Source organism: Rhinolophus sinicus, linkage group LG17 (assembly GCF_036562045.2).
Source record: "Rhinolophus sinicus isolate RSC01 linkage group LG17, ASM3656204v1, whole genome shotgun sequence".
Taxonomy (NCBI): domain Eukaryota; kingdom Metazoa; phylum Chordata; class Mammalia; order Chiroptera; family Rhinolophidae; genus Rhinolophus; species Rhinolophus sinicus.
The window spans coordinates 12,187,282-12,323,076 of record NC_133766.1 but is presented as its reverse complement, the minus strand read 5'-3'; the positions used below and the strand labels follow the sequence as shown (position 1 = coordinate 12,323,076).

At 44.9% G+C, this 135,795-nt stretch overlaps 1 protein-coding gene and 1 long non-coding RNA gene across 2 annotated transcripts; one reads left to right on the top strand and one right to left on the bottom strand.

The window, feature by feature from the left end:
• Positions 1–12,603: 12,603 nt before the first annotated feature.
• LOC141569329 (uncharacterized) lies at positions 12,604–15,093 on the bottom strand. The gene is made up of 3 exons (XR_012492854.1): positions 14,969–15,093; positions 14,542–14,595; positions 12,604–12,735 (listed from the first exon to the last, which is right to left on the bottom strand). It is a non-coding gene; the product is annotated as an uncharacterized LOC141569329 (long non-coding RNA).
• Positions 15,094–26,037: 10,944 nt separating this feature from the next.
• NMNAT2 (nicotinamide nucleotide adenylyltransferase 2) lies at positions 26,038–134,790 on the top strand. Its single transcript, XM_019737988.2, has 11 exons — positions 26,038–26,266; positions 101,158–101,246; positions 102,040–102,107; positions 104,644–104,722; positions 107,911–108,037; positions 109,534–109,614; positions 110,751–110,795; positions 114,780–114,856; positions 129,150–129,251; positions 129,389–129,456; positions 130,096–134,790. The coding sequence occupies exons 1-11, from the start codon at positions 26,182–26,184 to the stop codon at positions 130,196–130,198; spliced, it is 924 nt and encodes a 307-aa protein (XP_019593547.1). The 5' UTR covers positions 26,038–26,181; the 3' UTR covers positions 130,199–134,790.
• Positions 134,791–135,795: the final 1,005 nt, after the last annotated feature.

Sequence of the window (135,795 nt, the reverse complement as noted above, 5' to 3'; positions counted from 1 at the left end):
GAGATTGTTCTCATCTCTGGTTGTTCAACCCTGAGAGCCCAGAGAAGGAGATTACTACTGCACATGACCTAAAACACCCTACATTTCTTTCCTGAAATGTATTTGCTAGATTTCTAAAGAGATTTTAGCCAGAATAAAAATCTTATGTAAAATACTTACCCCCTCAGTACTCACCATAATAACGCCTTTTACGTCTGTGGCTCATATCTCCAGGAAACAGTATGTGAGCGCATATCATGACAAGCAATCTAATGAAAAAAATGTGTCTTCTCATTTTGGAAATAAGGAAACTAGGATCAAAAAGTTGAATCCATTTGCTGTGTTGTTTATTCAATAAACATTTACTGAGCGCTTACTACATTTCAGACATTGCCCGGGTTACTATGGATACTAAGGTGAAAGAGACTTGGTCCCTGTCTTGGAGGAACCCACCTTCTGGTAGAGATACCAGAGAGTAGAGAAGTGATTAGGATGAAATATAAGTGTAGTAATTAAGGTAAGAACAAAGTACGTTAGGCTTACAGATGAGGGTCAGAAATATAATCTTTGTATTTTATAGCAGCTTTCCTAAGAATTTTATAAGATTCTTCAATGGTTTTACAATGTCAAGCACCAACTAGATAAAATAGTAACATCTACGTTTTACAGCTTATAAGACATTGATGTCCATCTTGAAAATAACTTCCAAAAATCAGTAGGACTCAGAAAAATTGACCCAGAACTTACATAGTACTTAATCTACATTTTTCCAATCTTCTCTTTCTATTGCCACGCCATCAACAGACTTATAGAATACAAGCATCTTTCTGCAATGTATTTATTTATTTTTCCTCCTGAAGATAGAGATTACATCTAAACCAAAAGAAATTAAAGAGAAGCTGTCTCATTTTGTTTGATCCTGCCTGATTTTAAGTTTTTCAGTTTGCGCGTAAGTGATTTTTATGGAAAGATCATAAGCTAGCCCATCTGAGTGTGCATTCCAGCTCAGCCCTGTCTCAGTCTCTGAACTTCAGTTGCTTCCTTGACCAAAGTGGAAACATTACCTATTATAGGGCTTCCTGTGAACTTTAATGGTGACATATGTGACTGAGTATATGAGTGCCTGACATACCACACTGGCACTTGAGAAACGTTAATTTTCTTTTTACCCTCTTGCTCTCTTATATATCAAGCTAAAATGAAGCATTTAGAACTACTATAGCATGAAATTCTCTTTTGAAATAATGGTTTATCTAGTCTTTGTCTAGGATACTCATAGGTCTGGCTACACACGCGAATCTATTCTCATTCAGTGCTAGAAGATAGATTTATCCTTGACTCTGATTACAGAAAAGAGTACAGTATTAGGACATTGCAAGTCAGATTCTAGAGAGTTGAAACTTTTAAAAAAACAACTACTTTTTCTCACTAAAAACAGCCTAATATAACCATATTTGTGCACAAGTAAACAGAGATACTTTCTGAGAAGCTACTTAACATTCCTACCAAATTTACCCCGAGCTTTGATGACCTGACAATGAATACATAGGAAGCCTCCTCCCTCTTTATAATAATAGACATCTCACCTGTTCCATGAAACCTTAACAAGTACTAATTTATTTTAATATTTAGCCTACATATTCTAAATGTTTTGAAATCATGTATATAATTAGGTACTTCATAAATGTGTTTCTATTTTGATGAGAAGAATCAATTATCAATTGCAGTACTCAAATACACGATGTGTATGCAGCTGCCCTGTGCTCTCTTCAGTACCACACCTCAGATCGTGAAGCTCGGTGATTCAATCAAATGAGTGATTCATTCTCTTCAAATAGTGAGTCAGATACAAACTGACATCTAAACTCAGGTTTTCTGTAGCTCATGATTTCTTAGACCAAAGGTCAGCAGGCTTTCTCAAACAGTTTGCCAAATGTACATTTATTCATTCGCTCCTGAGAGGGAGTCACCAGGCCTGCAGAACAGCCAGGAAGCATTGCAGTCTAAGATCCAAGAACAGAAACTTCTGGCTTGAGTGGCTGTGAGATTGGAGAATGCTAGTCAGAGCTCTCTGTCCTTCTGTGATTCTCCTAATATTTACCAAGGGAAACCACATTATCTTCAAGAATTTCTCCCAACTCCCTGTAAGAAAATACCTCTGGGAAAGAAACACCTTAAAATCTTATCTGTTAGTTTAATGGACACAGACCATCTAGAGAAGACAAGAAGAGTATTTAACGGGGAAGATGGAGGAGTATTAAAAAAGAAAATTAAAACCTGAATCTCTTATACTCCTATTGTCCAAGGGCCTTAGTGTTCATGGATCTCTCTACTTTGCCAAACAGAGTACTACCAAAGCCACCTTGGGCGTCCCTAAAATTAATATATTTCATTTCGAAATTTGTTGTATTACCCAGAAGCTACCTTTTTTTTTTTCTTAAAACAGTCAACTAAAAGAGAAAAACTCTTTTAATATTTTGTAGTCTTCAGTTTCCTGATTTCTGGAGGGTAAACTATTATTTTTGAGCACAGAGGATGTGATACTGACATTCATTGTCGTCAATCTACTCTTCCTCAAAACCATGGGAAACCACATGTGTACACACACACATACATACAGCACACCTTCCTCCTTTCCCTGCCTTTATTGTTTTACCACCTCCACTTGCAATTCAAGGTCAAATATGACATAGATGAAAAGCAAAAAAATTTAGGCCATACGTTCGTCACTTCCAGGCACAGTAAGGATATGTACCCAAGTACTATTCTGCTTTGCTTAAATATCCGAGGGCCTTTTCCATTCTTAGAAAAATTCTACATTTTAGAAATCTAGATAGTTTGTCCCATATTTATAAAATTTGTTAAGGTCATTGGACTACGGCATGTCAGAGAACATTCCAGAACAAATTAAATGTAAATTAATGTATTCTTATTTTTAACCATAGTAAGCTTTTTAAAATTTTTTAACTTCCTAGCTTAACGTTTCCATTGGCTTTCCGTTGCCCTTAGAATACAGTTCCCCATCCTTAGGACGACATGTGATCTGGTCCCTGCCTGCCACTTCTCTAACATTTCCTAGCATCACCACTCTAGCCACGGTGACCTTCTCTTACTTTGAATAGGCGGTGTTCTTTTCTATTCAGTCTTCACACAAGCTGTTCTCTTATCTATACAACTTCTGCCTAGACCACTCTTTTCTTATGATTCAAGGCAAAATTTGAACTTCTTTAGGATTGCTCCCCAATCCTAATCAAGCTAGGTTAGCTACACCTATTACCCATTCCCGTAGCACCCTGACCTCCTTCTTCATGGAATTTATCGTATTTCCAATTCTTTGTTCAATGTCTTTTGCCTCTAATGGTATGCAAGCTCTGTAAGGGCAAACACTGTGCCTATTTTACTCAGTAGTGTGTTACCACTCCCCTAGTAGGGTGCCTGATACAAGGCGTGCTCAATAAATGTTGAGTCAATTAATCTTACGGGGGAAAAAATGAATAGAAATTTGGACCATGAATCTCATATAAATGCTTTAAATTCCTGACCACCTTACTGTAGAATATAGATGTAATCCCTAAGCAGTAAGAAATGATTTTTACTGGACCTGCAACCCATCTGGGGTATTGAAATCTGCTATTATATATAACAAGATGAAAGTTTTAATTAAATGAAATTTACTTAGACAATGAGTAAAGAGCATACTTAGAAGATTATGGAAAACTCATCAATTAGCTCACAGCAAAGTCTCATACTTCAGTGTAGAAAAAAAAGTCTTCAGTATCCAAATCAGTTTTATTTAACTTTCATATTTTCTAATTTGGGAATAGGGGAAGCAGTTAATATTTTTATTATATGGTAAAAGAAAAACACACTGCTGGGGAAATGGCAAGAGAGAAGAGAGGCTATCACCTACCTGAAATATAGGATAGAAAAATTAGACTCAAAAATTCAGAAAGAAAATTGGATCAGAATATAGAATGGAAAGCTCAGTGATCTTTATATTTCTCACCAGAAAAGTGTTTACAAATTCTGGCATTCTTACTATTACTGTTTTACTCCTGTAGTGGGGTAGGACTGACTAAGTTGAATGTAAGTTTCTTAAGGACAGAGCCATATACACTTTCAAAGTCAATGAGATGTTTAAATTATGTTTCTGGAGGCAGGTTATCCAAGTCCAATTCGATAAAGTGTGTAACATACCCAGCAGTGCGTGGCACTTAGTAGACACAGCTGTCTGCTGCTCTTATTATGCATATAGAGTGAATCAGAGCTTCACACACTCAACTTCACACTCTAAGTAACGCAGATTAGACTTGTTTTTAAAAAAGACAAACACAACATGTTGCAGAAGTGCATTTGTAGAGAAAGCAGTACCCAGCACACTGCCTCAAAACCACATGACCAGTTGTGTCCTGACTGAGTGTAAATTGCCAAGAGAGAAAACCGCTTTCATCTACTTACAGAGGATGTCTCAGTTCATTAGCAGTTTTCAGTTTGAGTGAGATGAGATCCGAGATCTGTCGAAGCTGAAGGGGATAAAAAGGCTTACAAGGAACAAAACCAGCTGCTTGTGCTTCCCCCCCTACCCCCCCACCCCCCGTCAAACTGAGATCTCTGGACTAGCTCTCTGGTTCACTCTATCTCAGTCACTCTGTCTCAATCATTGACTGTAAGCTTTCCATTATCCTCCACCAAGTGATCCAATCCTTTGTCCAAGAGGACGTGCATGGTGTTAGTTCTTCTTTACAATGTCCACGTAGTGGGACCAAGCCTATAGTCCATGCCAAATATTAGAATGCCATTTCCAAAAACGTAGGCAGCCGTGGCCTAGATGGTTATTAGCTGTAGAAATTGAAATTAATGTTTCATACATATTTGTGGGTCAGCTAAATTTAAGCACTAAAGCATAGTAGAAATCTTAAGTAGAGTCAAGAGTTTAGGGTCTATAAGGGGTATTCAACCGATGAGCAATTCCTATCTTTCTCTGCTCATTCGAGACAAGTCTAGATCTAAACCAATACTTTACTTCTGGCGACCTTAATCTGGATGTATCGTGATACTAAGCAGAAAGCTGAATGAGTTATGGATCCTCTAGAATTTTAGTATTTAGTTGTTTATTTATCCTTTCATCCATTCATTCTTCAGAAATATATTGAGAATTTTTTATGTATTGGGTCATATGCTACTAGTCACCGGAGTGCAAATGGTACGTATACTCTTGCCCTCAATTTAAAGTTAAGAGGAGAATCAAGTAAATAGGGCACTTATATTATAGAATGATAAATCCGGGGTGGAGGTCTCTCGAACCATTCCACCTTGAGGTCAAGTGCAGGCATTCAATCAGATAATCTGCTTAGTATGTGTCTCAGTCATCTACAAAGCCTTCACAATGAAACTTTGTGGAGTTTGCTTTTTCAAATTCTATTTCCTAGCAGAAAAAAGAATATATAGGGTTCAGCTGGGCAGAAAAGTGATGGAAAACCACGACTAAAAGTATTCTAGACTAAAACATGCCTGAAAGATATAAAACTGTATACATCAAGTGTAACTATGAAATAGAAAAGCATAGGAAATGGTCAGCAGCACAATAAAATATTAACAGCAGTTATTTCTGTGAGGTGAACTCTTTATGAATGCTTTTATTATCTTTTCAAATACGTCCCATCAACCAAAAAATAAAGTAAATTTTCTTGTTGTTGCTATTGTGATTAGGAGTTTCATTGTTTGTCATGGTTTTTAAAGAGGGCCTGAACTGTTTGCATTTTATAGGAGCCTGAAAGTAACATTGGAAATTGAAAAGGAGATACACTGAAGATAAATGTAATAGCTTTTCACATCCTGGTGACTGAAAAAAAAGATCTTACAGTCAATTCCTATGGCTCAGTCTAACGCAGTAGCAGGTACTGGTACTTGTGTACAAACAAACAGTGATGAGACTGACCATCTTTGAATACATTACTGACCCTCTCGGGTAATTTTGGATCTACTGGGAACCATCAGAGCCTGAGAAATGGAATGCCCTAGTGGGATTAAGGAAAGAATCATTTTAAGTACTAAAAGTCTAAAATGCAACCTTTATTTAACCTTTTTGCCTTCTCTTACCTTTATAATCCTCTTGTCTTTTTCCTTCAACTTGAGGTCACACCCCTGACCCCTCCCAGTTATATAACAACCTGCATTTCCTCATTTCTCTGGAATGTAACTAGTCAGGAACCTCAACATTTTTTTTTTTCCACTTATGGGTGAGAAAGAAAAAGAGGCAGGACAACTAAATTAAGAAGGAAGAAAGAGGAGGGAAAGAGAATAAGAAAAAGGAACACCGTGAAGTCTAAAGGAAGAAAACAGTGATGGACAAGCAAAGCGCACTGTAGTGCAATAATCTATTCGAGTCTACTTTCCGTGAGAGAGATTGAGAAGAGACTAGATCCCATTCTGCCTTAAAAACAAGAAAGGGACTTGGTGACTTCTGAAATGTGCTTCCATACTCAGCAATCTCTGTCTTCTGAAGAGATATCCTGGTTCTTGCTGCCTACAATTGGTGACAACTGGAGATGATTCCATTTAATGATCCAATTCAAGGAGGCTTGTATACACCATGAGAAACTTTGTATTGCCATTTTAAAGACGAATATTCTCCAAAATAAAAACATCATTTGAATTTGAGCTGTGGTACAAAGTGTAATGTCACCCGACTCTGAACCCATTTTGGTAAAAGTGAAAACACCATTTAAAACAAAACAATACAAAATAGTGTGATTCAGACAGTTGTTAAATTATAATATACTCTAAAGAAAGTCCTCTTTTACCCCTCAGGTGACCTTGAGATCACCAGGAACCTTCTAACTAAGTCTAACAATCTCTTGTAAGTTCTTATTCTTTCAAACTTGATGTTCCATTGGGCAATATCAATCATATTTTCTTTACCAAAACTATTTTTACGTTGAATCCAGTGATTTTAATTTTCTTATTCTACTACCTTAACCTCATCTTGAATTCATTATACTGTGATGGCTCCAGTCATACTTAATAAATGCTTGGCTATAAAAATTCCTTAGATGGGAATGTAATGACAGGACTTGGTCACTTATTGGCTATGAGGGAGGGAGAGGAAGAAATCAAGGAGACCCCCAGCTTTCTGCTTCGGAAACTGCATGAAAATGGAAAATAAGGAGACTTATGAGTGTAGAGATAATGAATTTGTTTGGACGCTGAACTGCAGTGTCTGAGGCTGAGAGATCTTATGGATCTGGAGCACTTGAGAGAAACCTGAGCTTGAGTTTATAGATTCAGGAGTCATCGGTGGGTCGATAGTAATGAAAGATACTTGAGTGGTTTCAGAAAGCTTGCTTATAAAATGAGAGAGCGAGGAGCGGGTTTGTCTTATGAAGGAGGTGAGAGACTTAAGCAGGAAAGGATCCAAGATACAAAAATAACATTCCCTTTTTCTGAAACCAGTAGATGCATCCTTCTGATGTTCTGTCTATGTGTCGTTATGTAACAAACCACGCCAAAACTTAGTGATGTAAACCAATAACCATTTTATTATACTCATAGATTCTGTGCCATAGGAATTTGGATGGGTACTTCAGGCAGAGGTTGACTGTGCTACATGATATCCAGAGTTTTTTTGTTTTGTTTTGTTTGTTTTTTTCTCACCTGTCTAGGCTACAGCGACAAAGGCTGGGTACCACTGGAACTGTAGATGGGAGTACTTACAGTGACTGCTCCATGTGGTTTGAATATCATCACATCACAGTGGCTTCAAGGAAATCCTACCTACTCAACATGGCATCTCAGGGCGTCGATAGTGACGGTTCCACAAACAAGGCTGAAGCTACGTGGACTTTGATTATGTAGCCTCAGAAATCACATAGTGTTGCTTCTACCTTACTTAGTCACAAACCTGCCCAGTTTAGGGAATGCAGACCTACCTCTTCATGAGAGGAATATCAAAGAATTTGGAGCCGTAATTCAAAACTGCCACAATATGTCCCCTCTTTTATATCATGTATAAATTCCTGAGTATAATCTCCCAATTCAATAATTCTTTTTTAATTAACTAGATGGGGGAATCCCTTCACAATGTGTCTATGTATCAAATCATCACACTGTACACTTTAAGTATCTTACATTTTTGTCCATTATACCTCTAATAAAGCTGACAAAAATAGATCAGTAGTCAGATGTCTTCCAATACTGCCCCCCCTTCCTATCCTTACCCCACTCCTTGCCAAAGAAACCAGGACAGATGGTATTACAGGTAAGTTTTACCAAATTAATGGAACAGACAATCCCATCTTACATAAATTGTTCCAGACAACAGAAAATGAGTAAAGGCATCTTATTTTATGAGATTGCTGTAATCTCGATACCAAAATAAGACAAGAACACCACAAAGAAAATTATAGGTGAATCTCATTTTTTGCCCTCTGATATGAAAATCCTAAATAAATTATGAAATCAAATTCAGCACAGTATACAGTATCATACATCGAGCACCAATAAAGTTTACCTCAAATATAAAAATGGTACTACAGTTTAAAATCTATCTATAACCTACTGTATTATCAGACTAAGGAGCAAACCTGTGTGCTCATCTCTATGAATACAAATAAAAAATCAAGAACCATAATTAAAAACAAAATCTTTTAGCTAACAAAGAATATTAATGTGATGAGGGGTATACAAAGAGTCGTTAACAAATATTACATTTAATTATGAGATTATAGAAGCATTCTCATTAAAGTCAAGAGCAAGATGAGCCTGCTGTAACCTCTACAATTAAATATGTTGCACGTTCTAATCCTTGTACTTAGAGAAAAAAGGTATTCAGGAATTAGCAAAGAAGAGTACAAAGTATTTGCAGACAACATCGTTTTTATAATCTCCAAGAGGCTCTTCAAGAAAAAAAAATGAGACTAAGTGTTGAGCAATGTTGCTAAATCATGATCATTGTGAAAAGTCAGTAGCAATGCTAATATACCTAAGTAATCGGAAATCTATACACATATGTAATGGGGGCGGGGAGCACCCCATTTACAATCACAACAGAAATAACAATACGAGTATGCCTAGGAATAAATCCACCGAAAATGTGCAAGACCTTTATGGCTAAAATACCAAAGGGCAAAAAATAAAGAAAAGAAAAAAAGATTGTAATAAAAAGTACATACTTCTAAATTCACAGAACAGAAAATCATTGCCATAAGGATTACGATTCTCCACAATTAAATGCCATTTCAATCAAAATCCCAACAGGATTTTTTGTGTGGAATTTGGCACACCAATTCTAAAGTTAATTATAAAGAGAAAAGGTCTAAGAAGAGCCAAGACGCTTCTAAAGAACCAAGGAAATGTGATTTATCCTCCCAGACAGAAAGCTTCCTTACAGACTGTAGTAATTAGAGAGTACAGTGTTGGAGTATGAAAAAGCACTAAAGTAGACACAAGTGAGTATGAGACCTTGATAGATGATAGAGGAAACATTACAAACCTAGGGAATTTGGGGGCTGCTGACTTTCTGTATTGAAAAAATGAAATTAGATCGCTATCTCACAGTCTATGACAGCAGTTCTTCACATTTTTGGTCTCAGACTCCTTTACACTCTTAAAAATTGGAGATCCCACAGAGTTTTGTTTATGTAGGTTATAGCTATTAATATGTACCATATTGTATAGTGTGAATGTTTGAGTCCCCCCTAAATGCACGTGTTGAAATCTTAACCCTCAAAGGTGATGACATGAGAAGGTGGGGCCTTTGGGAGGTGAGTAGGCCCTGAGGGAGGAGCCTTCATGAATGAGATTAGTGTTCTCATAAAAGAGACCTTACGGCCTCCGGAACTATGAGCAATGCATTTCTGCTGTTTACGTGTAAGTTAGTCAGAGTGATGACATCATCACAGGTTATGTAGCCTCTGGAAAATTCCACTGCTCCTGAAAGAATGAGAGTGAAAAAAAGCAAATAATGTCTTAGAATTATGACAAAAATAGTTTTGACCTTGCAAACTTCCTGCGAGAGTGTTGGGACTCTTCTTATAGTTATTCCCAAACTACAGTCTGAGAACCACTGCTGTAAATTAAACTCCAGATGAATTAAAGATCTAAGCCTGGAACAAAATAAAAACTTTATTACTATTAAAGAAATGATAGGTTCACACATTTATGATCACAGGGGAAGAAAGGATTATTTAAAGGTGACATCAAAAGCACAAATTATAAAGGAAAAACATAATACATTTGCACCCTGCAAATTTAGTAATTCTGTTTCATAAAATATCCCATAAACAATATTTAAAGGAAAGAAAGCTACTGTCTGGGAGAAGGTAATTGTAACCTATATCAAACGAAGGATTAATATTAAGGTAATATAAATTTTATAAATAAGAGAAAGATGACCTAATAGAAAAATAGGTTTACAAACATACACGCAACCTCCCTAGCAACCAGAAATGTAAATTTAAAGCATCCATCAGATTGGGGAAAAAATTCTAAATCTGGTAATACCAAGTGTTGGCCCGTTAGCTATATGAAAGTGAGAAATCTTACCTATGCTGGTAGAAGTGCAAACTGGTACAAACAACCATTAGGAGAGCAATTTGGAAATACTTTGTCCAGTTGAAAACGCACACATTCTATGATCCAGAAACTCCATCTCTAGATACATAATTCAGAAGAAATGTTGAAAAATGCATAAAGAAACATTTATTTATTGAATAAATATTTATCAAGTTCCTACCTGAACCATAGTAGGACTATGTGAATAAAAGGTTAACAAGACTGTTCTCATGAAACTGAGACAGATTTATGGATATATATGTATATGTACGTAATATATATATATGTGTACATATATATACACTTTCTACTACATATTAATATCTATACTATATATATCTATATACTATATATCTATACTATAACATATACTATAACATATACTTATATCTATATACTTGGACAAATATATTTGGGTAAATATATTAGTTCTCAGTTCAGGGAGTGACAGATATCTTGGAGCAAAGTTTAGCAAAGTAAAGAGATGGCAGCTGGAGGTGCTATTTTTTTTTCGGTGGGAAAGACAGGAAAAACCTCCCTGAAAAGGTGAGTTTGAGGAGAGACTTAGAGAAATGAGGGAGCAAGCAAGAGTCATGTTTTATGTTCTGAGAAAAAAAAGTGCATTACTGACAAGATGATATGGAAAATACAAATGTTTTCAGGCAAAAATGAGCTAGAAACATTGGAAGAAAGACAGGCTGTGAGGTAAAGTGGAATTACTGAATAGCGTAGAGTGGGTAAGAAGCCACTGAAATAGTAGGAAAGAGATGCTGGTGGCTTGGACTTGTTTGAAAGTGTTGAGAAGTGGTTGGATTCAGGATATAGAACAACTCGGTGTGAGGTCTGAGAGAAAAGGTTCAAGGATGACTTTGAAGTCGGGCCAAGCACCTAGGCCTGGTACCTGGTGACGCCGTTTACTGACATAGGTAACTTAAGGAGTAGCAGAGGTGAACAGGGGTAGGAAAGGATGGTCATTACAATATTGTTCGTATTAATAAAATGCTGGAAATGCCCCCAAGAATGAATGAATGAAGAGGGAACAGACAAACTGTGGTATATTCATTCAATGAAATACTGTACAAAAGTTAAAATAACTACTCTATGTCAATACACAGATAAGTCAAAAGCATTCTGCAACATCAAACTGCAGCAATTTCAGCATGACACTGTTTGTAAACACTTTGAAAACAAATACCAGATTTTTTGGGCTAGAAATATATCACTTTTGTCTGTTATATACATATATAATATATAGCGTTATCTATATGTGTTATATATGTTATGTTTCATATATTATGTATCTTACGCTATAGATATATGTTATATTTATGTTATGTACATATGTTATATATATAATATATGTATGTTATGAGCCTCGTTATAATAGACCTTTCCTGTTATAGTCTGTCCTATAAAATCGCTAGATTAATGTACCAATCAGGGATTTTCTTCTGATACTCCAATAATTAGTTCTCTTAAAATTTCATGCCCTTTATCTAAGAAGTTACTCCAAAGATTGTGTAATGTTGTGTGAGAGAAAAAAAAGTTGTGTGAGATTAAAACAAATGGACAAAATATCAAGGTACTAGTCCTTTGTATGAATAAAGCTGCTCACCTATCTTTCTCTGGTCAGAGGGTCGGAACTCATACAGAAAGACTCTTTTCTGTCTTACTTGAGCTAAGCAAGGTAAGAAAACCATTGACTCGGAGCTGAGTCAGCTGCCTTCCAATGCTTATCAGTCATCAAAGCAAATTTCTTCGGCTTAGAAATGTCATGCCTTTTAAATGTATTCTCTTCTCTTTTTCTTATTCCCTTTTCTTCTATACAAACCAGAAGGACATTTGCTAATCATCTCACTTTCAAGCAAGTGTATATATCACAGTGTGTGTGTGTGTGTGTGTGTGTGTGTGTGTAGCTTTGTGTGATATTTCTCAACTTATTATTATTTTTTGACTTGCATATCTGATCATTTACCAGACAAATGCTTCTTACGTAAATTATGCAAAAACATATATCCAGGCTGAGCCAAGATTTTAGAATCAAAAGTAAGAACTTTGGAGAGAAACTAAACATGAAAGAGAAGAGCCATCTTGGTCAGGGTGAAATCAAGATTCAGTGGTGAAGACCACATCCTGTTACCATGGAAATGATTGTACTGTCACGAATTTAGTGCTGTGACTTCATGGTGAGGAGGAACAGATGGCCTGGAAGAGAGTAAAGACCTAGGGTTAGCACAGTTGTTTGGGGAATGAGCCATCTTAGATCTTTTTTAGGAGTAGGTAGGAACATAAATCATAGGCAAAAACTACTTCACTGCAGCTTTACAAAAGCCACCGAGGAAGAAGGAGCTTAGCCAGGGTAAAACCACAAAGCTCTTTTCCAACGAGAGAAAAACAAACATTATACTGTAGGATGAAGCACAGGTAAGAATACGACACAGTTTCCAGTAAGCCCATAGTCCAAAGCTGCCTCTTCACCTTCACCAGCCTCTCACTTGACCCCTATGGAAGTTAGTAATATGCAGAACCCTTAGGACCAGCGGTTAGGACCCACGTGCCACACTTTTTACGCTGTCCCATCTTAGGTATTTCTGGCGTCAGTGTTGGCTTAATTTCAGCACCCTGTGTCATTTCCAGCCTCAAGAACACAGGCTTGGATAGTTGGGCTGATGGGATTAGGGCCGGCTGTAGGGCTGTATGTAGTTAATTCATTTTGCCTCTTGAGTGGCCACAGTCCAGACCCAATTCTCCAGCCACGTTGGCATCTGGAAACGAGTCTCCATTGATAGGACAATAAAACCAAAGCTTCCCCAGCAATTCAAAAATTGACCAAAAGCACTAAATTGTAGAAATGTCAGCCTGGTATCTTTCCATCATGATATTGTTCCTTTCAAGGGCAATGAAATTTCCCAAGCTTATAAAATGCCACTAAAGCCACTCATCCTTAGAAAGACACTTTTTTATTTGGAGTAGAAGCAACAAGAGATTTCCCAGCACATCACCCCCTGGGGATAATTATCAAGTAAATTAACCAAGAGAAGCTAACTTCTGCTAGCAACTATCATGTGCCAGCCTAAAAATTGTTTTTGTTTTGAAGTAACTTTACAGAAGAATTTCAAATATGGTACAGAGAGCTCATGGATAGTTTTCCTCCAGCTTCCCCTTACATGAACATGTTATACAACCGTGATACAATGATTGACACTGTGAAATTAACATTGGTACAATACCAGTAACTAAGCTACAGACTTCGTTATGGAAGTGGTTTTAGGTTGGCTTTTGTGTTGTTTTTATGTGCCCTGTATAGGAAGGAGTTAACATTGCAGGCTGATATCTTTAGAAGGGCCTGCTTGCAAGGTTGCCCCCTTAGCTGGTACCTGGGAACTTGGCTTGTGAAGCGTTCCCCACACCGATATGGAAAGTTCCCTACACTGGCAAGGTTGTTTTGCCCACGTGGAGCACTGAACCCCTGCTTCCTTCTGAGACTCTGGGGTTTGGGGAATGCCTACATGACTCGCTCCTAATAAAAATCCTGAACTCTGAGTCTCAAATGGGCTTCCCTGAGAGAAACATTACATATGTGCCACTATGTTTTCACTGTTAAAAAAGGTAGCACACCTGGTGTTCCCGTCCTAGGCTGGCAGGGAAAGTATACAAAGCCTATAGGGAGATTTCTCCAGACTCTGCCCAGTGTGTCTTTTCCCCTTATCGATGTGCTGTGTGATCTTATTTTGTCATTGTAATAAATTTTCGGTGTTATTGCAACTATATGCTGAGAGTCCTGTGAGTCCTAGCATAGCCCAGAATGTGTGAGTGGTCTTGGATATGCCCCCAACATGCCCTATCCTGTATGTTTCAGCATTTCTTACTCTATGGCCCTACAAGAAATTCCAGACTTATGTTTTCCTTGTGCCAATCATCGACTCAGGCCATTTCTTAGGAAAAGGTGTGAGCAAGCTTCATTCTCCGCCCTCTGAATCCCATTGCCAAGATTGATGAATTAAATCTGACCTGGGCCATTCTCATGTGAAAAGTACTCCCTTTTCTTTCCGTGTCCTGGATTTGCTGAAGAGCACGATGACAAGAGAAGAGAGAACACCGTGTCAGAACCAGCCACCAGACGGTTTCTTCATCGTATTGTGAAATTGCTTCCTTTTAGGTAGCGTATTTAATTTTAATCCATATATTATGGCTCCTGCATTTTCCCAGAGAGGCTGAGGGGACAAAAGACCCATCATTTCTAATAATGCAAAGTTTGATTACTTCAAAGTAGCCTTTCAGTGCCATTTATCTGAGGACCTGAACCCCCATTACACATAAATGATACTTCCTCTACTGCAATGAATTTGCTCAAATCTTCTTAGAAACCACCTCAACTATCCTTTAGGGCCTAAAGGAAGATTTTAACACATTTTCACCAAAACTGGGTTGTGCTTACCTTCTGTCAGGAAGTCTTCCTTGGAAGAGACATGCCGTGGGGTGAAGGCATCATAAAACTAGACGGAAGTTCAAAGACCAGCTGAGCCAGAGACCTTTCAGAGTCTCACCACTGAAGGCTAGGGAGGCCTCAGCAGAGGTGGGCGGGTGAGGGAGGAAACAGAGCAAAGGTGCTGGTGATCACAGGCAGTGCTTGCTGCTTTACCTACCCCATAGGGCACTGGAATCCCAACTGGTGGGACTCTGTCTGGCAGTCACTTCTGGAGAGGTTGGTGGGCTCAGCTGTTAGCTGGAAACGTCACTGGGCTGCAAAGTGGGCTGGCACAGCAGGCTTTCTGTCCTCGTGAGGGCTAGTCATCGTGTTTGAGAGGCCGAAGACCCTCCCTCACTTACTTCATAGCCTGTAATTGACAGAGGAAGGTGTGTACCGCCCTCCACAAGTCTTCCTTCCAAAAGACCGCACGGGGCCTTGCGATAGGAGTAGGCCCCCGACTCCAACAGCCAGGGTTCGGTTCCTGCTCTGCCATGTGTCGTAGCTGAATGATCTTGGGAAAGTCATTTGACTCCCTGAGCCTTTTCTCATTTGGAAAATTGTGATAACAATCCCTGCCAAGCTTCAACCCCCCTCCACACACCCAGATTAAGAATAAAAAGTCAAAAAGAAAATAGAAAAAAAACCTGACATTGAAGCTCACCTGACAGTTCCCCTTTCCTTCCTTCTTCTCTTAAAAATATATTTCCTGCACTGATATGGAGAGTGAGAAGAGCTTCTATCCAGAGGGATGACAGGAGAAAAACGTGTGCCCTTTGCAGGCAGGTGGGTGTGTGCACAAGTCTAGTACAACATGAATCAAAAGCAGCCATAAAGTTGAGTCATATAATGCACGCTCCCCACCTTTACAAGAGATAACCTCAGAACTTCTAGAACTTGGGACCTCTACGTGCATCTTTTCCCCTTCAGCTCAAATAGCTACTCGGCTACCTGTCAGCTTTAAAACAGAGGGCGTGTTCCCCAACTTGATTGTGGTCATCATTTTACGATGTATTTGTATATCAAATCATGTTGTACACCTTAGATATAGATAATTTTACTTACTGTGTTTCAATAAGGCTGGGGGAAAAGCCTGAGAGTGAATATTGATGGACTTGCAACGTTCTGTAGTGTCCCCTATACTTCTCTTTCTAGAATCCATCTACCAGTAATTTTTAAAATTCTACACAGACCACATTTTCCTGGAAATGTCACTTTGCTGGAAACGACAGAGCCACAGACAGCAGCTCTCAGTTCTCAGACCTGCCTCTCCTTTGAGTCTCCTTTCGGTCCTCCTTCCGGACAAAGAGTTGCAGGCAGGTGAGCTACTCTCTTCTTTCTTCTTGCACAGTCTTTTCTACCCTGGACAGCTTGAAGCCCAGATAACCCTAGAGGGACTGTCACCTATATTTGCTGGACAGGGGCTAATCTGGGGCAAATACCACCCGACCTGGCAAAAGTAGGGGAAGCTCTATAGTTTCCCTAAGTGTTTCCTCCTCCCCACAATTCAGGGCCAGATGCATCTGTGTTTATCACGGAGCCAGTCACCCAAGGGACAGAGGTGGGTCTTCCTTTCACCTGATACTGAAGTGTCCTCCAGGCAGAGGAAATACATAGTAGAGACAACTCCTTTGCTTCCTCAGGGGGCCTGCTTATTCATCTTTCCCTCTCCCAGGCCACTTCTGAGCAGCTGTTTGTGTATCACATGGCCTGGGTGGAGACAGCAGGAGCCCTTGCCTCTCTGCTCCTTAAAGTCGGGTTTCCTGAGATGATAGGAACTGAGAGCTGAGAGGGGGCTGTGTGGAAGGTGGACATGAGCACTGGGGGCCTCTGCACAGAAGGCATCCCTTTCACCAGAAGTCACAACCGGAACACGCACAGGGTATCCTGTCTTTAACGTGACCTTAGAGCCAAAACCAAGTCTCTCACTTGGCCCCAGTGCCTTTCTCTATGATGAATAATAAGAACTGAGCCAGACTTTTAAGGGCAAGCATGACTTTACTACAGTATGAAAGCATCAAGCCAAGATTATTTCCAAAATGCCAAGTGGTACCCACCCCGTGTGGAGACGGGACCCACTGTGCTCCTCAGCTGGACTGTCAAGCCACACAGGTCCTGCCTCTCAGGGTTCGTGGCTGAGGAAAAACAAAGAAAAGCACATCCTCCTCCTGAGAAAGGCACGACTCTTTATGCCTGGGCCCTACAGCCTTTGTGTTCAGATTTAAAATAGCATGCCTATCATCCTTGCCGGTCTGAATTCTTCAGTTATCCCTTCTGTAAGTCAAAGTAATTTCTATAGCCAGCAGCCTGGAACAAGACACTGGCATTTGGAATCAAGGTTCTGATCCAACCGCTTACTAGCTGCAAGCTTGAGGAAGTCACTTAAATGTCCTGGGCCTTGTTTTCTCCCCTCATGAAAAATCCTCAACGGCCTGGAAATGCTTAGCTCCAGAGTCATTTATTAAGGATCAAATCGAATAACATATGTGACAGCACTGTGGGCTTTCAGTGGCTGTGCTCATGCAAATAATTATTGGATCAAGTTAATAATAATAATAGTAACTTACTATTAATTCCAACTCTGCTCTGCTGTTCCTTTGTAGGACCGTAGGGTTCTCTGCTCACCTTTCTCTCTCTCTTTTCCTGGTAATCATCTATCATTTTGCTGGATTCATCCTTCCCATCATCTCCCTTCCCCAGCTCATGAAACACACACAACCTATAATTCTTTCTATAATTATGCTAATTCCTGTCAATCAGTTTCTTATTCACTGCATATTTACATGACCAAAATAACTGCATTTACATATAATTTGCTCTTGCCCGAATAAAAAGTGGGTGCAGCCAGATACAGCATTTAGGGAGGTGTGTCAGTTAGGTTTCAATTCAGGAAACAGAAACAATTCTAGGTATTTCAAGCAGAAAGGGAATAAAAACGAGGAATGAAATGCTTAGAAAATTCACTGGAAGAGTTAAAGCAACTAACTGAAGTGAGGGGCCACCAGTGGCCTCCAGAGCAGAGTCGAAGGACACACCAGGACAGCTGTAGTCCGGAGGTCAACTGCCAAACTGCCTCTCAACACCCATGACTTTGGTACCTAGAGTTTGGGGACTACTGAAATGTGGGGTCTGGCTTCAGACACACATCAATAGTGTTGCTTAGCAACACGAACAATAGCAAAATAGCTTTCACCTCATTTCTGCCTTCCAAATCTCACACCAGAGCATCGCCCTGGTAGAATTTAATTAGTATCCAGAAATCTAGCTGCAAGGGAATCTGATCAATGTAATTTCTAACTTTCCAGGCCCTAATGTACAGGAACATACACAGCGGGCTTCTGGAATGGATGCCCGCTTCCCCTGACAATAACATGCTCAAGGGAATGACTTCACTCTTTACAGAATGAACAACACCGCCATGATCTGAAAGAGAGCTGGAGAGGAGAGGGAAAGAAAAGGTGCACAGATCTTAGAGTTGTAGGCTTTACAAATAGCCGTTAGGATTTATCTGGGGCAGTCCTTTTCTTAGTTTTTAAGACATCTAACTCAGGATAGGAATAAAAGATTATATAGAGAGAGTGGAGCCAGTCATAAACAAAAATGAGCCTGCCTCTATTAAACCAATAGATTTTAATCGTTGCTACGTGCCAGACTGAGATAAACACTGGGGATATAGCAGTGAATAAGATACAAGCTGTTCCCGCTCTCCTGGAGGTTTTGGGAGGGGAGGGTATTAGAGGTGTCTGGTTCACTTCCCGGGTTCAAAGCCTGCCTCCACCACTTATTCGCTATGTGGCTTGAAAAAGTTTTTTAACTTTTCTAAGTCTCAGTTTCCTCAACTGTAAGCTGGATATAATGAAAGAACCTACTTCATTATGATGTAATAAAAATTAAATGCGATGGTATATGTAGAGTGCTAAGCACATGGCCTGGTAGATGGCAGGGTCCGAGTAAGAGTTGGTGAAGGGTATAAGCAAATCAAAAGGCACTTATAACACAGGACACTGTGATAATGCTATGATACAAGAAACGCAGCACATATGAGGAGAGGTGTGAACTCAGACACTGGGGGCTCACAGAAGGCTCAGGAAGTAAATTAAGTAAATTCTGGGTTGGCTTTTGCTGGGTAGGAAAGAGCATGTCCCATCTGATGACTAAAAGAAGTTAGTATGGCTGGAGTAAAGGGAGTAGGGTGAGGGTGGGAAGCAATCAGGAACCAGATCATGAGGGGACTTGTAAGACTTTTTTTTTTTTTTTTAAATATTTTATTGTGGAAGAGGAACAGGACTTTATTGGGGAACAGTGTGTACTTCCAGGACTTTTTTCCAAGTCAAGTTGTTGTCTTTTCAATCTTAGTTGTGGAGGGTGCTGTTCAGCTTCAAGTTGTTGTCCTTTCAGTCTTAGTTGTGGAGGGTGCAGCTCAGCCCCAGGTCCAGTTGCCATTGCTAGTTGCAGGGGGCGCAGCCCACCATCCCTTGCGGGACTCAAGGAATTGAACTGGCAACCTTGTGGTTGAGAGCCCACTGGCCCGTGTGGGAATTGAACTGGTGGCCTTCGGAGTTAGGAGCATGGAGCTCTAACCACCTGAGCCACCAGGCCAGCCCAAAAGATTTTTTTTAAGAATTTGAATTTTATTCTGAGAGCACTGGGAAGCCATTGAAGGATTCAAAGCTGGAATGATACTATCTGATTTATATTTTAGGGGGAAAAAATCCCTTTGGCTGGAATATGGAAAATTCTCAATAATTAAAGATGGAGAAAAAGGTGACCTGGACTTGGGGAGTAGCAGAAGAATAAAGAAAAATGGAACAATTCCAGAGATATTTGGGAAATAATTGGCTGAAAAATAAGGTATCCCTTTTTTTAAAAAAAAAAAATATATATATATATCATCTTTCTTCCTTTGTCTGTCTTCATTCATTTCTTTTTTCACTATAATTAGAAAACAAATATCCTTTAACAAATGTATCTTCGTAGGTTAACAAATCAGTGCTATAATGGTGGCCTCTAGAAGCATATGCCTAATGTTAATTATTTAACATAGTGGAGATATTAATATTGCAATTTAGGGCCATGTGGAAAAAAAGATAGAGCAGTGGCTATATTTGGCTTTTGCTTTGGTTGGCCTAAAATCCTGCATTGTAGTTTAGGGGACACCATTGGTTCCCTTGTTAGAATAATCTTTTGATCTGAGCTCCTTCTCTAAGAGCCATCTTAGTGGTAATGAAAAGCACCATGCCACCACATGATTACCATTCCACTTCTGATTCCTGGGCCTGTTTCTCATAATGTTCACTTTTCGGGTGTGTTTGGGCTATTAGAAGAGGGACAGTTCTCCCTTACAACCCAACTGAAGAGGTGGGCAGAGGCAGACCTATTTTTTTTGGCCCCTGGTGAGTGAACCAAGATAGTCACATGGCTCAGCTGAGTTAATAGACTCCTCTGTCTACAGTTTGTACCCAGACAGAGAAACTGAGATCAGTGGATGTTAGGTACTGGAGGACAGGTACAGAGGGTGCCCAAAATATGTATACACCTTTTTAAGAAAGGAAAAAAACTGTACTAAAATTGTCATACTCCGTATATACCGATAACAAAAGGTGAATACAAGTCACGTGCATACATTTTTTTGGCACCCCCGGTATAGTCTGTGCCATGATTTGGGCCATGAAAGTCCAAATCATTCTTATGGAGCAGGAACCAAGAACCTTTCAGAGAAGCTGGTATACAGAGAGAAGGGTGCTGCCGTTGCATGGCCCAGACAGTAGATCACGTGGAGGGAGGAGAAATATCGGGAGGGAGAGGGGTGTGGAGAGAGGGAGAGAGGACAGAGGATGTGGATGGGTACATGACCAGTGCAGGACGAAGCAGTCTTCCTTGAGACTTCTACTGTCATTCCTGGGCAAGATGTGCCCTCTTTCAGTGGGATTATGATCTGTAAGGAGAGTGTCATTTCAGGGACTGCCAGCAGCCACCTTGCTTTGATGTAGAGAACACCCATCTAAAAATAAGGCAATCACAAAGGAAACTAAACAGAGACCAGGAGAGAAAGAAATGGGGTCTTGATATTATTTGAACTCTTGGAATACAGTTGTGCCTAAAGCTAGATCTACCCTTAGGACTTCTGAAAAACAACAATAACAAATACACACACACACACACACACACACACACACATTTTCCCCCTATATATATAATGATGTTTTGATGCCTTAAAAAAAATTTCTGGCTGGGGAGAGACTGCCCTCCTGGGGCCAGCCATTTCTTAGAGCTAGCAAAAAGCCTAGCAAGTGGCATACCCTTGATATGCAAATAAATCCAGGGGCAGACCTCCTCTATCTGGCCCATAAACTCTGGTAGGCATTATTCCTCTGCCCTAATCATCCAAGGGCCAGGTCCCAGACAATTAAGGACCAACCTTATAGCCCAAGGCCTCCAACATTATTCAGATTAGCCAATCTTAACCTGTTTACCCGATCCTGCGTTGCCTTTGCAGTGGAAGCCAGGTAAATGCCGTGTCCTAAGCTCTCCCTTCACTCCAGTCTTCTGCCTCCTGACCACCCTGGTGCTCTTTCACATTGCCCTGCATGAAGTGGCATGCCTCCCATCTCTAGGACCTGTGAGGACGATAAACTGTGTCTTCCTGAGCCTCTGCTGGGTCTCCTCTTGAGGCCCCACCTGCCGACCATCTCATAAAAGAACACAAAACAACTTGCCAATCACATAGACCAGTCAGTTCTCTCTCTGGCTTACGCTAGTTTAAGCGTCTGCTATGGATTTCTGAAATAGTTCTGAATAATACAAGCGACTTATAAAATCTAAAAATGTACAGCTACCAACCTTGAGCCAACCTTGACTCCAGCTGAGCTAATAGACTCCTCTCTCTACAGTTTGTAGCCAGACAGCAACAGAATGAATATGGGTTGTAAAGAGAACCTAGCAGGACCAACCAGTGCAAATTATTCTTATATTAATACCTCCATTTCCTCTGAAATTAGTTATGACTGGCAAGTTTTTAGAGTAGCTCAGCTGTACCCCTGTTATTTTCTACGTTTCATAAATTTGGGGAGTCAGGGCATTAAAATTCTAGGTTAGATTTGACTTAATCAAATTGGGAGGTATTGACGTAATGAAAAAAAATTGTATTTTAAGTTCCCTATCCTTTATTTAATACTCCCTTGAGCCAAATATGTTTTCCATTTGGGTGACAGAGATAGTCTCTGTCAGAGGAAGGAGGCAGAGATATGCTCAGGTGTCATTTCAGGGAATACTTTTGCTTGTTATCAGTTATAATTCTAAGTCTGTTAGAACTGATTTTTCTCCTCTTTCTGCTCTTTGGAAAATGTGATAAGTAATGAACCCTTCGGTCTCAAGATGAAGGTAATGATTGGTACACACCCACCCCACCAACATCCGAAAGAAGCCAGGAGGAATAAAGCAGCACATATCTGCGTTAGCTGAAGAAAGTTGTTATTTTTAATGGTATACAGTGCTTCTTGGTTATAAAGATCTGTGTCCTGTTTTCCTTTCACTGTGGTGCCAGCCATATTGCCATGTTTATAACTGATAAGCAGGTTTTAAATTTGGAAAACATCTTTCATTTGTGAAATGAGACTTGAATAATTCGAGAAATTATAAATCTCAGAGAGATTTGGGGCATTTAGAGCTGAAGGAAGGAAGACCAGGACCTAGGGACACTTTTCACTCTGTAGATGTAAAAATATTTATTTGTGGGAAGAGGAGGAGAATAATGCCAATCATTTTAGCTGTATCCCTAAAGATGTGTGTCTTGAAAAGAAGTAGAGAAAGCAGAAGAGAAAGAACTAGGCAAACATAGAGAACTGCAGTGAATCCCAAAGAGTCATGGTTTTCTCAAAATAATATTTTTACCAAGAGAACATAACATACTCAATATCTGACTTAATCCCAGGAACTAAGGGAACTACATCTATGTTTGTACCTTTTTGCTCTTCCTATAAACGATGATCCTTAATATTTTTTTGGAACCCTGCTTTATAAACATGGAATAGTTTCACCCTGATTCTTGATGCAAATAGATGATTAATCTGGACTAGGTAAATAGGGAGATAGGTGAGCATACATACCCACTACTGCTAGACTTTACATGTGCACATTTCAAATCAGACCCAGTGGACACTTAAGCCCGCCCATCAGAACAGTTCTGGGGTAAATGGTCTGCTTGGAGCCATGTAGAAACTGAACTGGCTGGAGCAGATTGCAAGATTTAGGCTGTGGAAGAACAACTCTGGTTCCGTTTCAGCCTAAACCAATTACCCAGCTGTTGGAAAGTTGAAATATTGGACCAAATTATATTACCTAAGTTAAAATAAGCACTCCTGAGAATAGCTCACTATATATTTTAGGGTAAATGTATTACGCAAGACTTGACTTTCCTCTTTCTATGTCTTATGAATCAGGCTTAGAATCCCAACCAAAAATAAATTTCTTGTTAGTATGTTTTTGGCTATTGTTTTCATTTGTTAACATATACGCTATGGGCAGATCCCAAAGCCATTATTTGCTAAGATTGGAACTTCCAGAAACATTCTTGACAAAGTCATCAATAGAACCATCTAAACACTTAAAAAACAAACAAACATGTTTTGTATGCAACAACCGTGGAGTTTGACCTAAAGCTGACAACATGTGTTAAAAAAAAGTCGTATACTCACAGATGATCTGATTCGATCCATATAGCACACCTATAAGTATATAGGGCACATAATATAATATCTCCAGTTGGCAACATAAAGGCTTAGCAATAAGTGACTTGCCCAAAGCCATACAATTAACAAGCAACACATTCCTTCACTTCCTTCTGCTCTGTTCAGATATCTTCTTATCAGAGGGGCCGTCCTTGAGCACTTTAAATAAAGGAGGATTTCCCTTTCCTTTTTTTCTTACCCTGCTTTCTGTCTCATTATGGTTTATCTATTACCATTAGGTTTATTCATTTTCTTTCACGGCCTGTTTTGTTTTCCCGTTTATCATATGAGCTGTATTAAAGCAGGGACTTCGTTTTATGCACAGCCCCTAAATTAAGTGCCTAGCACATGACAGGCCTCAATAAATACTTATTGCTTAACTATAATTATGTTAATTGCATAGCTAGGTCAGGTTTTTATACCCAAGTCAGCTTCTCTTCAATCTCTGGCTCTTTCTACCCCATTCATCTGCATCCCATGTCAAAGAAGATGCAAACCCATTATCAATATACATCAATTCTTGGAACTCTTGTATTTAAACTAGAAATTTTAGAGTTGATTTGTTAGTCATCCTCATTTAACAAATATTTACTGCACACCTACTATATGCTCTTGGATAAGAAGCAATGACGAACCCACTAATATAGGGTAGCAATTTACCCAAGAATCTTGAAGTCCAGGAAATTTGTGCTTGTGGATCTCTATGTTCAGAATTATTATGTCCACCTAAAACTAATGCAACATTATATGTCAATTAAAATGCAATTTTTTAAAAGGCCATTGAAAACAAAAAGAATTATTAGGTCTATCTAGTGTGTCAGAATAGAACACTTGGTCGTCCCTGAAATGGTCATTCCCCATCTTTCTTAATCTCAGTCCACTCATTTGCTTAAGCTAAATTTCTAGACATTTCCCTAGGTTTCTATTTTCCCCATCCACCAAATCCAGTCCATCTGCAAAGACCGCAAACTCTATTTACAAAGCTTATTCTGAGACTATGGGCTTCTCATCAACTTCACCACTGGAAATTCTAGTCCAAGGAGCGCTCCACTTACCTTGGCTACCTGCACAATTTCCTCCATGCTTTCTTTGCCTTCCCATTTTCCACCTAGCAGCCAGATAAGTGTAAATCACTTAGCATTCCCCTGCTTAAAAACTTCAGTGAATCCCTTTTTTATTCCTCTCTAAATTATTCCACTTAGAAAACATCCAAACCCTACCCCAGCCTATGAGCACTACTTGATTCAATGCTGATCACAGGTCCAATCTTCTCTCTTCGGATTTCCCCCTTTATTCATATACTCTATTCACACTGGCCTTCTTTCGTTTCTATGAGTACAATAAACCCTTCCCTGTCCCAAAATATTTGTACTAGCAACTCCTTGCTGTTTCCGTCTCAGTTTAAATTTTACCTCCCCAGAGAGGCCTTCTCTAACTATGTGATTTAAAGTGGTTCCCTTCCCTCTGCTCATCCTTTATGTCAGAGAGTAAACTGCATTTAAGTATTATGCTTTGCACAACTGCCATCTAATATTTGGGTTCTGTTTGTTTGTTGTCTGTCTCCTTCTGGTAGAATGTAAACTCACTGAAGACAGGACTTTGCTTTCTCAGCGGGTTTATAACAGAGTCTAACATGGTAAGCACTCAAGAAACACTCGAATGGGCAAATCTTTGTCTCGCCTTTGATAGCTTATGGAAGATCACAATTGTTTTCTAATGCAGTTTTAGTAAGGGTCCCGTCCATGTTCTCCCAATCTGATAGCATTGCTTTGGTCCTCAAAAAGGACCAATATTAATACACCAGGGGAAGGATGGAGGTTTCCTTTGTTTCTTGGCAACCACTAGGTCAAGAGCTGGACTCAGTTCAGTAGTTCAATGTCATCAGATAAGGGGGAAAAAGAAAGGGAGAAATGAATACTCCTGTAATGAACAATTGTCATTTCTCACTTAATCTGAGGAAGAGAGGAAAAAAACAGGTCCTAAGACCAAACACTCCTGGAGTTGGAAATGTTAGAGAAAGTAGATGTGGACGGAAAAAAAAAAATGTTAGAATGAGGGTGGAAAACTAACTCAGAAAGAGGTAAGCGACAGAGCTCACATCATTCTGTAAGTGCTCATGGTTCTCGACTTGGGTACCACGTTTTGTCTTGTAGATAAAAACTAAGAACGAGAGCGTGATGGGTGAGATGAAGGAAGGGTGGGGGACGAGGATGAGAGAGGAAAAAGAAGCTAGAAAGAAAAGAGAAGGACCGAGCCGAGCACTACAAAAGCAGCCTGGGATCTTGCCGGAGCTCCAAGCGTTAAGGGGAGGCGGGGAGTGACGCGCTTTGCGTCTGGAGCGGCTTCTTGGAGTCCACAGCGCTCAGCCCAGGAGGCTCGCCTTCCTTTCTCTCTCAGACATACCAGAAACAAAAAGAGGGGCGATCCCTGCGCCCGCGCGAGGGACCCACCCGCACAATGACCGAGACCACCAAGACCCACGTTATCTTGCTTGCCTGCGGCAGCTTCAATCCTATCACCAAAGGGCACATTCAGATGTTCGGTGAGTCCTCCCGCCCACCCTCGGAGCTGCTTCCGCCTCTGTCCTTTCCCCGGCACCTGTGTTTTCCAGGGCGATTGAACTGGAAGGCGTGTGGCCCATAGGAAGGGGGTTCTGCCTGATCCCGCTGGTGGGAGGTCAGCCCCTCTATTCCGGGCTCCCGGGAGAGGACGCAGATTGCGCTTTCGAGGCGTCAGTTGCTCGGGCCAGACCCGGCTCGCTGGGGGCCAAGACGTGGGGGAGGGGCAGGGCGGGAGGTGAATGTTGGTTTAGGCTGGGTGGGAGGTCGAGGTTCGAGAACTGGGGTGCGGCTGTGCGGTGCTGTGGCTACTTGGCTGATGAGGATCGGGATGGGGCAGAGGTTGGGGCGCAGAGACGGGAGAGGAGGGGGTGGAGATAACGTGCTGTTTGTTTAGGATGGGCGGAAAGCTCGAAGGAGTTAAATGATGTATATGCATCGGAGACACAAACACACACACACACAAACACACCAGTTACTGGGCTGGAGCTTCAAGGAGATTAATTTAGGGTTTGGCGGATGGTTGGGGCCGCCAAGGGGCGAAATGTTTGAAGGTGGTGGCCCGTGTTTTGCCCACGGGAGGTGGATGGCTAAATGAATGGGGTGGGGGTGGGGGGTGGTTAGCCGGCTGGGGCTTGGCTGCCGGAACCTGCTGCCCCGGAAAGGGAGGGGGAGGGGCGACCGCTGCGGGTGGCCCTCCGCGAGCCGCTGTTGTTGGACGGGCACCCAAGTTGGCTAGGCTCTGCCCTGGGCGATGGTACCCGGGAGGCTTGCGGCGGTCCAGTGTCTGTATGAGTGTGCGTGTGCGCGCTCGCGCGTGCGCGCGATTTGGGGCGGTGGGAAAGCGCATCATCCAGCGGTTTGTTTCTTGGAGGCTTTAGGGTTTGGAGAGAGGGAGCGAGAGGGGACACCTGGCTGCTGGTTTGGGGTGAGCAGAGGCAAGGGAAAGGTGATCCGTAGCAGTCGGATATCTTGAGCCACTGCCGGGTAAACGACGCGGCTTTGCTGTTGCTCCGGTAGGACCCAGAGTCGCGGGGGCGTGCGCGTTTAGATCCTGAGGGAGGGACGCGGAGGTCACTTTGGAAGCAGGATTGAGGAGAGGTTAGAAGTTGGGGGTGCTTTTTTCAGGCACCGAGGGAAACGAGAAGAGGCAAGCGAACGGGCTGGGGATGGATGAGGTACGGTGGGAGGCCCTGACCCCGCAGGCCCGCAAGTCGCTATCCAGAGGCGGCGGTGCTGAAACGCAGTGTGTGCCGAAGCTGGCCGCAGGCACACGTGTTTATCCAGAGCCTGAGGATTGCTGAGCCCTCCCATGGCTCTTGAACGAAAGCCACATCATATGGGCAAAGACTTGGAAAGGTATTTTACACTAAAAATAATCCTCTTTTAAACCTACAAGGTGCGTTGAACTGGGCCCGTTTGTTTAAAAAACCTCATGAAAAGAATATAGGATTACTTTGGGCAGAGGGCCGATCAGGTAGGCACAATCATAGTATCCAAGGAGGGAGACTGAGAGGTAGCCATCCCTCCCTTGCCATCCCTTCAGCTTTTAAAGGTGTTTTATTAGGAGCTAATGCCAATTTACCTATTAAATAAAGACCTTTTATGAAGCATCATGGTAGAGCATCTCATCAGTCTTCTAAGGGAATATCCGTGCCTTGGAAACACTGCTTTCACTTTCTTTTGATTCTGGTGTCTTCAGCCATGTCCTTTTCCTCTCTGTCCATCTTTCCTCCAGATATTTTATGTTGATGCACTGTATTCCTTTCAGTTGCCCAGGCGGGGATGGACTTTCCTCTGGAACTCCTTGGCTCCAGGAATCTTGAGTGAGCCAGCAGGCACTCCTCCTTTCTTCCTGGGGCTAAAGATATAGTTAATTCTGCTTGCTTTGGATTGAATTGCAAGAGAGACAGCTTTAGACCGAGAACCAAGTATTCTGCCTTGCAGCTGAACAGAGTTTGGTAACAGTGCAAAAGGCTTTTGTTAAGTCCATGCCCACCTGCCAATTCTCCATGAGTTTAGAGGCTAGACTGTGAAAATAGGCATGGATTACAGCAGGGGGTTTTAGACATAGAATAGGTGAAAAGAGACTTTTGACTATAGTGACTTTTGACTAATCGTCCCTACAGTAATAACTGTTCTCTTGTTGTTGGAACTGAGGAAGAACAGAGAATATCTGTCAATAAAGGCTTTGGCGTGTCCGTTTGTCACCTGTAATCCACAGGACATGAGAAGATATGATATACTCACTGTGGCTTTCAGGTGCTTATACCCTAATGAAGGATTTAGCACACATACATGTGAAAAGGAAATAAGAACACAAAATACATATTAAACTATTTTTTTTTGTAGAATATCTAATAGGAATCTTTGAGCTCATGATAAATATTATAATTTATTTTTGTAGTTTCTGGTTTATAAAGCCTTCTCATATATATCATGTCACATTCCTAATAACAAGCTTACAAGAAAGGCATCATTATCTCCATTTTAAAAATGGGAAACTGATATTCAGAGCCTAAGGGACTTTCTTAAGTGGCTTAAATGACATGGAGAGTGGGTGGCAGACTTGGGACGTGAACTCCATATTCCTGATTCCACTTGTAGAGACCTTTGCCCTGTACCAAAGGCAGGAACCAGCGCTCACTGATCTTCTAACTGCATAATTCCACGAACTTTATTTCCTTCAAACATATACCAACACAGATTAGAAGTAAATTGGCCATCAACTAAATGAGATTCCTAAATATGCATTTCCTTAAGAGCTCTTTCCCATCTGTAAGAAACCAGTTATCTATGAGTTATTTTCTTCTTTTAAATGGCTTTTAACATTTTCTTCCTTGCAATACAGAAATAATTAATGCAATAAAGTTGTAGACCTTTCTTTAAGGCATCTGAAATTTGTAATAGAAAAAAAAAAAGTAAAGACCTAAACAGAACTTTGAAGTTTCAGACACTTTTAGTATTGAAACCCAGTTGCTTACCAAAGAAAAAAGAGAAAGACTATAAACAAAAAGAGAGGTGGCATGCAGAACTAAAAACTCACTATCTCTGTAAAATAGTACTGATATAGTTCTCAATATTTGTAAAATATTTTAAAATGAGCTTTTCCCTTTACTCTGAAAGGGAAGTTGATATTATTCCTATTTGTAGCTATAGAAACATATAGGAAAACACAATGTTTGTGTAGAGATATTCAACACCTATATACTTAACTGTAAAATGTTTTCAGGGATTAATCTAAGGTCTTGGCAAAGTAAACCCATAAACTAGCAATGTTTTATTTCATGGGCCTTCACATAAGAAGATTATGTGATGGTAGAAGTTGTTTTTTCTAACATGTGTTTTTATTAAGTATGTAGAGATTATATTTCAGTATAACTATTTGTATTTATATTGCTATATTTGTCAATAAATCTGCCACTGGGAAATCAGATAGCAAGTTAAATAGAAAAGCAAGAAAGGACTGATCAGGTTAGTTTTGCCATGAAAAAAAAATGAATTGAAGGATTGATCAGAGCAGAAATGTATCCTGTTTTTCAATGATTGCAAAATAACTAGATTTTCCAGTTTTTCTATTTCAAAATATTTTTGCTTTGAACAGTTGAATCTTTTGAAAAGAGATATAATCTGATTCTGTTCCTCTTTAAGGGTAATGAAGAGTGTTCTCTCTTCTTGCTGTGGATTTGGAAATGTAGCCCCGATTGCTACAACTAGAAATCAGCAGAAAAATGAATTTGAGTTGCTACAAATAGAGAGAGAACTGTCAGAAATCGAGGAACTTTAATATGTTGAAATGCCTATTTAAAAAGCATGTCTTTGCTCCCTAATAGTTGTTAAATAGATGAATAAATAAATAGATGAATGTAGAGAATCTTGTCCAGGTAGAGGAATCAACCATGTACAGGCCTGGGGTGGTGAGACAGAGCCAGGACATACTAGAACTAAGGAAATTTCAGGATTGTTCAAGGAAGAAGGGAATGAGCGAGAAAACTAGAGAGGTGGGTGGAAATCTGACCAACTATGAAGGCTTGTGAGTCATGCTAAAGAATTTAGCTTTTATCAAAATTAGATAGATAATCTCTCCATCTCCTGTTAGGCAATAGTTGTGAAAGTAGTCGATACATGAAAGAGAATGAAAACCCAATTTTGAAAGTGTTTCTTTAAAAATATTCAAGTCTAGATTTTATGATATCACTAAAATATTCAAGTCTAAATTTTATGGTGCTCTTGGCTGCCAATACAGTGTTCTGTATATAGTGGTTGCTTAATCAATACTTAATGGTACTGTGAAATATATACTTTCTAGTAGACTTCTCATTCATTTTTAAAGAGTTTTCAAATCATCCTGAATTGCTCAAAAAGATCCTAAGGGCACAAAGGAATGTATTAAATATTTTTTTCAACACTATTTTTTAAAATAAAACAAACAAACAATACTCAACACACAAAATTTTGGTAAAACAAAGACATTTAAAATAATTCTTTAGGATTTGATGTAACAGACTAAGAGGTGGGACATAGGAATTTATTTTATAGAGAATTGCATAACTTCATATATTCATATATTCTGTATCGCAATATATGTAAATGCAGCGTCAATTTACAAGGATGGAAGTTTTCCATTGCCAGCAGTTTTCCAGTTATAATCATTCAATTGCATGGAATGCCTTTGCTGTTTTAGGATACAGTTTGGCAGATAGCCTCAGAAACATTTTAGCCCAAAAAGGTCTTAAGAGGCTTACATGGTGTGACTAAGGCCATCGTCCTGGTATTGGGCTCCCTCCTCCTTTTGTGTTGTACAATATCTCCTTGATCTGTGAACTGTGCAGCAAAGGCAAATGCTATAAACCAGGGGTGTCCAAACTTTTTTCAACGTTTTTCACCAAGGGCCACATGCGGTAAAATACACAAACAGCCGGGCCACTCGCTCGAGGTGAAGTACGTATTGCCTCACCTGGTTTATTTAAGTAAACTAAATATATTTTTGGAATTTGCTGCGGGCCAATTAACAATGGATCATGGGCCGCAGTTGGCCCGCGGGCCACAGTTTGGACATCCCTGCTACAAACACTACCAGCACCATCCTCTTCCCCATTATCCTTTTAATAATGAAGCTAACTTTATTTGAGCTTCTTTAAACTACTACCACTAAACTGTTTTCCATGAAATCGATTGCAAAATTGTCTTTAGATCTGGACAAGTGAGCAAACCAGGAAAATTCTTGTAATTCTGGGGATACGGGGGTAAGGGGAGGAGATAGAAAAGGAGCAAGACTCAGAGGCTAACCCTTTTCTCCTGCATCATCTTGCCCCCACATGGTAGCCATGCTGCCACACCTGGACCTCATTTAATATTTGCCAGACAGAAGGAGGATTGTTTTGCAACTTTGCCCTCGATAAGGGTAAATACTTACAGTGTTTCTCTTGTTCCAGTCTCTTAGGTCAAAAACCTTGGGCTAATGCGTGATCTTTTTTTTTTCTGTGCACATCCCATCTATGTCAGCAGATATTTTTGGATCTCTCTATCTTCAAAATATAACTGGGACCAACCACTTTTCTTCATCGACAACCCTGGTGTGAGCCATTGGTGTCTTTCACCCGAATTATTGCAATAGCCTCTTAACGGATCTCCTCGCTTCTACCATTGGCCCCAGTACTCAATCCTCAACAAAACAGCCAAAGAAATCCTTTTAAAATGGAAGGCAGACCTACGTCAGATCGTTTTACAACTTTGCTCAAAATCCTCCACTTGCTCTCTAACTTATTCAGAGTCGTTATAATGACCTACAAGGCCTCCACGATCTGCCATCTTTCCCCCTCAGCTCCCTCCTTATCCAAACACACCTCATTCTTAGCCAACCTCAATGACCTCCTTGCTTTGGTCTTAGAATCTTTGTACTAAATGCTCCCTCTGCCGGGAATGCCCTTCCCCTGTATGACCCCATGTCCACTTCACCCTCTTTCTCAAAGTCTTTGCCTAAATCTAACTTTCTCATTGTCCACTTAGTAGGTTCTATTCCCCAATCACATAATTTTAAATCATAACTCAAACACCCATTTCCCCTTGTCCTGCTCTACTTACATCTTTCTCCCTACCTCTTATCAACTTTTAACAAAGCTTATTATTTCCTTATTTGTCATGTTTATTGTTTAATTGTGTGTCTCCCCAGCTGGAATGTGAGCTCTTCAGGGGCAGGGATCTTCGGTTACTCTGCTCACTAATGTATCTCTCAGGCTCCCAGAACAGTGCCTGGCACGTAGTTGGTGCTCAGTAAATGTCAGTTGAATGAGTGAATGAATGAAATGTTAGAATTAACCTACCACCTTTACCTCAAGTCTGTATTCTTTCTGCAGCGAGAAAGGTAGTCATGAGTGGACTCATGGCCATTGGTTCATTAAACAAATGTTTATGGAGTTGTGCACATGCTTCAGGTACCATGCTAGGCCTCAGGGATATGAAAATTAAAGACACCGCTTCCCGCCCCTCAGGGAGAACATCTTCCAGAGAGGAGATAAACTAGCTAGCAGTGCACCTTGTAAATGCTGTTAAAGAGGTGAGAATGAGGTAAAGGCAGCCTGGAGGAGGACGCTGTCACTCTAGGCAGGGTGGGAGGCCCATCAGGGCAGGTTTCAGTGAGCGTGAACTTGAAAGTAGAAGCTGCACCGTGGATCCGATGGTCAATGATACCCTAGGCTGAGAGCAGGATGTGTGGAAGGGCCCCAAAGAGTGCAGCACACTAAGGGTTCTCCAAGGAGCTTGCTAGATGACTGGAGTGTGTGTGGGGACAGGGAAGGGCAGGAGCTGAGAGAGCCGGAGCACAGGTAGGGGCAGCGTGGGATTGCCAAATTGTTCAGACTTTCCCAGCACTGTTAGTGAGCCACTGAAGGGCCCTGAGCAGAGAAGCACATTTCAGATATAAGCTTGCCTTCCGAATGGCCATGTTCCCTTTATTGGGGATCTGTGATTTTATTGAAACATTTTAAAGCTATTATTTCTGTGTCACTCTTTGAAATAAGGAGGGCTTTTCCTCCCCTATCCCCCCCCCAATTAATTAACTAATTAATTTATATTTTCTGAAATAGGAACATTGTACACTGTTCAAGCCATAGCTACTGAAGGAATAAATAGGTGAAAAATTATACGCATCCAAACAATCAAACAACCACTTTTCCACTGGGACGTTGCTCTCACTGAGGTACTAAATATACCCCTTCTTTCCTTCAATGGGATGGCCCTTATTGTTCAGGTATTCTCAGATTTGGTAAACTCCATTCACCCTAACTGGATCGTCCATGATTTTGTAGATTTGGAGTCATGTGCCTACTTTCTTATTCCGCCAGCTTCATTGTCTGAGGACTAAAGACCATCGAGATCCTTTCCTTGGACATTTGTTTTCAGCTGTAATCCTTTCAGGAACAAGTATCTTTCTTCTCTTGCTATAAGGCTATGGGTTTCTCTGACTTTGAAATTTATTAATATTATATCATTTTAAAGCCTCAGATAAATGACATTCCAGTGGGGGGTTGGGTTTTCCAATGCTTTATTCTTCAGCATTTTTCTAACCCTTCATCTAGGTACCTACAGAGAGGTAAAATCCTCTTTCCATGGAGCCCTGAGATGAAACTACATCAATGATGGTTCACAGTTCCTTTGAAATATTTATGTGCTGATAAGTATCTCATAGTGTGTGGATCTTCACATGAACTATAAGATCTTTAAAATAAGGCAACATTTTTAAAACTTAGAGACTCTTACCCGTTATAAATTAAAATTAAGAAAGACAATCACATATTGTACATATAAACTTAAGCCATAATTGCTTCATTTGCCATGAACCAATCTTACTAGGCACAATTTAAAAAGTATTTACTTGTTATGCCCCCGAGAATCAAAGTTGATAGATGATGTATGATTTTCTCATGTTGTGAATCGTGTTGATAAAAAGTGGGTAAATATCCCCATTTTTCCTATTGCTTTATTATTTCTCTACATATGGAAATTAATAAACTAAATGGCTGTTGATTTGGGAATAGACTTAGTCCCTTTTAGCCTTTTTTTTCTCATTTGTAAATAGGGTGATTGATTTAACCCAGGGGTCAGCAAACGACAGCCTCATGGCAAAACGTGGCTTGCAAGCTAAGAATGACTTTTACGTCTTTTAATGGTTGAAAAACATGTAAAAGAAGAAGAAATATTTTATGACACATGAAAATTTTATAAAATTCAAATTTCAGTATTCATAAATACAGTTTTATTGGCCCACAGCCACACTCATTCATATGTGTATCATCTGTGGCTATTTTCACATTACGACAGCGGAATTGAGCACTTGTGACAGCAACCATACGGAATGCAGAGCCTAAAATATTTACTATCTGCCCTTTTAGAGAAAAGGTTTGCCTACCCCTGATCTCACCGACATCTCGGGGTTGGAATGGGGAGTGAATCTAAAAGGTTCTAAAAATATAAAGTGCAGTTGAAGTCCATTACCCAGAGGAACTCTTTAATGAACAATTTTTCAGTCTAAACTAAATCTCTAAAAAGACTAATTTAAGCAGCACATGTAGTTCCAATTTCATAATTGTAATTTGTCCGGCTGAGTAAATGGCCATGTTCACAATGCGGATGATTTTCTGGTGTTTGGTTTACACTGGACGTAGATTCGCCCCTCTGGCTAATGTGGGATGTTTTCTTCTCAGACCATCTTTTCCTGAATCACAGCTACCTCCTCCTTTAAATCTAATATTTTACATGCCTTATATTTGAGGATTTTAAAAAAACAATGAACATATCAGTTGTATCAGGCTTTTTACAGTCTGCCCTTGCAATCACATCTCATTTTCCTGCAGCATCTCACCTCCCTCTGAACTCTAATAGCACTTGGTTTGTCCCTCTCTTCTCACACTTAGCACATTGAGCTGTGGGTTGTAGCTATTATTGTCCACGTTTCACATTCTCTATCAGATGTAGGCCCTTGTCACGGTCACATGGCTTTCCGTACCTTCTAGCGTGCCTGCCTAGCATGGTACTCTAGGCTCATGGAAAATACTATCAATATTTAACAAATGAATGAATGATTGAGCTGTTAGGAATATCCAGAATCTCCAAGTTTAGGCAGAATGGGTGATCAGAAATCAGACAAGAATTTGGGAACCAGGAAGTACTAGAAAACAGATTTAAGTGTGACAGAGTCAGAAAACAGGACAAATAGCAGAAACTCAGGAACCTCAAAACTGAGATGATTGTCGCCTTGAGATAAGAAAGCTCATGCGTCCTAGAGTGGAATTCTCTCCCTGAGGACAGCCTTCCTGGATATCCACAGTGGGGACCTGCCTGTCACGTTTGGGAACTAATAAGTCTGTGTCTTGGCAGGAGGGAAAAATGTGGGCTCAAGGTGAATTCTGAAACTGTCCATTGGATGCTTCAGTCAGACGCATGGTACATCTAGGAATGGTTTCTCAGTGAGGATGGCAGAGGAGTTAAGTTTTAGTTTTATTTACAGTTTGAAAAAGGTTTGATGTACATGGCACCTGGCAAAGGGAAGCTTTGTGTATTATTTGCTCTGCTTCAGACAAACAAAAATGAATAAAAAACCTTGCTTTGTTCATTTCTAGTTCTCATCATCAGAAATCACAGGATCTTCATTTAGGGCCTTTTCAAAAAACCATGGAGATGCTCATCCAGTCCTGAAATCCTCTGTAAAACATCACAAGTACTTGTCCAAACTCTGCTTGAGGTCATCCAGGCCCAGGGAGTGCACTCGTTTCCAAAGCAGCCAAATAGCCCTTGGTTCAATTTTGCTTTTTCCCAGATTGTTCCTTCCAGTGGACTGACGTTGGCCTTGACACGACTCCCATGTGTTGGCCTCAGTCCTTTTCCTGGAGATCCGCGGAGCAGGTCTCATCTGTCTTCTGCGTGTGAGACTTTCCAGTAGCTGAAGACAGCTACTCTCTCCTCCTCACCCGTCTTCTCTTGAGGCTTCACAAGCCCCAGTTCCCTCAGCTGGACATCCATTACTGTTTCTACTCTTCCAGATCTCCTGGCTCACCTTCCTTGAACAGCTCTTCTTTGTCTTTATCCCTCCCTAAAGGTTACATCCAGTTCGTGGTCGGCATTCCAATGTGGCCTGCTGTTGGCTGTCTTATGTATTATTGAACTGAGCTTACGGGTCTCTCTTTATTTGTGGCACTGTCTCTCTCTCTTTCTAACTGAATCAGGTAAGACAAGCTGCGGCTACCTGCCTGCTAAAATGTCCCGACATTCTGAATAATCAATCAGTTTGGTAAAAACTACCAAACTGGTCCTGTTTATTTAAAAATCTGGCTGGTAAAAAAACAAACAAGCAAACAAACAAAAAACTGGTATGTCATCAAGATGTGGTATCCTGTGGAGCTTTGCAATTGGTACACATGCTTAGTTATGTGAGAGGATGTCAACCACACATGGGAGTGACATGCCGCCTTTAGACTAGGAAAGAACCCTTGCAGGTTCCCAGATAAGGCTGAGATGAGGAGTTTCTGAATTCTTGAATGATCACGTTTCTTGATATTTCACTGCAGGGACTTTTACTTTTAAATGGATTCTGTTGAGACATCCAAGTAACTCTTGTCCATGTTTCCAAGTCCTGGTTTGGGGCCTGATTCTGAGCTTTCGTCCTCTCTTGTCTTGCTAGCTCCTCCCCTCGTGTTTATGCCATTGGCACCGCCCTCTTCCCAGGACTCCCACCAGAGGGTCTAAAGTGCTCTTGTGCCCTGTAATGGTGAATTTGTCCCAACAGAAGTGAGCTGTGTCCCATTTAAATTGGGCAGGCGGAATCTTTTTAAAAAAACCAAATAACAAAAAAGTCATTTTTCATACGGAAGTTTCCTAACAAGCAAAAGTAAGCAGAATGATAGAAGGAACACCAATGTATCTGTCACTCAATCTTGCTTCACTGATACCCCTTCCCACTGCCCCACTCCTGCCCTATATTCTTTTGAAGCAAATCCCAGACATCCTATTGTTTCAAGGTGAGATCCTTTCAGCTAGTACATAATTGCGTCTCTGTCTATACGACTTCCGTTTACAGACTGAATCTTTCTCCTCCCCGTATTACGTTGGTTTGCTTGACAGTATGAGTTGCAGGCCGAGCTGGTATGGGGACAATGTCTCGTTTCCGTCTTTGAATAGACATAATAATGCCTCCACCCCGGTCAATAGCGGGTGACACTAGCGTGGCATTGCCTTTAAAGCGAGGGATTGATGGCCTTTCCCATCTTTCTCACATCATGTGGGGCCCCTGCACATGGAACTCCCACTGGACACAATGGGCCGTTCTTCCACGACATGCGACATTCAGCTCTTTATCCCTTATCCTTCAAAGCCATGCGTGTCTGTTAGGAGATGGTTCTACCTCAATGGTTCCCAACCTGGGGGCTCTGAACAACCAGGGCTTCTCACAAATCAGAGCAGGTCTGGAAGCTGCTTCTAGTATTTCTAAGCGTATTCACTCACCCTCAAGATGACACAGGGGAAGGGTCAAGTTTCCGGGCTTTTGCTTATATTATCATCAATTTGGTGAGGTAAGCTCATACCGATCAGAAGTCAGTTCTTGATAAACAAACAAACAAACAGAAAAAAGGAATTTTTTTCTTCCATTTCTTCAAAGGGGAGGAAAATAAACCAGTTCTGTTTGGTGACACGGTTGGCTCCTGGGGTAGCATTTGAATTCTGGGCTTCTGTTTGGCCTGAGTTTAACCTCTGTGGAAAATTAAAATAAAATCCTTCGTGTTGGGCCCCTTAATTCTTCCCTTGTACTGTTTTAAATCAACTTTTCAAAGTGTATTGTCATGCAGTTCTGTGATCATTTGCATTTAAATGTAGTGAATAAAGAGCTCCCTGCTGAACCCTTTGAGGAACGGATAAACCCACTCTCCCAGTTTGCCCAGCCAATCATATCGCTCTGAATATTCATAAAAAACAGGCTTGAATGACTTCTCCATATGGAATTTGCTCTTTCCAGCTGCACCTGTTTCATTGAGATTGGTTTTTGGAGGTTTCCTACAGTGGATGGGAAGGAATGGTGGGGAGCTGGTAAGGACAGTCTCGTGTGTGGGGCCTCCCATCATGGCCCCTGGGGTGCTTTCATGCTGTCTTCCTGGCATTGGTCCCCTTCACTTACTCCTACCTCCCACTCAATACAACCCATAATAATTTACAAGGCACATTCCTTTTAAATGCATATTGGTTTATTTCCGTCTATTGTGATTAAACATTTTTTCGTTTGTTGTTTTTAAAGAAATGCATAAAGGCATTGTGTTGGAAAAGGCTGGGAAAAAGAAAAGGTGTAAGAAATTATGTTGCTTGTCAGGAATCATTGAATTGTAGGGCAGTAGCTTTAGGGGTAAAGTCTGAACTTTAGAAATTAAAGGGATTGGGAAGAAGAAAGAAACCTAACTTGTCAATTGGGTGATCTCTCAGCTTCATTTCCCTTCCCACAGGCTTTAACTAGCCTCAGAGGGCACCTGCCCAAATGCCTTTGTGGGAACTGAAACCACTTACAAGACACTTCCTGACTCTGAGTGGGGAGCAACAGCGGCCTGACATCCCTGACACGATGGGATTTTTCTAGCCTGTGTTGTGACCGACTCTGATCATCCTCTCCAATAAATGTGTTAGTTAAACACTAACACATGAGCTAACATTTATTGAGCACTTACTTTGTGCCAAGTACCGTTTTAAGTGCTTTCCTCTCCTTGCCTCATTTAATCTGACAACAATCCTGTTATCGTTCCCATTCAGCTAGTGATCAGAGAGGTTAGGTAACTTGTGTTAAGCCACACAGCAAGTGCCCGTTAGGCAGGCATGTAGATCCACGTGCTCTGACTATGGAGGTCACTGTTTCGAGATGCTGCCTCATTCATTGGTTGAGGGTAAAGGGACCTTCAGCACTCGGTTAAGGCCTGTGGGTTTGTGTGCAGAGAGGCTTACACTGCTCTGGGGATTCTGCCCAAGGCAGCCAAGTGTGCAAGGGCCAGAGGACTCTGCAGATCGCCAGAGAGACCTGTGAACAAGTCCAGAGGACAGAGAGAGGAGCAACAAGAAGGGCTCAGCTCAGAAGCAGGAGCCACTGGGGAACAGGACGAGATTGGGAGCAAATCCAGATAACTCCTGGGTGATGGCCAAACCGAGCGAAGTAGCCACACTCCCCTGTTTGCTAATTTAAAGGAACAGGGTCAAAGTAATGGATAGAAATGTAAAATTTCCGCCCTTCTTTTGCACTGTAGTTGGCACTAGTGTCTGCAGATAATTGTTTAGTAACCTCCCTCCCCCCACACATTGTAAAATAAGTATAATAATCCCTACCTTGTTGGGCTGTTGTGAAGATTAAATGAAATAATGTGACTATATTGTAACACCACCTCCTTTGCCTGCCTGGCCCTCACCTTGGGCCCCAATGCCCTATTGCCCCCCCCTGAAAAATCTAAGTGTGATGCCAATTTTACTAAATATTTTATGAAGAGCTAGCAGGGGTGAGAGTGTAAATCACCAACAATTTCTAAAATGTCCCACTCAACTCTAGGGAAAGGGAATTTGGTTCTTGCCCTTATGGTAGCAGGTTTTTCTCTCTTCTAGCAACTGCCTCCCACCTCCCCATGCCCTTCTGGAAAAATGATCTGTCAGCTCCTCCCCACTTAGCTTCCTCCCTCTGCTGCCCCTCCATCACCTTTCCCACCTCTTTACATCCCTTGGCTGGCCTACTCCACTCAACAAGCAAAAGCCACCACTGGTAGTCAGACTCCATCCCCCTGAAGTTCTCCAAGTATGTCCCAGCTACATGCATAAAGAGCATAGCCCTCCGGGTCACATACAGTGTTCTTAGCAAACTCGCTGGCCCTCAGTACGTGATGGACAAATGGGGGTAATAGTAGCTGTTGCCAGTGTCTGTCCCGTGATAACTTGGGTCTGTTTCCAGTTAGTGGAGGATTTGGGAGATGGCTGAAAGGCAAAGGCAAAGCAGAGTGGGTGATTGCCATCTAGAGGTGTTGTGAGTGGGCTGGCATCTCAGAGAGACTGGGGAACATGTGGACGTTACCCAGAGCGGTGGCCTCGTATCCAAGACTGTTTGCTCTTCTCCTTTCAGTAATTGTGGGTAGCTTAACTGTCAGTGAGACTAAAATGACCAGTGAACACGGGACAGACCACCTCGTTTAGATGTGAGCCCTTGGTAGGTCCTGCAGGGTAAGGCTGGAATAGGCTGTGCCCCTAATCTCCCTGCAGAAGAGTCAGCTTTTGCTGCTGCGGGAAGCATCTAGGGCCAGCAGTCAGGTGACTGCTCAATCTCTGTGAGGGCTGGCAAGAGAACCATGGTTTGGGGCCAGATTTTTGCGCCTGTCCTCACCCCATCACACTGGAACACACGGTGACTTAGGGTAGAGAGAGGTGCCACAGAATAGAAAATAATTAGATTTGCAGTAGGAAGAGGAGACTTCAGAGGTCATTCAGTCACTTATTGGATACTTTTCGTGGCAGGGAGCTCATTTCCAGTCTGTTTCATTGCTGGACAGCTTCCTTTGTTAGAAAGCTCTACTGTCACGAACAAAACCTGTGTTCTTGTAACTTTGGACTGTTTGTCCCAGTGCTATCTTCTGAAAATGTCAACCAGGCTCTGGTTTACTGATCTTTAACATCACCCCCATTCCCTAGCATCTAAATTGGGAAGCTTGAACGTCTTTGTTATTCAAACGCATAATAATACATTTTGAACTATCTCCACCCAAAGTTTGACGCACTGTCCACCCCCCTTGCCAGAGGAAAGATTGGTGCGTAACATGTTAATAAGTTATTACGAGGCATCTATAATATAGTTCTTCTGCTCTGTTCTCCATCGATCTCTATCCATCCTACCTCATAGCATCCACGTGGAGGGAGCAAGTGCGAAGGCCCTAAGGTGAGTACTTCCCTCAAATGCCCAAGAAAACAGCAAGTAAACCTGTGAGTGTAGAATAGAGGGATAGAAGAGAGGGGCTGGGAGGTAAGGTTAGAGAAATCACGGGTGGCCAGATTGTGTAGAGCCATATAAAACATTGTCAGAACTTTGGCTTTTCCCACAAGGGAGAAGGGGAGCCATTTGAAGGTCTGGAAGAGAAGTGTTACATGACTTGATGACTTCCATTGACTTATTCCAACTGCAGTGGGGAGAACAGACCATCGGGGCTGAGAATAGAGTGGGAAACCAGTTAGGAAATTACTGCATGCAGTCGAGAGGAGAAGTGATGATACTTTGGACCAGGAAAGTAGAGGTCAGAAGAAGTGAAAGAATTCTATTTATATTTTGTAGGAAGTGCCCATAGGATTTGTTAATGATCTGTGTTGGTGAGAAAGAAAAAGGAATGACGGATGAGCCAGGGTTTGGGGCCTGAGCCATTGGGAGAATGGAATTGCCATTTACTGATGTGTGTGGGGTGACTGTGGAAGAGCAGGTTTGGGAGGGAATGTCAGGAGCTCAGTCTTGGACATGTTACTTCTTCGAGGATGATTAGACATTCAAGTGGAGATGTTGAGTAAGCATATACCAGCATGAGCCAGAAATAAAAATAAATGAATAACTCGGGAGTCCTCAGCATAGAATTGGTATGTAAAGCCAAAGAAGGGCTGGGAATACAAAGGAGGGAGTGTTGATAAAGCAGAGGTCAAGGACTGAGTCCTGTGACACTGCAGGGGTCAGGGATGGGGGTTGGGGAAGAGGCAGCGACCTTGACTGTGAAAGCGCAGCCGGTGGGGCTGAAGAAGATCAGGAGAGTGGTGATACCCTGGAAGCAAGGGAGGTTGGTGCTTCCGTGGGGTGAGAGCAACCACGTCAGACGTTGCTGAGAGCCCCCTGACATGCGCTCAGAGAACAAACTGATTGTTGGTGTCTCAAAGCCAAGGCCATTTGAAGACTTTGACAAGAGCAGATGTGCTGGAGAGTTGGGAGCAGGAACTGGACGGGAGGGAGCATAAGGAAAGAAGAGTGTGACTGCAGAGAGCAAATTTATATGCCCTTCTGAAAAGCGTCGCTCTAAAAGGGAGCAGAGGAAGAGGGTATGGCTGTAAAGGGACATGGGTCAAGAGAAGGTCTTTTTTGTTTAGTTTTTTTTAAGAAAGGAGAAATAATGTCATGTTTGTGTACTGATGAGAATCATCTAAATTGAATGGATACGAAAAATGAATAGTGCAGGAAAGAGAAATCTTGGAAGAACGTCCTTGAATAGCTGTGGATAGGTGAGAGGGATTGGATCCAGGTAAAATAGGAGTTGGCCTTGCTGGGGACCACTGAAAATTCATCTGTAGTAGAGGAGAAAGTAGAGACTATGGAGTCACATGCAGCTAGGTGGCTAGACCTGGTGGTGGAAGCGAGGAAATTCTCTTCTGGGAGTTTCGATTCTCTCAGGAGAGTAGGGAGAAAGGTGAGAGTGAAGATGGGGCAGGAGGTGCTGGGGTTGGAAGAGACATGAGCAATACGCCAAGGAACAGGGACAGAAGGTCATTGATGTGGTGGTGAAGGTATTTTCTCGAAGGGCTTTGGCATTGAACTTCTTCAGTGCTGATCTATGCTGCAAAACATCAGATGTCCCTATGCACCCTTCAGGATTTCTTGGTTAGGCTTTTATCCATTTTTGAGGCATCAGCTTTGAAATTAAAACTCACTGTGCATCACTCAAATGACTGCAGGTTGTGGGAGCCCTCAGAACTGTCATGCTCTTTTCAAAAACTGACTTCATAAAAAAAGTAGAAGGAAAAAATGTTACGTTGACCCAAGCTGACCTTCAGATTGCTCCCAACTTATGCAGCGTCACATGGTTTAATTTCTCCTTCCCATCATTAGTCAGGAAGTCAACTCTGGTCTCAGCGAGGAATTATTTCTTTTGTTTTGGATAAATATACTATTCTTTACCTTTCTCCCTGCCAAAATGACTTTGGTTTATCTGGCCAGGCATTCCTAGCCTGCGTTATTTTATCTTTTTTAAAAACTCCAAGTGCTGCCTCAAATCCCTACCTTTTAGACAGCAGCCAAGAGTCTTCCATTTCGGTTTTCAGTGTAATGCGTATAACTACCATTCAAATCAAGTGGCTAACAAACATTTGTGAGACAATTATGCTATGTCAGCCGGGAATCGTAATGTACAATGACAGCCCTTCCATACATGGCAGTCACAATCTGCCAATGAAGGCAGGACGGGGTACCTGCCAGGCTCAGCCACCTCATGGTAAGGAAACTGAGGACTGAGGGATTGGGGTGGGAAGATGACCTTGGCATGTGCTGTTTTCTCACTGTAAACACCAAAGCATATTCATTGAGAGCTGCACGTCTCGCTTTCAGTGCTGGCTGGTACCATGGGCATTTCTGAGTAGCTCTTTTCACAGTAATGTACATGCAGTTCCTGCTGTTCAGTCACCTCTGATTTATAAGCAACACTCACACACAAAGCAGCGATGTTCCCCTATCTTCTCTCGCCACCACTGCCCACAGGAACTGCCCTGTACAGTTAATGCCTTTTGAGTTCCTGGGACCATAGAAACAATGCTCTAAATGGTGATGAGTTTCAGTTGCATTATTTTGTAAAACCTCCCCTCTCTTCGGTTCCTGGGTCCTTTTGGGTAGGTGAGAGTTTACTTCAAGGACTAAAGAAAGAAGTAGCATTTTCTTTAATACCTGCTCTGCACCAGGTGCTTTTGTCTATTTTGTCCCACTTAATTCTTACAAGAGCCCTGTCAAGCCGGTTTTATCCCCATTTTACAAGATGAGAAAACCAAAGTGCAGAAGAGGTTTTGTAACTGTAAAATGGAAAAACTTGGATTCATATTCAAGTCTTTGAATGTGATGGAACAAAATAAAGACATTTGTAAAAGAGAAACGTCATTTTTAATTCCCTTGCTTCCTTCTAAGGAGAATGGATCCCAAGGGGCACGTCCTTTGCTAAATAGGGACCATAGGTGTAAGGAGGTAAACTGGGGACCCTACATTGCTCAGGGGCCAAGGGGGGAATGCTTAGAGATCCAGGAGGCAGAACAGGTGAGACCTGCAATGCCGGAGGGGGGCAGCATGGGAGGGGAGATGGATGACCAGCTGGTAGGCCAGGAGCTTGCTGTGGACAGAGACGCCCAGTGGAGATCCGGGAGGAGCGAGATGCTGTGCTCTGTGTGAGGTCGCCTCTCTCCATCTCCCAACCCCCTCCAGCAAAACCCTTTCTTTCCCTCGTGCTTCATGACCTGTGCTTGCTTTGAGGGTAATGCAATGGGATTGATACCCTAACTCAGGGTTTGTTGTCAAGAAGAAAGCCTGCCTACAAGGGTCTGCTAAGCATTTTCAAAGTCCATTCTTTTTCAGATATTCACTTCATGAATATTTACTGACTCCTTTCTCTGTGCCAGGCATTGTTCTAGGATGCCAGAAATGCAGTGATAACCAAGAATGAAGCCTGTGCCCATATGTAACTTATATACTAGTTGGGGGAGAGAAGCAATTAAAAAACAAAAACAAAAAAAAAAAAAACCGAGAACATTCTATAAAGAAAAAAAATACAACAGAAGTTTTTTTTTTAAAGGGTGTTTTTCCAGGACCCATCAGCTCCAAGTCAAATAGTTGTTTCAATCTAGTTGTGGAGGGCATAGCTCACAGTGGCCCATGTGGGGATCGAACCGGCAACCTTGTTGTTAAGTTGGTTAGCTCTAACCAACAGAGCTAACTGGCCACCCCAGAGAATTATTTTTAAAGTGTTAGATAGAAATCTTCCTAAAATATCTTTAATGTGTGTCTGCTTTATTAAAAAGAGCCAAGTGAGCTGAGAATTAATGGTTTATAACATTTGACTAATTACCACGTGCAAAGCCCAGTTCTAGCTACTGTAGTAAGTGAATTGAACATGGATCCTCAAGGAGCATCTGGTTAATAGAGGTGATGAGACAGGTTTATTAGTAATTAAAAAAGTGATGAGGTACCTACAATGGTCTGAACCTTCCAATGCAGTTGGCAGGAGTGTATTTCTTTAAGATCCTACAATTGGTCCAGAGTGGAGAGAAAGCCCTAGATGGATTCTGCCCTGTGCACTCACTTTACTCTCTGCCGACCTAATGTTCGGGCTTTGCTTCTCCCAGCTGAACATGGGTGCCTCCACGTTGCTGGGTTTACCAATCTATCTTCCTGCTCACAGTGGGTCTCTTTTTTCTGGTAGAAAAGCTTAATGGTTAAGTGCCTGGTTTCTCAGCTCTGTTGCTTATCCCTTGGGCCACCTTGGGTAAGTTACTTAAATTGGGCTGTAGTTTCCTTATCTGCAAACTGTGGATAATATTGTACCTGCTTCATGGGGCTCTCGTGAAGATCAAATGAATTAATTTGTGCAAAGTAATTAGAAGAATACCTGGCACACAGCAAATTTTTAGTCAGAGTCAGCTGTTATTGTGGTCTTATCTAAGTGTTTTATTATTATTATTATATAGGTATCAGGGCTGTTTACTCCAATGATAAATGACCCAACGCTATTGTAATTTTTGAGTTACCCAATTTTTTTTTACTAGTTGCATCTACCTATTACATGTTCCACAGGGATTGGTGAAGAAAACCTAAACGCGTGTATGACCTATAGTGTATATTCCAAATCAAGGGTATTCCATATTTTCTCAATAAGAAAATACAAAAAAATAGATAGGGGTCTCCCATTATAGATACATATAAACTTTTAGGGCGCTAGATGACATTTAAAATAACATTTAATTCATGTACATATTTACCCTTGAAGATTTAAAGTTACCTACTCTATTAAGTAGTATATTTATAAATATTGCTTTTCTTCATGCACATCTCATCAGTTTCATTCAAACTCATCACAGGCATTTCAATAGTAATATCTTTTTTTATCATTGTGAAAGTGCAGGTTTGAGTCATCCAGCAGTTTTCAAGAGCACGATGTGTGCACATTTGCCTAAGTTGTTTCATGTAAAACCCTTTTTGCATCTGTGTAGAATAAAATCTCATCCTAAGCTATAAGCGTCCATTTGTATAACATAAGCACAGTTTTGATTTTTCATTTTTCCTACAGCTAACTATTCCTCATCTCCACAAATGACTACATAGTAATGGCTGTTTTTTCGACTGTTAAAGAATTCTTAACTTTGTGAAAAATATTGACGCACTAATGTTAAGTGAAAAAAGGCAGGATACAGAATTATATACATATAGTATGGCCTCAACTATGAAGAAGCAATATTCAAAACAATTATATTTCTCTTAAAAAGTGATCTTTAAAAAGCTTGTATACAGTAGCCAACCCTTGCTATTGTGAGGTTATATCTCAGGAATAATTATTACACTTGTGTAAATTTCTTTACTTTGCTTTATACCGATTTCATCAGATGTTTTCTGGAAGCACCGAAACTTAGCATAGATTGCAATTGTTTTAGGTGAATAACTCCCCCTGATAGTATATTGCTGTTTTAAATAAAGTATTTGAAAGGGCACCTCAAAACATTTCAGAGACTTTGTAAGGATTCATTCATAGGATAACCCTCTCTTTCCTGAGGGATATTTTTGGATACCTTAGTTTGGACATTTTGGGCCTCTTCTTTCCCATTGACAATATCTGGTCTTGTCATTTCTTTGCTTGCACCCTGGATTTTTTCTAGGTAAGTATAATTGTTGCTTAAAAGATAGTCCTTTAGGTAATATAATGCTGTAGCACAGTTAGACAAACAAAAAGGAACACAAAAAATTTTAATTCCTTGCTTCAGTCATCCCACTGGGTATCAGGAATGCCTTCTGGTCCTCAGAGCTTCCCTGACACAATGGCTCAGTGCTATCTCTCCATGCTCTCAGCATGCACGACTTGACCCCTGGGGCCCTCATGGGTTGGCCTCATACACACCCATGTACTCGTCTGGCTCTCTAAGGAGGCACAAGGTGTCTAGAGGAAAGAGACTATGTCTTGTTCACTGACTCAGTCCCTGCCACAATGCCCGAAGGAATGCATGAACAAATACATGCCACACATTGTCCTGTGATAAAGAATCATTCCATTATCTTAGAAAGTTGGTACAAATTTCAAATGATGCCATATGCAGACTTGAATGTTTGTTGATTCTAACTATGTACACACATTCAGATAGTTCCCATCTGCTGCCTAAATGTATGGGTGGCCAAATCTCACACAAGAGGTGATGAAAGGAGGACAGGCAGTGCCTGCAGCTAAAATGTGGAAGCTTTTCTGGAAAAAAAAAAAAATTTTTTTTGAAAAAAAAAAAAAAATCCAGGCTCCGTCTGTTTGTTCATGTGGCATGACTTTGGGGTTTTGTGAAAGTGCCAGGCCGCACCCCTGTCTTCACATATCCATGTGCAAGTTCGACATGTCTGTAGGCTGGTAACCTGCTTTGAGTTTGTTTCATCTCCACCAGACCTTCACCCACCTCCGTCCAAGGTTGTCTTCCACAGGGGTAGTGTTAGATTTGGATAGCTGGTGAATGATTCTCCAGGAATTCTTGGCATCTGTGGGTTGTAGGCCATTGCTTCAGCCAACCTCAACCACCGTCAATCACTCAGTTTCTATATACACAAGCACACTACGCATGCACATACATACCTATAGGCACTGATTTTCACAATATTTTTGTTGCGTTTGTTCCGTATCTGCAGTGGTCTTGGTCACAGTTTATGTATAACCTCCTGCCCAGTATTCTGCTCAGTCATACCTGGTGAATGACATGGCATCACTGCAGACATTAATCTTCAATGCCTTCCTTCATATTTGTGTTATTCTCTCAGCCAGGAATATCAGTGCCTCTGGCCGCAAGGCAGGGAGAGAGACACATTCTCTGGGTGGGAAATTATCACAGGATCCAGAGCAATCAACTTTAAGGCATAATGACAGAGCCTGGTTTGAATCTTGCCTCTGCCATTTACCAGCTATGTGATCTGGAGCAAGACTTGTTCTCTCTGTGCCTTAATTCTCTCATCTGCTAAATGGGTACATAATTGTTCCTACTCATAGGAATTCTGTAAGAAGTAATGAGTTAAAACATGGAATGTGCTTAGAATAGTACCTCACGCAGAGTAACTGTTATTTTAAGTGTTAATTATTATCACTTTAGTTATTATTTTATTTATTTTCTATTGAGGTAAAATGTGGCTATTATTATTATATATGCAACTGGCTCTGATTAACTGGAAAAGAACTGACTGCCGTGACCAGCCCCGACTGGGTTATGCTTCCCCACTCCACTCTCTGGCCCCCACCCTCATCCTTGCAAAGTAGGGCTTAGTTTTGGGTTGGTAACTTATACTTTCTCTGATTGCAGAGGTTGGGAGAGGAAAACCCGGATTCTGTCAATCATCTGCCCAGAACAGAACTCCCTCCTGTCGTCCATATAGGCAATCTCTCTCACTCACCCTCACAACTAATTCTTTGCCTCTTCCTAGAGCTTTCCTATCCCAGGGAATCCCATTTCATCTCGCTCATTCCAGGTCCTCATCCCTTTCTTGGCCCATCGAAGAAATCTCCCTATCTTTCTAAAACAAATATCCTTCTGTTTCTTCTCTGCTGAAAAACCATCGATGGCTCCCTATCGCCTGCACACTAATGGAAGAAGGCACCGTTTGGCTCTTGGAACCTCCTACAACATGGCTAGAGGCGCGTTTCTCCATACTTCTTTCCTGATCACCTTCTACTCCAGCCAAACCAAACCAGTACCCATATAGCTCTTGCTGTATTCTTTACTCATGATAGGAGAATTTACTTTTATTTCCTTTCATGTTAATATCATTTGGTGAGTGCCCACTTTGAGCAAGGAGTTCCTTTTCAGATGCTGTGGGAGATAAAAGGACACAGTAGACAAGAGTTCTCCCCTTAAGTGGTTTATAATTACTGTGTACACAGGTTTTTATAAGACTAAGCAGAGTGTGGTGGGTGACCTAACTGTGAGTACGGAGTGCCATGGGAACAGAGGGGAAAGTGTTCACGTACCCGTTTACTCATCAATACTTTGAGTGGCTGCTTTATTCTGGACTTAGAGCGGAGGGGGGAGAATAAGCATGGGCTTTGCTTTTGATGGATGGTAGTAAAGAGATAACACTACTAAGGTATAAAGAATAACAGGCATGTGGAAAGAGCATGGTGGTCAAGGAGCTCAGAGAAGGGAACAGCTATGTGTTCTGGGGAATGGGGGAGCAGCAGGGAGTCAAAGAAGCAATTAATGCGAACTTGGGGAAATCTGGGAAAGTTTCATAGAGAAAGTGGCCCTGGAGTTGTCCCTGATCCTGGGTAGTACTCGAATGTGTGGGTGTGGAGGAGGGGAATTTGCCACCAAGGAATAGCCTGGGCGAAAGCATGGAGGAGGGAGAGTACAGGTCAGGATCAGGAAATATGCAATGATCAAGTGAAAGTGGGGAGTAGGGTGTACGGATTGGAGGGAATGGGGAGCAGAAGATTAGACGGAAGAGGCTGGCCAGAATCCGCTTGTGCTGGCACAGAGCAGGTGCTTGCTAAATATTTGTCCAACGATTGGATACGTAAGTGGCAGCATCAGACGTGGGTTGTTGTTATTTTGTTTATTTATTTTGGCAACTAATGGTGAAGAATTTTGAACAGGGAGGTGGTGTGATCATAGTGTGATGGCACCTCTGAGGAGGACAAATGAGAGGCAAGGCTGACTACGGGTGGGCGGGGACATCAATTAGGAAACTGTGGTGATTGTCCTAAATGGTTTCCCTGCTCCCTCTCCTGGAAAGCCCGATTCTCGGCCTCTGTGAAAAGCCAGGCTGGAATGCTTCCCTCTTTAGAAATTGTGGGTCAGCAAATGTCAGCACTCAAGTTAAATGCAGGGTGTGTTTAAATACACACTGGGAACATCAACAGACATCCTATTTTTAGGGAGGAGACAAAGGTCTCCTAATTGCATTCATATCAAGGATAGCCTAGCTCCTAGGAAAGATCTAGGGAGGTAACACACGTAGCATGACTGTCAGCTCTGAAGATTGGAAGATTATTGAAGCCTCTAAAAGTCTGGGGCTTGATGATTCTGGTTCATCTTCCTAGACAGAAGATGGAAAGCCATCTGACATTCCTCTTTTAGCACCCTTCATCTACTCAGACTTACATCAATAAACAATGAAATCACAGGATCCAGATTAAATAAGTCTATTTTCCTTGCATGTGGTACAACACAGTTTGGAAAAAAAAAAATCAAATGCTCTGTTAGCAGAGTGAATGCGAATTAAAGGCTGGAGACACCTATCAGCATTTATGTTGCTTTCTTCTCCCCTTTAAATTAAATGAACACCATTTTCTGACACTCAGATGTGATCAGAGCCCCTTCTGCAATGACTGAGGATGACTCTGGCCTAGTTTAAGCAGATGACCCCCACAAGTGAGGTGGCAGAGGCTGTAGCCTCCAGACAGCAGATGGTGAGATGTAGAATTGCCCAGGTGAGGTTGCCTCGAGCCAGGGGAGTGCAAACAGACCTGGGGGATCTATCTTTCCTGTTGATGAACCCATCGTGTGTGCTTTGTAAATGTTGTTAATGCTTCTTGTTAAAATTTTTAAACGCTACTATAGCTTACTGATTGAGCTTAGGGTGAGACAGAAGTGGTTCAGATCCTAATCCCTAGATGTGGGACCTTGGGAAGGGTTTCTTAAGCTCTCTGAACTACAGTGCACCCCTGTAATTTGGGGACCATAACACCCAACACCAGGAGTGTTGAATAAGAGTTTCATGATATAATACAGGAAATGTGTTTAGCAAAATGGCACATAGCGAGCACTTCAGAAAAGGTAGTGCTTCCTTATTATTAATAAACAGTAAAGTTCAACTACCTTAAAGGAGGAAACGGAGGCCCTAGAGTAGGCACAGACCCTTACTCTTGGTGACTCTGGAATTGCACGGCTCTTCGGAAGCTTTCCCCACAGTGGTTATTGCAGGAGAGACCACGGAGGCCTGGTTAGATATGGGGCTGCCCCCCACCCATCAGCCCGGGTTATATCTATGCTCTTCTCTCTTCACTGGGACCCTAGAAGGAGGAGAGGGGAGAAGAATCGGATGGTGCATTAGCCCCTCCTTGAGTGTACAGTTTCAAGAAGTTTGCCTCATGCCCCAGGTGGTGGCTGAAAGCATTGATCAAACACCACCCCCTTTGTTCTTTCTTTTTTTTAATGGGGGGAATCCACCCTGAAATATTTATCCAGGCAGATTGCTCTTCCTAAGTAAAACAACACTCGGTGGGCACTGTGGTCAGCCCCATGCACTCACTCACTCACTCACTGATTCAGCGGGTACCTATCCCGTGTGCCCAGCACACTGAGGCTCTGGGGAGACAACTCTGGGGAGAGACACACGGAGCCCTGCAGGAGCTGTCCAGCCTGCCTGCTGGCCTGGGGACAGACATTCAGGCTGGGATGTGGTGTCTTACAGCATCAGTATTACTGGGGGCCCAGCCGCGTCCCATCGCTCTCATTTTCCTGCTAATACTTGAGATGCAAGAGGCAGCGCCTATTTTCCCAGGGGGTTTTATTTCATTCCCCCTGGATTAACACGTCCCGACCACTCCTTCCCCGCCCCCATACCTCTTTCTTTTCCTCCTTCTTCTCTCCCCAGCACACTTGGTAGCTCCAGTAGCCAAGGCCTGGCTGGGCTCCAGCGTGTTCATGGAGGTTTTTCAGATGTCTTTCCGAGGAAGGGTGAAGTGGAGACGGAAGAGGGACAGGAACTCACAAATGATTGAATTTCTGCTGTTGTCAGGCGCCGTGCCTGATGGTTTTACAAATTCATTTCATTTAACCCTTATTCTCAGCATCCCTGGAAGGTAGATAATCTCACTCCCACGTGAATGAAGAAGAAATGGAAGTTTAGAGAAGGTCAGACAAATTATCCAAGAACAGACATGGAGAACATCATAAAACTGCACCTGGAACCCAGGTCTGAGTGTGTCTAGATCCAAAAGTCAGATTCTTGCCATTATAACCCGTGTGCGTGTGTGTGTGTGTGTGTGTGTGTGTGTGTGTGTGTGTGGCGTAGGTGCAGAAGGATACACGAGGAAAGGATAAATTAAGCAGCACAGATCATCCCAGCGTCTCCTCCACCTCGAGGACCTGAAGAGCACCTTGCCAGTCTTCTGCTTCTGGGCTTGAACAGATGAGGCATTTAGGTATTGAGGCATCTCTAGCTGCTGCCCCAGAGGGACCTCTGTTCTGTTCTGCATGGCCTAGACTCCAGAGCCAGGCTGCCCAAGTTCTCATCCCAGCTCATCTATGTGCTCGCTGTGTTACGTTGGGCAAGTTTCTTGAACTGTCTGTGCTTCCGTTTCCTCTTGTGTGAAGGGGATACCAATAAGAACGCTGTCCTCATTCCTAGAGCAGTCAACTTCATAGAGACAGAAGGAATGGTGGTTGCCAGGGGCTGAAGGAAATGGTTTGTGTACGGGCAGAGTGTCAGTTTGGGACGATGCAAAAGATTCTGGAGATGGATAGTGGTAACAGAACTTAATGACACAGAAAAAAATGGTTACAATGGTGAGCTTTACGTCATGTATATTTTACCTCAACAATAAAAGAAAGAGTACCTTCCTGAAGGAGTTGGGGGAGGCGTGAATGAGGAAATGCATAGTAAGTGCCCCAGAAATGTGAGGTCTTCCAGGCTCCTGCCCTCGCCTTTTCCAGGGAGGTCCTGGAAGCCAGGGCAGAGCTTGGTAGCATGTGCCTGTCGCCTGGCCCAGGGATGCTGTGAAAAGGCGTCCCAGTGGGTGTCTGGAGCAGTTCCCTGTGTGGTCGGGCAGCTGTCAGGACAGGGGCTGGTGACAGCATTTTAATGGAAGAGCTCGCGCTGCCCACATCCAGCCACAGGTTATAAATGGAACACTGTTGGCTAAATTGGCCCTTTTTGCACAGACTCACACTCCCTGAGTTGCTGGTTCTGACGTGCAGCTGAATTTGGTGGTTAAGCCAGAACAAGAGCATTATGAACCCGTGGAGGAAAACATCCAATTAAATGGCATCAACACAGTATGTCTGCAAAGAGAATGGTGTTTTAATGTTTTCACTGGCCCTGCCCACAAATACAGAGGGTGCCAAAAAAAATGTATACACATTTTAAGAAATGTTATCTTAAAATGTGTATACATTTTTGGCACTTTTAGGCACCCCCAGTATATTTATGGAATGTTGATAGAAGGGGGCAGAATGCAAAGTGATTAGAGCTCACATCAGAGGACAGCAAGTGGCGTGTTATAGAACAGAGGACAGAAAGCAGGCACACACAGTAGATTGCCTGTGTATCATGCTGGATCTAGGGACAGGAGTCCTTCAGATTTCCTGCGCATAATACTCTCCAAACATCCCAAATCAGTTCAGATCAGTAACATTTATGGTGTGGCGTATAGAGCTCAGCAGGTTGCAGACAACCTCGTCGGGGGCACAGAGAGGTCAGGAGAACAGGCTTCCCTATCTTTGTTCCCACCTCCAAGAACCCTTAGTCCACTGAGGCTGCGACGCTCCCCCAGTTCCGAACCCCACGGACCCTGCACTCTGCAGGACAGCTCCCTGTGGCCCTTCCAGTTCAGGGCTCTAAGACTTAACCATATATTCTAGCACGTCCCAAGCTCTCTGTGGTGAAAGACCAGGACTTTGTTTTTAATTTCCAATCCATTGTGGGTAGATACTTTTATAAAATACAATTGAAATGAATCACTAAATTCATTTAACAAATAAATGAAGAAATGGATTAGAAAAATGAAATACGAAACAAAGAGATACAAAATAGGAGGCCACGTTTGAGAATCATTATATCCAGCAGATAGGCATTTACCTTGTCAAACTGCTGTACAAGTTTATGGGTGCTTCCTTTCCATTTTTGTGCTTATTGTGTGACAGAGTAGTAACAAAACGGCTGTACCCCGACTCTGGTTGGGGGCCCCCTTTTAAATGGCACTTCCCTAGATTGCTGGTCTCCAGAATGGTGTGCCAAGACAAGCCACTGGGGTGCAGGAAGAAAATATTATATTTTTGTTTATATTTTTACCACCTCTTTTATTTTTGTGCTTATTTTTAATGTACACAGCACAATAGTAAGATAAGACACATATACTGTGTTTCCCCGAAAATAGACCTAGCCGGACAGTCAGCTCTAATGTGCCTTTTGGAGCAAAAATTAATATAAGACCCGATATTATATTATATTATATTATATTATATTATAGATCCTGTCTTATAGTACAATAAGACTGGGTATTGTATTATATCACATTATATTATATTATATTATATTATATTATACCCGGTCTTATAGTAAAATATGACCAGGTCTTACATTAATTTTTGCTCCAAAAGACGCATTAGAGCTGATTGTCCCGCTAGGTCTTATTTTCAGGGAAATATGGTAAGTTATGCGCAGAATCTTTTTACTGAGTTATGTGATCAAAAACATTTGAAGTCTACTGCCCTTGACTTCTCGTGTGCAAGCTATTGACATCCTTCTTTGAGACCATCTCTTATCTTGCATTGGGCTCTCATTATTTAAGATTTAACGTATTTATGACTGTCCTAAAATTCTAAATTCTTTGAGGGCAGGAACTATGCTTTATTGACATCTATTTGTGAAGCTGCGAAGAGCATGGATGGGATGCTAGGCCCAGTGCTAGGATATGAGACTATAAAGATGACAGGCAATTAATCTCCTTTCTCTCTGGTGAACAGGTCTAACTTGAGGACAGAGATTTGCAAATTAATAATTGCTTTTAGTGCAACATATGCAATCAAGTAAGAGGTGTAAGTCCCAAACTTAGGCATAAAGAGTGCTTAACTCCATTGGGGGTGGTTCTCAGGTACCATCCAGAGGACCTGATACCTGAGAAGATATTGAGGGATGACCACGCTTGGCATGGCAGACAGAGGGACATAGGATATTTTGGGTTATATTAGCATGCGAAAAGGCATACTAGAGTTCTTCACACCCACTAGGATGGCTATTTAAAAACAAAGCAAACAGAACATACCAAGGGTTGGTGAGATATGGAGAAATTGAAACCCTTCTGCACTGTTGGTGGGAACGTAAAATGGCGTAGCTGCTGTGGAAAGTAGTATGGCAGTTCCTCAAAAATTAAACAAAGATTTACCATATGATTCAACAATTACAATTTTGGGTTTATACCCAAAGGAATTGAAAGCACGAACTCAGAAAGACATTTCTACACCCACATTCATAGAAGCATTATTCACAACAGCCAAAAGATGGAAGCAACCAAAGTGCCCATTCATGGATAAATGGATCAACAAAATGTGGTGCGTACATGCAATGGAATATTACTCAGCCTTAAAAAAGGAAATTCAGACACATGCTACAACATAAATGAAACTTGAAGACATTATGCTGAGTGGAATAAGCCAGTCACAAAAGAACAAATACTGTAGGATTCCACTTACATAAGGCACCTACGGTAGTCAAAATTATGTAGCTAGAAAATAGAATGGGGTTACCAGGGGCTGGGGTTAGAAAGGAATGAGGAGTTATTTTTTAATGGGTACACTGTTTCAGTCGGGGAAAACTGAAAAAATTCTGGAAGTTGGTGGAAGTGATGGCTACACAACAATGTGAATGTACTTAGTGTCACTGAACTGTACACTTAAAAATGGTTAAAATGGTAAACCTATATCTCAAGTGCATTTCTTTTCCACGTGGATAATGATAATACTTTGGATAAGGCTACAATTTTTGATTTCTGTGTGCTATTTGAAGGCATGGACTTATTCATCTTGGAATCTCCAAGCTAGCAGAGTGCTTACCTTGCCACCTCATACTAAAATAATGAATAATAATTATTCTAATGCTTATATAATGTTTAGTATGTACCAGGCACTGTTCTAAGCACTTGACATGTAATTGCTCACTTCATTCTAACAATTACCCTATGAATTAGATACCATTATTCCTTTTACAAGTGAAAAACTGAGGCACAAAGCGGTTAAGTGACTTGTCCAAGGTTCACAGCTTATAGAAACTCCGTGTTGAAGGAAAACATCAATGGGAGAGTCAATGGATGAGGCCAGAGAGATGGGCTGGGTTGTATAATGATTATTTGTGGCATGTGTATAGTCAGTAGATGGGGAGCCATTTCTTGGGTTTCTTTCTAAGGGGACCCTAACTGTTTGTTTTGGCAACTGTAGTTTGACCCAGGGTGTAGCAGTGCGTCAGAGAGAATAAGAATCGGATACACATGAGCAAAAGAAATAAAGGGATAAAACATTCCTGATGGCGAGGGAAAGGAAGACGGCTGTTATTTCCGTTGGAGATGAGAGGCAGAGTGGTTTATCTGCTGTCTGTTCCTGCGCAGTGAGGTCGGCATCCGGCCTTGTGCAGCCCTGGCTACACCTCGTCGTGACCAGTATCCCTGCAGGAAGCCACATACGTGGGATGTCCTGCCCATCTCTCTGGGCTGCTGGCTACCTGTCATCGTCCCACATTTTAAAAACCCATTCTTGATGCCCACAGCTCCTCTTCCACATTGGAGCCTCTTACCACACACTCTTGGTTGCGTGTTTCCTGACCTAGAGAAATGATGCTCCCCGGACCTCTTTGCTGTCTTTCTGAATTCTTAGTCCTCCCGAGCTGTCTCTCTCTTTCCACAGGGCTCTGCGTTACCGTTCTGTGTTTCTGCCCCCACTATTGACCAAAAAAAAAGAAAAAAAAAAGCAATGAAAAGGGTCCTTCTTCCTCTTTCGCTGCCCTCTACTACCAAATAAACATTAAGACACCTTCGTTTTTCCTGATATTTGTGTTTTCTTCCTTCCTCGCAGCTAAAAATAAACACGAGTCAACGGCCCACTCGGATTCCTGGGCTGTCAGAGCTATAAGAGATCGTCAACCTCCTCATTTTAAATATGAGCAAACGGAAATCTAGAGAAGGTCGAGGATCCCGTTGGTGGGGTCGGATGGGACCCCTGGTCAGGTTCTGGGGGACATGGGAGTTAGAAGTCCTTCTCTTTGCCTAAATTTCTCCCTGCAGCTTCTACTTATATATAACAAAATTAAACTGTAAAGTTATTTTAATACTTTCCTGTGATTTCTCCTTGTAGTCTTCTATTTCAAACACTAATTTTTAAAATAGCTCCTATTTCATGGCTTCTCTGCTGGTTCCCTTCTCTGACGTGTGCTTTGGCATAGAAAAATGAAGGCATGTGTGTGTTTCTCTCTTCCCATCTAATGATTGCATACAAATGGAGCGGTTGCCCATAGGATACCTGAGGAAAAGTGAAACTTGTGTCTGCGATTCCTGTAGGTCTTACCTCGTGCGCTCCGATGATGAAAATCGCCTTAGGGCAATCAGTGCAATCGGAGGATATCTGTAAATATTTCTTTCCATGCTCATCTTATCTAACACATTATGAGCTCTTTGAAGGGCCAGATTGTGTCATATTCCCCTTTCTCTTGCCAGCCTGTGGCACAATGTCTTGCACGTAGCACATGGTCAATAAATGATTGCAGGATTAATGACTGAGTAGAATTATAAGAAGAATTATAAGACTGGCCATTCATTCAGGGCTTATACTCCCCTAATAAGGAAGACTCCTTAGAGGAAATGGCCTTTGAGCTGAGCTTTAATGGAAAGACAGCACATGACAGCAGGAGGAAGAAGGCTGTTTTTATGCACATGGAATCACCCAAAGAGAGGCTTGGAGCTGGAGACTAAAATTACTAGGTCACCCATCAGGAAATTAAACAGCCTATCTATCCATTCATTAGAGAAAGAACAAACGACAGGCCTTGTGCATTACCAGACTGTTAATAAGCAAGTGCCTGACTTGCTCAGAGGGAAAGCCAGACTGTGAACCCAACCCTCTCAAGTCACCCATTCTTAAAGTCTTGCTATTCAAAACCGTGACGATTGTGCAGGGTCCTGGTGCGGGAATGGAGGGTTACAATCCCTCTTTTATCACTGTCTCTGTCCTCCTACTTCTCGGGCTATTGAGATGGTTTATTTTTGCTCAAATGATCTCATGCAGAGATCTGCAGGGCCATGTCAACCCTCAGCCCAAAGTGTAGTTTGTTGTGTACACTTTGTTGTGTACAGTCAATCAGAGACACAGCCCGTCATTTTATACTACAACAGTACAATAAAGGTGACCTTAGTGCTAGGATCCACTAATGCCATTTTCATTGATTCATTTATTTAAAAAATATTTATCGAGCATCTAGAGTGTGTCAGGTACTTTGTTAATAGTGTTAGAATTGATCACATTTATTCCCTCATAGACACCTCATAAAGTATTAGTCTCCCCATTTTACAGATGAGAAAACTGAGGCTCACAGAGGTTGAGAAAACGGCCCAAAGTCACTTAGCTAGTGACTTTGGGGACAGAATTTGTCCCCAAATTTGGCTGACTCCAGAGCTAAGGGTCGGGGGGTTGGATTGGAGAGTCAAAAACAAGCAGAAACAAGCAGAATGAAGCTGGCTGGATGGGGACAGTGTGAGGATGGGGAGTATGAGGACGGTGGTGGAATGAGGTCCAGCTCAAACCCTGGAGTCAAATGTCTGGTTTGAATCTTGCCTCTGCTGTCTCATGGGGAAAATGTACAGATTTAGTAAGTTATACATGCAAAAATGCTTACAACAGTGCGTGCCCCATAGTGAACTCTCATGCGGAGTGTTAATTATCACTGTGGTCTCTTCTGCACACACCGAGGTTAGGGACGATCAGTAAATCCCTAAAAGGGTAGAAAAGCCTCTCAGATTTGCGGTTGAAACAATGGTTATCTCTGGGGAGTGGGATTGAGAGAGGGGAGAATAAAGAAAGAGGAAGGATGTTTTCACTCTCTCTTTTGTGTTGGAATTTTTTACAATCAGACGTTACTTTATAAAATAAAACACAACTGATAACGTTTCCACCACTAAAAGGACACTTGTACTTGGGGAAAGAACAAAACCAAACCTAGGACGTCTATGTTTATTTTAATTCTCAGGAAACTCAAAAAGTCAGTTTTCTGCATGCAACCCACAGGCCAGAGTCTATACAGTAAGGGGCACAGAGCCAATTCTGCAGATTCACTTACCTTGCTCCTTCAGCCTGTTTTCCATTATGGGCAAATTTGCTGTAATTTGATCTTGATAGATGACCTGGCAGGAGTTTCTAGACCTCGGTCCTGCAGGGGGCACCTCTCAGCATCCTCCCTGCCCGGTGCTCCCTAAATGGGTGATATTTACAGGAGGCTATAAGCAGGGCCTTCCTCTAGGAGACTAGAGGTGGGTGGGGAGACTTGTGGGTGTGGGAGTCTGAGAGTTTCAATTATGGTCAGGACCTAGGGCTCAGGAGAGGAAGGGAGAGGAAGAGGCGAGCAGACAGCATCCTTCTAGATGTGAAAAGACAAGCTGTCTCCACCATCTCACCCTGGGGAGTGAAGCTTAGCTGTGCATCTTCCGTCTCACCCAGCCTCAAATTTTCTGTGTCAGCTCTACAAGGCTGTTTTTCCTTGGCTGAGATTTAGCTTACTCATCTATGAAATGGTCTTTATATTTCCTCTGTTCCAAGGATTTGGGGAGCTCTAGCTAGCTTTGGCCGGAAAAGTTTCATATAGGCTTCTGGGAGCAAAGTATGAAATAAAGACAAGGTACAGTTGAGGACTCAGTAGGTTTAGAGGAACCCAAAGTGTGTGAAGACACTTCCATTCACATTTAGACTTAACGTTTCACCAGGAAAGAGTCCAAAGTCAGCAAAATTTGAGTATTTTACAGTTAACTTTATATAAGGACAAAGGTAGGCTCAGGCATGGCTGCTAGGATGTGGTAAGCAAAAACTCTTGTCATTATCTGGCCGGCCTCTCTACAGGAAGAATAACTAGAAAATTTGTATGTCCAGGCTAAAGTTCCAAGATCAAATGCTTTCCCTTGCTTCTTGCTTTTAAACCACACCTGTATCACACCTCAATTAGACGCTGTCTCACACATCTCTCCATGTCCTCCTCCACTGCTGAGCAAGATTTTGGCAAGGGGGCAGGAAGGAGGCAGCGTGGAGAGTCAGGTTCCCACCAGCCTTGAGCTAGCTTCATCTCACATCTCCCTTACAAATGACACAGATGCCCTCTGTCCTGTTTTTCCCTCTGCTTGGAAAACGATTTACCCAAGGTCAGAGCAGCCTCACATAAAGGAAGGGTTAAGTTCACATGGCTCAAGACATAAACCGATCCATAAAACTAAGGGACAAAGACAACTGGCATATATCTGCATTTCAGGGTTTTCCTTCCGTTCATTTCCCCCAGCACTCAGATATTACTAGATGGGGTGGGGTGTCATTCCAGCTACAGACAAATCTGGTCATTCACCTGCCACTATGTTTTCTTCTCTTTCCTATCTGTGGGGTAGGAGATGGGGAAAAGAGGGGATTTCTGTTTCCCGAGAGTTCTTCGTCTCCTATGGCAACACTATATGGGTTATGAAGATCTTATTTACCAGCACAATCTGTTGGTAAGTGTGGCATTGAGAAGGCACGAAAGAACCTGGGACATGCCCTACCTCCAATTCCAAAAGGAAGGGATACTTTTGTAAATGTGAGAGAATTATTAAAGTTAACATAATAAAATCAACTGTAGGATGAAATCAGTTTCATGTGTTCTGTAATTGGTATTAGGAGCCACACCTTTTCTTAAAAAAAAAATAAAAAATCAAGATAGAAAATTCTAGAAGTATATTTAAACAACCCAGCAAACAATGACACTTTAATTGTCCCATCTCTGTCCAGCTGTTTTCTGCCAGCCTACTCGCACAAACTTGGTTCTTATAAACTTGCGTAGTGTTATGACGCGCACACATCCCAAATCTGATTCAGTCATGTACTGACCTGCCCCTGTGATAATCAAGCACTTTGAGCTCCTCCCCTCCACCCCAACCCTTCAGTATTTCATTTATGCTACAGCAATAAATCTTGTTTTGATTATGTGATGCTTCCCTTCAGGAAGAACAAAGTGGAACCTTTTAAAGAGAAGCCAAATGATAAAATGGAAGGAGTCAGCAAACCTTATAATGGGAAAGGACCTCCGCGATCACTTCATCTAACCCCCTTCTTTTACAGTTGAGGAAACCGAAGACTAAGAGGTTCAGTCATTTGCCCAAGGTTGCATGGCGATAGTGGCGGAGACACCAGAGGCCACTTGTCCTGACTCCCCTTCCCCTACATCATCAGGATGCTGCTGCCTTTGGGTCTTTCATGCAGTTTAGCCCCAGAGAATTTGGAGTAGTTTGGCAGGGAGCACATACCAGCTTTATTTAGTGTGTGCCCAGCACCTTTCAATTTGCTGCCATCCAGAAAGGAGGAGAGGAATGTGAGAAGGCAGAAAAAGGCGAAAGCTGCACACTCTTGGCATGCTGGAAGATTCTAGAAATGTTTTATACCCATCATGTTTAGGAAAAACTAAAATTGTCAAACCAAGGGATGAAACAGAAAGTGATGAGGTAGGTCTCCCGACAGTTCTCTTTGGTAGCTGCTGCCGCCCTCCCTATTCTGGCTTGATCTCCAGTTCTTTGTTCTCAGACTGGACCCTCAGCTCAAGGTGTTACAGAATATGTCTGCAACTTTTTCACCTTTGCTTGAGCCTTCCCTCTTTCCTCCCCACCCTTCAAAGCCAAGCTCAGAAAATCATATTCTTCATGAGAGCTCCTCTGCAATATTCTGTTGGATTTGATGTCTCTCTCCCTAAACCACCCAAGCTCTTGGCCACGGCACCTGGGTTCCATGGCACCATGGCCGTAGGTTATTAGTGCACTTTTTCTGCTCCTCACCAATGTCCTCCATACTCTGCTCCCTTGTCCCCTCCATAATCATCCCATATAATCCATTATAAGCTTTTTGAGGGCAAGTGTGTGTCTCCTTCATTTTTATATTACCCATAGCATATGGCACAGACCCAGACCACTGCAGGCATGAAAATTGAATAGAATACTGGCTGTGAATTATAGCAGTAGACCTGATTCTGTTAGTGAAATGTTGCTTGGTTTTAGAGGCTTGTGTTCAGACACATCCAGATTTATCTAGAAAGCTCCACCTTCCACTGCCGTAAATAGTCCCTGGCAGCCTGAAGGAATTTTAGCACCCTCTAGAGGCGAGCATTTCTCACCTCCTTGCTTGTTTATATACCGTGAACTTACAGAGTTCACAACCAGTTGGCTCAGGTCCATGGTTTATCCAGTTGGTTCTTGTTTCCCACATGATGTTAGTGGAGCCCATGGTCTAATGAGATTCAGGTCTGAGTGCAAGTTTAAACAAAAGATTTGAGATTCAGGACAAATGTGCATGATGACAGTGCTACATTTTGGCACTTTGTAACTTAGCAGGTACATGCTCAACTACACACCTGGCTGGGTGGTTTCCTGGCAGCCCGGGGCCCTTCCTAGCATTGATGATTGGAAAGCCTCCAGCCAAGGAGCTACTTAGATGCACCCAACAGGCTGGCTGCTCACCGGAAGTGGCTCTAAGAGTCGATGGCTTGCTCTGACTGATGAGGAACAGTATAGCATCGTGGTTAGGAACGAGGAGTGTTTGGACAGAACTATCTTCAAGTCCTGGCTCCACCCCTGCTGAAAGAATGATGCAAGAGGCTTACTCTCTTCAAGGCTCATTTAGAAACATTTATAAAATGGAGTAATTGCCCACTTCCTGGCATTGTCTCGAGAGTTATGTGGCATTGTGCATCTCTCAATGGTGTCAGGCACACAGTAAAAGCTCAGTACACGCCAGCTGCTGTGAGTCGACGACTCCTGTGTGCTGAGTAACAGACACTCGGCCTCCTGGGCAGCAGTTCTGTATTGGTTCTGGCTTTTAAACAGGAAGTGCTGCTCTCAGGAGACCAAGCCGAGCCCGCTGTACCCTCAGTGGAACGCTCAGATTTCCAAAAGAAGGATTTAAAAAGCAGAGAGAATAACGGTAGGACTCTGGTTGTCAAAGCCTTTCCTCAAGTGCCTGGGGCCGGGAGACGGGCAGCAGACAGGCTGAGTCTGCGGCAGGGGCTCCGTGGGTTAGAACAACAGCATAGCCAGCACAGGCCCAGAAACATGCTGTGAGCAGACTCTGGGCTGGGACCCAGTTGAGACTTAGCCATTCGAGTCTGAGGAACAGATCAAGCTCCAGGACCCCAGGCCAAGGGCTGAATTTCTCATCTCCCAACCAACTCATGTGACACACACCTATTCATTCAGTCGCTCGACAAAATGTTATTAAGCGCCTGCTCTGTGACCGGCACGGAGCTCATGGAGTTTTCATTCAAGTGGGGAAGACAGATGTCAATCAGTTTTGTCACAGGAATAACCATATAGCACCAGTTCTCAAACCTTAGTGTGTAATGGAACCGCCCCCCCCCCAGGGTTTTTGAAAACATAGATTGGGGGCCCACACTCCATTTCTGATTTGATAGGTCTGGAGTGGGGCCCAACCATGTGCGTTCCTAATGAGTTTCCAGGTGCGGCCGGTGCTGCTGGCCTAGGAACCACACTTGGGGAACCACTGACATATAATAACAAAATGATAGGTTCTCTGGGGGAAAATTTAGGGAGTTCTGGCAGAGGATAACAGAGGGTCCCAACTCAGATTGGAAGAGTCTTAGAAATCCTCTCTGAGGAAATCACATTTAAACTGAAATCTGAAGCTGAACAGGCAGGAAAGAGTGGGGGAAATCACAGGGGGGCTGTGACGAGGAAGGGAACATGGTGAGTTGCAGAAAGGAGGCCAGTGTGGCTGCAGCATGGGGTGTGGAGGGAGAGCCATTCAGGCCAAGTCGAAGGTACAGGGGCCACACAAACCATGAGGACCTTGTCCCAGAAGGGTTGTGGGTTACATGCTAAGTACAGTGGGAGGCCTTTGTTGAGCAGGAAAATGACATTTCTGATTTACAGTTTTAAAATTAAGTTCTTGCCACTGGGTCATGCGGGGTGTCATGCGGGGACTCAACTCCCGCTTCCCGCACAAGAACGCAGGACATGGTGAGGTCAAAAAGGAACACCCACGGAGCCATAGATAGGGGAGTCCTACCACTATATTCTCGCTGGCGGCTGGGTTGGAGACACAGGAAGCAGGAGCCACCCCATTCGCAACCTGCCGTCCTCTTCTCTGCCTACCAACCCCACTTGCTAACTGCAACCCGCCGTGCTAACTGCAATCCCTGCTTGCTAGCTTAGCCACGGCAGTTATATCAGTGGCTAATGGCTAATTGGTAAAGCTGATGGTCAACTAGTCACAGCTGATGGCCATCGACTACCCGAGCCAGCACCTTTCCATGTGAGGCCCAGAGCCTGGAAATTGCTCTCTGGGACTCTGTCCCCACTCATTGTGTGAAGGATGGAGTGGACAGAAGCAAAAATGGTAGTGGGGGAGTGGCTTGGAAGATTATACAAAAGTCCAGGCAAAAATAGTGGCTTGGACATGTATGGTGCCTTTAGTGATTGAGAGTAGTAGGTAAATCTGGCATATTGTTTGGAGGTAAAATTGATACAATCTGGTGATGGACTGGATATGAGAGAGAGAGAGGAGTTAAGTGTGGTTACAGGTAAGTAGGATAGATCTGATGGTCTTCCGGAGAAAGTGATGAAAATTTTGTGTCCACATCCACTGACAGTCTTTATTGAACCTAACCCCTCATCCTTCTTTCCCTTTCCCCTCTCATCTCTTTGTCATCAAGCCAGTCTACACCCATCTTTGGCCTAGTTAAGCTATTTGCTGGGACAATAATAGGCTACCTGAAGATGAGGCCCAACCTCTGGCAGTTCTGATCAAGGCTTGTGGGCGTGGGTTTCCAATGTGATACACATGATGGGGAGAAAGGATCATCCATTTATACAGACACTGTATCCCTTTCAGACTTTATCTATTACACTGTTAAAACATTCATCAGAGAAAGCTTAATATTGCCATCCTTATTTCACTGCAGCAACACTGAACCATGGAGAAAAATGCCTTCCTTTCTACCGAAGAGGGAATGAAGCCACTTACAGACTGATGGTTTGGGGCTTCTGGGCTTCGGTGTATCTCACTGGGGCCTCTCTCTTGCTCAAACAAGTAGAAGTAGGTCATGAGCTGCAATTAGGGACAAGCACAGGATGTTCCCAGCTGGAGGTTTGAATACCAGTGAGTCAAAGTGGAGGTTCCCGTGGCAATGGTAAGGCCACCTCTTTTTTGAGACCAGAAACCTAGCAATATGGGAGTGAGTCAGCTGCTGCTTTGAAAACGTGTTGTATTTCTTCACTTTCATGTATTAGATTGGAAAGACCTGTGATGACTTGGTTCCTGGGCATTTGATAGAGATTCAGATGGTTTCCCACGTGGTGTTGTGGTCTTAGGACAGAAACCTGGTGGCATCGCCCTGTCATGTGTCTGTCCCCTTTTCCACTGCACCAGCCCCAGCGAAAGATGGACTTCAGACTCCAGTGGAATGAGATTTTCTATTAGCTTCAAAGTCTTTCTCAGGACATTACAAATTTTCCAGTTTTTCTGATTTTGAAAAATATTCATAAGGGAAGGATGAATCAAAAAGATCCAATTGTGGGCAGCCGGGTGGCTCAGTTGGTTAGAGCACGTGTTCTGAACAAGGTTGTGTGAGTTCAATTCCCGCATGGGGTGGTGAGCTGTGCCCCCCACAACTAAGACTGAAGGACAATGACTTGACTTGGAGCTGATGGGTCCTGGAAAAACACACTGTTCCCCAATATTCCCCAATAAAAAGATTAGATTAAAAAAAAATCCGGCTGATTGTTTCTGAAAGATCTCTGAGATCTTCTTCTGTCTCTTTCGGAGGTCATGCCTTGGAGGTCATGCCCAGGAAAAGATGGCCAGGGCCTCCTCCCTAAGCCCCCTCTTCTTGTCCCGTGGCTCATCTGTGGCTCATCTGGTCAGATTGCATATCCAGGCCAGGCAGGCACCCTCTTGCTGCATCTGAGGATGAGTCAGAGAATTCCTGAATCACAGAATATCAGAGTTGGGAAGTGCTTCAGTCAGTCAGAGTGCTGGGCACAGCTGCCTGAGACGGAAAGAGTTCATCCAGGGGAGGTCGCTCATAGTGAATGCGAGATCTTGATGTGGTCACCGCGTTCCTGGGACCAACAAGTTTTCCAGGTCCCTGTTTCTTAGATTGGCTCACAATACTAGGTTTGCAACAAATCGACATATAAACTCAAATGTCCATCTATGCATTTTACGATGGGAGAGAGAGTCTATTTCAGTGACTGGACTTCTCACGTCTCTGATCCGGTGTCAGAGTATTTGGAGATAGACTTGGTCGTCAGAGGCTTACTTAGCAATCAGAGCTTCAGAGCAAAGGGAAGAGGATGACTTTGAATGACTTTTTATCTGTGACAGAAACCCCTGATGAGCTATCCCTGCTCAGCAACAGACACTTTGGGGTTACAGCAGAATGTCCATATGACCCTGCGCTAGCTGTTCTCTTCCCAGGAGAGTCCTGGGAAAGTAAGTACTGATAAGTTTCGCTCCTTTCTTCTGTGGGGTCCACTCGGACCATATCCCTGTTGGTGACTCTTTATATTTCATTGGGTTTCAACTGATGTTAATATATCATTTATGTCCTGATGCTAATATATAATTTGTAGTTATGTCCACTCAAATACACCCCTGTCACCTTGTCTCCTGATTTATTGACATTCTCTTAGGATGGGTTGATTGTTGACAGTATTCCTTTCCAAAAGTATTCAATTTTTATATGTTGACAGGGAGCCCACTTGAGTCCCCTCCAGGACTGTAGAAAGACCAGCAGCTTTCCCAATTCAACACTTCAGAACACGCATTCCCAATGCCATAACCCTAGCCCACCTTGGCTTAACTGCTGTCAATAGTGGGGAGCTCACCACCCTCTGCGGGCTCAATTCTTTCAACCAAGACCTAGGCTGAAAGAGATGAACCAACCAGAAGCTATTATCAATGTCTTTGTGTCTAGCACCTGCCCCGTGGACGTGCTTTTTTTTTCCCTCAAGGTGCCAGAGAGGACACAAGAGTGAGTGATTGGGAACGGGTAGCCTGCTTCCAAAGTTCTACAGACAAGGAGGGTTCAGACCTTTGCAGACTTGGCAGTTTGTATCCTCAGCATTCCTGTAACTTGTTCATTCACCTAGAACTATTCCTGTCCATCCAGGGCTCTGAGTGTTTGCTATTTTGATGGAAAAAGCTGAGCCCTGTGGCCCATACGAAGAGTTGTCAGCACAAGGTTGGGCCCATCATGGAGGGAATAGCTACTAGAGCCCCTTGAGACTTGTCAGAGTGTCTGAAAATCCCACATGCCTCTGGACCCTGCTTTTAGTTGTAGCGTTGTCTCCAGAAGGGTCCTATGATTATGCAAATCATTTTACATAAAATCAGTAACAGATGAAAAGAGCTGAGCAAAGAGCAAGACCCCAAGAAAATGGGACCCAGGTGCTGGAGCACTGATCTGGAGTGTGGGGCATTGTTCTAAAGGAGAGAATGGACATTTTGGGTGATGACAGGTTGTCTGCTAATGGTGATAGGACATGACTCCCAAGGACCAACCCCCAACCCTCAAAACAAGGGTTCATGGGGAGATTTCATTGCCATTTTTTGCTGACACAGTTCTGGCACTGGAACTGGGGAGTTTTCCATCCAATTTCATCTTGAACTCAGTGAGTTAGCTTATGGTTCAAATCCCAGCTGTACCACTTAATAGCTTTGAGATCTTAGGTAAGGTACTTAATTTCTCTGAGCCTTCATTCACTCAGTTGTAAAAAAAAAAAAAAAGAAAGAAAGAAGGAAAGAAAGAAAGAAAGAAAATAATACCTACCCAGAAGGACTGTTTAGAAAGATTAAGTGAAATTACATGTAATGTGGTAGACAGGCCGTAAGTGGACATAATTATTTCTTCTTTTATTTCTTGTAGCAGCTCCCTTTAATGTGTCCATTAAGAATTCCTTCTACTCCATTCCCAAGACTCTTATATAGATGTAAAATCATTCAGTCACATATCTCGGGAGCTGAATTGTGATCGGGCCTAATAACAAAAGTGAATTTTGACCAATTAGCACTGGCCCTTCAAAGTCAGACATGTACATTCCACACTAAAAATAGCTCACATACTCGTACTTTGAGTTATAGAATTGTGGTAATTAAAGAAGGGTCCCATTCCTTCTCTCTGCCTTCCTTCCCTCTTTTTCTTTGTTCCCCGGATCATCAAAATCTTCAACCTGCAGGGTATCTTTGAATGGACTTATCCCAGTTTTCCCTCCTAAATTGACCAAGGCTGATCAGTTCCCTGATCTCAGTTGGTGAGTGGGAATGGGGACTCCCTTGTCCTCCTTGGGTATCTAGGTCACAGCTCCTGTGAGGGAGCGGGAAAGAAGGGGGACTCTGACTACCATGTTATTCAATTTAATGATTCCTAGCACTTTCCACCCTTGATAGCTATCAGCCTTGGAAGGTGAGCTCCACGTGGGACTGTGTATATCTCATACACCAGATGCATTCAGTGTTTGCACGGTGCCTGGTGCACACTAGGGATTCAATCTATGTAGATGGAATGAATGCACAATGTATAGATTGTGGCCTGGCAGGACAGGGTCACACGGCAGGCCTGGGAAAGAGCCAAGGTCAAGAGCTTCTGCCAGCCCCAGCAAGGGAACCTGCTTTAGACGGAGATGTGCATCTTCCAGCAAGGTCAGCCTTGGGATGGTTTCTGTGTCTTCGTCCCTAGAGGGGTGAGTCTCCCAGTTCTCCCTCCGAGGCTCCCAGTCTGCAAGGCCAAGATACATGTCCAACAGGAAATCAGTATTGGATATTACCTTCTTTCCCCAGCATTTACATTTGCAGCTTTGAAAATCTCATGTCCTCTTCACATCACCCAGATAGGAAATGTCTCCTTTGGCTTTGACTCTGGGCCCAGGCCACCCACTGCTGCAGTGGATTTTAGCCATATTATTTAATGCTTTTCTGAGTGCCAACAGCACACTCAACACTGGACACGTGTAAAGACCCAGCTCTCACCTGCCCTACCCAGAGGTTTGCCCAGTCAGTTAAACAGACAGTAAAATGCAGACTTCAAATGTCAGGGGAGAAGGCGTTTGAAATTCTCAGCAGGGACTGGAAAGAGAATGCTTTGAACGTTTTTTCATTTCTTCCTCTTCAAAGGATTCACTTCTTGTTCTTCTGCTGAGGCTGTCACTTGAGGACTAGGATAGGGAAACAACGTTAGCAAGGATGGTCAAGAAAGGTCACTCTGGGCAGAGAACAGCTAAACTAAGAGCTGCGTGATGAGAATGTTGTGGTTATTGAATGGGTATTTGTTGAAGGAATGAATGACCAAAGGAATGAATGCATGAATATGAGTAGCAATGGGGAAGGAGAAGAGGGGACAACTATTAGAGACTCAGAAAGAAGAATGGACAGGACTTGGTGATCAGATACAAGGATTGAGAGAGAGGGAGGCATCCAGGATGGCTAGCCTCCATGGCCCCAGGGTGATATCCACTGAATCAGCAAGGGGAGTGAGGTGCAAACCTGAAGGAAACAGATTTTAAGTTACACTTTGGATGTGAAGTTAACAGAGCTGGGTTCGAGTTCTAGCTCAGCTGGTCCATGAACTGCATGACCTCGGGGAAGTCACTCAGCCCATCAGAACTTCTGTAAAACATCTGTAAAATGAAGACCAGGCTTGCCTTAGCTCACAGCTTATCATCAGGATCTCATAACACAGGTGGAGGCTTTGTGAACTACAGCCTACCCTGGGTATAGGACATTATTCTAATAACCACCACCCACTCTTAGTAGAAATCCAGGTTGTTGGGTGGGGCTTCCGAGTCACCACCATTTAGTTCCCCCGCCATTAGGGCACTTGCTGGGTGCTGTCATTAAACCAACAACCTGGCAGACCATCCTTGGGTTGTGCTTCCTCAGCCCAGCTTGGCAGGCCTGGGAGGACAAATACCTTCCAGCACCCAGGCAGGTATCTTCAAACACACGTCAAGCAGGTATTTAGAAGAATTTCCCAGTCTGACTGTCCATGAGAAGCAGCTAAGCAGAGGAAAGAGTGTCAGGATCCAAACAGCCATCGGTACCAACCACGTCACCTCCTGAGTACCAAGCAGCTGTGTGTCCTTGAGGCTGTGCCCTCCGTGGGAACCAGTTGGAGAGGCTGGGTTTGCTAGCGCAGTTGTTTGCTCTTCAGCACTTTGGTCCCCTGCAGGCAGTCAGCACCCAGGAAGGGAGATGCCAGAAAGTCTGAGACTCTAGCCTGAGGCCCCTTGCGAGGCTGGTTGGCAGTGGACCATAAGGCCGGTGCTGGGACCAGGCTGTCTGCTCATTGTAATCATTCTAACCAGTCCAACTGGCTCTGATGATGGTTACAGGGACATTATTCTTTCCTGTGTTTGTGTTTTCAGGCTCCTGATCCTTAATAGCAGTAATGGCCCTACCTCCCAGGACGTGCTTGTGTGTTTCAGGCATTCATAAATGCTTCCAAACCTCCCCACCTTCAGAAGACACGCCCCTTTGGGGTCTCTTACTGGGCCACCTAGAAGGCAGAGATGGGGTGCTCCCTCAAAAGGAGCTTCATTTTACTGATGCATTTGATACCGCCCCCCCACCCTGCCCCAGGTTGCCAGGACAGTTACCAAAAATGCGCTGTGTGAAGACTGAGACAATCCACGTCACGCGCTTAGAACAGTGCCGAGCACACAGTAAGTGTTCAATTAATATTAACCATTTCTCACATTAACCCTATGCAGAAGTATTGTTATTATCCCAACTTTAAGTGGGAGGAAATTGGAGCTCAAAGAAGAAAAATCTCTTCCCAGGAAACTTCAGCTGGTGAATGGAATGATGACCTTAGGATTTGAATCCAGGACTCCTCTGAGGCTGGGTTTCCTACCACACAGGAGCTGTTAATCTTAAACTCTTTCCAAAAATGCTAAAAGGGACTAAAGCAGTGCTCTCCTCCAGAGGACTTCAGTCCCTGAAATCTGAGGAACCAGAGCTGCTGTGCTTGCCCATCATGGGACATTTGTCCCGAGGGAAGCACTTGTGGAGGGACTGTGGGAAAGGCAAATGGCAGGACCCTGTGAACTCAGCCAACAGTGAAATAGAGGATCTTGGTTCTGATCCCCTCAAGCATTTCCTTCTTCCTTTCCAATCCTGTCCTCCCCATCCCAAATCTTATTCTGAGACAGGGCAAGGCAGTCTCCAAAAGGGCAAGCCTGTCCAAATCCCCCGCTGTGGGGCTTCTTGCCCTTTCCCAAGCCCACACCCTCCTGTAGCAGTCAGCTGCAGCCCTCCCTCCCAGGATCCTGAAGCCAGATGCTAAGTCCTAAGTCACTAGGAAACAACAGCCTGTCCTCTGAGGTCAGCTGAGGAGTCTAGAAGGGCACTGAGGAGACCTGAGTTCTAGTTTCAGCCTTTCCATTTACCAACTTGGACAATAGTAATAGCAAACATTCATATAGGGGTGACACAACAGCTTCTCAAACCATGTTTCATTGAATTCTCATAAGATCATGTGAGTAATCAGGACAGCGTCTCCTGCTTCCCTTTTACAGAAGAGAACCTAGGGTTCAAGATTTTACCTCTAATAAGTGAAAACCAGAACACAAACCCAAGATTCTTGTCGAAATTCCAATGTTATTTCCACATTGTCATTTCTCTCTCTCTCTCTCTCTCTCTCTCTCAAGCTTGTGCACGCGTGTGTATACACACACACACACACGGAACATCAATTTTTCATGTATGAAGTGAGTGTGTTTGGAATAAATAACCTCTGAGGTCTCTGGTAGCTCTCAGCTAGAATGGAGTTTTTCTGTTTTCCGATGCCCCCTTATTCATCTGAAGAGCTCAGTTATGATACCTGTACCAGGTCTATGCCCACTTGCCTATCTGCATCCTGTAACATTTCCATTTTTATATTTCATGGAATATGCTTCCTTCGGGGAGGGGACCTATTTGAAATCAATAATAAGAAAACCACCCGTTTATTCCTTAGATTGTACCAGCAAAGAAAGAAACAGCCCTACAAGCGTGTGCACACTCCAGTAGCCCCATTACTTGGGAATTAAACATCTGAGCACAGCACCAGCTCTCTGTATAAAGAAGCCTGTTTTGTGACATGTAGTATCATCTACAAGGCATTTAGACCTTTGGAAAACAGCAGTGTTAGTGCAAATAGATAGAGTGTATTGATGGCTCAAGGTATCTACGTGATTAAGAATTTAAAAATGGAGCAGGAAATGATTGTTGCCAACAGAGGAGCTTCAGCTGAATCTTGGTCCATTACTCTTAAGGAATAATTATAATAGCCCGCAAACTGAAGGCAATTCTCCATTATAGATGCTTCTCAAGCATGTGGTAATTTTTTGCTACAGAGAGGAGGTGGTTAAGATTACTGGTAGTAGGAAAACCTAGATTCAAGACTTTATCCTTTAGTAAATTGCTTAGTCTCTTTATGCCTTAGGTTTTTGTTTATAAAATCTATAATAACAGTAACACAGTAGTATATCAAATCATGATGTGAGGATTTTAAAATTTTAAAAAACATTAATTGGTATTTTTTCCCTTATTTTCTTCCCTCCATTATCTCATTTTCTCCCCCTCATTGTGGAGATTTTTTTTCTGGTTTGTTGTTTGTCTCTCTCCACTAGAATGAAAGCTCCAAGAGGGCAGGGGTGTTGAAATGTCTTTTCTTCTAGTGCTATTACTGTGTTTCTAGCACCTAGAATAGGACCATGTATAAGTAGGAACATTAAATTTCTAATGAATGAATTAATTAATTAATAATTGTTTCTTTATTATAGCATTTTATTCTTATTTTACAGATGCAAGATCTTATATCTCACCAAGGATGTTATCTTTGAAATTTTTTTCTATGTTCTGCATTTCCCCTGTTTTTCTGAGTTCCTTTTTTCCCCTATTTGTTTATTTTGAATTTCCTCCTTTATATTGGATGCTTTCTTCAAATGGCTGGTGATCTTAGCTGTTCATTTGTGAGCTGGGCCTTGTTGAGTATTGATGGAGTTTGTTGACTAGTAGGTTGCACTGACCGAAAGAATGGTCCCACCCACGTCTATCCAGATTTTCTCTGAGCCACTCTGTTTCCCCAAAGAGGGGTCCCAATCTTCTGCTTGAGGAACATAAACTCTACTTGTGTTTCTAGGAGCCTCATGGAAAAGGGGCTTCACTGTTTAGCACAGAGATTTTCATTTAATCCCCTCGGCTCTTCACTTTCTGGTTTCTCAGAGTCTAGAAGTTTTTAGGAGTATTTGCTCCAGAGAATACCACTCCCATTTCCTGCCAGGAGAGAAGACGGGCAACAAACCCTAGACACAGAGGAGGCCAAGGGATGTGTGGGAGGGTCTAATAGCCCTATTTTCCCCTTGTTATTTTTAACTGAAGTATATAATCGACATGTAAAATGATATTAGTTTCAGAAGTACAACATAATAATTTGATGTAGTATATATTGTGAAATGATCACCAGAAAATATCTAGTTAACATCCATCAACTCAGTTACACATTTTCCTTGTGATGAGGATTTTTATGACCTGTCTTCACAACTTTCAAATATACAAATAAATTAACTACAGTCACCATGCTGTACGTGATATCCCAGGACTTACTTTCTAACTGGAGCTTTGGACCTTTTGACCCCCTTCACCCATAACAGCCCTTTCTACTGATTTTTATCCATTCTGTGTTCGGCTACACACTTTCTACGGTAATGGTACCTTAGTCCTGAGTCATTCTTAGGTTCGTTGGTACAAATTAGCTTTAGGCATTTAACTTTTGACTTTCTCCACTCTGCCATGTGATTTACCACGCATAACGTCTATTTTCTACCTTCCAAAAATGTGTAGGCGTCTTTTGTTTGGTGTTGTCACTGCTCCCATTTTCAATGTCCTTAATGTTTTTCCATTTTTATTCCCTTAATGCTATTTTAATGGGAGTTCAAGAGAATGGAAATAAATGCATGTATTCAGTCTGCCGTGTGTCACAGAAGTTTGGTGTAAAGATTAAGTGAAAAGTGGGGGGGACGATGACACATATTAATAGTTGCCATGTTTAATCTGGTACCTCCGGCTTGATTCCTAACCTCGTCCGGTAGGCTCAGGTTTGATCGTGATGCTACTCTCATACGCTACAGTGCTTGTGCTGGGTAAAAACCAACAAGCTGAAGTACACCGTGCTGATTTAGGAAGCCATTCACGTCTGTTGCCAGGAAATACAGTTGGGAGTAAAGGAAATCACATACATTCAGGGAGTCATTTCTGACTAGGCGTCAGTTCTTCCCAGAAGTGAGTTCCATCGAGTTCAGACACTTGCTGCGGAGATCTCTGCCTCCTACTCTCCTTGTAAACCTCTTCATCTCCCACGAAAACCCTGTGCGTGATGCGTAGGCCAGCTTCTTATAGTGTTGCATTATTTATGCAAGAATATGGATGCGTGTGTATCATGTGCCAGGTACTGTCCGGGATGGGGACTAAAAACATAAATTACACGTGCTCCTGACTTCTGAAAGCCTACACTGCAGATGGATAAACATAAAAATTAGTAAAATGAAATAAATGACAGGACGTAGGGAAACCTGCAAAAAAGAGGTATACATAAGAATGGGCAGAGGCTCTGAAGGCTGAGAAACCAGCAGGGAGTGTGGGAGGGCAGGGCGCCCAGACCTGGGTGAGGTTGGGAATTTTCCATGGTGAGTTTGGATCCCCAGAGAAATGGTTAGGTCCGAGGATACTGTGGAATTTCCTTCTGGTCCACAATAATTTAAAAGTGATTTTGGGGGGGTGGTCCTCCTGGGCTTAGCTAGCCAGTTGTCATTCAGGCTCAAAGGCAGGCACAGGTCTTTTTGACTTTTTAGAATCTCTTCCCCCCACCGAGCCTCTGGTGCGGGACTGGCTGGTAACAGTCACTGATTGCACCTCACGTCCATCCCACATGTTTACACGGATCCCAAACCTCTTTTTAAGTCTCATCTCCATTGCAGTTGCCCTCAGTTTCCCCTCCCTTCGGTTCTGGTCTACACGACTAAGTGATTTAATTTATTCAGCATTTGGTGCTTTTTACATTGAGTTTCCTGCCTCTTATAATTTAACTCTGCGGTGCCTCCTGGGTTATCGTGTCCCCAAAAGACAGTCAGGTAAGATCCAGTTGTCTGAAGAAAGGAAATCCCACATTGGTGAGATCAGAAAACATAGGAAAGAGTAGGCTTATCTTTGTGAATCTGGGCCCTGCACACAAACTCTAGAAAAGGCCCACTGGCCCTTGGTGGTAAGATAAATAGTTCTCTAACAGAAAGCTGGACCTCCTGGCTGGGAGACCTGTGTGAGGACACTGGTGGGTTCCAAAGGGAGGGGTGCTGCTGGCAGGTGGGTTGCCTGGATGAGTGGGGGGCACATTATATTTCCCTAGGGAGGAGGATCCCTAAATTACCATCATTGTGAATCTGGCTCTCTGAAGGGCTCAGGCCTGAGGCTGCAGTAGGAGGGCCCAACAGAGAGAGCAGGGAGCCCTCCAGAAAGGAAGGGAGTTCAAAAAGAAAGTCGGGTGGCTTTTCATTATGGAGAAGGTGTTTACATTCCAGGCTGGACTGATCCCCTTGGCCCACCCCTAGGCGAATCCTGCCACTGGTCCTCTCTGCGCTATCTCCTTTCCTTTCATCTTGTCTATCCAGCAGGGTCCCCTGCTAGCAACTCACCTCTGGCTTCCCTCTCTTTTCCTTCATGCTTTCCAGCCAGCCCTCCTTTTCTTCAAGTCTCCAGCTGTGAGCAGTAAAAACAGGCTCTACCAGCCCCACACCCAGTCCCTTCTCCTGGTTTCCATGCATGTTTTATGACAGCTGCTGTGATTGACATCTGCTCTCTTTCCAGTGAAGTGCTCAGTGGCCCCTGCAATTTCTCCGGCCTCTGTCCTTTCACTGGAATTCCTGTGAGGCGTTCAGGTTGGAGGGGACCCCAGCTGAGTCTCAGGCTGCATCTCTGCCTGAAATATCCAGCCTGGACCTGGAATAAGCCTGGGGAAGTGAGAGGGAGGGAGGGAAAGGGGAGAGGAAGTAGAGAGGAGGGTGGACGAGGGGGGAGGGGAGCTCAGAGGAAGGAAACGGAGAAGGTTCTTTCCCCATTTCTGATGAGAGGTTAGGATCATTTAGCTACAGATTGGGAGCTCTGAGTCCTGAGGAGGTGAAACCTTTCTGGGGGGGCGGGGGAGGGGATTATATTCTGGCCTCTGAGAGGACATTAAAAGGGGCGGGACTGCCAACTGGAATTGAATTCACCTCACTGGTCCTGTTTGAATTAACCCTTAAAGATGCAGGTTGGCAAATAAAAAAACAAAACAAAACAAAACCACACATGTTGAGGTTAATGCGAAACTCCTCATTTATTAAGTTCCTTTTGTGACCCACCTCTGCGTTTTTAGAGCTCGTGGCAGGTTGACTCAGACTTCTGCTCACAGCCTCTGCCAGCAGGAGCCTCTGAAACCCTTTTCTCCCTCTGGGCCCGGCTTTGGGAAGTGGAGGTAATTAGCCAATCAGCCTGTGGTCCTACTGCCACCAACAGCGGTCTCAAGAGCACCACTAGCTAAGGCTTAGAAAGAACATGGAGGGTTTCCTGGAAGAGAGTGTGGGTGAGAAAGGCTGTGGGCAACCTGGGGGAAGCAGCCCCAGCTACAGCATCCAATATCTGTCCTACCCTCCTTTCCCGGGGTCCCCGCCTGGGGGCTTTTGTGACACAGCCCTGCAGCCTGGTGTTGAGGAATTCTGTCCACCTGATGTCCAGGATGGCTCCACCTGCAGACTCCTCACCAAACACCCGGTCTTCAGAGGCTGGTTGATTTTATTGAACCAACATACATATAGAGCATACTCCATGCCAGGCACTGTTCAAAATGCTTTACCCACAGTAACTACAATAATGCTACAACAATCCTATGCAGTAGATACTGTTTTTACCTTCATTTTATGGATAAGGCGGCAGAGACATAAAGCTGTTAGGTAGCTGGCCTGAGCCCCCTGCTGCTGGGGGCTGGCAGAGCTGGGATTTGAACGTGGGCACTGTATCTCCAGCTCCATGCTCTTAGTCACAGGTTAAGAGCTGCGTCTCATGATGGCTCCCTTTGTCTCCCTGTTGGATGCCCAGCCTCCCTGCTCTGGGAGGGAAGAGGACTGGTCATAGAGTGAGTAGAACACAGCCCTGGAGATCAGTTAACTTGATTCTGGAGACGAGTCACCTAGGCTAGAGCCAGAGGATTGCTAGCTCCGACAGCAAACCTGATGGTCAGATCAGCGGTGGCTGCTCTCACTCAGCCTGGGGCTGCCCAGGCCGTTCCCCTGACCTCCATCTCCCTCAGAAAGGACTAGAGGACAGAGGGACCATTGCCAAAGAATGTCAGAGGAGTGGCAGGGAAGCAAAGAGGGTGAATCACAGAAGAGGACACCCCTAGAAAGTCTCATGAACCTGGAGATTAGCACCACAGAGGCTCTTTCCAAAATGTTCTCTGAGGGTCTGTCCAGGTTTTGCTGATCTCAGCCTTAGATTATGTCCAAAGAAAGCATAGCCCCTCCATAGTCTCTGGAGGGGAGAAGGGGTGGGAAAGATGAGGGCGGAGGAAGCCAGGTGTCCTGGTCTATGGTGTTTGGCCCCTCACCTTTTTCAGGGACCTGCCAACTCAGTCTGTTTGAGTAGCTGGAGTCCAGCACAGTGCTGTGTGGTCTTCAGTTCCCAGACCAGGTGATGAATCTCTCACATGACTCCTTCTTCTGTCCTCTCTGGCCCTAAACACTGGCTGCAGCACCCTCCCTGCCTGCCCTGGACGCTGTGTGGGCAGCTGACATTGATGAGCATCTGACCTAGAGATTTGGCAAGAGAGCTGCTTGCTAAGTTGGAGAGGATGTCAAGTGAGAAAGGGTAGGGTTCAGTGCCAGCTCCTCTGAAACCCAGGGGAGCCAGGGAGCAGGTAGGGGCAGGGTGGAGCAGGGAGGGAGAGCAGTAGCCTCCCAGGGCAACAGAAGAAAACCAACAGCCAAACGGACTATTTTTATTTTCAATTCTCCAGGCTCCACTCCCAGGAGGTCTGTTCGAGTGACTCACAAGTGTCCTTGCTCACTGAGAAGTCACCTTGTGTGCGGGCACAGAGAGCTCTGTGCTGCCAAATCAACATTGCTTCTCTTCTTCAGCCACTCACCCCTACCACCCACTCCATGGCAAACATTTCCGGGAAATACTCATCTCTGTGTAGTGTGCACCTTTCTGAATTGGGAAGAGTTGTGGGAACACAGACAGTAGGAGGCACTGGGGTACATGAACTGTCCAGGTAACAAGGAGGATCACATGCAAATATGGCCTCTGTCTCTTTTCCTAGTAAGGAAAAAAAGTGCTGTGAACACTTCTGGGAAATGGTAACAGTGACAGTCAGCATAACCCTTTCTATCACTCCTGTGTGGTGTGATTGGAGGAGACTAATTTGATTCATCTCTTTATCTTGGTCCTTTCCCAGTCCTCTTCCATTCACCTGGTCATCCAGCCCCTTTCTTAACCCCCAGAGCCAAGCCTTCAGCTAATCTGGTAATTCCTCCAATGTGTATCTTGAATCCATCCTCCTCTTTCCATCTCCCCCATCAGCCTTCACCTTGTCCATTGCAATATTGGTTCTCTAGCTTCTCAGTGCGTTCTCCTCACCTCCCAGAGTGCTTCTCTTCAAATGTGAGATCCTGTCACTCCGTCTCTTCAAGCTCCTCAATGACTTCACCTTTCCCTTAGAGTTCATCTAACATGGTATGTCGCCTGCGGAACCACTCCAGTGACCCTGGACGCTTCGTGTTCTAGAACACACCGGACTTTATCCTGCCCTAGAGTCGGCTCTTGCTGCTGTCTCCACTTGGAATGCTAAGCCTCTAAATCTCAGCTCCTGGATCTTCCTCCTCATCTATGCCTCAAAGGAAAATTATTTTTTCCAACTTATCTTCCCTGATAACCGTATCTGGGTAGTGCCATTCCCATGTGCCCGATTCCTGCATTCTGTTCATTACCTTCATTCCATTGTTCCCAACTTGCATGTGTGTGTGTGTGTGTGTGTGTGTGTCTGTGTGTCTGTGTGTTCTTCAAAAACAAATATCTGTCCTGTCTGTCTCTCTCCTCCAGATCCTAAACTCCATAGGGGCATCTGTGCCTTTGGTCCAGCAGCACCCAGGCTGGGTACCCAGGATATAGCAGGTGCCTAATAAATATGTATTCACTTTTTTTTGGAGCACCTATTATGTATAAAGAATTATACTCTGTGCTGGGCAAATAGTAAGGAAATAAAACAGACAGCCCACATAGGGCTAACGGTCGTAACACATGATTTAACTATTATTTGCGTGTGAGAGGAGAAAAAGTGATGGCTCTTTTAATATCCTGAGCACATTAAAATCGCATTTTAAAAAACAAAATAGTAACAACAGACTTATCTGTTTTGCTCCACTGGGAAAATAATAGGACGTGAAGGGGGTTCTTATTTAAGGTAGCTCCAGCCCAAGTGTCGTACCTCAGGCTTATTTAGCCATCTTCTCTAGAGGTTTCTGATGCGCTTTGCTCAAACCATCAAGCATTAAAGTAGCTGAAAGAAAAGCTTCGAGATTGCCCCGAGTCTCTTGAAGAACATGACACTGTTCATTCTTCCATTTTTCATGCAGATAAATGTATGTGTCTCTCCAGAGTATTTGTGCATTTCAGTCCTTTTACAAGGACTTGGCCGTTTTTGCATTTAATTGAAAGAGAGGGAATACAATCTTTTAACCTACACTGAGGAAGAAATTGAATTTGGGATGAAGCTGCCTGGTGTGGGGGAAAGAGCGCTGACTAGGAGTTGGGAAGTGCAGGTACTAGGTCCCTGGGTCCAGTCCCACCACTAGTATCTGGCAAGTCAGATCGTCTCCCTGGGCCTCAGGTTTCTGACTTGGAGAATCAAGGGGCTGAACTAAGGTGCGCGTCCTTATCTGCTGGTGGCAGTAGATCACCATGGATGACGGTGAAATGGAATCCCCAGGGCTGGGGCCCCTAATCATATACTCTGTACCCAAAGAGATACCCTGGTGTGACTTTTGGTTTCTGGGTAACCTCAGGGACTGCCTGCGGAGACCACAGTCATTGAACCCACATTTACCCTGCATTAGACACTCTGCTGGGTGGGTTCTGGGGGTCCAGAAATTCATTTATTCGGCAAATATTGATCAAGCACCTACCATGCACAGTGTGTCCTCACATAAGGGTGAGGACAGTCTAATCCCTGCCTTCAGGGACTTTTAAGTCTAGTGTCTAACAGGGGAGACAGGGGGCAAGCCAAAGGAAAGAAAGAAGTATAATGTCAGGTGCTAAGAGAATGGAAGCAAGGTGCAGAGATAGAGGATGACGTAAGGAAAACCATTTAGAAAGTGATCAGACACAGACCACAATTCAGTGGTTACCAGACGTAAGGGGGGTGGTAGAAGAGGGCAAAGGGGTAAACAACATGGTGATGGAAGGAGAACTGACTCTGGGTGGTGAGCACACAATGCCATCCATATACAGATGATGTATTATAGAAACGTACACTTGAAACCTACATAATTTTACTAACCAATGTCACCCAATAAATTTAATTTAAAAAGAAGATTAAAAAAATAAGTGGTCAGAGAAGGCTTCCTTGAGAAGGCAGCATCCTTTTGAAGGATCAAGGAAGAGGGGCGATGAGAGCATGTCTAGAGGAAAGGGCTTAGTGTGTTAGAGGGGCACAAGGAAAGCCCGAGTAGCTGGCGTTTAGGAAAAGAGGCTTGAAATAAGGATAGTGAAGAAGGTAGAAGTCAGATCACGCAGGGCCTTCTGGGTCAAAATCAGGGGTTTGGATTTTATTGTAAGTAAGGGAAATAGTATGACTGGATTTCCACGTCACTGCTGTGAAATTTCCCACTTCAAACAGCCTAGTGTGCAAACCCTTAATTTTGTGTATTTTCCTCTGACGAAACTCAGCTCACGAGAATCCATTTCTCCTGTCAGCGCAGATGACGTAGTTAGTCCTGGTGCTTTCTTTTGAGTACCCGCTCAGCAATTCCAGAATGCGTCCTCTCCTTTTCCTTCTCCCTTGCTCCCTGGATTTGGTCAAAATGCCAAGGGGTGTATGTATCTTCCTAATGCTGAAGGAGGTGCGTCTTCTGCTGGCATCTGCCGTTTTAAGGCCCTTGGCATCTGTTCTCTTGCCCTGGGCAACATGAAGTCATTTCTCTAGGTGAGCTAAGGGATCTCCCTTTCCAAGTTTGGCCCTCACCTCAGCTCTTACCAGTGTGCTTTCTCTCCGGTTCCCAGTTTGCTCATCCACCCTGAAGCTTCCGACATGGGGTCCCTTTGCACACTTCATGACCATCCCCCATAAGGTCCCCAAACTCTCAGTTCTCAGCTGACTTTTGTCCTACGTTGGCCAGGGGCATGTGGCAGATCCCTCCCTATCTTGTGAAAGCGAGGATGATGGGATTGGGTGGGCGAAGGGAAGGTGGCAGGAGGTGGCACCTCAGGCTCTCTCTCTGCCCCGATCTGCTTATCTGCATCAGCAGTGCAGCCCTTGTTGGTGCCGGAGTGTCCCCTTCCCGAGCTGCAGAGAATAGTGAGGCCAAGTTCTGCCATTCTCAGATTTTCAAACTTTTCCAATTTAGGCTGCAGGCAACAGTAATAAGTGGGGGCAGCAGTAAGCCAGGGCTCCAACCTCATGTTTCAATGTGCTCCCTTTCCAATCCCGTTCTCCACTAGTCTGCATCCCCTAGCCATCCAGACAACAGGTAAGGGTCACTCAGAGCAGGGTGGTGGCCATGCAGATGGAAAGAAGCTGGTGGAATTTAGGTGGATCAGATATGGGAGTTAAGGGAGAGGGGGGAACCAAGGACACCTCCCTGGTTTCTGGCTTTGGCAGCTATCCTGGGCAGTGCGGTTGTTGTGGGGAGGGGGTGGTGCAGATTTGGGGATGGATATCAGGAATCTATATGTATCAAGTTTGAGCTATCTGTGAGGGACGTCCAGGAAAGAGGTGTCAAGTGGGTGGTTAGATTTCTGAGCTCCGAGGAGAGGTCTGCAAGGTGATATAAATTTGGGAGACGTCAGCAGACAGATGGTATTTAAACTCTTGGGAATGGACCTTAAATAGTCTCAAATGTTCAGTTGGAGCTTAGGCTTTGCTGCGTGGTCCTGCCATTTTCACCCCGTGATTTGGGTAAGAGGAGCTCGGTCTCCAGATGGCTGCTCCAGGGACCCTCAGGACCCAGATGGTGGCCTGTGAGCCCCTGGCAGCTGCTGCTGCTCACTCTGCAGACTCTGTTGGTCTGGTGACATGTGCGAGCTCCCAGCTGGGGATAGTGTTTGGGAGAGGCCCAGCTTGGGAGGAGTCGGGGTAAGAGGAAGGAGCGATCTGGCAAGCTGGATGGGGTGGGTGGAGGGGGATACTTCTAGATGAGCAAGCTGGATAGCGCTAAGTGATTGTAATTATTCCCGGAACCTCAAGCCTACAAGTGTGGCCAGGATAGTTAAGAAGTAGAACTCATGGCCCCCTGTGCTCAGGCCTCTGGAGAGCCTGGGACCATCCCCGTGAGCAGACTCTTCGCTCAAGGGTCTCACAGTCAGGGGATACTGTATTCCCTTTTTGTACCCCTTACAAATCCAGAAACCCACATAGTAACAGTCTCAAGGGGTGTCATAGTCAGGAAACTGAGCTTAACATTCACTTAGAATTAAAAAGGAATTCCATCTTTACAGTCAAGGATGTTAAAGGCGTTCACATACGTAGTCCCAGGAGCATTAATTTAACTCCTATTTCTTCTTCTATCCATATAATTTACACATTGAGGCTGCAATGATAACAACATTCTCGAACCTGTCTCCCCTTCTCCCCTAAATAACTCACTTCTACCCCAGCCTCCGAGGTCTTCTCTCTTCCTGTTTTTTTTCTCTCTCTCTCTCAGCCCTTGATTATGTTTATGATTTGGCCTCTCTCCTAGGAGGAAAGAATGCCTCCTTTTCGAATATGGGAAAAGAGGTTTATGGAAGTAGATTGAAGTGAAAGGATTCTCTTTGGTGGGATAAAGGATGGACTCTCCTGTCTCATCAGACACTTACAGGTCAAATTGCATTTCCACGCTCTCCTTCGAACTTCCCAGCTTCACTGCATGCTACTTGCTCTTACGAATCCAATCTCAGAGAGGAGGAAACTCAGGCTCAGCGATGAAGTGACTTGCCCAAAGCTACACGGCTTAAACAAGGCAGAGAGAGGAGCAGAACTGTTTGCCCACGGGAAGATGGCTGACATGTGGGACGCACCAATGAAAGTTCTCTCTCTCTCTCTCTCTCTCCTCTCCTTTGTCCCCTCTGCTCACCAATGTCCCCTCATTCCCCTTCTGCAGAAGGACAGGGCAGTTCCACTCCTTCATCAGGAAATTAGGTGAGAGACAAGGAGCTGGGCCTTATCTGGCTCCTCTCTGCTCCTTTAGCTGTAATAAAAGGAAGAGGTTAGAACTGATGACCTTGGACCGAATTCTGTGAATGTTGGGGTAACCCCCACGAAGCACAGTGGCCTGGTGACCCAGTCCTGACGTGGTGATATACTCAGAGAAACAACTCTCAGATGGCCAAAAAGTAATTCACAATGACATGCTTAATCTCTGCTAAAATCTCTTAAAGAACACCAAGAGGGAGTTCTGCTCAAAATATATCAACACTTAAAAAAAAAAAAAAAAGTCTCTCTCACCATGTGCATTTTGAATACAACTACCTCTCAAATACTGTCGCCTCTCTCCACACTTCTAAAAACTCTCCCTAAGCCCAGAAGGGTCACATCTTTCTTGTAGTCTCATCTCATTCTCAGGAATTATTTCTCTTCCAGCAATATCTCAAAGAGTTACTTTCCAGAGGAAATCAATCTTCTTGGTCTGGTTTCTCTCAACTCTCTCTTTTCCCTTGACCCCCAGTTTGGCAGAGAAGACTGCTATTCCAGAATTTCCCTCCAAAGGGAGAGACGGGGAGAGGCAGTTGATAGAGATGGAGAAATGATTTTTCTATCCCATTGGGATAAATCCAGGAAAATGGTCTCGATAGGCTGGGAAGGCTTTCACATCACATAGGCAGGGCAGATCATGGAAGAGTCCCTCCTCAGGTCCTTTGGACACTCATAGAGCAATGGGAGAAAGAGGGAGAGAGAGAGAGAGAGAGAGAGAGAGAGAGAGAGAGAGAGAGAGAGAAGAAAGGGAGGAGGGAGGGAGAAAAGAAAGGGAGGTACTGTCACCATACCAGGTGGAAGCAGGTCACAGCACCGCCTTGCTGTACAGAGGCACTGCTGAGAAGGGAAGGATTGCCCTGGGATACTCTAGAAGTTTCCCATCCTGCTCTTGGTTCTCCTTGTTTCTAAGAGAGCCAGCTCAGCCTCAGGGTGACCCTTGCATTTGCTCAACACTTGCACGTGGCATCTCCTGTAAATGTTACAACACTTGGGCATGTAACCCTTGCACTGAAATTATCTGAATGGAAGTCTCTTTTCCCCCTGCTGACATATAAACTCCTCCAGGGCGCCGGAGCAGGACTTGGATTTATAAATTCTTGCATTCCTGGTACTCAGCACAATACACTGGCCATAGTAGGTGCTTGGTGTTGGTGGAGTGGAAGTAAGCAGAGCACTTTTTTTTTTTTTTAGGTGAGTCACCCAAAGTCCAGAGCCACCAATCAGTTTCAGGTCGAATCAGGACCAGAGCTCATGGACTGGACATCTAGTTCAGTGACATGTGCACTGTGCAGTCTTGGGTAGTACCGTGTGAGGGTGTGCACACACCTGTGTCCCCAGCATACAGGCTTCTGAGTCCAGACCTGGGATGATTCCTGACTCTGCCACGTAGAAACAAGTCCTTAGCTTCTCATCCGGGAACCATGCCTAATGAGATCACCCCAAGAGAGCGGATGCGATGATTAAAGAAACAGTAACAATGGAAAGGTGATTTTAAAAGACCTTAGCCCTCCCCTGTTCCCTGCCTCACGTCCTCAGACCTGTTTAGAAGCCCGCAGTTGGGGCTTGTTTGGTGTGTGTATGTGCAGGGCCTCCAGCTCACTGGGGGCAGGGGTGACTGAAGACACTTCCCAGGGTTCTGCTGCCCCTCCCCCGCCCTCCCCTCATTAACTCAGAGATTCCTCCCAAATACCCACTTTGGGGGATTTCCTTTCTCACGGAGGAGGATGAGATGACCTTGCTCTGGTTTCAGAATTCCAGAACGGACCAGGAATAAATCTTCCAGAGCTGACCCGGCTTCTAAACACAGAATTCAGCTCGGTTCCTCCTTGGCTGTGGGCCATGGCCTCGGCAGCCCCTCCTCTCAAGTAAGGAGCCCGCTCCAGAGGCCCCGTCTGAAGGGATCTTGACACCAGTTGCTGGAATTCCCATTTTAGAGTCACTCTTTTGGGGAGACACCTGGGGGTCTATTGTTAAAATGTGTGTGTTAGGCACAGATCAGGTAACATTTACAAAATATATACATGTCTCGTGATTAGTAATGTCAGGGTTCTCAGTAATAACTAGCTGAGGGCATGAGGGAGACACTGGGGCCTGGAGCCTGGGGCAGGCCAAGGGCGCTGAATGACAGCTCCACATACAGAGCCCGGGCCCGCCAGGAATTGGTGCTGCCCGGAAGACCTCAGTTTCCACAAGTGGGAAGAAGGTGAATCAGATCAGGGTGACTTCCAACACATTTTGCCTCGTATACAATATTCTCATGCAGAAGCCTGCTTTTATTGACTCATTCACTCACTCACTCACTCACTCACTCACTCACTCACTCACTCACTCAGTGTTTGCTGAGTATGAGTACTAGCTAAGATTCTCTGCTGTAGGTGGGTAAGGCAGCTAGCTGGGTGAGATACAGTTCTGCCCTCCAGAACACAACTAAAGTGTCGGCACTCCTGGACAGGCCACCAGGAACCCATGCCTGGCCAGCTCGGAGGCCCAGGATGCCCAGGGGCTGGCCTGCTCTCAGCCTGGAGCCCCCACAGCCTACGAGAAAATCAGGGGCTGTTGTTTGGCTCGACACATGATCTTCACAGACATGAAAGAGAAAATGGGTCAGAAAGAATGTGTGTGAAATGAATCCGCTCTCTTCTCAAGCTGGGGGAGCCTGCAGGGGAGAAAGGGGCCAGCCCCTCTCCCCTTCCATCCCACAGAGCAGCCATTGATCTCAGGGAGACAGACCCCGGGTGACACAGACACTCAGCCCCGAAACCCACTCCCTTCTCATTGTTCACATGGCTCTTCGTGACCTGCGTCAAAATGAATTCCAGATTCCAGGGTGGGAGGTCCCTGGGAACGCAAGCCTGTGGGGTCAGAGAGAACTCTGGGCCTATGATGTCACCACCGTTCTCCAGGAAAGCTGTCTCACTGCCCCAAGCACCCCAATCTGTAGATAATGTCAGGATGGGCAGAAACTGAGCCCAGGAAGAGAAACACAGGCTGACCCCTCCCCCAGAGTGAGTATTGGAGTTCAATAGTCGTTCAGGAGGAAAAACCTCTATGAGTCAAAGATTAAAGACTTTGGTTACTCTGAGTTTGGTAGTTTGCTCAGTTCATGGGCTACTCTAGTATTTTCAGAGCAGCCTGGACATGCTATCTTTAATTTGGATTGAATTAAACACATACCCACACACACAACACATATTCTCTGCAGACTGTACCCTCTAAAGGAATGTTACACTAATCACTACACGTTACCAAACATGTGCGATGCGCGTTTGTGTTCACCGATGAGGCAACACTGTGTCGGTGGGGAATTTGGTGCTTATTCTTTATTTTGTTAAAATAGTTGGGCTATCAATGGACCCTTTTCAAAGCATGTACAAACGTATTTTATATCTCCCTGTATGTCTTCCTGATTGTTTCAGAGGCAGGTACAGATGGCCTCACAGTATGATGGGTAGTCTGTGGGATAGTCTTTTCTTTTTTTTTCTTCCCATCACCAGCAGCAACTTTTTGTTGGAGTAAACCAATGTTCTAGATCACAAGAGAAAAAATAATCAGTTGACTATGAAGATGAATTGTTAATTTAAACTTCTGACCTAATTATTATTTAATATATAATATAATATATTATACAGGGTCTTATATTAATGTTTGCTCCAAAAGATGCATTAGAGCTGATTATCTGGCTAGGTCTTATTTTCGGGGAAACATGGTATGTGTAAAAAGATTAGTGCAGATCTGTGCACATCATGAGTGATTGTTGAGAATTACCGGAAGTCTAGCTGGTAAGGAGGGGCTGAGCACAGGGGGTGCAGAGAAGAGTAAACCACAGTCCTAACCTGGAGTGGCTCCAAAGAAAATGTGATCAAACCTAACACAGAGTTGTGGGAGGGAAGTAGCAATTCCCCCTCTGAAGGCCGGGGAAGGTGACATGGTGAATCGGACTTTGAAGCGTTGACAGATGTTACCAGCTGGGGAAAACAATTGAGGCAGAAGGAACACCGGGGTGAAGGCACCAGTGGGCGTGTTCCTAGTCCACGTCACTGGGGAAAGAGGGCATGCTGGAGGGTGGCAGGAGGTGCAGGGTTCACTTTTAAAGGGCCCAGTATACTCTCCTCGGGAGCTTGGGCCTTCTCCTACAGAAATAGTTGTGGGAGGTTTGAAGGCACATCAGAGGATGAATGGGAGCCTCTGCAACAGGCAGAAGGTTCCACGTGGGACACACGGAAGGTTACTCTGACTCTCAGCTGCCAGAACCTGCCTCATAAACCTGAGCCCAAGGCTGTGGCTCGGCAAAACCCACCCTGTTCCCCATAGCTGCCCACCCCGCCGGTCCCCGGAGAGAAAACCCAGCTAAGGATGGAGCCAAACCACAGCTTTCGGTTCTGAGGCATCTCTACCAGCCTTCCCTCTTGGAGCTGCCCATTGGTTAACGACTATGTGCTGTTGTTGTTGGATTTTAAAAGGTATATTTCTCAAAAAAGAAATGCTTAAAAGTGGAACTATCTAGACATCTTGTGAAAGTGCCAGGAACATGGGAAGTATATTTTAAACATTAGTTTTCTTTCTCTGTGCTAACTAAATACCCAGTAATCCATGCTGAGGGAAAGAAAGTACAGCTCGTTGACCCACCTGGTAGCCAGGCATCTCCCTCTCTTCAGTGGTAATTACCCAAATCACTGCCTGTTGTTTGCAATCGCAGGCGTGCTCAATTCTTTGCCGTTGTCCTACTTTAAAGCACAGGTACTTTCATAACCTAACAAGCAATGAGCTTTTGATCTTTTCTATTCTATAGTGTGCTCACGCGTGTACATTTCTAAATTTGTCTTTGTTATTAGGTTGGTACGCAAGTAATTGCAGTTTAAAAGGTTAAAATAATTGCAAAACCCGCAATTACTTTTGCACCAACCTAATACATTGAACAGAAGACTAATGTGTATGGAAGAAGGAGGAAGCCTGGCAGTGGAAAGAAAGAAATTAGGGAAATTTCCAATTCAACGCCAGTTCCACTAAGGACAGCTGTGGGGTGAGCTTCATAGGAAAGGACAGTGGTTGGAGAAGTATTGGAGAATAATAATTCTGAGTGGTGACAAGAAAATGAGAAGAGAAAATGAGATAATGGTAGCTAATAGTGCAGCACTGTTGTTAGTGAGTATTGTGTCATACGAGTATTGTGTGTTACTCCTGTCCATCCGTAGTCTTCTTTAGTGGCTTAGTTCATTTCATCCTCACAGCAACCTATTGAAGAGATACCAGCATTATCCCCATTTTGCAGATGAAGAAACAGAGGCTAAAGAAGGTAGCCAAAGTCACACTGCTGGAAAGTATTAAAGCCAAAATTTGAACCCAGGTAAACCAGAAGATCCTTGGAAAGTCCTATTTTGCAGGCCCAGACTTTTAAGCCATTGGTCAAGTGTTCACCCTTCCTTCAACTGAAATAGGAGGTGCTTAAGCAACTGTTACTTATCGGTCGTTTTTGTTACAAAATACACCCTGACGTATTTAGGAGCAAAGAGGCAGCTTACTATTGAGTAACTTAAAAAGTACTACAAACATGAATATATCGAAAGCAAAAGTGATAAAGCAAATGAGGTAAGATATTAACAAATGGGGAATCTGGGTGAATGGTATATGGGAATCCTTTGTACTATTTCTGCAACTTATTTCTAAGTCTGAGGTTGTTTAAAAATTACCAAAACCTGTGTTTAACATGCCAAGAAAAGATGATTGTCCTTTTGTACTTCATAGTATGTTTATAAACTGCTAAATTCCTTGTGGTTAAATTGGGTAGAACAGCAGGGTATGTGTGCGTGTGTGTGTGCATGAATGTGTATGCACACGTATGTAGGGGCCAGAAGTTTGAGCTGTATTGCACAACTATCTTACTCTGTTCTGAGCAGCAGACTCCTTGGGTCTGCATGAAAAAAGGAGTAACTACAGTGTATTTCACGGCTGTTACTCATCAAGTTATAAAACAGACCCCTGACCTGAGAGGTAGGAGGCAGGTTGCTCCAGGTTACTGGGCTGAGGACCAGCCTTTGTCCACTCCTGCCAAGATGGTGCAACGAGCTCCCTGCCATTTGAACTTGCAGGAGAAAAAAATTCTTTACCAGCTGAATGCCAAGACACCAGTGCAATTTGTTTTACCTGATTATTATGTTATTTTGAAGTCTAGAAAATAGGCTGCTAAAAAACAAATCCTTTCACTGCTGCTTGTCTGAATTATTCCTTCATAGCTTTTCATCAAGAACCAATTAATTAATTAGGGCTTGCCAGGAGAACGGATCTCCCTTGATCTTTGGCTAATAATTCCCTAAATCACTCAGTCTGTTCCTTCTAAAAATCCTGTGCCCTCTCACTACTGTGCACAGATACCATTCATTCTGTCAGCTCAGGGGGGGAATTGAAGCTTGTGTGATTCCCTAGAGTGAGATTCCGTTTGTGAAAGCAAAGGGAAGAGGGCAAAGGACCAGGAGCTCGTCCCAGGTCACTGTCCTTCGCTCCAGGAGGGGCAGGTCTCGATGTGCAGCCTCTTAGGGGGAGCAGGAATCTTGGGACTACTCTCTTACAACCCTCCTAGACAGCTTGGAAATCCCTTTGTCACGCAGGGCATTTTGTCATAGAGATATTAGGTTGATGCAAATGTCATTGCGGTTTTTGCAATTATTTTTAACCTTTTAAACTGCAATGACTTTTGCATCAGCCTAATATTTGACTTGGTCACTTTTCCCAATAAAAGTCCCTTGTGCTAAAAGGGGTGGAAAGGCAGAGAGACTCTGAAATCCCAACGCCCTTGGTTTTTCCTCTCTTGGGGCCATCTCCTTCCACCTGTGTTAGCATTGTTAGTTTCCACTTTACCTTTCAGACAGAGGCATTGTTCTATTTGTCTGGAATATGGTTTCTCAACCTTGGCACTATTGACACAATTGGACCAGGTAATTCTTTGTTGTGGGGGCCATCCTGTGCATTGTAGGATATTTAGTAGCATCCCTGGCCCCTACCAGGTAACAACAGCCTGTAGCATCCCTCTTCAACTGCGACGAGAAAAACTGTCTCTAGACACTGGGGAGCAAAATCAACCCCGCTTGTGAACAACTGATTTAGAACTTACTCAGAAATAGGGCTCTTCTTGGAAAGTCACTGGGGACACGAGAGGGACCAGAGCAGGCTAGAGGCATTGATTTCAAGGGAAGAGAAATGGTTGGGATTTGATGTCTGAGGCATTCTGGAGGATGGGGTTCGCTGTATTCCTCCGGGTGCTAGATCTGAAGCATTAGAACCATGTCGTATTCTGCACTGGCTGTTCACACGAGGAGTTTTTGAAAGCAGTCTCGGCATCAGGCCAGTATGGGGAGCTGACCTAGAAATACTGAGATCCAGATTGCCAGGCCAGCGTCTTTGAATAATTAGAAATATGGCATCTTAAGAATGTTTGGGAGAGTCCATCCGAGCCCCACCCAGGTTGACTGCAGTTTTACCTAATCCTGGCTGTCTCCTTCCTCTGTAATTAGAGCTGCCCTCTCTGGAGAAGGTCACGAAACTCATCTTTTACATTCCAAGAACAGAGCTGTCGACCGCCCAGGGTGAATTTCCGTGATTCTTCAGGTGTCCACCCTGTGCTTCCTGGAAAATGCTGAGAAGGTTCATCCAAAAGAAAATATTTGCTCCGCTTAAAATTAGGATGAGAAAATAAAGTCTTGTCTTCTAGGGAGCACTCTAATGTCAGCTAAAAAAGGAATAAAACTAGAGAGTGCGTGTAAGCACACGCATAGCACACTTACGAGCATGGAAATGTGGGACCTTACCCTTTTACTTAGGAATTTTGTACAGGTTTCCATCATTCCTGGGGTCTCCTTTCGACTCTTGGGTTTGGGGAAACAGTCCTACCGCCCATTTTGTAAACTAACGATATAATGGTAAGTTGTTGAATAAACTGCCGTGTTCCGGGGAAATGATGTGAGCAGATCAGATATGGTCCTAAAACATAATCTGCCTCATTAATCAGCCACAACAAATTTAATTCTACGATACTATCACTCTCCACTTAATGTAGGCCTTTTTGCTTTTTAAAATAATGTCTTAGTTATCAAACACCTTGTAAGATGCAGATGAACACATGTCCTTCAGAGGTCAATGACTGGAAGGGCTGGCAGTTAGTAGGTGCATGACTGTTGATTCTCACCTGGACGCAGGTATTGTCACTTAATTGGTCTCACTGCCTCCATCATGCTCTCCCACAACTCATTCTCCCCCCAACAGCCAAGTGAGCTTTCAAAAACATAACTCAGCTCATTCTCCTGCTTACAAGCCTCCAAGGACTTAGGATAAAAATCCCAGACTTCTTCCCTGCTCACAAGGTTCTTCCCTGCTGGTTTTCCTCAAATCTCCATGACTTCAGCACCAGCCTGGCTCTTCTGGGACTTTGTGCCAGCAGCTCCCCCTGATCTACCTCACGCTTCCACCTGATCTTTGTGTGGCTGAGACCTTGTCATTCACTTCTCAGTCCCCATGTCACTTCCGCAAAGAAGCCAACCCACACCACCCAATCTCTGCCCTATCTCCTTGTTTTATTTTCTTCACTGCTCCCATTATCACTATCTGAAATTATTTTGCACTCATGTGGTTTTATTCAAACGTCACCATACTATAGTTAACTCTGTGTGTTGTTTCCACCCGGCCCCCCTGCCCCCGCCCCGGCTCCCACCTAACAAAGTGTCTTAGAGATCTTCCCATGTCAGCCTGGATAGACTTACTTCGTTACTTTTAATGGCTGCGTAATACTCCCTTATAAGTATGTACTGCTTCCCTATTTATTTCTGATTTTTCCTATTACAGATAATGCTGAAGTGAAGCATCATTTAAGCACATGTCTGTGTACATGTGCAAGTTTTTTCTGTAGGGTAGATTCCTGGAAGTGGAATTGACAGGTCAAAGTTTGTGCCCATCTGTCCTTTTGACAGATGCTGGCTGCCATATTGCTTTCCTCAAAGGCCTTATCAATTATCAATTTATACTTCCACCAACATTGTGTTAGAGTACACACTTCCCCTCATCCTCTCTGACACTAGTTAGTATTATTTAAAAATTATTTTTTTTGGCTGGCCCGGTGGCTCAGGCGGTTCGAGCTCCGTGCTCCTAACTCTGAAGGCTGCCAGTTTGATTCCCACATGGGCCAGGGGGCTCTCAACCACAAAGTTGCCAGTTCAGTTCCTCGAGTCCTGCAAGGGATGGTGGGTAGCGCCCCCTGCAACTAAAGATTGAACACGGCACCCTGAGCTGAGCTGCCACTGAGCTCTCGAATGGCTCAGTTGGTTGGAGCACGTCCTCTCAACCACAAGGTTGCCAGTTCAACTCCCGCAAGGGACAGTGGGCTGTGTCCCCTGCAACTAGCAACGGCAACTGGACCTGGAGTTGAGCTGCACCCTCCACAACTAGGACTGAAAGAACAACAACTTGACTTGGAAAAAAGTCCTGGAAGTACACACTGTTCCCCAATAAAGTCCTGTTCCCCTTCGCCAATAAAATCTAAAAAAAAATTATTTTTTTGCTTTGAGGGATATTCAACAATGGTATCTTATTTTCCATCACAACCCCAAAGGCCATTTTCAGATCGTTTCCTGCTGGTCTCCCCTGGAGTCATGCCTTCAGGTCAATTCAGGTTGAAGCTGTGAGCTCTGAGAGTTTCAGAAGATAAATGAAACCTTTCAAAGCAGTTTCACCCATTGCAGCAGAAACCTCCTCTGTCCCGTGGCCAGCAGAACTCAGTCAATGACCGGGAGAGCAGCGGGCCAGCCTGACAGGCCAGCAGGGGCTGTCTCCCATCCATCATCCAATCACACCCTGGGAGTCAGCTAAGGCTCAAATGCGGCACGGCGCCCACCCCCACCTTAGCTTCTCAGAACCCTTTGTTTGATTTCAGTTAAGGACCAGAGGAGATCCAGGTCTGGTCATAGACACTCCGTCTCCAGTGATGGCTTCTCAGGCCGAGACGGGCACATCTGCTCTCTCTAAGGGAGGGCAGAACAAGAGAAGCAGCAAGCACCAAGAAAAATGTCTCACTTGACAGGCGTCGCAGGTCAAGAATAAGACTTTTTAGGCGTAATACTCCAATGTTGTCGAGCTGCATACTTTTAAAAGAATTTTTTATTTTTTCTTCTCCTACTTTTACTTTTGCAATAAGGAAAAAACACAGTTCTTCCCTTCTGTGAGTCTCTTCCCTATGTGTCTCCTTTACTCCTCATGCAAAACACACATACTTCTGGTCACCAAAGTGTGCAGGTTTATCCCACAACAAGCAATTCTCTGTGACACCAGCTGGGTATCCTGCAATTTAACTCAATTCTAACACTGTTTACCCAGAGATAGAATCAGATCCTCTGGGTTAAGGGTTCAGTCCCACAAGACTGCCCCCCCCCCACACACACACACACACACACACACACACACACACACACACACACACTTCAGGCCCCAGTCACAAGCCCAGGTTATCACCTGTGCTTCTGACCACCAGCTATAGATTGGAGGTTTCAAAGACTGCCCCCTGAGGTTCCATTAATTTGCTGGAGTGACGCACATGACTCAGGAAAACACTGACTTACACTTACTTAGTTTACCAAAGGATATGATAAAAGATACAGAGCAATAGCTAGATGAAGAGATACATAGAGCGGGGTCTGGGAGCGTCCTGATCGTCGGAGCCTCAGTCCCTGTGGAGTTGGGGTGTGTCACCCTCCCAGTGTTGTATTCATCAGCCCGGAAGCTCTCTGAAACCCTTACTAGTGGGGTTCTTATGGAGGCTTCCGCATGTAGGCATGAGCAATGATAAACTCCATTTCCAGCCATCTCCCCTCTCTGGAGGACGAAGTGTGGCGGAGCTAAAAATAAAGGCCAAGCATCTAATCATGACGTGGTCTTCCTGGTGACCAGGCTCCATCCAGGAGCCACCCGGAGTCACCTCATCAGAACAAAAGATGTTCCTATTGTTCTTATGACTCAGAAATGTGTGAGGGCTTTAGGACCTCTGTGTCAGGATTGAGGGGAAAAACACGTTTATTATCTCCTAGTTTTGGAAGTGCTAAAATCAAGGTGTGCTCTTCCCGGACGCTCTAGGGGAGAGCTGCCCCTGGCCTTTTCCATCTTCCAGAGGCCACCTGCATTCCTTGTCTCGTGGCCCCCTCCTCCATCTTCAGATCTCTCTCTGCTCGAGTCGTCACGTCTACTCTGAGTCTCACCTTCCTGCATTCCCTCATTGGTTACATGGGACCCCCCTGGATAATCCAGGATAATCTCCCCATCTCGCTGTCTTTAAGTCAAGAGACATCTTCAAAGTCCCTTTTGTGTAAAGGTAACACATGTTACCAGGGACTGAGACGTGAACATCTTTCGAGGGCTGTTATTCAGCCGGTCACACCAACCATCGCAGTTTGCTGGAGACTAAAACGTCTTCCAGGTCATGGAACTTTTTGCGCTAAAACTACGAAAGTTCTAAGCAAACCTGGACAGGCCTCCTTAGCAAGGGGGCCCTTGTTCAAGGAAGATATTTTTACTGACTCGTGGGGAAGTAGAGAGAGAAAACGAACACAAATAAGAAAGCTGGGAAGGAAACAGTGTTTTTCCAATAACAAAAAGGAACCTTCTGTGCCTAATGTTCTCCCCTTGTTTTACTTGATTAAAAAGCAAAGCTATTTACTGGATAAACTCTATTACTTCAAAGTCTGGATTTTTCCTAAATAAGAAACCTGTATGGAGAACTTGGATTCAAAATGGTTCGTGGTTTAAAAAGTGTGGAACAACAGACTTGTAGTTAAAAATAGAGCCTGATCCCATGCAAATGACAGGCCTGTCACCTTAATGTGAAGCCACAGTGGGTTTTCTACATCATGGATCCTCTTCGTATTTTTATTCCTTTTTCTTTACCTTCCATTCTACCATCCCCCCCACCCCAATCTACCCACCCACCCAGTTATATTTAGTATTATAGTCTGTGGGTTTCTAAAATAATTCTCTCATGTGTTTTTGAGTCTCACTGAAGGGAAACTAGTTCATGTCATATTATTACATATATATATTTAGCTTTCTATTTCTGAAGAAATAAATAGAAAAAATTCTTTTTCAACAATGGGTGAATTCCAAGAAGCTTGGAGCCTGGTTTCGAAAGGAAGGGGGACAAGAATCTGGGGAGCTTTTTCAGGGTTTGAATGGAGGCCAGACTTCCGGGGTGGCACATAGCGGCTGGGGCACAAGAAGGGTTCACCCCTGCACGGTCTGTCAGTAGTGACAGTTGTGGAGGTGAGGGTCATAAATCATGTCCCAGCTGTGAAGACAAAGGGACTCGGATTCTCCCAAACTGGAGGCAGTGGAGCAAATCAGATCAGCAGTGGTGAGGAAGAGACTGTGCTTCTCTGTGTGACGCGGTGACAGCCAGTTCAGGGTTGTAAGCAGAAGGGGCTGCAAAAAGCCACACAAATGGATGAAAATTCAGGAACTAGAGGAAATTCAAGCATGCAAGGGGTTCTGGGAAGCATTTGTCACTGTCTCTGGTGAATTCAGACAGCCTGAGGCACGTGCAGCGGGGGTGGGGGCAGCGGTGGGAGTTGACAGATGGTCAAGAGAACCGGACTCTGTGTCCAGGGGAATATCTCAAGGTTACAGGGCTTCTCTGGGCAAGAGTCCACTCAGGGACCTCAGCCTCATCCCCACGGCATCCAAACCCAGCTCACCTCACCTGCTGGTCAGCCACTGGCCACACAGACTGGGCACCCTGTCATTCCCTCGGGAAATGCAGCTCCTGTCACATGCCTTCCTGAGTCAGAGAGACAGGGCTAAGAAGCTGTCTTTCATGGAAGAAAAGAATTGTGCTGCCATAACCTCGAGGGACTTTGTATTTCATGCTTCTCTTATAGTTACGGGTAAAGGGTCTGAAGGAAACGAGAGGCCATTGTGCTGGAGAATGCACGTGCTCTCCCCCATTTTTGCTGAGGTGTGATGACAAGCATTTGTAGAGTGTTGGCTGGGGGGAGGGCAGGCGGCTAGAGGAAGAGCAAAGCTCATTGCTCCCTGTGGAGAGCAAGTCCATAATGAGCCTGCATTTATTACAGGGGCCCTCAGCTCACTCAGCTAAGGATGTCTAACGAATGGCACACTGGGCTCCTGTGGTCCCACCCCCAGATCAGCATCAGGGACAGTGCTGCCCTTCCCTACTGAGTTCAGACTCAAGTCAGAATCTCGCTGGAAAACAGACTTACAGCTTAGGCTGGACAACTCAAAGAGCGAGGACCTGGAATGATCAAGCAGATAGACATCCAGTAATTAGATGTCTGCCCTGCCCTATAGATAGGTCATAAAAAATTATTTCTGGCAATCACTCTTATTATGGGCAAGGCCCCAATTAAAATTCTTTAAGAGAGAGGTAAAAGTTCCTCGTGAGCCTGCAGGGTCGATTGCCTTTAACTCAACCCACAAGCCATCGTAGCACACCTTGGGGAGGTCTTTTTTGAACCCCTTCGGTCTCTTCCTTTATTACCCAGTGCTTGATCTTTCTGAGACTTCTAATGTTTACAAATCCTGACCACCTTTATGTAATTCTCAAACAAGGAAAATTCAGTCAGCTCCAGCTGTGACTACAACTCAGAAGGGATGGTTTCTAACGGCAGCTGAAAAGGAAAAATTGAGTTAGTGTGGATGCCCTGACCCCAGGGTTTCCTCCCTTAGCTCCCTGGAAGAGGAGACCAGATGAAACACATCAGCTGGGTTCACTGAATAGCCTGGAGGCAGACGAGGCATGTCTGTCTCGTGAATTATTATTAGTGGACACATAATCTATGTTTTGTCCGTCTTGGCTGGTGGGTCCAGCTCAGGCTGTCAGGAAAGGAGATTTACCTGGATCTACATGGACTGGACTGGGTTGTGAGACACCCATTGTGGATGTCAATCGTCAAGTGGATCGTCAAGGTACCAAGGGCAGGACACAGCAGTGCCACTGGCCACCATAGGCTCTTCCTCTGGGAGCATAGGAGCCAGGAGGGTAGACCAAATGCAGGGCAGGTCGGAACTGAGTGTAAAATATTAGAATGATTTGGCTCTGCCCCTGGGGGAGAGGTGATGCACAAAAATAAACCACATCTTGGGAGGCCCAGCATGAAATTAAATTCCAGGGCTGCAGCTATAGCTCTGCCAGTGGGCTACTTGCCAATGTGCGGAAATGCCCTTGTCATGCAAAGTGGAGGTGGTGGGGGAGGAGAGCTTCTTCTGTGGATATCCTAGCACTGTAGGGGCTGCCCCACCTGTCTTTACTTCCTTGTTACTCAAAGTATAGTCTACAGACTTGCAGCGTTGGTCTCCTCTGTGAGCTTGTTAGAAATGCTGAATCTCAGGCAGGCCCAGGGGTAGGGTGAGGCCAAGAAGGATGGCCCTCTCCAGTGCAAAATTTAAGGAGTCACTCCAATATTCGGTAATGAAGATAAGTAATATTTTAAAAAATAAAAATTAAGGTACAAATTCCACCATGAACCAAATATCATTTTCAAGGACGACAGGATCTGACATATCCTGCCCCTCAGATATTTGGATTGCAAATATTTTCTCCCAGTCTGCACCTTGTTCTTTCACCCTCTTAACAGGGTCTTTTACCGAGTAAAAGTTTTAAATTTTGTCAAAGTCCAATTTATTGTTTTTTCTTTTTTTTCTTTTATGCGTCATGTTTTTGGTGTTACGTCTACGAGTTCACCAATAGTTCACCAGTCTTTGGGCCCAAAAATTTTCTCCCATGTTTGCATCTAAAAGTTGTATAGTTTTACATTTCACATAATTTAAATCTATGTTCTCTATTGAATTAACTTCTGTATAGTGTATGAGATTTAGGTGAGGGTTGTTTTTTTCTTTTTCTATAGTTGCCCAGTGGCTCCAGCACCATTTGTTGAAAAGATTATCCTGCCTTCATTGGATTGTTTTTTGCGTCTTTGTCAAAATTCAGTTGGCCATACTTGTGTGGGGTTATTTCTAGATTCTCTGTTCCATTTTATTGATTGATGTGTCTATCTCTCTGCCAGTACCTCACTGTCTTGATTACTGTAGCTATTATAACAAGGCTTGAAATTTGGATAGATTGATTTTCCCACTTTATTCTTTTTTCAGAAAGGTTTTAACTATTCTAGTTCTGTTACCCTTCCATGTAAATTTTATAATTATTTTGTCTGTATTTACACCAAAAAATCTTGCTGGGATTTGGACAGGAAGTGCATTAAATTTATATACCTATTTGGGGAGAATTCATACCTTTACAATGTTGAGTCTTCTAATCCAGAAACATGGTATGTCTCTACATTTATTTAGGTCTTCTTTGATTTCTGTCATCAGCATTTTGTAGATTTTAGCATACAAGTTCAGTATATATTTTATCATAATCATGCCTAAGTATTTCCACTTTTTGAGTGGTTATAAGTGGTCTTGTATTTCTTATTTCAATTTCTGCATGTTTGTTGCTGGTGTATAGAAATACAATTAACTTTCTTATGTTTACCTTATATCTTATGACCTTACCAAACTCACTTATTCTAGGGATGTCCTTAGATGTCTTGGGATTTCTAGGTAGACTGTCATGCTATGTGACAGTAGAGACAGTTTTTCCCCCCCTTTTTTGATCTCTGTGTCTGTTATTTTCTTTTCTTGTTTTATTGAGCCAGATAGAACTTTGAGTCCTACGTTGAATACCTGTGGTGAGTGAAAACACATGTCCTCGCCTTCTTCCCGATCTTAGGAAGAAAGCATTTAGCCTTTTGCAATAAAGAATGATGTTTGCTGTAGGTTTTTATGGATGTCCTTTATCATGTTAAGGATATTCCTAGCTTTCTGAGTTTTTACTGTGGGGAAGGAAGAAATTTCTTCTACCCTTCTCAATTCTACGCCCCAAACTCAGACCTTGCCCTGTGTGTCTCTTCATCTGGCTGTTGATTCATCTCCTTAAAATCCCTTGTAATAAATCAGTAATCTAGTAACTAAATGCGTTTCTTGGATTCTGTGAGCTGCTCTGGCAAATTAATTGAACCCAAGGAGGAGGTCGTGGGAACCATGAAACTCTACAACACAAAGAGTGAATCTTAATGGAAACTCGGCTTATCGTGAATAACAATGTGTCAGCATATGAGCTCATGAAGTGTAACAAATGTGCCACATTCATGCAAGATTTGATGTAGAGGAAGTCGTGTGTGTGGGGGAAACAATGATAACGGGAGGGGCTGCGTATACAGAACTCTATGTACTATCTGCTCAGTTATTTTATAAATCTAAAACTGTGCTAAACAATAAAGTCGGTGAATTATTTTTTTTAAAAAAACTTTTATTTATTTTTAAGTGTGTTTTTCCAGGACCCATCAACTCCAAGTCAAGTAGTTGTTTCAATCTAGTTGCAGAGGGTGCAGCTCACAGTGACCCATGCGGGGATCGAACCGGCAACCTTGTTGTTAGGAGCATTGCGCTCTAACCAACTGAGCTAACACGGATGCCCAAAGTCTGTTAATTATTGAAAAAACAAAGAGATTTCACATTAAAAGAGAAAGCAACTGTGATGAGAATTATTTTTAAGTTTTAAGAGAGCGAGTAGCAAGGCCATCCTGGGCCCTTACTTATAAACTACACAGCCCACCTTGCTACGAATCCCATGTTTGCTTACAGAATCCCTCACCTATAAAATATATCCATGCCTCATTTCCTCAGAGGAACAAGCTAAGGCCCTGTTGGATTTGTACAATGAACCCCCTTGGAAATAAGAGGACCACAATTTTTATCCACCTTCTTAGGTTGCTGAATTTTTTCATGAAAATGAAGTTGGGCATGTCTGGTAAATTTCAAAAAAAAACAAAAAAGCAGCGTCACAAATTCCTTCCTAAGGAAAAAAAGCTTTTTCTCTCTCTGAACTTTTCTCAACCAACTGTAATGACGGTTTTTTCGTTTGATGTTAATTCTCTCTAATTACGTAGAAGGCCCTTTAAATTTGTTTTGGTGGTTTTTCTCTTCTGAGTAATGAAATGAGGCAATCAGCCTACCTTTCATAACATAAAAAGGCTGCTGCTTCTTTTCTTTTTTTATTTGTAATTACTCCTGCACTTTGGAATTTCTGCAAGTGATCACGGCTCATCTAGGGAGAGACTTGTTTTAAACCCCTTTAAACCACTGGCTCCTCCAGCACAGGACCTTTAACACTGGATCAATCCCCTCAAGTTCTAAATCCTTTTGCTTTGGGGGCTGCAATCTCGTTCTGCCACCTTTTGAATCACCAACTTTGAATGGTTGCTTTTGCAAGTTGGCACTTTCTATTTAAATGGCAAGAAAGGTGGGAAACAAGCCTTCCAGGGCTGAATGTATTGATTTCAATGATTACCTTTAATCCACACCTTTCCTGTTTGTAATGTGTGGCTTTCTTCTCTTAATTAGAAAGAGCCAGAGACTATCTGCACAAAACTGGAAGGTTCATTGTGATTGGCGGGATCGTCTCTCCCGTCCATGACTCTTACGGAAAACAGGTGGGTTCCTCTTTTGCCTCTCTCCTCCCTCACCTCCCCTTCCTGACCTGATGGCTTCTCTGGCAACAAATTGCCCCACTGCCGTTTCTGCTACAATTCCTGGAAATGCAAAATGCCTGGTAACAGCTGTGCTGCTTCCCATCTCTGGACCACAGTCTGACCTGAGCAACTGGGTGTTGGGCTACAGCTGGAAGGAGGAACAGCTGCCCACAACCGGGCCACCGCTCACGGTGCCAGGCTCAGTCCAAACTCATTAAAAGAGGAGCAGGCACCCCTGCTGAAGGCCAAGTGTGACTTGGCACGGATGTCCAATTAGTGGCTGTTTAATGGGCTAGGCAAGTCCTTCCTGGGATTTTAGGAGGAAAAAAAGGCTTATAGCTTTTATACTCTGATTTAAAATTCATTTCCCTGCCCCTCCCTCCCTGCCACATGTCCCAGAAAAACGAGGAGCTCTCGCAGGCATTCCCCTTCCTCCCCCAGAAACAACTTGGTGGGCTCCGGAGGAGGTCACCTAAGCCGCTAGATTGAGCCGTGTTAAGCCTCATCTCCCTGCTGGGCACACTGGCTGCTCCGTTGCGAGTGGCTACTCCACACACCCTTCCTTCTTTTCCTTTCCCCTCTGCCCCTCCATGCCTGTCGGTGTGACAGATGGACAAGTAAAGGGGTCACACCCTCATTCCCTGTCACCACTGAAAAATGGCTGCACTTTTGTAGTGGGCTGACGTGGGATGGTGTTTTGGGGAGGCTGTGGCGAGCGGGTGGATGTCTCAATGGCTGCTTCGTTGCTTCCCAGGGCCTTGTGTCAAGCCGGCATCGTCTCATCATGTGTCAGCTGGCCGTCCAGAATTCTGATTGGATCAGGTAGGGCTGGCCTGAGGCCACCAGAGGCAGGTGGCCTTGGGACTCACTGGGGGTGGGTGGAGAAAAAGGATGGGTGCCAGCAGCAATTTGGACCCTGTGGGTGTGAGGAGGCGATATGAGCCCTGCTCAATAGCAAAATTAAGCTGAGTGGATGTACAAATCAAATTGGCTTTATTCAAAGACTCGTGAATTGGGCAGCATCCCGTTTAGCATATAGAATGGAGCGCCAAGGAGCTGTACAGAATGGAAGGTTTTTACTGGCAGAAGGGGAGGAGAGAAGGGATTGTTCGGGCTTAGGGAACTTACCTGTGGGGAATGGGAGGAATCTGTCAGGCCGCTTACCTCACTAGAGCTGACCAGGAAATTCCAGACTGACTGGTTAAAATTACACTGCTGGGAGAGGCGGAACTGCAGTTAGGTTAGGTATTAGGTCTTGGTTCGGAGATGTGGGCTTAGCACAAGTTACTTCATTTTGCATCGGTTATCTTTTTTCTAACAGCCCCACACAGGCCATAGTTAATAGACCTTCTGGGGTGGCCCAACTGATAACATTATTTTTTAACCAAGCGACGGGGCCCATGAAACGACCAAGGGAGCTCTCAGTGTTTCTGAATACTCCAGCTCCTTTGCATCCAGGAGTATTCTTGGAGCTTCCAAACATTGGGTTTGGGGTGACGCATGTCCAGAAAATCCAGAATGCCTTTCTACTTTTATCTCCACTCACTTACTTCCATGATCTCTCAGTGCCTTTCAGGACACGTTCCCTGGACTTGGCTGTTTCCCTTTCCTGAACTTAGGGTCTCTAGGGTACCACACCGACCGTCGGAGAGAGGAGTGGAGGGTGAGGGCTCATTGCCTTGTCCTCTGACACGCCTCTAAAATGGCAGGCACCGTTAGCACTCGGCTTGCAGTGTAATTAAAGCACGCTGCCACTAATTAGGCCCCCCGAAGTTCCTACAGTTATAATTTGCATGAGTCGATGACGTTTTTATAAAATAATAGCACATCATTTGTACTGTAATTTTCCCCCACGGAAAAATAAGAAGCGCCTAGAGGTTTCCATGAAAGGAGGAAAGTGAAGGAACGCTGATGACCTTCGAATGGGGGATGCAGAGAGTTAGCGGAGAGGAGATGGGGTGGGCGGAAATGAGAGCAGTGAACGGAGGCGACAATGGTAATTGCACAGCGATCCTTGCCAGTTGTGGGCAGTGATCTGTGTGAGAAGCACATGCCCCCAGCAGACTTTCTCATCCCCTCAAGATATAGATTAGGTAGCGAGACAGCCGCCTTTTCACAGCGGAGAAACAGGCCCAGGGAAGTCAAGGGGCTTGAGAGTGAACAGCCCTTGTGTGGTGAAGCCAGGCATAGAACTGAGACCTCTTAGTGTTGGGATTCATGATCTCCTGGGGAAAATGGGGTCCAGTGGGGAAAATGCTGGGCAGGAGGCTGTTACGGCTTGGATGTGATGACAAGATTCTGAACTGATTCCCTCGTTCATTGAACACATATTTACTGAGCACTGACTGCCTACCTTGCACTGCTCTAGGCACTAGGAAAGTCAGACTTCTGTACAGAAATCACTGTGGAGGCTCAGAGCTAGCTCTAGAGATGGAGGCTAGGCATTGGCAGGGCCTCTGGAAATGGGGGAGCCTGTTTGGCCAGGTCAGGTATCTGCTCATTTCAGGGGAGGGGTGGTCAGGGATCTGGGGGAGCCAGGCGCAGGGCAGGCTGACTTTCTAAGGGTTTCCAGTTAGTGAGATCCCATCTCTGGGAACGTTAGGTGTGTGTGCATGGCGGGAGGTGGGCAGGGAATGCTTAACTGCTAAGAAAATGTTGAGAAATATCCCAATTTAGCAGCTCATTAAGTTTGCAATTAAGGCTGAGAGCTGCATCAGTCTGGGCTGGATCCTGGCTCACTTCACATCCTCATGTGCAGGAGGGTTTGGCCAGCCTTCCAGGCTGACTGCCGTGCCCACCCCTGCCTGCAAGACACCCCTCTGGGCAGGAGGGCAGACAGGGACAGATCCCTGAGCTCAGGTAACTGCAGCCACCATTAGATGAGGGCCTGGCTCTCACAAGCCTGTAAGTTCCAGAGGAGAATTCCCATTTTGCAGGTAAGAATCAGAGCAAGACACTGTAATAAGCACTTTACATATAACGGTCATTGAACCCTTCTGATAACCCCACAAGAGAGTCACTGCTGTTATTCCCATTTTACAGATGGGGAAAGTAAGCACCAAAGGATCACATAACTTTCCCAAGGCCCCTCAGTGGCACGTTCTGGGGCTGGGGTTAAACGTGGGCAGACCAGTATCAGCATCTCTGCATGGAAGCCCATGCTATACACCTTTCCTTATACAGAGGGGAAACTGAGGCTCAGGAAGGTGTTTCAAGCCCAGGTTTTACCTGATTTGAGATCTAAGTACATCGTATGACCAGGTCTGCTAAGCTCCCTGAGCTGTGGTCTTTGGAGGGAACCAATAAGGAAAGCGTGTGAGACTGGAAACAAAGGAAATGCTCTTTCCAATTCTGTCAGGGTGGACCCCTGGGAGTGCTATCAGGACACCTGGCAGACGACCTGCAGTGTGTTGGAACACCATCGGGACCTCATGAAGGTGAGCTGGGCCATGCTGAGGGGTGGGTGGGCCACAGAAGCCAGGCAGGCCGAGGAAAGGGAGCTGTGTGTCCCCTGACCTGCTGCAGTTTCCGGTTTCTCGCCAGCTGTGGGGGAGACCAGCATGAAGGAGGGTGGTGAATCAGGAACCCAGAGCAGCACCAGGGGCTGCACCTGTCTTGTTCCTCCTGCTGGATCTCACCTGGGGCAATTTTCATCTTCTGGTGGCAAGTTCAAGGCGGGAAGAAGGAGACCACAGGCAGAAGACTTTAGAAAGTGATGCGAGAAGCAGACCAGGCAAAGAAATCAGAAGGGAGGGGCTCTGGGAGGAGGTGCAAGCAACCAGGTCCTCCTGTCCCACCTGTTTGGGACCCAATGGTGCCTTCACTCCAGCACAGGATGCTGTGCCGAGGACGTGATACCTGTCAGTCACTGCACCGTCATCCCCACTCATCTCTCCTCCCATGAGCCCCACAGGCAGTGTTCTAGTCCCTGTTGCATGAGTGAGTCAAGGAAGCACAGAGAGCTGAGCCCATGTATCTGAGGACACACAGAGACTGCTTAGTGAACACAGAGGGGAACCCGGAGCTTGCGGCCCAACTGCCGTGACTGAAGAGCTGGTTGCCAGGTTAGAATGGGTTCCACACCAGCCAGAGCAGACAGCACCCTTCAAAGATCAATCCCAACCCATGGACTCCCATGGTGACAGGATGAAAAGCAGTGCAAACGATAGCAAGAACCCCAACTGACCAAGACCAGATGCAATCAATCCTGCTCTCCTCCTCCGACCCTGATGAGGGGCCCTCCCAGCCCCAGGCAACAACCAAATGGCATGTTCTAACACCGGGAGTGCCTCCATCCCAGCCGTGTTTTCTGTCCTGGGATCTGTCAGGATCTTCTCCTTGGGGGGCTGTCGGCAGCCCGTGATCACCCCATACCCCACAAGCCGTGCAGCCACGCTTTGTTCTAAAAGATGCGGAGCCTTAATGCTCTAGACCATCCAGGCGGTTAAGCACCAGAGAAGTTGGCGGACTGGCCGGCTGTGACTTCATCTGTTAAGTTTTTCCCTCGTGGAACAGAAGAAAATACAGCTCCCTTCTCTCCACTTTCAGGACCCTTTACACACATCCTGAGTCTTTTTCCATCCCCCTGAAAGGGCTGTGACGTAGGGTGACACCTCTGTGCTGGTCTCCACAACAGCAGTCATAAGACATCCCATCTTACTAAGGGTGTATCAGTCAGGATAGGCCAACATACGCTGTGGTAACAAACATCCCTAAAACCTCAGTGGCTTCGCACAAGTTTATTTCTCACACTACATGCCAGCCTGGGCGGGGGGGGGGGGGTCATCTGGGACCTGTGCTCCTTCTAGTCACACAGGAGCCTCAGGCACCATGACAGAAGGGTGGAACCAGGGACCCTGTAGGCATGTCTGAGCCCTGAATGTACCAGCTGTAAAGCCTGTATACCGTTTTGCTGTCTAAATGCCCGGGCTTCCCGAACCCTCCCTCTGTTGCTCATGGCCAGAGGCATGAGTCTGAGCCAAAGAAGCTTGGCCGGGAGCCCCAGCTGTTGCAGCAATGGGCACAGATGGGCAGAGAATATAGGTCACCACGGCCCCCTGCCTTGGAGCAGAAGCTTGCAGCAGCTTCCTAATAACTCTCCACCTCCCCAGTCTTAGCATCAGGCCCATGTTCCTGGCATGGAGAGTAGACCTTTTGGAGAGACAGGCATGGGGCTTAAGACGTGACTCAAGGCTATGTACTGAACGTGAGAGCCCACAGAGCGCTGATGAGGGCCGAGAGCGGCATGCAGGCCATTCTCTTCTTCCCCGGCACAGAACAAGTCGAAAGGGACTAACGATGCATGCAGCAAGAGGAAGAGATTCCTGCGCTACCAGACCAGTTATTAAGTGAAAGTGTGGCATTTTCTTTCCCGGAGGTGACATAAAACTAGAAAAGAGGCAGACTGTCCTTTCCATTCCATCAGCCACAGCTGGACAGAAGGTCCCACAAGCAGGCTGAGACGCCCCCGGTGGTACCCCATCTCAGCTGGCTCCCAGATGTGACCCCTCCTGTCAGGACTATTAACACAAGTGACAGATTACCCCAAAGGCAAATGTCTGCCCTTCCAGGGCTCAAGACTGACATGGCGCTCTGCCTGCAGCATGGCTCACGGGAGAAGTGCCTTCAGAGGGTCACCCAGCCCTGGGGTTTGGGGGTCGTCTGGCAGCAGGACCCAGTAATCCAGAAAGGATGGTGGGTGGGGGTGGGATGCTGGCTTTCAGGGAAGGGACCTTGAATTAGCATTGGCTCTGGTGAAGGTAAATAGATTAGAAATTCATCCTTTGTTTCTGTTGCCCAATAGTTACTGTCCCCTCACTGCAGGCAAGGGAGGTTGCTTCTGTGACGAATGCTGCGTTATCTGCTCTTTTCTGCAGCGCTGGAGAGAGGCAGCGGGCCAGATAACACAGGACAATGGTTAATACACACAGAATTTTTATTGGGCGCTGGAATGTGTATTCACACTGGTGAGGAGTGCCCAGAACCCCGCCCACCCTGCTGCAACACAAACATCCTGCCTGCCTGGCACCGCACTCTGGCTTGGCCCTGCCATTGGCATCTGTGGCCTGGAGAGGCGGCAGGTGGTGATAATGCCTGGTGTTTGTATGACCTTTTCCAAGCTTACACAGCTCTTTTGCAGGCATGACCTAATTTGAGCCCCATGAAGCAGGCAGGGACGGCAGGTATGCACATTAAATGGAAGGTTACAACATCAGCTGCTGTGTACGAAGGTCCTGCCACGTGCCAGACACTCTATAGGCACTTTGCATATGCTCACTAGTGTAATCCTACGGCGATCCAGAAAGGCAGCCTCTCTACGCCAAGTTCAAGAGAAATTAAGTAATGATCCAAGGTCACACAGCCAGAGGGGACAGAGCTCAAACTGAAACCTTGGTCTGTGTGCAATGCCATATCCCATGCTTTACCCATGGAGCTATCCTGCCTCCTGCCAGCCCAGGGTGGCACGCAGTGCAGCTGTGTCCAGAACCCACCCCCAGTGTTCTCCCTCAGCCCCAGGGGGCCTCACCATAGTGGACAGCAGATGAGCATTGGAAGATGACAGGGACACGTTTTTCATAAATTTCTTGGGTAATGACGCTGACTCTGCACTTCTCGCTTTCCCTAGCGCGTGACTGGCTGCATCCTCTCCAATGTCAACACACCGTCCATGACGCCTGTGATCGGACAACCCCAAAATGAGACCCCCCAGCCCATTTACCAGAACAACAACGTGCCCACCAAGCCTACTGCAGGTAGGGGGACATTGATATAGAAATAGTGGTTCTCAAACTTCTGAATCACCTGGAAGGCGTGTTAAAATCCCAACTGCTAGGCGCCACCCCAGAGTTTGATTCAGTAGGTCTGGGAGAGGGAGGAGAATTTTCATGTTTAACACGGTAATGCTGATGCTCTTGGAGAAGCCTTAATATATAGCATCAGAGAGAAATAGTCACAATCAGAGACAGAGACACAGAGTGACAGGGTGATGGTGTGCATTCTTCTTCTGCATTTAAATGGAAATATAATTGCCTTACCTGGGAATTAAAAGTACACAAGGGAGCATTTTTCTGTTTCTCTTCCAAGAGCATTGAGGATCTTGCCCAAGGTCACACAGTGAGGAAGTAGCAGGGCCAGGAGTCTGCATCCAGAATCCCACACTCTTAGCCACCTCCTCAGTGACACAGAGCAGGGGGTCCCCAACAATACCTAGTACTGTATGCCCGCTTGGTGCTTTACAGGGGTCCTAATTCAATGCAGTGATTCTGTGATAGAGATATTAGGTTCCTATTTACACGAGATTCAGAGAAGGTAAGTGATTTGCCTAAGGCCACACAGCTGTAAAGTAAAAGAGCCAGAGTTCATATTCAGAACTGTCTGGTTCCAAGGTCCATGTTCCTGCTAATATTTTCTTTCAGGCCAATTGCAAGAGACAGATCTTGGTGTTACTTTTCAAGCCTAGAGACCATAAGCTATTATGTCATTAGTCTGTTATAAACAGGATAATTCATAAGGAAGAGCCAGAATTTCATAGTTTGCATACAGCTGCATGTGGGGGTTTCAGAAAAATGTTCTGGATTAGAGGCTAGAGAGATTATTGAAAACCAGATCCCTCTCAGCCAAAGCAGGGTGTCTGGTTATTCTAAAGACCATCTGCATGGGAAGGAATGCTTCAGCCGGGCAGAAATTATTCCAAATGAATTTGTTGCATCAGGCAACATCTCCTTAGATCTGGGTATTAGTATTCAGTGATGAGTAAATGCGCTTGATATTGAAAAATGAAAAAACAAACAGCTTACGTGCCTTTGAAGCACAGAATATAATCCAGCTGATGTTATGCAGACATAGCTGCATAATACACATTTGAGAAAATGGAAGAAAATAAATAATATACCAGGTATGTCAGTGGTGGTTATCTCCAGGGGTAGGATTAGGGGTGCTTTTCTATTTTCCTCTTTATATGTTCTCCTCTTCTATATTTTCCAATTTTTCAACCGCGTAACAAACATGACCGGATAATGAAATCCAGTCTGGCTCAGAATGCGTGTGCCTGGGACTGTGAATGAGAAGAAGGAACTTTCGCTGTCATATTTCTGTTCTTTCTCTCCACCTTCCTTCTGCTGCCCACTACCTCCCCCGCCCCCTCCATTGCACCCCTGTTGTTGACAGTGGCCCAATGCCAGGCTGACACGAGTGTAAGTTGTGAGTGGTTCTCTCCCTCTGTCCCTGTCTGTCTTGCTTTCTCCCGTAGCCAAGATCTTGGGGAAGGTGGGAGAAAGCCTAAGCCGGATCTGCTGCGTCCGCCCGCCCGTGGAGCGCTTCACCTTTGTGGGTAAGGGAGTAAGGACCTTTGTTCCCAGTCCTGCCTCTTTTCTTTCCGCCCTCCCTCCCCCTGCACCTGCTGTGGGATGACCATCAGGTAAACAGGAATGTCACTAAGCCTGCAGTGCCAGTGCTGATCTGTTATGGGAGCCCAGAGGGCATCACCAGCCTGGCCCAGGGCTGCCTGGGAGACGTCACTCGGTGATGGGCTCACTTCCCGCCCCCGACAGAATGTGTCTACCTGCCTACGGGTTTTCAGGAGACCCAGACCCTCCCTCAGCTCCTTCCAGCTCCAGCAATGTCTGTACTCCTGCTGATAGGAAAGAGCGAGCATTTCTTAGCCTGATTCCCTGTGTTTTGGCTGTACCCTCAAGCGCTCAGCATGGATGAGACTATCCTAGTCCTGGGCCTCTTTCAGAGTCCTCAGATTCATCCCTGCAGACGAGCTGGAGGTCTATAGCTCATTCCTTGCATTTGGGGGGACTGACTTCTGCCACTTCGGAGATTTCCAACTTCAGGCATCTTGAGAAGGAACTAAGAGGGGCAGATGAGGAGGGAGGGAGGCAGGGGACCAAGGTGGCGTCTCTGTGGCCTTGTGCACACCAGGCATCCTCGTGCAGGCATTGCACACTCCAGAGCACCCCTCAGAGGCTCTTTCACACCTTCCCCGGATTCTTGCTGCAGTCCGCCACGTGAACAATCTCAGTGTGCTCGGTTTTGCTCGTTCTTTCAACCAGGTAACCGCTAAGGAGCAAGGGCCACCTCCTTGGGACTCAAAGCTGTCTCCTTAGGTTTGGAGGACGCTGCTCTTGTGGCCAGCCTCCCTCCAATGCAGAAGGAAACAGAAGGCGCTCAGCATGAGCATGTGTGTGTGAGCGGCCCTGGCTCTCCAACGAGCCTGTCTGATTCTGACAGTCCCAGAAATGTGACGTCCACCCTGAAGGAGAGCCAGGCTTTCTCCCTTTAGGCTGGACTGTGCTGTCCATTCTCTCTGAGATGCCCTCTGTGCAGGGCGACAAGCGCACCCCCGACTCCCACCCGCCCCGCCCCATCCTATACTCCTTCCAAGGAGTCCCAGGTGGGCTGCGTGTAGGGTACCAGGAAGTCGGGGCCCTAATGCTTCTGCGTTCCCTCTTTCCTCCCTAGATGAGAATGCCAACCTGGGCACGGTTATGCGGTACGAGGAGATAGGTGAGTGCGGCTGGCAAAGCAGGGCATTGCAGCCACCTGCCTCTACCACGGGCTAAGTGGGAGAGGGGAGCGGCTTGAAAACCCTGAGTCATGTTTGCCATAGGGTCTCCTCGCAGAAGGATGATTGCTCCCCAGCTAAGACCATAGTCTCAGTGATCCCCCTTTCACACTTCCTAACTGGACGCATGCCCGTTCCCAGGAGCTAGGCCTGGATCCTTTGGCAATTTTCCCTTCAGAGTCTCCTGTGCCTTATTCACAAGACATGGAAGTTGAGCTTCAGTGCCAGCCAGAGACCCTTCTTTTGCCCACAACAATGAGCAGGAGGCAGAAGACCCTCCCTACCTCACCCACCCTTCCCCCCCCAGGCCCCAGGCCTTCCTGATCGGAGGTTTTGCTCTCTTGGAGACAAGACAAGGAGCAGAGAGGGAGCTGAAAGCCACCTCCACAACCTCTTTGCAGCCTTGGGCAGAGGCTGAGGCATCTGCGGCCCAGGGCCTCCTAGGCCCAAGGCCAGAGCAGGTGGGGGCAGTTACATGGGCCTTTCAGATGGGAAAGAGCTGACCTACCTGAGGAAGGCAGCTAAGTCCTGGGTAACTCTAGGCAGCAAACCAGAAAACAGAAGTCTTTCCAAGGTTCCAGAGGGGGTGATAGACACAAGTGGGAGACACAAGTGTCTGAAGCTAGAGAAAGAGCAGACTGAGTCCAGAATGTAGCTGGAGTTGGCACAGGTACCAGGCGACAAGGAGGGTCAGTGACAGGCCCTGGATCTCTAGGATGAAAGGCAGCAGACATGTTCAATCTGCAACGTCCAGCTGCAGTGGCACAGCAGGTCTCCCCTTCCTGGTATTTCTCTGTCTAGGGCTGGAGGTCATCGCATTAGAAACAAAACTAATGAGTACTCAAAACTCCTGCCTTTCTAATTGTTTCACTGTATTTTAAGATCCTTTATTTACCAGCACATCACCGAGAGCCACAAAAAGCGGCCCCTGGTTTTCTCGTTGCTCCTGAAAGCAGGCAGGAGCGGTTCAGGTTCCATAGCCCTAAACACGGAGAAAGGCAGGATGGGAGCAAAAGCCCTCCCTGCACTTCCCCGAGGTTCCACACCTGGCCAGGAACTACCTTGTTGACCAGCCGAGCTCAGAGCAGTCTTCAGACTTTTAACTGAATCACAATGCATATTCCTCTCCTTCCTTGTTCCAGAAGGAATTTACTGTGGCCAACCTTCAGCCGTGACCTTGTTTACCTTCCCAGCACCCAGGGCCATCCCTGCCATAGGGAGTGCCCCCTCCTACAGAGAGGTAGTGCCAATGGGTATTTGCACAGGGCACTGCTGTGTGCCTATAACTCCCATAGTTATCTCTGCAGCCTTGGGCTGGTCAGGGCTAATGTTAGTCCCATCTTACTTTCAGAGAAAGGAAAGCTGGGTGGCCACAGCTGTCAGGATGGATCAATGGCCTGGCCTGGCACAGGTGGTGGCTGCCTCTGTGCACAGTGGGAGCTGGAAAAGGCCGCAGGGCCTGGGCTTCACATAGCACAGATTCCTGGGTGGGGAGGGTGGCGGAAGAGCACTGATTCTGGCTGCTGGCTCTGGATCCCTGGATGGGATGAACTGGGGAAGGAGGGGGTGGGATGCAGAGGAGGTGGGAGAGAGCTGCCCTGCTTCCAGACCTCTGTGCTGTGAGGTCCTCTGGCTCACGTGGTCTCTTTTTGCAATCCCCTTGCACATTTCACGAGAAGGAAAAAGCCATTATTCTCCTAGCTCAGTTAGCATCTAGGCTTCATTTGCATGTTCTTAACCAACTGACTGCACCTGGGCAGGTGGGGATGGGAGATAGCTGCCCCAGACCCAAGGCTTTGTGGCTGGAAAGGTCGACTTTAGGCGCGTGTAATAAACCAGGAGAAATGACTGCTGCCCTCCAGTGGCCACACGGGGGATCACAAGCCCTGCTAGAACCTCTGGTCTGTGACAAATGATCTACTCAGATCCTGCAAGAAAAAGTGGAGACCCCATTCTTTAACTTTCTGTGCTGGGCTTAAAAAGACAAACAAACAAACAAACAAACAAACAAACGAAAAACATTACACACGAATGGGAAACTGAGTCTCAGACTGGGGAATAGTAAAGAGGCTCATTTTCATGGCTGTAGAGCGGTTTCCCAACCGGACTATGGACATTTGGGAACGGATGATTCTGTGTTGTGGGGCCTGCCATGCGTTGCAGAATGGTGGGCAGCATTCCTGCCCTCTAAGCGCACCCCTCGCCCCAGTCTTCACAACCAGAAATGTCTCCAGACATTGCCAAGTTCTGGAGACAAAATAGCCTCCAGTTGAGAACCACTGATGGGGAGGGAGCTGAGGGCCAGCACATCCTTTGGACACAGCCGCCTCATGGAGCTTTTAGGTGAGCAGAGTTCCAGGGCCTCAGCCTTTCAACAGAGAACTGACCTGGAAAAGTGGGGCAGAGGAACATAGGATCCCAGGAATGAGCTTGGTCTGGCTCCTCTCAGCCATACCAAGGCTGGTTCATGTCCACCGGTGGGGAGGTGGGCAGGTAAATGGTAATCCCCTGGCATAACATGGAGGCAGGAGGCACCACTGACTAGGGCAACCCTCCCCCAGGGACCCCATACTATAAGAGCAAAGGCCATGGCAGCCAGCCCAGCCAGCCCCGAAGGCTCTTACACAGTCTGCCCGCATGGCCTCTGTGGTCAGCTTCTCCGTTGTTCACTTATTTAATATGTCCTGAGCACCTACTGTGTGCAGGTCACTCTGCCAGGCCCTGGGGATGTAAAGATACATTAAGGTCCCTGGGCATAAACAGATCAGTAGGCTAGTATGACATAGGGGAGAGAGGAGGAGAGAGGAAGAGAGAGGAAGGGACAGGAGGGGACAGGAGGGGACAGGAGAGGAGAGGAGGCAGGAATACTTAGGAGTCAGACCCCAGTGTCCCATGGGGCTCCCTGAAGATAATCTGCCCAAGTGTAACAATGAGTCTGTCGTCAGCCCAGCAGCCTTCCCCTGAGCCATCTGGAGACTCCTGCAGCCGGGACAAGCTCACCATCTGAAAGTCCTTGTCAGGGCCCTGGTCTAGCTATGGGGGCTAAGGCAGGCAGAGCTGCCGGCCAGCTCATCCTCAGGGTCCTGGGTGGGGCCGTCTCACTGTTTCAGACAGGACACCCACAGCCACGGCCTCTTGATGGAGGGCCTGGGATGGCTGGGAACTAAGCACACCACCCTGACTCACAGCCCTGCTAGAGGTCTCTCCCCTGTGGTTCCAAGAATCCCAGATTCTCTTTTCCCCATTGCTCAGTTTTAATGAGCGAGTCAGTTTGCTGCCTGTTTTAAACCACGATGGGCCTCAGTGGGATAATTCAGAGTGGGCTTAATGAGGAAAGAAAAACAACTGACAAGCAGGAAGTGTGCCTGGGAGTCAGAGGGGGGTGCTCAGTGTTTCTCGTCAGGCCCTTGACTGAGGGCAGTGGCCATGTAATGGGAGGACATCTGATGAACTCAGCTACTACCTGGTTACACTCAGTGTCCCCCCTGACTCTCCCCATCACGGGAGCAGTTCCCAGGTAAGGCACAACAGCAGACAAGCCTTGAGTTTGATATGGAGAAAAACAGAGGGGCCCTTAGACCTTAGACAAGGCACATAGATGGCTCAGGTTCTATTGGGGTGACCAACCATCCTGGTTTAACACAGAAAGACCCGTGTCCCCAGAAACCGCACTGTACTGGGTGAGCCAAGACTCTCCCTGAATAAGTAATTCCTCCCATAAGGGACAAGGGGTGGTCCCTACAAGAGCCTGAGGGAGAGGTGAGCAAAGCTTTCTGCATTGCACACGACATGGGGCAGGGGGGCCTGGAAGATGGCACTGGAGCCCCAAGGGTGGGAGACTGCTACGTGCATCGGGGAAGAAGGCTGAGTCGCACGTTTCCCAGGTCTTCACTCACTCCCTGTGCAAACTTTGTCCCCCTCCTCAGAGCTGCGGATCTTGCTGCTGTGTGGCAGTGACCTATTGGAGTCCTTCTGCATCCCAGGGCTCTGGAACGAGGCAGATGTGAGTAGCAAGGTTACAACACCTCGTGCAGCTGGCGTGGGGAAGGATGGGAGGGGCTGTTGATTTTAGCCTTTGGTCTTCCCTCTCCCCACAGCCTCCCTCCCCAGCCTGCGTTCCCTGCCACCCATGAGCTCTCAGGAGGACAGTCCATTCACATCTCTAGGGAAGAAAGTTCTCGCCTACCCTCGGCTTTACCTCCTACCACATTTTCACACTCGCTCTTCCTCATGCTTGTAAAGGCTGTGGGGAAAAAGCAGTGAGTCAGAATACCTTCTCCCAGTAGTGCTTGGGGGTGGTGTGTTTGCTGCCACTCGTGCTGGTGGCAGGAGGTGGGGGACAGAGGAATAAAAAAAAGTGTTTGCCCTTTTGAATGATTGTGTTTTGCTTTCCTTTGATTCCCTTTGAAGAGGTAGTAAATCCCATCCTAGAATCCCCTCAACAGGAGAACGGGGGCGAGAGGGGAGGAGTTAATGGCAAAAGGTCAGTAGGATCATTCTGGCAATTGACTTGGGACAGAGGGAACCATGAAGTTCAACTTACACCACTTAGAAGCTTAGTGGATGCCTTTTGTTTATCTGACTGAGATGGTCTTATGCCAGCTAATTCATAAGCTACTCACCCTTCATACATACATTCCTTCTTGTTCTTTCATTAATTCATTCATCTACTAGCCAGGATTAATGCTGGTTTCCAATCCTATAGTCCTATGGAAGCTAGAGTCTCAGAGCAGTAATTCCAGACCTATGTAGTGCTTTTTTAAAATTATTATTAGCTTTCTGTGGACTCTGTGCAAATTACTCAACAACTCTGGACCTCAGGTTTTTTGTTTTTTAACCTATAAAATCTATAGAATGTTGCCTGTAGCAGTCTGAGATTTTAAAGAAATATACAATATAGTCCCTGGCCCTAAGTATTAGGTGGCAAGATGTATGCGTATGAAATTTTTCATGTACATATGGGGAGAGAAAGACAGAGAGATCCTTTAGTATCAGACTCAAGATTCCAGTTCTACTCCAATACACCTCATGACAAAATATATTCTGAGCATCAGTTTTTCCCACCTCTAAAATGGGTATAATAATGGTACCTACCTCCTAGGATTTTGGGAGAATTAAGTGAGATTGTCTATGTAAAGTGCCCAGTACCTGACACACAGTTACATACAATTTACCTGAACAGACACAGAGATGTACACATAGATATTCCAGGTGAAGGGCATACAGGCTAACATGCTGTGGGGTAACCAAGTGGGGAGAGGGAGTCTCAGGGAAGCAAATTACACTGTGTAGTCCTTTCATCTCCAGCCCTGAACGATTTCCGGCAGGTGACATTCTAAATCCCCTTTCAGTTCTGGATTAGGAGGCTTAATTAACTTTTACTTTCCACTCTACTTCACAAGGTGCCTTAAAATTAAAAGGTAATGCAGGAAAAGTTCAGTACAAGATCTCGGCAAAGCTTTTTCAAGAACCCAGGCAAATCCGGGCGATTGCCTGGGGCCCCTTCCCATGGGGAGACCCGAGCAAGTGGGGGGAGGGGGTGGAATTAAGTCAGCAGCCAGGAAAGTCTAGGGCCTCCTCTCAAGGGCAGACCCAGGCTTTTTGGAGCCTGGAATGTACACAGTTGGGGCCCTGGAAGCAGGGCCAGTCCTTTGTTCCTCCCGTTTAGATTGTTGACTGCAGTCTTCTCAATTCTCTCCAAAATGGCTGCCCTTGATGTTGTCAGAGCTGACACTTGAAAACTAGAAAAAAGAGGCCCCGGGCTTCTTTTCTTCCAGGTGGTCCCTGGTACTAAAATGACATGTTGGTGAAGACAGAAAAAAACTGAGAAACCAATAGTTGATTGACGGGGAATGTGCTAGTGGAGATGACGTGAGGCCCTTATCTACACAACTGTGTTCTCACTTGGCCAATCCGGAGGTCAGGGCACCCAGCCTGGCTGCACCCAGAGGGCACAACAGCTCTGGCCAGCGGGGGATTGGGGTGAAGCAGACACTCAGAGCTTGCTCCAGAGTGCTTTCTAGAGCTTAGATCTCTACCTCCCAACACCCACCTGGCCAAATACCCGGTCCCTTGATTCAATCCACAGCCAATCTGTGAGGTCCTTAAAATCATGGCGTCTGAAGCAGAGGCAAAAAAAAAAAAAAAAGTATATATATATATATATATATATATATATATACACTTTTTTTTTCCCCCCAAGGAGCTGTTTCCTTATATAATGAGTGTGAATGTCAGCCCACAACACAGGTGTGCCAGGAACATCCCGTTTAATGTATTTAAACCAAATTAAAATTCAGCACCAATCTGTATCCCACAGGGCTGATAAGAAGTTAACCTAAATCATGACCAACCAGCAGAACCTGCGAGACAGGCTCTCGTGTGCCCTGAACATGAGGATTGATTCACGGGGGTCCCCACAGACACCTCTGTTCGGGCCTTCGTGGTACCCTGAAGTTGGTGGCTTCGAGCCCACCTAGGGCCAGGACTCCTGGCTGAGTCTGGAAGCCCAGCGCTGGGCTCCACCCACCTATGATCACCAGGCCCCATTTCTTTCTGAGGTTTTGACCCTAGGGTGATGTCTGGGAGGGAGGGGGGAGTGGGTCTCACAGATCCCTAGCTTCTTTCTAGTATTGGGGTGGAGGGAGACAGCAAAAGCTCTTCTTTTTATAATATTCTGGTGGTGTCTTCCCTATTTTCTCTCCCCTCCTTGGGACATCTAGTGAAATCTCTTCACTGAGATTAAAGCCATTGATTTCAAAACATTCTGTTGTCTGCCCTGCAAATTCCTCCCATAAAGGGTCTAGTTCTCTGCTAGAAATAGGGTTGGGGTTGGACAAAGGGCAATGTAGAAAGCAGGAAACTAGTTAGTAACTCAGTGAATTAAGTAGCCCAGGTCTAGAAAAGGAAGGTCTTTCTTTTAAGACTGGGTATAGGCTGAGCCCTGCTTATTCTACTAGAATGTTCTGCCATCTGGGACTTGCCTGCAACTTCAGTTTCTAACCAGGACGTTACCATGTATCAGGCATGTGAGAGACTTGCTTCTACCCCAGGTTTCCATTCATTCGTTCAGCTCTTGTCAGAACACACTTCTCTTTGTTACCTGGTGTCCTAGGTGATACGTGTTGGCCAAGACCTCTGCTCGGGGGCTGAGCTCGAAGCCCTGAGTCTGCCCATGACTAAGGGCAGGAGAGCAAAGCTTCTTGGAAAAGTCCTAGGTCCTGGCTTTGTGTTCCAGCCTCCCATGTCTTCTCCAGGACCCTCAGAACAAGGCAGGAGAGAAGCCACGAGTTCAAACAAGTTGCAGGAGAAATGGAGGCCCCTCTACCCTTCTGTAAAGAAAGCTCAAGGGAAGTGTGGAGCAGTCCTGCCCCCACCCAGGCTGGGAAGCAGCTGACACAGTCTGTTCTACAGAAGGACTACCAGGGCCTCTTTTGGTGACAAACTCTCTGAGTCTGTCATGCGGGATTCAACTCCCGCTCCCAGCACAACAGCACAGGATATGGTGAGGCCGAAAAGGAACACCAACGGAGCCATGGATGGGGGATTCATATCACTATATTCTCGATAGTGGCTGGTTGAGACACAAAAGCAAACATCTGCCAGTACCCCAACAGGGGTCTTCCTGCACCCCAGTCTCTCTGGCGGGCTGGCGAGACACACAAAGCAGGAGCCACACAATCCGCAATCTGCCGGTTTGCTAACCCTACTTGCTAGCTGCAATCTGCCATCCACTTCTCTGCCCACCCACCAACCAACCCCTTGCGAGCTGCAATCAGTGCTTGCTAGCTCAGCCACGGCAGTTATATTAGTGGCCAATGGCTAACTGGTTACAGCTGATGGCCAACTAGTTACAGCTGATGGCCATCTACTACCCAAGCCAGGACCTTTCCATGTGAGGCCGAGAGCTTGGAAACTGCTCTCTGGGGCTCTGTCCCCACAGAGTCACTCTTGCTCTTTTTTTTTGCTTTGGATTCCTGAACCAATGCTCTTCATCCCGACATCTAATGACACAACTAAAGGGACAACCCCACCCCCACCCAAACACATCCCATGGGCATTTCCTATTAGGCACAAAGATCCATTAACCCACAGAGAATTCTGACCTCCTCTGACCAGTGACACATCCCTTCCCCTGACAGCCAGCTGCTGGAAAATTCCATATGCATTCATCAAGTTTCTCTCCCTAGGATACAAAAGAGCTGCCTGTGTGTTCTGGCAGTTGGCATTTTCATTCTTGATTTCTGAGAAACCAAGATTCAGGTTCTTGGAGATCAGGATTCTTAAGTCCAGATTCAGACTCACTTTGGAGATAGGACCCAGTCCTCCTAGCCTGTCCCATCCTTGGACTTTTTATTAGAGAACTGGCCTCCCCCAGGGGACCTGATTTTTGCTGTGTGGCTTCCTGACACCAGCACCAAAGCAGGTGTCCAGTCCTGGACCAAGGTCTGCGGGAAATCCAGGCCAAGGGCTAAAGGGTCCACCTCAGACAGATTTGAGCAGGAAACTTTTATACTCACTCCCCTCCCCCAGACAAAACCTGTTGTCTAAGGACCTTATACTTCCAGCTGCTTTGTCCGTCATGTTATAATGGAAGGCAGTCTGGCAAATTAATCCTGATTCAAATGTTCTTTCCCTTCCACCAATCTTGCAACTAATATTTACTGAATGCCCAGTATGAACACAAGGCCACGTTATTTGTCCTTGAAGCACTTGCAATCTAAAAATATCTTACTTTTTATGATATTCCCTATAGTTCACAAAATAAAACATGTAAAAACTTTAGAAGAATTTCTGAACCTAGTAGGCACTCAATAAATGTTGGCTGTTATGCATTCCTTGGTTTTAAAGTATTTATTGAGTAGCTACCATGTGCCAGACACCATTCTCAGGCTGGAGGAACAGAGAAAACAAAATAGATCAAATCTGCGCCTGTGTGCACTTTCCTTTCTATTGGGGTGACAGACCATAAACACTTGCATTGTTTCTCGCTTGACCCCTAGAACATGAATCTCTATTCCCATTTACAGGTTTGGAAACCAGGGCTCACATGGTTTGTGACTTGTCCAAGACCACATTGCTATTGAATAGCAGAGCAGGACTTTGCATACATCTTTAGATCCCTCATCCAGATAAGACAGACAAGTGAGAGAAATGACATGTAATTCACAGCAGGCAGCACTTGAACTGGGCTTTGAATGATGGGCAGGATTGGGTTAAGTGGGTGGAAAAAGAAGGGCTTTTGGGGTTGAGAGAAGGCTGTGAAAGATCAAGTGGTGAAAACAAGACCTTTTGGGGGAGATTGTTCTGGCTGGTTGAAATAGAAGATTTATCTTGGGCTTTATTTGGGAAGCTTTTGAGTTTTGTAGCAAGCTGGCAAAATCATGAAGTTTAATGATTAAATACATTAGCCGCTCTCAAATGGTATTTGCATTTTAAATAAGCAAGGGCCAATATTTAACCTAAAGGTGGACGCTTAGGCACCAGAGATGGACCAATGAACAAAGTGATTTTTCTTGTTTTCTTTTTCTTGTACTTCTCAAAGCTCAGCGTTCTAAAGGCTGGCTCTAATTGGCTGTATCCTACATATTTCCAGCCAACCAGCCATGGGCTGCTTCTCCATCCACCAGCGGTGGGAAAACAACCAAAGAAAATAAACAGAGGAAAAGCCTGGGGCACTGGCCACTCCAGAAGAAATCCCAGGGCTCCAGGACAAATGGAGCAAAGACAAACATTTAGTTTTTCAGGCTCAGATGGTTTTTATCAGACAGGCCAGCCCCAGCCAGGAAGCCCGATGGACACTTGCACCCCGGGGGATTAGGCCCCCTCCCCGCTCCCACAAGCCCAGTGCTGAATTTACAGGCTCCCGGGAAGGAGGTTCAGCGGCTACCATGGGAGATTCTGGTTCTCATGTGAAAGGCACGGTTGGCTTGGTTTGCAGGCTATTGACATGAGTCTGGAATCCCCTGCCTTCCCACACCCCCCAGTCAAATTGGAAATAGGAGTGGGGATGATTTTCTCTGGGAAATCCCTCTGAAGCATCATTCATTTATTTGCAATAAGAGAGACATCCTGGAAATGCATTCCCACCTTCTTGACTCTGACGGCACTGGCTTCTCACCAGAAGGGAGCAGGGGTCAGAACCGAGATGGATGACTCTTGATTGAAATGGGTGGAGCATGTTTCGGAAACCCCCCACCTACTGCGTGTCTTCTGCCTGGTGCGCTCTCCCTGCCAAGTCTTTTTTAATCCACTCAGAAGTATACAAAATTACGTACTCCAGGGGGCGATGTGGAGTAATGGACCGAGGACAGCCCATCGTAGCCCGGAGAAAATAGAAGAGTGTATTTTCAACCCCAAAAAGTTTCAAGTCACTAAAATGTGAGTCTTAAAAATGGATCTAGAAGAGATGTCATGTGGCAGAAAGAGCTTTGAAAGTAGATCAGAGCAGGTTCAAATTCACTTCCTAGCTGTGCAACGTGGACTAAATCTCACTGAGTCTGGGTTTCCCCCTCTATGAAATGAGCACTGAGGCACATATCTCAGAAGATAGTTGTCATAAGGAGTAAGTGTAATAAGAAATAAAGCTCCTAGCACTTGCCTGGGACATAGCAGGTGCCTTCATACATGTTTCTTCCCCTCCTTATTAATAGTTTCATGTTCACCCCCAAATCTCCTTGTAGGGACAGAGCCAGGAGAGCAGTTTCCAGGCTCTCGACCTCACATGGAAAGGTGCTGGCTCGGGTAGTAGATGGCTATCAACTGTGATTGGATGGCCATTAGCTGTAACCAGTTAGCCATTGGCCACTGATATAACTGCTGTGGCTATGCAGGCAGGTAGGTTGGTGGGTTGGTTGGTAGAGAAGTGGATGGCGGATCCTGCTCCCTGTGTCTCCAACCCAGCCGCCAGCGAGAGTATAGTGGTATGACTCCCCTACCTATGGCTCCATGGGTGTTCCTTTTGGCCTCACCATATCCTGTGTTCTGGTGTGGGGAGAGGGACCAGAGACCCTGCATGACACTCCTCATCTGGAGAAGAGACATAAGTGGGCCCAAGTCACCCAAGTACCTTGAGAAGACAGCACTGTTTGGGGGAGACAGTCAGGATTCTGAACCCTGGTCTCAGAATGATCATACAGAGGGTCTTACCAGTTAGGCTTGCCAGGGTAAGTCAATGTAAATTGGATTCTGTTGCTAATGGAAACCAAGCCCTCTGTTTAAAACACTCTAAGAGCTTCTCTTTGCCTTTGGAATAAAACCCCATCTTTATCACGATCTGGTCCTTATCTACTTCTCCCACCTCTTTGAGCTCGAGTTCCACCGGTTTCTTTGTGTGAATAGTTTTTGCTACCTCAGGGCCTTTGCACTAGCTGTGACCTCACTGGGGATGCTCTTCCCCCGGGTATCCCTAGGTCTGGCCCCTTCTTGTCATTTAGGGTTCAGCGTAAAAATCATTTCGTTTTATATCGAAGGGGTTCAGAACAGGCCTCCCTAAGATGTGCTACTTTGGCATGTGGATTATTTTGAGGTTAAGGCAATCAAGATCCTACGGGCTAACAAGAAACTTTTACCTCTCCCTTAAAGAACTTAACCTTGGAGCCTTGCCCATAATAAGAATTATTACCAGAAATAATGTTTTATGGCCTATCTTTAGGGCAGGGCAAACATCTCATTACTGAACTTCTGCCCTTCTTATCATCCTATGCATGACCTTCCTCCCCTCTGAAGTCTTACCCCATCCTTAACACAATGCCATATATACCTCATTTTCCCTTTCTGTCTCTGAACGTCTCATGCATGTGCAGTGCCCGTATGTACATATATATAGTCAAATTTGGTTATTTTCTCTTGTTACTCTGTCTCATGTAGATTTAATTATTAGACGAGCCAAAAGAACCTAGAAGGACAGAGGAAAATTTCTTCCTCTCCCATGATGTTCACTATTGTATTTAGCACGACCTGATGTTTTCTCATGTATATATGTATTTGTTTACGATCTCTTCCTATTACGAGGTAAGCTCTGTGAGCACACTACACATTCCCTGTCTTTTTCGGCACCACCAAGATGGTACCCAGGTCGCTGTATGCATTCAATAAAAGTTTGTTGAATGACAAAATGAAGGGTATCTGGGAGCAGCTTGGTTGGAGGGGGTTCATCCCATAGAGTTTGCCTGCACCATGTGATGTGCAATAACATCTTATGGGTAAACTTTTGCCAGTTACCCATTAGACATGAGCCACTAGAAGATATTAGTGCCTTAAAAGTAACCTGGCCTTGTCCGTCATAGCAATGCAGTTGAGATAATTAATCGTTTGCGTGATGTCTCCCACTGGTTAGTGATTGAGTCAGGAGTTGAAGCCATATCTGTCTTTCTCAACCCTCTGCCCCTGGCACCCAGGAAGGTGCCTGGCTGAGACCACAGGGCGTCGTCCCACCTAAAGCCTCCCTGAAATCCAGCAGGCAGGTCTTGAACTTCAGCCTCGTGGAAGGATGAAGATAACTGTACATTCCTTCCAAGAGATTTTCCACCTGGGTCTCCCCCAAAGCCAATGTGCTTCCTGCTTCAACATGTCTCATATCCTTCCCTCAGAGTCCCTGCATTTGGAGAAGCAGAGACTGCCCCCTCCCACTTCAGCTCCCCATTTCCACCCCTGTCTCCCCTGGGGAGCCTTTAACCAGAAAATGAAAAGATATGCCTGTGAGCAGGAAGGTGAAGCAGGATGAATGTCACAGACCCTCACCCCTCAGGCAGGACACAGGCCAGAGCTAACGTGAGCGGGCCACTGTGTCCTGTGAGAGGAGATGTACCCCGATCCTGCCCGCTGGGGTGTGGTGGTATGAGGTCACATTAGCCACCAGCGGGAAAGGGACCTGCCCATCAAGACAGTGCTGCTGTGTTAACCACTCCCTCACCCACCTCCCCACATCCAAGACAAGACCTACAGAGAACTCTTCACGAAGACTCAAGAGGTGTTGGACCCCTCCTGCTGGGACAAGAGCTCCGGCCCAGGGGCCTGGGCACACCTCTGCCAGCATCACGGGCAGGGAAAGCCTGAGCGACCCTCTGGTTCCTGGGGCCCGATGTCTGCCCTAAGCACCGCCACGCCTTAGGCCACAGGGCGCATGTCCTCCCATGAGTATCTCATCCCAAACTAAGCCGGAATATTAGCAGCGTAGGCAATTGCCTATGTGATTTAGAGCAACAATTTCCCAAAGGTGGGTGCATAGCAGAAGGTTAAGGAGCTTGTAGAGGGACTCCGGCCCACTAGAGACATTCCCTATTCACATCCCTGGGCTGAGGTCTGGGGGAACCTGTGTTGGTTGTAATTGTTTACCAAGCTCCCCAGGTGATTCTGCTGAGCAATCAGATAAAGTCTGGGAACTTGCAAAAGTAAGATCACCCTTGCTTGTCACAGGGGCCTGAAAGTCTGTCTGTAGAGTCACTTCCTTGGGTCTCCCCGAGCTCCATTAAGCATGATGGGCTTTCCTCCGTGTCCTGAGACAGGGAGCGTTTATCAGCAAATGCGTCCATCAGGGAAACATGGGGGGATGTGCCAGGTCTTTTCCACCTGGGATCACATCAGCGAAAAAATCACAAAAATCCCTGCCCTCAAGGAGGTTGCCTTTCGACATGGTGTTAGATGGAGTTAAGTGCTCTGGAAGAATGTGAAGTACAGCAGCGGGAGGCACTGGGAGGGCGTGGGAGTGTGTGGGTCTGTGTGCGCAGGGACACAAGTTGAAAGCACATGGCCAGAGAAGGTCTCACTGAGAAGGTGACATTTAAGTGAAGGGTTTCGAGCCAAGGAGCAACATAATCGACTTATATTTTAACGTTATCAGTCTCGCTATTGCGAACAGATTGAAAAAGGCAAGAGGAAAACAAAGAGACCAGCTCCATCCAAGTGAGAGACGATGGAGGTGGATTAGTTCTCTGTGCTGCAAACTGAATGCTGAAAACCACACAAATTTATTCCCTTCCACTTCTGGAGGCTAGAATTCCACCAAGGGTTTCACTGGGCCCAAACCAAGCTGTTGGCAAGGCTGTGTTCCCTCCAGAGGCTCGAGGGCAGAGTGCTCCCCCGCCTTTGCCAGCTTCTAGAGCTGCATGTGTTGCATTCTATGGTTCGTGGCCTCTTCTTCCATTTTCAAGGCCAACGGTATAACGTCTTCAAGTCTCTCTCTGCTCTGTCTTCACGTCATCTTCTCCCTCCTGTGTTAAACCTCCCTCTGCCTCCCTCTTCTAAGGATACTTGTTATTGAATTAGGGGCCACCTGGCTTCTTCAGGATACTCTCCAGATCCTGTTTCTTTTGCTATATAAGGTTACATTCGTAGGTTCCAAGAATTAGGGCCTGGATATTTTTGGGGTGCCATTATCTAACTCATCAAAGGAGGCTTGGACCAGGATAGAAATGATAATAGTGAAAAATGAGCAGATTCTTGGATTTGTTTTGAAGACAGAGTCAATTGGATTACCTTATAGATTGAACGTGGGGAGTGAGAGAAAAAGAATCAAGGAACGTGCCAAGGCTTTGGCCTGATTGTAAGAAGAGTTTCCATTTACTGAAATGAAAGATTAGGAAAAATGTTTGGGGCGGGGGGGTTGATTGATGCCAGAGAGTTCAGGGGTTCGCGGCTCTATTAAGTTTGAGATGCCCCATCCAAATGGATATGCTGAAAAGGCCACTGGATAGAGGAGTCTGAGCTCAGGAGAGAAGTCTCTGCTGGAGGTTATCAATTTGGGAGCCTTCAGGGGGTCTTTAAAGCTTTGAAATCGAATGAAATTATTAAGGGTGTAAATATAGATAGAAACCAAAAAGGTCCAAGGACTGAGGCGTGGAGGACTCCAGTGATTCAAGGTTAAGGAGATGAGGAAGAGCCAGCACAGAGAGACCAAAAAAAAGAAAGAAAAAATGAGCAGCTGATGAGATAGGAGGACCATCAGGAGAGGGGGGCGTCCTGGAGGCCAGGGGAAAATAGAAGGCGGAATTGGGGGTGGAGGTAGAAAGGACCGCTAAGCCCCTCGAGGGAGGTGTGTGCCTAGGGGACCCAAGGCACACCTCACCAACTGTCATGCAGGGACTCTGGCCCCAAGAACGCAGGATATGGCTAGGCCAAAAAGGAACACCCACGGAGCCATGGGTGTTCTATATTCTCACGGGCGGCTGGGTTGGAGACACAAAAGCAAACATCTGCCTGTACCCCAACAAGGGGTCTTCCTGCACCCCAGTCTCATTGGCGGCCAGGTGAGACACACAAAGCAGGAACCACACGAGCCACATCCACCGCCCGCTTTGCTAACCCCACTTGCTAGCCGCACTCCGCCATCCGCTTCTCTGCCAACCAACCCACAACCCCTTGCGAGCTGCAATCCGTGCTTGTTAGCTCAGCCACGGCAGTTATATCAGTGGCCAATGGCTCACTGGTTTCAGCTGATGGGCAACTAGTTACAGCTAATGGCCATCTACTACCTGAGCCAGCACCTTTCCACGTGAGGCCGAAAGTCTGGAAACTGCTCTCTGGGACTCTGTCCCCACACCAACTCTAGCAGCTGGCACCTCCCCCACCCCAAAACACACACCCACACAGACACCCTCCAGCACGAAAATTAAGCCCGCACCCTAGGAGAAAAGGTCTACAAGCCTCTGGCCCACACCCCTGCAGCGATGTCTCTAGGATGTGGTAAAGCTGTGTCTTATCTTTTAGACCCCATCTCCCTCGTCCCATCTGTGACTCCCAAGGGGCACGTCTGTCACCTGCTTCTGGCAAAGGAAAACATCTCAAGCAGCAAGGTCTCCATCTGCTTGCCACCCTCTGAGACCCCTGGCACTGTTGTCAAGTGGGTGCTCAGATCATTAGTTTCTGAGTGGAAAGTCTCAGTGGCACTAATGTCACCCATAGGGTGATTCTCCCCAGGAGACCTGACCATTGTTTTCATGCTTTAAACTAGAATAGAATGCTCTCTTTAAATAACCCCAGTATTTCATGTATCATATACGAAACTTCCATCACATTCTCAGAATCAAATTGAAGGCACTGTCTGCATTACACAGTCTATACCAGATATCTTGAAATGTCTACATTGCCAGGCAGTTGGGGAATCTCCATATATACCACCTCTTCCCTCCCCTCCCCTCCCTTTCTTCTCTGTTTCCTTTCTCTTTTCTCTTTCCCTACCCTACCAATTCCCCTGGAGCTTTAACTCTACTCAGACCACTGGTTCTCAAGCCTGGCTGCATATTGTAGTCACCTGGGGAATAAAAACAAAACCCTGTCAATGCCTGGGTCCCATTCCCCGAGATTCTGATTTAATTGATTTTAGGTGTGAGCTGGGCTTTGGAATTTAAAAGCTCCTGAGGTGATTCTAATTCACAGCCAAGTGTGAGAACCAGTGTCTTAGGAGACCTGAGTAGTGAACCCCAGGGCAGTATTCTAAAAGATACAGCTGGAGGAGATAGATCTACCTCCATCTCCCTGCCCTGCCTCTCCCTAACATTCCTGGTTTATAGGACACACACTCAGTGCCAGTTTACCGCACTGAGCACCACCGATTGAGGCAGCGTATTGTGTGATGCCCTGTAGCTTCCACATGGCATGATCCAGGGGAGGTCCTGCTATACTCTGCATACCTTTGACTTCCCTCCTGGGACACCTTCAGCCAACTTTTTATCTCAGCAACATTGGAGTTCCAGTGGTACCTCCAGCTCCAGTTGTAAGCAATGGGACAAGTAGGGTAAAGCGGATGGAAACACCCCCAGGGCACACACGTGCATATATACACACGCACACATGCTCGCACATGCACGCACAAACATAATCAGGGAATCAAACTTAGAAGTGGAATTCTGCTGGCACAGAAACCCTCTGATAGAGAAGTAGCGTCCAGAGTGTCCATAATGTCTGTTTGTGTCACTAGTTTGCAGAATTATGAGGAAAAACCTGGGTCCCTTGCCACCAGAGCTGGTCTTGCTCAATGAGCTACACTGCTTAGAAGCAGCTTGCCACCCCCACCCCCCCACACACACTGCTCTCCCCATCTGGGATCCTTAATTGGCAAGATCTAAACAGTAATATGCCCAGGCTAGATCCAAGTCTATTAAGTGCCATTGCTTTCAGGCTCTTTGAAATAAAAATTGGCATGAGTTTCCAGAAAGCAGCTTGGTAATATGTCTCAAGAGCTTGAAATATGTCCAGTTCATATCCTTTCATCTAATTATTTTACTTCCTATTCTAAGGAAATAATCAGAGATGTGGTACAAGATTTATGTACAAAGCTCTTCAACAAAGTGTTACGTTTAACTGCAAAAAAATCAGAAGTCACTGTACACTTTCTATAATACAAGATTGGCTTAATATGTCATGCTATAACAGTACAGTCAGACAATGAAATACATTGTTAAAACTTAATATTTTCAAATATTTTTTATGATGTGAGAAAATGCTCACAATATAATGCTAACATGGGGGGGGGATGCAGGTAAAATGATTCGTTTTTCAGTTTAACCCAAGTATGGATATGTACACTTATTTGTAGAGAGGAAAACCCTGGTCAGAAATATACTACGGCTATATTAGTGGTTATCTGGATGGCGTGGTTGTCATCGATTTCTTTTTCTGAGTTTCCCAAGCTTGCATTCTCTATAATCAGAAAAAATAAAACTTATTTTTTTTAAATGAAAAGGTATCCTCTCTCATTGTGGCAGCAAGCTCCTATCAGAGACTGATCTCAGAAGTGACCTCGTAATACTCTCCCTCCTGTCACTGCCTCTGCTCACACTGATACAGCCAAGCCCTTCCCGTCCTGCTGGCCCCGAGGCCCACAGCAGCTTTAACGAGCGAGGATGAGCAGGGGAGCCTTCCAGCCCCTCTCAGTCGTCCAGCTGGGGGCTGGGGTTTGCTTGCTGGGCAGTGGGATCTGTGTCTCGCACAAGGCTGTCTACCAGTAACGACGGTGTGTCATTATTCGCCATCCTCTCAGCACTGTGGGCTCAACAGGAGCCTCAGGAATGAGAGAGTTCTTGCCCAGACATGCAGGAGCACGCTTATCCATTTAGCCTCGAGGTACTTATTAAGCGTCTTTTGTGTGCCAGGCAAAGTTCTCCCTCATGCCCCTGACACTGTTACGGGTTGTTACTTGAAGGAGCTGACTGATGGGGCTGAAAAGGCAAGTTTGGGACTAAAGCCGGGGTTCCACATGGGAGGTAGCTCCACCCTGCTAAGCAGTTGCTGGGTAGGGGTTTGGGGTCATGATCTCACAGAAGGCTCTCTCTTTCTCTCTCTCTTTCTCTGTCCTTCAGATGGAGGTGATTGTTGGGGACTTTGGGATCGTGGTGGTGCCCCGGGATGCAGCTGACACAGACCGAATCATGAATCACTCCTCAATACTACGCAAATACAGAGTGAGTTCTCCATGTCCCTGCTGGCGTAGCTCTGTGACGCGGCCCTTCTCGGCGAGGCCTGGGGGCTGCAGGAGTGAGGACACACAAGGAGGTCAGTGTGAGGGGCAGGCAGCCCACTCTCTCTGTTCTCTCCCCAGAACAACATCATGGTGGTGAAGGATGACATCAACCATCCCATGTCCATTGTCAGCTCAACCAAGAGCAGGTACGTTGGACTCACCATGTGAGTAGAGAATGGGAAGCAGCCAGACCAAGGCTAGAGCAAAGCAGTGCAGAAACCAAAGGGAATTACTGGAGCCCTTTCATACCTGCTGGTGCTTTCCCTTCACAGACCCGCAGGGCTTGTGCGAAGGGCCTCAGAGAAAGCATCTTCCCTGTCAGGCGTCTGTAGGAAGGAAAGGAGGTGGTCCATCCTAAGAACCCCAGTGAGACTCATTTGCAGGAGACCATGGTGTAGAGCAACACAAAGGAATGAAATGAGAACAGCTAACACATTAAAATGCATACTGTGTGCTTGGGATCTGCTAAGTGCTTTTCACGACTCCTTTAATCCTTTCCGTAACTGAGATAGTACCCTCATTTTACAGAAGAGAAAGCTGAAAACAGATGGGCTTAAATTACTTGCCCAAAGTCCCTCAGCTAGCAAGTGGCAGAGCCAGGATGAAATGGAGTCCCCAGGATGGGGCAAGAGGGCATTTCCTAATAGGGATTCCATGTACTTAACCTCAGCAAAGGCTGGTGATGGGGTGTTGGGTAAACCCTTTCCCTGAAAGAGAGTGGCCAGGCCAGTCCTGCTTGGCTTCAGGGACTGATGTCTATCTGATTCCCGCCTCTTCTCATCCAGGCTGGCCCTGCAGCATGGGGACGGCCACGTCGTGGACTACCTGTCCCAGCCAGTCATCGACTACATTCTCAAGAGCCAGCTGTACATCAACGCCTCGGGCTAGCAGCCACATGGCCTCTGCTCCACTCTCCCCTCGTCCTCTGCCAACACACTGGCCCCTCCAGTCTCTGTCAGTCCCCCTGTTTCTCTCCTGCCTCTCTGTTCTCCATCTCCTCATCTTGACTGTTCTCCCCTTTGCTGACTCAACCCCCCACAGTGTGGGGGACCTGCAGAGAACCACAGCATACCCTTTTCCACAGTCATCTTCGGACAAACTTTCCTCTAGGCTCTGGGTTGGGGGTGGGTGAGGGAATAGGGGTGGGAGTTGGGGGAAGTGCAGTCTTGGAGATGTGCTGGTGTCCATCTCTCAGCATGCTCTAGAGAGCGGCTCTGGTGCCCATCCTCCCAGCATGCTCTGGGGAGGCGGCTCTGGCTCTCGCCTTCCCAGCATGCCCTTTACCACAAAGGGCTATTTTTCTTTCTTTCTCTTCTGTTTTTTCTCTTTTTGTTTTGTTTTGTTTTTTATTGTTGTGGTTCACTCCTCATAGAACTTGGATGAACTCCGTGTCCGTGATTCTTTATGTTTGTAGTCTTGATGCATTCCTGTGGAATTACTTCCCTTTGATAGGACACTGTAACCAGCAGCAGCGCTCAGTACGTGCATGAGGGCCACACCCAGTAACGAAGGTCAAGCCACCTCCACTTTCCCGACACCCCCTGCCTCCTCACCCTCTGCCCCCCACACAGCAGTAGCTCCAGTCTGGGGTCAGGAGCAAGACTTTCAAGTTCTGAAACCTGGGAGGCAAGTCTGGAAATAGTAGGGTTTCTTAGAAGACTCTGAGTCCATTTCCTTCGTTTTGAAAGACCATTTTCCCGAGACTCTGGGCCTCTGCTCACGCAGAGCCAGTCCCTTCCCATTTCCTGGTGGCATCTGAACAGTTACTTATTTGGGTTGTGACTGATGGCAGAGTGTAGGTTTCCTGCCAGCCCAATTATTTCCAAGGATCCTTCAGATTACCATCCAAGCCGTTGGAGGCCACACTTAGCCACATTTCCGCATCTGAGAAGAGTCACATTTGCAAGGCCAAATCCTCATAATGCAGCCATTTCTGAGATAAAGCATGCTCGGAATTCACTCATCCCTAGAGACCTCTGCTAATTGCAATTATTTATTGCCCATTTGTCTGGGAAATGTCTCTGTTGTAATATAAGTCCAGATGACCTATGAAAAAGCAATTTATTGCCCTGATGGGAATTGATGATTCTCACCCACTCCAACTGTAACACAGGTGGTGCCTGAAGTCAACTCCTTCTTGAGAAGCAGTGCCTCGGCCTTGTTTCTGGGGTTGGTCTTATCTCCTGCCTTGCTCAGCCATCACTGCTACCATTTGAGGAAATCTGCCCAATCGGGGAGTGGGTTCACAGCACAGAGATCAGAGGGGCATCAAGAGCCACTGAACTCTTTCACTCCTTTTCTCTCTAATTTCCCACCTCCCTCTGCTGTCCCTGGAAACAGTATTGACAGACTCTTCTAGTTGTTCAGGCCTCACACATGTGCTGCAGAGAGACAAAAGGAAATGATTCTCTTGTGCTCTGTGTCTCTCATCCAGTCTCTGGCTCTTGGGTTTCCAGTAGTCTTTGAGGAATCGTTCCTGAGCACCAGGATAATTTTATCAAAATCTAGTACCAGCTATGGTCCAGGAGGGGTCAGGTGAGATCTGTCACCAGAGACAACGGTCTTCTCCACACACTTCACATCTGCAATATCGATAGCATTTAGGGAAAGGAACAGGATTCAACAGAAGAGTGTGGTAGAGCAGCATCCAGGAGGGCGTTATACTTCTTGGGTTGTTTGGCTAAGGAACATGGAATCATAAATGAAAAGAATTTGAAAGATTAGTTGATCTAACGTTCTCCTTTAAAAAGATGAGGCAGCAGAGAGTCACTGAATTAAATGGCTGGTCCAAGGTCAGACAGCAAGTATAGGGTCTGGTAAAAACATATTGTTTTCCTGACCAGGTCATCACACCACCTGGCCTCTGCCCCTCCGGTGCCCATGAAACTGACCAAGTAATATGTGATTTCTATGCTTCTCAGCCTTTACCTGGCATCTTTCCCTTAAATATGTCTGACCCAGGTACTCCTCTATATGGCTTTGTATGTGCCAGTCCTGGGGGAGAAAGTGATGGTGAGGAAGGCCAACTAAGTTTCCCTTAGAAATCAAGAAATCTCAGCAGCTTGGAGGAAATCCCAGAAAGTGACCCTCTGAATCCAAGAAAGGATTGCTTTGTGGAGGGCTAAGAAAGACCCAGAATGCTCAAGATGACATTAGTGCTGGAGAGAGACAGACAGAAGAGCCTTTGTCTGGGCAAAACAGTTGTAAGTCAGCAAATGAAACAAAGGGAAACAGGGAGCTGCGTTCCGTGGGCGACAGGGCTTTCTCAAGAGTATGGAGTTCCTGGATAGAGTTTACTATGAGGCTCCCTATGAGCAGATCCGAGAAAGACAAGGTGTCTTTAGTGTCTTTGGTCCACTCGGTTACTTGGCTGGACTCTGGTCAAATGCCATTTAGTCCACAACCCATGAGAGGGAACCGGGCTGGTTCTACGTGCTGTGTGGGGGCAGGAAGGCCCGTAGAAAGGGAGAAAAGATGACCTAAGGAGAAGAACAGGGGCAATGGAAGTAGATTTCCAGGAATGAAAAGGGGCAGGTCCTCTCTTGGTCGTCACAGGGACCGTGTTACAATAGTTTTCCTTTAATACGAGGAAAAGTGAATCCCCTTTTGGGTAGAATTGTCTATTCCCCACCCTGCCCCATGGAGGTCAAAGCCCCTCTCTCAGTCCAGGGCAGGACATTGTGCTGCGACCCAGTAAAGGTCAACACCAGAAAGATGATGCAATTTGAAGGAGTGCCCCAGATGCCAACAGGCTGACCTCTAGGCCCTGACTTCCCTCCTTCCTACAAAGGCCAACCCAAGGCTGGCATGGCTCAGAGATTATGAGAAAGGCATGGCCTGGCATGATTGAGTCCAGAGGGGTCTGGAGCCACATTTTTCTGCCTTGCATAAAAAGTATCCCTCCTATTTTTCTGGAAGTGGCTGATATGAATAAGAACAGTCAGGAGGGCAACGCTTTGTATCAAGGACTATCTCCTCAAGGAATGCCCCTTTGGGAAGGAGGCGGTCTGGTTGCTAGCTGGTACCTCATTCTCCACCCCCGCATGCCAACCCCAGGCAGCCTCTGGGTCCTTGCTTTCACTTGCCTTGAATGTACATGGGAACAGGGGAGGGAAGTCTCTTACTGAAGTGCCTGAAACCCAGAGCTAGAGCTTCCTGAGACACTGCTCTTCATGTCTCAGATTGGCCTACCTTTCCCCAGCATTATCTAGTCTCATGTTCCAGCTTCTCAAAAAGAATAAAAGAACTTGCTGTTCTCATTACGTAGAAAGCGAGACTCAGTCATCAATCTACAGCAAAAGGCAGAGAATTACAGGGAGAAATGACTTGTGTTTAACAGCCTAAATCTATTCTCCCAAACTACACACACACACACACACACACACACACACTTTAGGGGACGAAGAGAGAGAAGCATGTTCTATTTTATTCATCAAAAGAGTAATGCAAAAATAAATTGGTGGAATACGAAAAGCTCACGATCTCTCCCAAGACTATACTGCAGGAAAACAGACAGAGGAGATGAGAAAGATGGAAACGGACCAATTTTGTAGCTCATCCAATTAGGACACCTTAGGAATAGCATTGTGGTAGTGACGAAGATGCTGTCAAATTCATCCAGTCTGCACCTTCCTATAGCTTCTCAGTAAACTCAACTCTTCACATGGTTTCTTTGTTGTGCAAATTTGGAGTGTCCTATTAGCTTGCTCTGGTTCATTAAGAATGAGTTACACTCTTTGCCTCCTTCAGTCCCAGGGCCCAGAACTCAAGGATTGGCATGGGGAGGGGGAAACTTTCTTTGAATCACTTTTTGGTCACTGAATCTGCCATGTTAAGAGGAAGATTTGCTTTAGGGAAACCAACTCAATAAAAACTGCATTCAAGTTGCGACACCATTTCACAGTGAAATATTTTGAGTAAAATTTTCTTGCTTCGAGTAGTCACGGACAAAAGTTTTATCAACAAAATGTTTCAATTATGTTAATAAATAAGACAATGCTACTAGAGTCTCGTATTTTGGTCTAGAATCTTCTCTGCTGTTGTAGAATTAATCACTTTTTCTTCATGTTGTTATTTGACAGGAGCCAACAGTCGTAAAAAATGTTCTTAAAGCAGGAGATTTTCTGCCTGATTCGGCTGATGGGACATGTGTAATAGGAAAGTATATACAACCACACCCAAGGATCGTAAACAAGGAAGAATAATTAATGATTTTGTTAATTGTGCCTAAACTTTCTCAGTTAATGAAAAATCAAATCTTAGATCCCACCGAATCTGCATAGTCTGGTCTTGGTTAGCTTTGGCTCCTCAATGAAATTAGTTCTTTATTAAATAAAAATATATTTCTTAAAATTAAAAACTCAAATAACTTACTTTTGGGTAAAAGATCTTAAGACAGAAATTGTTCAACTCACACTTTGTTTTGGCAATGTGAAAAAGCAAAAAAAAAAATAATAATAATTCGTTAATTGTTCACTCCTGCCATGACTCTTAGTACTTATTTCATTTTTAGTTGTGACATACGTTACATTTTGGTTTACATCTAGATGGTGATTGTCATTAGCTAATATCAGTCATGATTCAGAAGGTGACATAGCAATTTCCTGTGAAGCCAGCTCATTTAAGGCTTAGCAACTTGTTAGATGTGTTATTTTTAAATCATTTTAGTTCTTAGTATTTTTGTTTTTTTAAGATTGAGATTAGAAAAATAAAAAAGATTGAGATTAGTTGGCTTCATGTATATCCGTGTGGGTTTGGGGGCACAGGTTCATGATGCTTGATATGTCTTGTAAATTGATGACTTGTACTTCTGTTTGCCATTTTGGTCAAAAAGCTAAACACAATTTTTTCTCTGTCCTGAAAGTACATAACGATGAGGCCTTGTTTAAAATAAGGTATAAACACTGGTTTAATATGCTAACTTTCACTAACTTATAAAATATATATACTACATATGAATTAACATACATGGACATACACCTTTCTTCACTTATGACCCATAAGTAAGCTTCAGGTCTTGGAAATTCCTAGGAAGATCTGTGCAGCCTATAGTATAAAGAAAGCAAAGCAAAATATCTAATCTCTGCTTTCCAGGTGGGAAAACTGAACCACAGCAAGAATCCATAACATTCCCATGACTATACAAAACATTAAAAGAAGACACGATAAACATATCACGCTGGTCCTTGAGACTTGTTCCAAACATTGGACATTACTGAGTATCTTCTTACCCTCTTCTCCAGCCTCCCAAGAGCACTGAAAGGAAACCACATCCTGGAATAAGATCAGAAATACATCTGTTAAGAAATCATAGTTTATGGGCAGTTTCATCTCTACCCCCGTCTCCAAACAGAAATCCCCAGGAGTCAAAGTGGATGATGCGTAATCAACCACCAGTGGCACAATTAATCAGAAAGCTCTCAGAGAAGAAGTATAAGAAAGTTTTCACTACAAATTATAAATCCTGACGAGAAATCAGAAGGAAA

What these genes read in the sequence shown, in the direction of transcription:
- NMNAT2 (XM_019737988.2), top strand. Translation starts at nt 26,182, where the DNA reads ATGACCGAGACCACCAAGACCCACGTTATCTTGCTTGCCTGCGGCAGC. An exon ending in AGGGCACATTCAGATGTTCG is followed by an intron (nt 26,267 to 101,157) that starts GTGAGTCCTCCC and finishes TCTCTTAATTAG; the next exon opens with AAAGAGCCAGAGACTATCTG. An exon ending in ACCATCGGGACCTCATGAAG is followed by an intron (nt 104,723 to 107,910) that starts GTGAGCTGGGCC and finishes CGCTTTCCCTAG; the next exon opens with CGCGTGACTGGCTGCATCCT.